The sequence below is a fragment of the Schistocerca piceifrons genome, chromosome 6 (genome assembly GCF_021461385.2).
Source record: "Schistocerca piceifrons isolate TAMUIC-IGC-003096 chromosome 6, iqSchPice1.1, whole genome shotgun sequence".
In the NCBI taxonomy this organism is placed as follows: Eukaryota; Metazoa; Arthropoda; class Insecta; order Orthoptera; family Acrididae; genus Schistocerca; species Schistocerca piceifrons.
The window spans coordinates 106,870,429-107,014,607 of NC_060143.1; positions in this window are offsets into that span (position 1 = coordinate 106,870,429).

Consider the following 144,179-nt stretch of genomic DNA (forward strand, 5'->3'; position numbering starts at 1 on the left):
GCAGCATTTGTGCACCGCCGCCGTCAGTGTCAGCCAGTTTGCCGTGGCATACGGAGCTCCATCGCAGTCTTTAACACTGGTAGCATGCCGCGACAGCTTGGACGTGAACCGTATGTGCAGTTGAGGGACTTCGAGCGAGGGCGTATAGTGGGCATGCGGGAGGCCGGGTGGACGTACCGCCGAATTGCTCACCACGTGGGGCGTGAGGTCTCCACAGTACATCGATGTTGTCGCCAGTGGTCGGCGGAAGGTGCACGTGCCCGTCGACCTGGAACCGGACCGCAGCGACGCACGGATGCACGCCAAGACCGTAGGATCCTACGCAGTGCCGTAGGGGACCGCACCGCCACTTCCCAGCAAATTAGGGACACTGTTGCTCCTGGGGTATCGGCGAGGACCATTCGCAACCGTCTCCATGAAGCTGGGCTACGGTCCCGCACACCGTTAGGCCGTCTTCCGCTCACGCCCCAACATCGTGCAGCCCGCCTCCAGTGGTGTCGCGACAGGCGTGAATGGAGGGACGAATGGAGACGTGTCGTCTTCAGCGATGAGAGTCGCTTCTCCCTTGGTGCCAATGATGGTCGTATGCGTGTTTGGCGCCGTGCAGGTGAGCGCCAAAATCAGGACTGCATACGACCGAGGCACACAGGGCCAACACCCGACATCATGGTGTGGGGAGCGATCTCCTACACTGGCCGTACACCACTGGTGATCGTCGAGGGGACACTGAATAGTGCACGGTACATCCAAACCGTCATCGAACCCATCGTTCTACCATTCCTAGACCGGCAAGGGAACTTGCTGTTCCAACAGGACAATGCACGTCCGCATGTATCCCGTGCCACCCAACGCGCTCTAGAAGGTGTAAGTCAACTACCCTGGCCAGCAAGATCTCCGGATCTGTCCCCCATTGAGCATGTTTGGGACTGGATGAAGCGTCGTCTCACGCGGTCTGCACGTCCAGCACGAACGCTGGTCCAACTGAGGCGCCAGGTGGAAATGGCATGGCAAGCCGTTCCACTGGACTACATCCAGCATCTCTACGATCGTCTCCATGGGAGAATAGCAGCCTGCATTGCTGCGAAAGGTGGATATACACTGTACTAGTGCCGACATTGTGCATGCTCTGTTGCCTGTGTCTATGTGCCTGTGGTTCTGTCAGTGTGATCATGTGATGTATCTGACCCCAGGAATGTGTCAATAAAGTTTCCCCTTCCTGGGACAATGAATTCACGGCGTTCTTATTTCAATTTCCAGGAGTGTATATAAGATAATTTAAAAACGGTTTGTTAAAGAAATATTTCACCGCAGAGGATTGTCCACATCCTTCATCCAAGCCATTTTTAGTTGAAGGTATGTCTCACCCAAAATGTGTACAAAGCAGTTCACTTGAAGTCTGCAACATTGCTCTCAGCTCTCAGCAACTGTAGTCAGAAATTTACAGCTGGTCACACAAAGGAGCAAGAATGACGTTTCCAAGCAATTGCATTACAAGGTAAGATATTTTCATATCAGGATCTACTTGTTACGAAAATCATCAACGCTTAGGGGCCATTTCATCAACAGCATTATTAGGCGGTTCATTACCGCACAGATACCACTTTGTTTAATTAAAGAGATTAATAGTAAAGTTCAGGGTTTAATCAGTTTTCACATTTTTAGAGAGGTTATAAAACAGGGACAAATTCATGTTGTACGAGAATTCTCGCAAGCAGATATACTTAGTTTCTCTCGCAGCTGGAAACGCACAAAGTTTCGCAAAGCTAAACAACAGTAAAGTTACGACCAACCAACAAAGTCAGCGCGAATTAAAGAATATCAAACGAAAACGAATTTTTGAAGGAAATTTTCAGCTGCAGATGAATAGTTTACTTCTGCGTCAGTCATATTCTACCAGCATTTCTTGCCTTTTGTCCACCTGTGCAAGCAAAAGTGAAAATATAGAGGGGCAAAGACAAAGCCTTCGTGCTAGAAAAAATGAAGCACTTCACTGAACAAGCTATTGTCAACAGTTGAGAAACATCTCCAACCCAAAACATATGCAGTGTGCTCAAAGTATAAAATGTCCTGTAAATAAAAGACAAACAATTTGGTACGTTATTAAGCAATGTGAATGATTCCGAAATTCCAGAAAATAGCCGTGGAAGATTTCACGCAGCTGGCCAGCAAATTGTCGTTACAGTGACAACACTGCAAGCACCACTTACAGTCATTAGCTTAAGAAAATACAGTCCCTAAAGAGGCAGAAAAATGCGCAATGTCACTAAAGTATGGTAATTCCGCTGGCTATTTTCACATTTCCAGAAAAGATATTGAGACCTTTTATGTCTTACTAGGAGTACCCTTGTGCTACCTTCACAATCAGTAACTCAGAACATACACTTATGAGCCAAGACATTTTGACCACCTATTTAAAGACGAGCTTGTCCACTCTTAACGCAATACGGCAATGATTCTACGTTGCATAGACAACTCACTGGCAGGTTTTTTTTGGGGCGGGGGGCACAAAATGTCTTCGCAGAGGTCACATAATGCCCGTCAATTATGGTCCACTAGCTTGCGGAAGCCTCAGATACCTTACATCGGGTTCAGATCAGGAGAACTATCATGCTCCGCAAATCACTGTAGCACGATTATGACCTCGTGACACTGGCAGTTATCCTCCTGGATGATGCCGACACCGTCGTGGAAGATACTGTATCAGACATGAGGGGTTGGAGGTGGTCCGCAATGATGATTGTGTACTCCACAGCTGCCAGAGTGCCTTCGGTTACTACCACAGGTAGGGGAAGGCGGGGCAAGATGGGGAAGCTAACTTCAAACCCTCACAAAAGGGACAAAAATAAACAAATTCATGCAGGTTTGATTATCATTTGTTTACTTAACCATTGAATTACCATAGCATGCAAAGAAACCTGCAAACTTGTTACATTTAGTTAGAAATATCTCGATTTGAAACATAAACTACCAATTCTCTGTCTTGCCCTATACGCGGGGCAATCTCTCAATAGAAGGAAGTCCACTGGACCTGACGGGATACCAATTCGATTCTACACAGAGTACGCGAAAGAACTTGCCCCACTTCTACAGCCGTGTACCGCAAGTCTCTACAGGAGTGGAAGGTTCCAAATGATTGGAAAAGAGCACAGGTAGTCCCAGTCTTCAAGAAGGGTCGTCGAGCAGATGTGCAAAACTATAGAGCTATATCTCTGACGTCGATCTGTTGTAGAATTTTAGAACATGTTTTTTGAGGCTCCCAGGTAGATGCTATTTTCCTTGACTTCCGGAAGGCGTTCGATACAGTTCCGCACTGTCGCCTGATAAACAAAGTAAGAGCCTACGGAATATCAGACCAGCTGTGTGGCTGGATTGAAGAGTTTTTAGCAAACAGACCACAGCATGTTGTTATCAATGGAGAGACGTCTACAGACATTAAAGTAACCTCTGGCGTGCCACAGGGGAGTGTTATGGGACCATTGTTTTTCACAATATGTATAAATGACCTTGTAGATAGTGTCGGAAGTTCCATGCGGCTTTTCGCGGATGATGCTGTAGTATATAGAGAAGTTGCAGCATTAGAAAAGTGAAGCGAAATGCAGGAAGACCCTTAACATAGACAAATGTAATGTATTGCGAATACATAGAAAGAAGGATCCTTTATTGTATGGTTATATGATAGCGGAAGAAACACTGGTAGCAGTTACTTCTGTAAAATATCTTGGAGTATGCATGTGGAACGATTTGAAGTGGAATGATCATATAAAATTAATTGTTGGTAAGGCGGGTACCAGGTTGAGATTCATTGGGAGAGTCCTTAGAAAATGTAGTCCATCAACAAAGGAGGTGGCTTACAAAACACTCGTTCGACCTATACTTGAGTATTGCTCATCAGTGTGGGATCTTTACCAGATCGAGTTGACGGAGGAGATAGAGAAGATCCTAAGAAGAGCGGCGCGTTTCGTCAGAAGGTTATTTGGTAACCGTGATAGCGTTACAGAGATGTTTAGCAAACTCAAGTGGCAGACTCTGCAAGAGAGGCGCTCTGCATCGCGGTGTAGCTTGCTCGCCAGGTCTCGAGAGGGTGCGTTTCTGGATGAGGTATCGAATATATTGCTTCCCCCTACTTATACCTCCCGAGGAGATCACGAATGTAAAATTAGGGAGATTCGAGCGCGCACGGAGGCTTTCAGACAATCGTTCTTCCCGCGAACCATACGCGACTGGAACAGAATAGGGAGGTGATGACAGTGGCACGTAAAGTGCCCTCCGCCACACACCGTTGAGTGGCTTGCGGAGTATAAATGTAGATGTAGATGTAGATGTAAGATGGGGAAGCAGCATGAATTCAACTCTAAAGCTTGAATAAGAACTGGAATAACGAAATAATGTGACGATAAGGTTTCGAAACATGGTTCTGCGAATTGTTGTTGTTGTTGTTGTGGTCTTCAGTCCTGAGACTGGTTTCATGCAGCTCTCCATGCTACTCTATCCTGTGCAAGCTTTTTCATCTCCCAGTACCTACTGCAACCTACATCCTTCTGAATCTGCTCAGTGTATTCATCCCTTGGTCTCCCCCCACGATTTTTACCCTCCACGCTGCCCTCCAATACTAAATTGGTGATCCCTTGATGCCTCAGAACATATCCTACCAACCGATCCCTTCTTCTGGTCAAGTTTTGCCACAAACTTCTCTTCTCCCCAATCCTATTCCTCATTAGTTATGTGATCTACCCATCTAATCTTCAGCATTCTTCTGTAGCACCACATTTCTAAAGCTTCTATTCTCTTCTTGTCCAAACTATTTATCGTCCATGTTTCACTTCCATACATGGCTACACTCCATACGAATACTTTCAGAAATGACTTCCTGACACTTAAATCAATACTGGATGTTAACAAATTTCTCTTCTTCAGAAACGCTTTCCTTGCCATTGCCAGCCTACATTTTATATCCTCTCTACTTCGACCATCATCAGTTATTTTGCTCCCCAAATAGCAAAACTCCTTTACTACTTTAAGTGCCTCATTTCCTAATCTAATTCCCTCAGCATCACCCGAATTAATTAGACTACATTCCATTATCCTCGTTTTGCTTTTGTTGATGTTCATCTTAGATCCTCCTTTCAAGACACTGTCCATTCCATTCAACTGCTCTTCCAAGTCCTTTGCTGTCTCTGACAGAATTACAATGTCATCGGCGAACCTCAAAGTTTTTATTTCTTCTCCATCAATTTTAATACCTACTCCGAATTTTTCTTTTGTTTCCTTTACTGCTTGCTCAATATACAGATTGAACAACATCGGGGACAGGCTACAACCCTGCCTTACTCCCTTCCCAACCACTGCTTCCCTTTCATGTCCCTCGACTCTTGTAACTGCCATCTGGTTTCTGTACAAATTGTAAATAGCCTTTCGCTCCCTGTATTTTACCCCTGCCACCTTTAGAATTTGAAAGAGAGCATTCCAGTCAACATTGTCAAAAGCTTTCTCTAAGTCTACAAATGCTAGAAACGTAGGTTTGCCTTTCCTTAATCTTTCTTCTAAGATAAGTCGTAATGTCAGTATTGCCTTACGTGTTCCAGTGTTTCTACGGAATCCAAACTGATCTTCCCCGAGGTTGGCTTCTACTAGTTTTTCCATTCGTCTGTAAAGAATTCGTGTTAGTATTTTGCAGCTGTAACTTATTAAGCTGATAGTTCGGTAATTTTCACATCTGTCAACACTTGCTTTCTTTGGGATTGGAATTATTATATTCTTCTTGAAGTCTGAGGGTATTTCGCCTGTTTCATACATCTTGCTCACCAGATGGTAGAGTTTTGTCAGGACTGGCTCTCCCACGGCCGTCAGTAGTTCCAATGGAATATTGTCTACTCCGGGGGCCTTGTTTCGACTCAGGTCTTTCAGTGCTCTGTCAAACTCTTCACGCAGTATCGTATCTCCCATTTCATCTTCATCTACATCCTCTTCCATTTCCATAATATTGTCGTCAAGTACATCGCCCTTGTATAGACCCTCTATATACTCCTTCCACCTTTCTGCTTTCCCTTCTTTGCTTAGAACTGGGTTTCCATCTGAGCTCTTGATATTCATACAAGTCGTTCTCTTATCTCCAAAGGACTCTTTAATTTTCCTGTAGGCGGTATCTATCTTACCCCTAGTGAGATAGACCTCTACATCCTTACATTTTTCCTCTAGTTACTGCATTTTTATATTTTCTCCTTTCATCAATTACATTCAATATTTCTTCTGTTACCCAAGGATTTCTACTAGCCCTCGTCTTTATACCTACTTGATCCTCTGCTGCCTTCACTACTTCATCCCTCAAAGCTACCCATTCTTCTTCTACTGTATTTATTTCCCCCATTCCTGTCAATTGCTCCCTTATGCTCTCCCTGAATCTCTGTACAACCTCTGGTTCTTTTAGTTTATCCAGATCCCATCTCATTAAATTCCCACCTTTTTGCAGTTTCTTCAGTTTTAATCTACAGGTCATAACCAATAGATTGTGGTCAGAGTCCACATCTGCCCCTGGAAATGTCTTACAATTTAAAACCTGGTTCCTAAATCTCTGTCTTACCATTATATAATCTATTTGATACCTTTTAGTATCTCCAGGGTTCTTCCATGTATACAACCTTCTTTCATGATTCTTAAACCAAGTGTTAGTTATGATTATGTTGTGCTCTGTGCAAAATTCTACCAGGCGGCTTCCTCTTTCATTTCTGTTCCCCAATCCATATTCACCTACTATGTTTCCTTCTCTCCCTTTTCCTACACTCGAATTCCAGTCACCCATGACTATTAAATTTTCGTCTCCCTTCACAATCTGAATAATTTCTTTTATTTCATCATACATTTCTTGAATTTCTTCGTCATCTGCAGAGCTAGTTGGCATATGAACTTGTACTACTGTAGTAGGTGTGGGCTTCGTATCTATCTTGGCCACAACAATGCGTTCACTATGCTGTTTGTAGTAGCTTACCCACATTCCTATTTTCCTATTCATTATAAAACCTACTCCTGCATTACCCCTATTTGATTTTGTGTTTATAACCCTGTAGTCACCTGACCAGAAGTCTTGTTCCTCCTGCCACCGAACTTCACTAATTCCCACTATATCTAACTTCAACCTATCCATTTCCCTTTTTAAATTTTCTAACCTACCTGCCCGATTAAGGGATCTGACATTCCACGCTCCGATCCGTAGAACGCCAGTTTTCTTTCTCCTGATAACGACATCCTCCCGAGTAGTCCCCGCCCGGAGATCCGAATGGGGGACTATTTTACCTCCGGAATATTTTACCCAAGAGGACGCCATCATCATTTAATCATACAGTAAAGCTGCATGCCCTCGGGAAAAATTACGGCTGTAGTTTCCCCTTGCTTTCAGCCGTTCGCAGTACCGGCACAGCAAGCGAATTGTATAATCAGGTATTACGTTTTATTTAGGCCTCTTACTTTCACATAGTATACAAGTGTGGACAGCCTCGTCATCATCACTTTCTATCCCTCCACAAGTGTCGTGGGCCCAGCGTCCGCAGCTAATACACCGTTTCCAGCCTCCTTCAGAGAAGTCATAGCAGTATAAACATTCTTCACTCTCTTCCTCGTTGTCATTCGACCTCAGTTTATTATCCCTTGAGCATGAAGGGGTGGTTAAGACGTCAGTAACGTTCGTCACTTTTTCGTTGTCATAATGTCTTTTTGGTTATTAAACGTCTTTGAGAAGAGTTTTCGTTTACATGCAGCACATTTGGGGTCTCCTTTTCGTTTAATTTCTTCAGATAGTTCACTCCTGTAAGGAGATTTGGTTAAAACAACGGGTTTTCCACGCCTGTTAGATGGTTTCGTTTTGGTTTTTTTATCCACCTTTGGAATAGCTAACACCATTTCAAGGCTGGTAGCCTGAACGTTAGACGAAACAGAGGCTTGGTCGTCAGTTGTTAGTTGTTCAGGTGTTTTACGTCTTGACAACATCTCTGGCATTTGGTCTTCCGTTTCTGTAACTTCAGATGTGTGAGCTTGATGAATGTCTGTAGTTGAACAGGGAAGGTAATCACTTTCTTGTAACACATTTCTGTTTACAGGCCAAATGCCTGTTTTCCGAAACCCGTTCACTGCTGTGGACATTGTAGCTGAATGAATGAAGGCTTTGCCGAATAAAGCTTGTGGTCTGATGCAGCGTAACAACTTTTCCAGGATGGGTGAGAAGCCACGATCTTATTTCATCTGCTTAAAATTTACTGAGAGGTTTCATAAATGCCACGTCCAATGGTTGAAGACGGTGTGATCAGTGTGGTGGCAAACACAGCAAGACAACCCCATTTTCGCGGGCCACATCTATCAGTTCTAAATTATTGGTGTGCGTTTGTGGCCGTCCAATATGAGAAGTATTTGTCTGTCCTTTGACGCTCCAGTAAATGCAATAAACTTCTTAAACCAAGTCAAAAATAGTTCTTTCGTCATCCAACCAGTTCCTTGGACTTCTGCCCAGGCACCAGGGGGCAGGCCAATCTCAAACGCTTGTTGCATTCGTTTTGGAGGATAAATTAACATCGGTGGTACGTAGCACCCCGACGCTGAAACACAGATTCTGCAGTCACAGTCTGGCCTCTTTCTGCTGAAGTAACTGCTCCCACCTGTCTGCGCCCTTTCAAAGCAACCACCTTTGTGTGACCTTTTGGAATGACTGTTAAATCAGTCTCATTGCAATTGAAAATTCTGTCTCCCGTAAACTTGAATGTGTCTAATTGAGTTTCTAACAGATCGAAAAACCGATCTACAGCAACTCGATTAAACCCCACTGGTCATGCGATTGATGTGGCATCTGGTTTTCGTATTGTTAAGGTAGGATTTCGTGCAAGAAACCCGTTTAACCAATCCCTTCCAGCAGATTTGGCTGCAGTATTAAATGGATGTTTGATGTTGTTTCGTTCAGCTAGCTGAAAAGCAAGTTCACAAAGCTCTTTAAGTGTTGGGCCAAAATACTGTCCTTGCATTTGTGTTAAAGTAGTCTTTAAGTTATGCCTCTTGTTCTGGGGTAAACACACTAGTGATTGGTCCTAACCTTTTCACAACTGTATAGACAGGATTAGCACGTTTCTTTGCCATATGTCGTTAAATCGTTATCTGTGGCACACTGAACTGTCGAGCAGCCCTGAAAGAACCCATATGACCTTCTATAACAGCATTTACAGCGCCTTCCATTCACTCCAATGACCAATCTTGCCTAGACGTTTGTCGCCGATACTTGCGAACCATCTGAAATAAAACACGTGGAACGTAATATTAAGTCATATCATTCCTGGTAATCTATGTTGTATAGTAAATACCATGTTTCCAATAGTCAGTCGTTAAAGCATAGCAACAATACTGACTTTGCACGTTTTGTGTATTTTAATTCACCACATAGCCTAAGGCATACTTTGTAATTATTACGAAACCTTGGAATAACGAATAGCATTTTATTCACAATCGTATTCAACGTATAATGTACGTGATCAAAACCCGCAGCGAGGTAAACACATGAGACGATAAGAACGTAATCTTGCCCCACCCCGTCTTGCCCCCTACCACGCTGTCAGGTTATGTTACGCCTACATGAACACTATTTAGTGAACATTGACTACTAACACAGCAGTTTACTGTTAATAAGACGTACTATTCGGTGCTATATACAGTCTGGACAAATGTTCGCGAAACACATGTTTTAGGACCTCGAAAGGTGTAAAACATTGCAAATCAGTATAACACTTGTACGTACCTTGCAAAGCTCACAGAATCCGCCGCGAAACTAAGGTTCAGCAATGTCAACACACTGGGACCTGTGTAGTGATGATGTTAACGTAGCTATCCACAGATGTCAGCACTCTAACTGTAGCTTACAGCCCTTCCCCGTTTTACCCCGTCTTGCCCCGCCTTCCCCTACATGAAAGCACATGTGATTGTCCCCTTCAGCGTTACATTCCTCTCACCAGCCTTTATTCGCGACACGGTGCTTGTTTCGAGCAGCCGTCCCCCTGAATAACGGCGTATCTGCATACTACCATTGACGTGGTGTAACAAGAAACCTGACCAGGCTACCCTTTTCCGTTGATCCGTGGTCCAATTTCAATGACCCCAGACCATTTGCAATCATAACTGACGACGCGCTTGGGTTGAGATGGGAACACGCATTTTCAACAATGTGTGCTAAACCGCGTGCTCTGAAACACTGGCACCTGCCCTTGAATTGCTCTTTGTCGTCATATCTATCTTAGATCGCCATCTATTGTGATTTACAGACTGGGAGATTCTCTACACTCCACGTGATGAGACGTAGAAGCTAAACATGTTGCCGCGTACTCGTCCCTCAGTCACTTTTCATAGATGCTCGTGACAGGAGCGCGAGTCCTACCAAACACCTTGGCTGTTTCCGAGAAGCTTGTGCCCAGACACGAGACCAGTAAAATCCGACTGTAGCCAGTGTTGCTTACGTCAGTGGACTTCTCCCATCTGCGGCCAGCACCGTCACAATACTTCGTTCATCATAAGAACAATTCTGATATAAACAAACACACACGAGATTACTGGTCAGCAGCCGTAGCACAGGTACACTGGTGTACTTGCGTTCTTCGAAGTAGGTCCTACGTATGTGTTAGATATCTTATTATTATATTACTGTGGATAAAACTTTAGGATAATCCAGTGTATTAACAGCCATCAACGATGTTCTTAATAATGCTTTAAATATGTAGTTTTTATTGCAAAAAATCGTGTACAGTCGCAGTATCTGTAATCTCTGGTTATGCTGGGACTGTCGTGCTTTTAACATATGCTGTGAAAATGACTGACGCTGCTTTCCGCTTCGCAGTGTGTGGAACACCGTTAAAATGTGGCGGGAAACAGAATTTTATTAACATTTTCACAAATTTAGAGAGAAAATCGTCCTTGAACTTTTACGTGGAACATTATTCAGTAAAATTAAGGACCAGCCGGTGTGGCCGAGCAGTTCTAGGCGCTTCAGTCTGGAACCGCGCGATCACTACGCTCGCAGGTTCGAATCCTGCCTCGGGCATGGATGTGTGTGATGTCCTTAGGTTAGTTAGGTTTAAGTAGTTGTAAGTTCTAGGGGACTGTTGACCTCAGACGTTAAGTCCCTTAGTGCTCAGAGCCATTTGAACCATTTTGAACCAGTAAAATTAAGGGGCATGTGTAAACGAGCCGTGTAGCAGGATCGTGGCTTTCAAAAACAGTAATTGGGTATTACATGGATCGGTGGTTCGAATCTCTCTTCGGTCCTTTTTTTTACAATTTTTTCGTTCAATTCGAATCCCTACATGATTTACGTATAAAATTCATCAAATATGTGCTAATTAGCACATATATAATCATAATTTTCATGAAAATTGCAAGTCTTCTTGTTCCTAATTACATGTAGCATGCAAAATTCCAGTTTTCATTGCAAACGTAAATTATTATCGATATTTCATAAAAGACTGTTAATAAAGATTGTTTAAATTAAGAAAACATTATAAATTACATTTTTGAGACGAAAAAGGAAAATGAAATACTCTTTATTTTGACTATGTCCAATGTTTTATTCTACAGATGTAGTCTCACACGACCCACAGTGATAAGCGTCTTAGAACCATGGAAAACAATATTAATCATGCCATCGAGCTTACCGTGCAGCATTTTTACAGTTGCCATCGTACCACTGCACTATGAACCCAATATAACTGCCATGAAGCCACGTTAAGGGATTTCGCACAAGAACTGACAAGACATTTAAGCTGTCAGACGTACTGGAACTAATGCACCAAGCTTTGCCACATGACGCTGCTGAGCACTAGTGGGATGCAAAGCAGCACATCGTAAAAGAAAAGAAGATAATGTGTAAGGTGTCGTGGTCTCCTGACCTTCATTTCTTACATATTCCGACCTCACCATCGTATTCTGCGTATCAAGACGTTGCATTCAAGCCCAAACTCGACAGGGTAGAGTCAGTTTTACATATTTCCATTCAATAAATACGCAAATCTAATAAATAAGTCGCAAATACGCACCGAGATTAAAAAGTCGAGGCTGGCATACACAGACATTCAAGACACGAGGCCACAGGAGTTTTTGTTCGGCAGAGGCAACCAGCCCGCTGGAAAGCCTGTAGGAGGGTTGGCAGCTGCGCCGGCCAGCTGACCATCCATGGACCAAAACAGTTTTGGCCAGAAAAAAGAGATAATGGCCTGCGTGTTCACCTTAAAAGCAGAACTCGCTGTATTGTTTGGGAGAGACCCAGCATTTTTTTGATGGACCTAGTGTGCAGTTTCAGATTTTTCACAAGTGGACAGTAAATGCGTAACGCATATGCTATATATTTCCGGATTGGTCGGATTAGTCATTCTCCCTTTTGTAAGAGTAGCGTTGATTGGTGGACTGTTTCTGACGCAATGAGCCTGAGAAGTGAGGGTAAGACAGCGGATGATACACCCCTCCGCTTTTTGAGTGGAGGGAAGTCGTTCCAGTGACGCTCTTGTAGCGGGAACACGTAGCGGGAGCGAGTGCGCTCGTGCATGTACGCGGAGTGGAACAAAGTCTCTACTCATATACTGCATTGAGAGGGCACCTCTGTCGCTAGCGAATCGGAGTGATACTCTATATTAAGTCGCTCGTGATTGAGCGTTTGTTCACTGTGTTGGCCGCGGCACTTAAAGTGCGGTGCGAACACAGACAGAGTATTAGTTAGCGCCTGCAAGCGAACATTGAGTGGTACCGCAGTGGACTGGTTATCTGACCGGTGTACCACGCCAATAGTTAGACTAGGGGCAGATAGGAGACCTTGACTTCATCAAGGTGTAGTTAGAGTTCGATTGGCGAAGGCCAATCGGGATAGAAAGAAATAGTTTTGTTATTTTTCAGCGCCGAACGACGCAGGCAGCCGTCCTCGCAGCTCACGGTATTGTGCATAACAGCTTAGGCGAGCCCCATCTTACCTCTATTAGAAATAACATACTTCATTCACTTCACTCCATGATATTTCTCACACAACAGCTTCCACTGTACTTCGAAAAATTCAATTGGATAATTATTCAATTTGAGTAGGTGTGGATCTCAGCCATTCTGCCGAGTAAATAACATTCTTAAAGAAAAGGGATAAAAGAGCTTTCCGACACTTTGTATATAAATGTCATTAACAGGATTCCTATCCATAAGAGGTAACCTCCTATTCCGACAAGAACCCGGAAATTTGTGTATCAGTTTACAAATTAAAGTTTCATTTGCTATTTCTTAAATTTTGCAATAAATAATATTTTCCGTTCGTTTAATGTTTTTCTTACACTAACTAGCAATATTCCAGTACCCAAGTATCCCACTAGTTAAGTAAAAAAATAGAATATTTTTATGTCTTTTCCCTAAAGCGGACGACTACAGAAGATATTTAGTGCTGAAAGTTTTTCAGGTTTTTCTTTTTGGTACATTAGGAGCGTCTGTCTGACTTCTGTAGTAGTGTGGGGTGGATATTGCTTCTTGCAGGAGCCAAGGATACTTGTCAGATCAATCCGTTGGGCAACTCGCCAACATAACACCCACACACTGACAAATACGGCGCTTTTGTGGTTTCGTGGATTCTTTTGTTGATCACAAGTTACAAACGCAGAAGGTTACTTTTTCAGTTCTGAACTGTATTTCTTTGATTCGGATGTGATATTTCAGTGACGTTACAGCTTCTGTGTCGTATATCTCTGAATCCACGTGCGCATAAAACGTATCCTCAATACCTTACTTGACTGTACTCGAGACAGTTTGGCTTCCTTTCCACGTGAAACGAGATCCGATGAGATTTCAGTAAACACCGAAGAGTGCACAGTGTTACGTTTATATCGGGTTTAGTCTTATGATGAATGCATTATAGAACCATATCCCCATGCATCTATGTTCCACTTATTCACATGTACCACTTCACGTACCCGCAGCGCCTCTAGCTTATATTTAAATGTTTGCCCCCAAAGCGTGTTTCTTGAGAGACGAACTCTTGCAGTAACTATAAAACTAGAAGTAGGGATGTTAACTAACAAACCATTTCACTCACTCTTCTTTTTCAAAGTTCTTTGCAATTTAGTTTAGTGCCACTATATTTGACCTTTGTAGACCATTCTACACATTTAAATTAACGCAGCACCTCACAGACGACGCGCTAGTGTGAGTAAAGAAGAAAATTTATACCGTTGGTAGACTCTATAACCTTGCCAAAGCGTTTTATTGTGTGGACCACAAAATTATTGCGTTAATGACATCCCTCTTGCACGGATGTAATCCTGCCTGTATAACAGAAAGCAGATAGTTACCGAAACACACTGCGTTCTAGGAATGAAACTAATCTCAGAATGGAGGGACATAGTTTATAGGTGGCCACAAGAGTTTATATTGGGTCCTCTCTTATAAAAATAAGTTCATGCGCTTAAATATTCTATTTAGTTTCATCTGTCATTGTTGTCGGATATGTCAAAATTTTGTTTCGAAATAGCGTCTTTTCTTCCAGGATGAAAAATTAAGCATTTTTAATATCGTCTATTTACAAGATGTTTACGGGTGGAGTGACTTTTTACGTAGCTTCCTCGGGAAGTTTTATATGCCTCTTTAAATCCCTTAAATAGAATCACTGATGTTTCCTTACGCAGAGCTATCTTTGGTGCTTCTTTGCTGAAACTAAATCCATGATAGTTTGATAGGGCAAAACAAATTTTTGCACTTTGGAAAAACTTTTTCACATGAATTCTCACTAAGGCAAGATTTTTGTAGAATTTTGACCACCATGTAATCTATATAGTTTTCCATTTCCGTGCGAACGACACTTAAATTTGTCTTTCTTTTCGTAAGAATCCAAGAAGTTAATTTAATCTCATTGAATATTGTTTTTTCAAAGAACGCCATCATTGGTCATACCAGTTTATTATTGTTGTTTAGAAAAGGGAAACTGGCCCCAAAAGCGTACAAAGTTTCAAAACTGTCTTTGACTATTTTGTTTTGAATATACTAATATGTCATTGAACAGAGAACATTTGCACCCTTTCCCTTTCTCATTTCATGGTAAACAGAACTTGTCGCATCTCTTGTACTTAAGTTTTGGATGCCAAAAACGTTCGCTGTCAGCTGTCTAAAGTAGTACAAGTCTTGGACAGGAATGCCTGGTAATGACACATCAGCCATAAAGTTTATACTAATACGTACATTTCCTTTGTGTTTTCACAACATTTTTATGCATCTTTTATAGTAGTACAGAATTTTTTTGCTCGTCCTTTGTGATCTGTACGCTAGGCGACAGTGGCCTATTTAGCATAGTCCGAGTTTTGTACTTTTATTTTATTGTTACGTTCGTTACATGTCATGCATGTATCCTTCATAGGTCACTTAAATCCATAACCATAGGTCTCTATAAAAGACTTCCAGATGAATCTGTTTGACAGTCTTCTTTGCACCACCAAGAATTTCAGGAAGAAAATAATGTTCTTTTTGTGCATACACACTGTACATTCTACGATAATCATAGAAGCTGAAAAATGAATTAAAATTTGTACCATGGCTGGGACTTGAACCCAGGTGTCCTCCTTTCTAGGCAGATGTGTTAGCCATTACAATATACGTAACCAGCCTTCAATCCATTTTCCCCTTCTTAAATCGTTAGTATTGCCAATTGGAATAGCACCCCAACTTTGATCATAATGGGCATTTAAGAAGAGGAAAATGAGCTGAAGGTGCGAATTGAAGTTTGTGTGTAGAAGGGCATTGGACGGGGGTGGTCCGTGCTGCTACATTACATTTACTGCAATGGTAGTGTGTTGCTAACGCATCTGTCTAGCAAGCAGGAGACATCGGATCAAGTCCCGGTTCTGGCACAAATTTTAATTCAGTTCTTCAGCTTATATCATTGGCGTTGATAAGGCTGAGATTCAAATGTCTCAAGGAAAATTTAATTACGCGTATTATATATAATTTTTAGCTTTAGATTTGCTACACGAAATTCTGTCTCTTTTTCTGTTTAATAAATAGTCGTTATTCCGAGGAAAACTTTCAATATGAGCTCTCAGTTTTGTGATCACTGGCCCAGGAACAGCACTGTCTGAAGTATTTTTCCATCTTTTATCTGTGGCAGTTACATTTAATCGTAAAAAAAGGGGAAGACCGTAAAATAAGGATAGTGAACAGAGATACGTTTGAGTAACAGCTGCCTTACACATATTTGTCCTTCTTTTATCATGAAGGCTGTAGTATTCAACATTAAAGGTATTCCGTATTGACAAGGGTCCGGTCCTTCTCTCTCTCTCTCTCTCTCTCTCTCTCTCTTTCTCTCTCTGTATGTGTGCGTGTGTGTGTGTGTGTGTGTGTGTGTTTGTGTGTCTACAGTGAAAATATTACCATTGGTGACTGTTGGTAAATATCTAGTTCCATTTTTCCGTCATTTTTGAGGAGATGTTCAAATATTTCGATCATCTCATCCTCCATAAATGATTCCAATCATGAGTCTTTTCAGCTGGAACAAGAACAACACATACCAGCGCTAAATTCATAATTTTACCGCTTAATTAATATAGTACTTGATTACGGGTATTAATACGGTTTATTGTGCAGTAAATTTTTATTATAAAATTACTTATACAAAGTATTTCCCGTGCCAGAGAGGAGCAGTTTGACTCCTGTGCACGACAGTCTCCATGTGCGCGAAGGTGATCGCAAGAGGAGCTGAGGGGCCTCTCCAGGGAGACGCCCGCCCCCACAGGAAAAGGAGTACACAGTTGTCGCCTGCTGTGGCCACTGGACAATCTGCGGCCTGCCACCAGCATCACAGAACATCTATACAGGATTCTCTTACGTGGAGGAAGACTACTGTCCGTACATCAGGGCCTTCCAGGGTCAACAGAGTGAGGCGTGTTTGCCTCATTGAGCCACTACACAACATTTATCAAAATTGAATAAACCACCAGTTACGGTGAGCAATACATCCACTGGATCCTCCGGCTCATCACCACCACCACTCAACCCACCAAGTACATGTGCGCTCCTTACAATCTAAAGGCACGTATATGACAATGTATCTGAAAAAAAGTGCTGCTGGACATATTCACAAGAAGAAATTAGAGGGTCGGTTCAAATGGCTCTGAGCACTATGGGACTTAACTTCTGAGGTCATCAGTCGCCTGGAACTTATAACTACTTATACCTACCTAACCTAAGGCCATCACACACATCCACGACAGAGGCAGGATTCGAACCTGCGACCGTAGACTGTAGTGCCTAGATTCGATCGGCCACACCGGCCGGCCAAATTTGAGGGTTTCTGCCTTCTATGATACTTATCTTATGACTTGTGGGATGCAGCCTCGTGTTAATCATAATTTTCTCTGTTGTACTATGTGCTAATTTCTTCATTTCAGGTAGCACCTATAACAACATGAATTATTACTGGGGCTTTTTAAATAGGAACTACAATTTTTATTACATATTCGTGTAGTACTTACAGAAATATGAATGTTTTAGTTGGACCACTTTTGTCGCTTTGTGACAGATGGAGCTGTAATAGTCACAAACGTGTAAGTACGTGGTATAACGTAACATTCCGCCAGTGCGGACGGTATTTGCTCCGTGATACATTACCCGTGTTAAAATGGATGGTTTACCAATTGAAGAAAAGGTCGGTATTGTGTTTATGTATGGCTATTGTGGTCAAAATTCCTAACGGGCGTGTGCAATGTATGCTGCTCGGTTTCCTGGACGACATCATCCAAGTTTCCGGACCGTTCGCCGGATACCGATAGTTATTTTACTTAAGGAAACAGGAAGTTTTCAGCCAGATGTGAAACGTCAACCACAACCTGCAACAAATAATGATGCTCAAGTAGATGATTTAGCTGCTGTCGCGGCTAATCCGCATATCGGTAGCAGACAAATTGCGCGAGAATCGGGAATCTCAAAAACGTCGGTGTTGAGAATGCTACATCAACATAGATTTCACCCGTACCATATTTCTATGAACCAGGAACTGCATGGCGACGACTTTGAACGTCGTGTACAGTTCTGCCACTGGGCACAAGAGTAATTACGGGACGATGACAGATTTTTTGCACACATTCTATTTAGCGACGAAGCGTCATTCACCAATAGCGGTAAAGTAAACCGGCATAATATACACTATTGGGCAACGGAAAATCCACGATGGCTGCGACAAGTGGAACATCAGCGACCTTGGCGGGTTAATGTATAGTGCGGCATTATGGAAGGAAGGATAATTGGCCCCCATTATGTCGATGGCAATCTAAATGGTGCAATGTATGCTGATTTCCTACGTAATGTTCTACCGATGTTGCTACAAGGTGTTTCACTGCATGACAGAATGGCGATGTACTTCCAACATGATGGATGTTCAGCACACAGCTCGCGTGCGGTTGAAGCGGTATTGAATAGCATATTTCATGAAACGTGGACTGGTCGTCGAAGCACCATACCATGGCCCGCAGCCGGCCTTGGTCGCCGTGCGGTTCTAGGCGCTACAGTCTGGAACCGCCGACCGCTACGGTCGCCGGTTCGAATCCTGCCTCCGGCATAAATGTGTGTGATGTCTTTAGGTTAGTTAGGTTTAAGCAGTTCTAAGTTCTAGGGGACTGATCATCTCAGAAGTTAAGTCCCATAGTGCTCAGAGCCATTTGAACTATGGCCCGCACGTTCACCGGATCTGACGTCCCCGGATTTCTTTCTGTGGGGAAAGTTGAAAGATATTTGCTATCGTTATCAGACAACTTGCATCAGCTCATTGTCAATGCATGTGTGAACATTACGGAAGGCGAACTACTCGCTGTTGAGAGTAATGTCGTTACAGGTATTGCCAAATGCATTGAGGTTGAGGGACGTTATTTTGAACATTTATTGCATTAATGTGGTATTTACAGGTAATCACGCTGTAACAACATGCTTTCTCAGAAATGATAAGTTCACAAAAGTACATGTAACACATTGGAACAACCGAAATAAAATGTTCAAACGTACCTACGTTCTGTATTTTAATTTAAAAAACCTACCTGTTACCTACTGTTCGTCTAAAATTGTGAGGCATACGTTTGTGACTATTACAGCGCCGTCTATCACAAAGCGAAAAAAGTAGTTCAACTAAATATTCATATTTCTTTACGTACTACACGAGTATGTAATAAACGCAGTTGATATCCTTTTGACCTGTGGCAGCGCCTACAAGCGGTTTCCCCCTTCAAGCGAGACAAGTTTCGTTCTTTGTAGTTCTTTCGTTTGACGCTTATTTCGTGAGATATTTGGCCCGGTCACGGTCAATGGACCACTCTGTATATACATATCCCAACATGTGTTGGCATCTTTTGGCCGTTATCAGGCAGTGTTGTTTAGTCAGTAGTTAATTTTTCTACACCGCTTGGTTATGTGCGAACCTCTGAACACTGCCGAATATTACTAGCTCGTCATAGTCTCGAATATCTGATGAGATAATACTACACGCTAATTTGCAGTGAGTGCTGCATAACATAACTAAATAGGAAATATTAATAACTAAACAATGAATAGCCACTGACAATAGAAGAGAGGAGTTCAGTCATGTTTTGGATTATGTGAAAAACGGTTGTTCACGTAACAGGTGAACGTGAAACCAAGTCATTCTGTCTGTAAACACCGCTTCTGCAAGAGTCTGAAAACCAAATCATGAATAATGCATTAGCTGTTTGTTGGAGACATTTCGATCTCTCTGTTATGTTAAAGCTACAGTTTTTATCCTCTACAACTCGTTTTAGTATTAACAAAGTTGTTCCCAGTTGTCTTAATATGTGTTATGTAATTCTGATATTCTTTAAGTGTTCTCGACATATTTCTGCCATCGCTGATTCTACGGACCACCTCTTCACTTTCTGTCAAATCAGTCCGCGAAATTTCCTACATCCTTCTAGTGCACCGCATCTCAAATACTTCTTTTCCAGTTTTCTCACAATCCTCAATTAATTTTTTCAAATGTAAATTCTCAGTGATTTCTTTCTCTAACACAGGGCAGTTTTTGATATTGCTAGACTTCGTTTAGCAAGGAATTCCCTCTTCTCCTACGCTAATGTGCTTCTTGTGGCCTGCGTGCTTTATCCGTTATGCTTAATTTAACTTCCAAGATAGCAAAATTTCTGCACTACGTATACTTCGCAGCCCACAGTTTTGATCTTAACTTTGTCAGGAACTTCATTTCTGCTACCCTTCATTACTTTCGCCTTTCTTTATTTTACGACCGAGTCGATCTTCTGTGTTGATTAAACGATGCCATTCGAAAAGTCCTACAATCCTTCCTCGTTACGTGATGGAGAAATACATCCATTGTAGAGGCAGGCGGCCATTCAGAATTGGCACAACTTTGAAATATAGAAAGGTCTTGACCTCACTGTTCTGTATTGTGCGATAAAGACATTTCTTTTTTTCAAAGTTGTGCTAATTCTTCCTCACATTCACTGAGGACAGCAATGTCATCGGCAAATCTTGTATTTTCACCATGAGTTTTAATCCCACTCCTCAACATTTTTTTTTACGTATGCCATAGCTTGATCGATGTACAGGTTGAATAGTACCGGATGGAGACTTCATTCATATGACAGGGCATACACAGCTTGTTCAATTTTGTTTTGAGCGATGAAGAAGGACAGATTACGAATAGTGGACCGAAGTAGATCAGAAGCAGCATAAGCTAACTGCTAAAGGGTACCGTGTTTTAAGTCTCGGAATGTTCGTCGATATGAACTGCACAACCGTGAAAAACTCCGCCACATTTGAAGGTGAGGGTGCGAGCTTTAGAAATGGCCATGCTTAACGCACCAGCCTGGCTGGCTCAAAGCACAACTTTCCCCTCGCCGCTCCCGAAACATGGGAGACGGCTGGCTTTTGTAACGTCAGCTGAATGTAGACGTATTACGAGATTTATCTCCGCGAGGTTCCATAACGTTCGCAAGCCCCGGTTGCTATGCGTCTCATGAGGAACTGTTCTTGAAAAATAAAACACGCATCAGAAGCTAGGCCGCTCATTCGCCACAATCTTTTACTTTATACCACCGTTGTATCAGTGTAGAGACGACGGATAAATGGTGATTTCATTGTGGACCGGGCTGGTGAGCAGAGTTGCTTTTAATGGAACAATTGGTATATTTCTGTAATGTAGGTGGTAGTATAACGCGGATCACAGATGTTTGAGTAGTTCATTTAAATTTCTGTGTATAGTGCAGTATTAGCTCTCAATTTTAGAGCTATGCATAAATTAAATGTTGTCATAATAGCTCTGCTGCATAGCCACGATTGGTCGACCACGTGTGTTGTTGCAATAAAATACATGAATAACAAATAATAGAATGTTCTGCTCGTTGATCATATTTCATCATCATATCCACAGATATCCTGGCAGCGTGCATACAAGCGCGCTGATTTCCATACAGTCTGTCCTCTGTTCTGTCTCATCAAGTACACTGTAGCTCTTATCTCTTCTCGACCTTAACACTCTTGTCTGGAGAACATGGGAGATACACCCTTTACCATTAGAGCAAAATCCCTTCTGTCCCACTCCATCAGCCATTTTCAAGTTCCCAGTAGCAAAAACTCGTCTCTAGAATAACCTCCTGCATTATGTTAGATAAGTGAATAACATCTGCTTCAGCAGGCAGTTAATTGTGTATCTATTAAAGCAACAATAATGATTACCATTGGCCCTATACACACTGGCTATCCTTGTACATCCTTCTTTCCGGCCTGACCTTGCTCATTCCCCAGTATACTTAGCCGGTACTGTCTCCTAAAATTCCCTTTCTACAGTACTCACTATTTTTGAAAACATCTGTACTGTACACCTATAAATTCTTTTCGTATCTGCCACTATCACTACTGTTGCTATTGTCATTATTAGTGTGGTGTCACCGCCAGACACCACACTTGCTAGGTGGTAGCCTTTAAATCGGCCGCGTTCCGTTATCATACGTCGGACACGCGTGTCGCCACCATCAGTGATTGCAGACCGAGCGCCGCCACACGGCAGGTCTAGTCTAGAGAGAGTCCCTAGCACTCGCCCCAGTTGTACAGCCGACTTTGCTAGCGATGGTTCACTGCCTACATACGCTCTCATTTGCAGAGACTACAGTTTAGCATAGCCTTCAGCTACGTCATTTGCTACGACCTAGTAAGGCGCCATAATCAGTTACTATAATTACTATCTTCAAGAATGTATTCCGAACAGATAATATTGTGAATCATGTAACGTCAAGACTCAAGAGCGACGTTCATCATTAATGGATTAAAGTTAAGTATGAAACTAATTACGTCCGCTTTCTGAATTCTAATTCGTTGTCATGTTCCAGACCTCACGTCAGTATAGTTCTTCCCACATCACGCCAGCCTACGTGAGCTAAAATGCGTGCATTTCGGCCTCCACTCGTAACACGGTGTTGGCTCTTCTGCTAACACAAAAATTAGTATTATTGCCACTATAGTTATTCGTGGCAATCGTAGTAGTAGCAGAAGTAGTTCCAGTATTAACTTTATTAATTCGTACTCAGAATTATTGACTGACTTTGTCAATCTTCTCTCTTTCGCTTGTGCCTTTGTCCTGCAGGTATGCAGGGTCAGCATGGTTAATCAGATGTGGCAATGTTGGATTAAGGGGTGGCTGGATGCCCCACCTGCCGCCACCCCATACCCCCCAGGACGGAATTAGTGTACGCCAACTGTCTGCGACTAGTGTAGTCCATGGAATAATGCGGAAGTGTTCAGATGTCTGCGAGCCACGTAATTGTGGCGGGGCGTGGGGACCAGCCCGGTATTCACCTAGAGGGATGTGGAAAACCGCCTAAAAGCCATATCTAGGCTGGCCGGCACACCGACCGTCGTCGTTAATCCGCCGGGCGGATTCGATCCGGGGCCGGCGCGCCTACCCGAGTCCCGAGTCCACGAAGCAGCGCATTAGCGCTCTCGGCTAACGTGGCGGGTTATAGACTGACTTTTTCAATACAGACATTTAAATCGTTTTAGTACTGTTTATTATACAAAAATTTTAGTTCTTGGGTAACTAAGATGTTAAAAAGGTACTATACGTGTAAAACCCTGGTCCAGTATAAGAGAGAGGCTGACGCCGTAATGAGATCAGCTTGAATGAGCACACACATAGAACGCTTTTAAATGTAGCCGATGGTAAGACCTGATGTCCCGGTGCCGAGCGCTGGCTCAGACACATCGAAGGAACTGCTGAAGGTTGTAATTGAGCGGTCACATTCTTCAACGCCTGTGACGAGGACAATGGAGAAGAAACGCGGGAAGACTGTACATCTCACCAGGCTGTGTTGTGAATGACTCACAGCTAGTAGAAGAGACTCGCCGACTGTTGCCCTTACGGCGCGAGAAAAGCAGGACTGCCTGGATGGACCCATCGCACACTGGAAACAAACAGAAGCGCCGGTCGTTGCAGATGCGAACCCTACGATGAGTCTTCTACGAAAAGTTGAACTTGTTTATATGCACGCCGCGTGCTGCAGCCTTGCGAGACCGCGATACCGATAACCGAGCGCGTGCGCTGGAACGGAAATTCAGCTTCCAGGAACACGGAGTCGAGAGAAGGGAGGACAAGCAGGCATCTCCTACTGGCTGGCACTAATGCGTGGCAAGCCAGAAGCAATACATGATGCGAGACCTATTCGTTTAACAAGTAACATCCGTAGCGAAATGGAAACCACAGTGAAAATCCGAAGATGCCTTGGACACATGTGTAGAGAAACTCTCTAGTATGCCCGTCAATCGCGTCAAGTCGGTCTTTTCAGTCCTGAGCTAACAGTGAGAACCTAAAGATTCCTAGAACGATAGTGTATCCCTCATTGATGATTACAGTGTCAGTGTTTATTCATAGTATGTACACTACTGGCCATTAAAATTGCTACACCAAGAAGATGACGTGCTACAGACGCGAAATTTAACCGACAGGAAGAAGATGCTGTGATATGCAAATGATTAGCTTCTCAGAGCATTACACAAGGTTGGCGCCGGTGGCGACACCTACAACGTGCTCACATGAGGAAAGTTTCCAACTGATTTCTCATACACAAACAGCAGTTGACCGGCATTGCCTGGTGAAACGTTGTTGTGATGCCTCATGTAAGAAGGAGAAAGGCGTACCATAACGTTTCCGACTTTGATAAAGGTCGGATTGTAGCCTATAGTGATTGCGGTTTATGGTATCACGACATTGCTGTTCGCGTTGGTCGAGATCCAGTAACTGTTAGCGCAATATGGAATCGGTGGGTTCAGTAGGGTAATAGGGAACGCCGTGCTGGATCCCAAGGGCCTCGTATCACTAGCAGTCGAGATGACAGGCATCTTATCCGCATGGCTGTAACGGTTCGTGCAGGCACGTCTCGATCCATGAGTCAGCAGACGGGGACGTTTGCAAGACAACAACCATCTGCACGAACAGTTCGACGACGTTTGCAGCGGCATGGACTATCAGCTCGGAGACCATGGCTGCAGTTACCCTCGACGCTGCATCACAGACAGGAGTGCCTGCGATGGTGTACTCAACGATGAACCTGAGTGCACGAATGGCAAAACGTCATTTTTTCGGATGAATCCAGGTTCTGTGTACAGCATCACGATGGCCGCATCCGTGTTTGGCGACATCGCGGTGAACGCACATTGGAAGCGTCTTTTCGTCATCGCCAAACTGGCGTATCACACGGCGTGATGGTATGGGGTGCCATTGGTTACACGTCTCGGTTACCTCTTATTCGCATTGACGGCACTTTGAACAGTGGACGTTACATTTCAGATGTGTTACGACCCGTGGCTCTACCCTTCATTCGAACCATGCGATACCTTACATTTTAGCAGGATAATGCACGACCGCATGTTGCAGGTCCTGTACGGGCTTTTCTTCATACAGAAAATGTTCGACTGCTGCCCTGGCCAGCACATTCTCCAGATCTCTCACCAATTGAAATCGTCTGGTCAATGGTTGCCGAGCAACTAGCTCGTCACAACACGCCAGTCACTACTCTGGATGAACTGTGTTATCGTGTTGAAGGTGCATGAGCAGGTGTACCTGTACACGCCATCCAAGCTCTGTTCGACTCAATGCCCAGGAGTATCAAGGCCGTTATCACGGCCAGAAGTGGTCCTGATTTCTCAGGATCTATGCACCCAAACTGCGTATATTTAATAAATTTTTCCAATGAATAGCCGTTTATCATCTGCATTTCTTCTTGATGTAGCAATTTTAATAGCCAGTAGTGTATTCACAGTCGCGCATAGGAACAGCCATCAGCTGTATAAAGGAATGACGACATTGAAAGTATGTACCGGACCGCGACTGGACTCTGGATTCCCCTCTTTACGCGAGCGGTCGGCTAACCGCCTTGGCTATCGATGCACGACTTACGGCCACACCCATACTTCCATTCGTATCTCGTCGTTCCTACGTCACAACCTGTACTCGTACACACATTACGTAATTCCAGTAGAGGGGAGAAAATTTTAATTGAAAGTTGCAGGCATGTTCGAAGGAGCAATGCACCTTTGTTCTTAATAACAGAGGCATTGCCAAATCGTATGTAGAGGAGCAGCTGGAAGATGTAGCTACCTGTTGAAAATAAAACAGTTTTGATTTCTACTGTGGTTCCAATTTCACGACCGACTGCACATTACTGTATAATAAACAGCCTTTTAAACAACTTCAGTGCTGTGGCAGAACAGGAGAGGGCAACCGTCGAATGAAAGCTGGAACTTGGAGCCTGCGGTGGGGACTCTTTCTGAGATCTTCCTCTCTCGTTACTCCTGATATGTTCGGTTTGTCTCTGGTTCTAGATCTCAGGCTTCCCGCCGGAGTCTGTGGAGTTTATGATTCATTTCTTGACGTCATTAATGACTATGATGTCACTTGCTGCTTACCTCTGACTACGCACTGAAACCTCACTAACAGATTTCCTGTTTGCTCCCACTTGGTGCATGTAGTTATAACACCCGTCCCAACAAATTTTGGATTTCGCTTGCAGTCCAATGTTCATGTCACAATCATTGAAATTTGTCACTCTGTACTTCTTCTGAAAACAGTCTTCTATTTCCTATATGATGCTACTTGTGCAACATAACACAAGGTGACTTCCCTGGCAAATAATGTGCATGAAACATCAAACTGATAGACATATTCCAGGCCACGTGCATAATTCATACACACAGCTACCTTGAATTCAAATGGATATATAGCTCCTGGAGAGGCAGTGCACATTTGGTTCGAAAATTCGTTGACCGGTGTTGTGACAGTCACCTTTTGTAGTTTGCCCTGCAATCAACTGTTTCCTTGCCTTTACGACTCGCGGTAATTCGCCCGCCAACGTTGCTAGAGCTTATGTGTGTTCCAAGTCATGTTTCTGCGAAAGTCTGAACTTGTCTTCGTGTGAGTTTGTGACAATGTTCGGCACCGAAACAGTTGCGGGTTGGCTGGACGAGGAGAACGAATGTAGCGAGAGTGACACCACTTTGTTTGTCGAAGTACCTGACGGCATTGACCAGAAGTACTCTCCTGAGAGTTCTTTCTGATCTTGATTCCGAAGAATAAAAAGACCAACCGTTGGGAAATCAGCAAAGGCGTCTCCCACAGATGTCTGCATGATGTAACTGGAAATATGAACGCCGTTAACCTACCAGTAATGAGGAAATTGCTGATAGTGGGAAGACGAAAATTCCTGGGATGGATTGTTTTCTGATGTTGCAGGTTTGGAAACGACATTCATTGCGACAAATCGTTATGCCGAGCAACCAGTTAACGAAAGTATTGTCAATGGAAAAACTTACTGAACACAGCAGACTACTACAATGGGTGGACACAAATCATGAAGAAATGGCATGGCATTCGTTTTTTTATGGCATTCGTTTTGTGCACTGGTTTGGACTGAAACGCTACAATCCAAAACTCATAGTGAAAGAATGTACTGCATAAAAGTAAGGCTTTGTCCCCCAACAACTTTGAGACACTTCTGGGCATTCTACATTTTTTCGGACAATTCTGGCACAAAGGCAAATTGTATAAAATTTCGCTATTAGTTGATCTAACGAACGATAAATTTCAGGAAGTGTATAGCCCTGGGGAGAAGACGTGCATCGATGAAACCAGGATGAAGGCCGGGATTTCGCTAGTATGCACAGGAGAAACGATATTGATATAATCTCAAGCTACTCATTGCTGTCTGTTCAGAAGGCCATGCCTAGGATGCCAAAGCGTATGCTGGAAAAAGGTTTGCCCCGTAGATATTGAACTGTCTTCTCGTGTAGTGATGGAGTTGATGGACCCATAGTTGAACGTCTGACGAACTCTGTACGTCGGAAGTTAGTACACAAGCGTTGCCGCAGTCCACAAATTGTGCGAACATTCAACCCACCTCATTGGTACCTTAACAAATGATGGAAAGTATAGTGCAAGGACCGTACCGAAAGGAAACGCCAAGAAAGGTGAAATGTTACACATGCAGAATAACACAAACGCTATTGTATGAAAATGAAAGGACAAGCGAGCTCTTGTTTCTTATCACTAAAGAAGTTCCACAAATACTAGCAACCATCTTAAGGAAAGGAACTACGAATAAAGCTATTCACAATTTATGAATATAATGTCGAAAACTCTTCCTTAGATGTGTCAGATCAAATGGAATCTCATGCATCAACTTAACGAAAAGGAATGATGTGGCCCAGCAAGATTAAGTTCGAGTTCCTCAGAAGTACGGCAGTTTCAATTTATAGGCACGTAATCGGCGAGAATGTGCCTGTAACTGAATTTCGAGAGAAAGCTGCACTTCGTTGATAAATATTGGAAATGTGAAAGATGTACCATAATCATAAAGTTCCCGGAACCACGTCTTGCAAGAAATCGGCAGCAAGAGCAACGGGCGCACATCTTGTTACCGAAGGTATACTCAGAAATGTGGTCTACCTCAACGTATAAAGAATTCAGATCAAGTGATCCCAAACTGTAAGGGTTGTGCAGATCAAACGTTTGTGTACTTGGTATATTTTTTCATTATTCAGGCTTGTAAAGTAAAGTATAACACCTATCAATTACTTCAGATCTGTTGTTCCATATATTGTGAATCTGTATTAAGTATTCAGCCTTATGTCATGTTTACTCTATTCTTGTAAAAAATAAATGACATTCGTCTGAAATGCTGAACCGAGTCTTGAGTTATTAAGATGTGCAGAATTGTTAAACTCATGGTCTAGCAGGAGTGATACAGAAGAAACTAACTTCATAGGACATGTGTCTAACAATTATACGCACCTGTAAAAGTAATCGGTCTGATACTCTGTTCGTTTTCGTAATTCGTCAATTTTCTAACTGGTTCAATGTTGCCCACCTCGAATTCCACTGCTGTGCCAATCTTTGCATTTCAAAGTAGCACTTGCAACCCATGTCCTAGGTTACTTCCTCATTCTATTCCGTTTCCCTCTAAAGATTTTGTCTTCTAAAGCTCGCTCTAGAACCATGGAAGTTATTCCCTGATGTGATAACAGATGTCCTACCGTCCTGTCCCCTCTTCTTGTTAATGTTTTCCATATATTATCTTCTACACCGATTCTTAGAAGAACCTCCTTTCTTTATCAGTCCACCTAGTTTTCAACTTTTGCGTGATAGCAGTAGACATCTCTTGGCCAGGAATGCCCTTTTTGCCAGTGCTAGTTTGCTTTTTCTGTCCTCCTCGCTCCGTCCGTCATGAGTTATTTTGCTGCCTACACAGCAGAATTGCTTAACTTCGTGTACTTCCTAATCACCAATAATGACTTTAAGTTTCTCGCTGTTCTAAATTCTTCTACTTCTCATTATATTCGTTTTTCTCCGATTTCATCTCAATCCACATTCTGCACTCTTTACACTGTTCATTTCATTCAACAAAACGGCTCAAACGGCTCTGAGCACTGTGGGACTTAACTTCTGAGGTAATCAGTCCCCTAAATCTTAGAACTACTTAAACCTAACTAACATAAGGACATCACACACATCCATGCCCGAGGCAGGATTCGAACCTGCGACCGTAATGGTCACGCGGTTTCAGACCGTAGCGCCCAGAAAAGCACGGCCACCTCGGCCGGCTCCATTCAACAGGTCATGTACTTTTCTTTCGCTTTCACTGAGGGTAGAAAATATCATCAGTGAATCTTAACACTGATTTCCTTTGACCTTCAATTTCAGTCCCACTCTTTAACCTCTCTTTTATTTCCATTGTTGGTTATTCGACATATACAATGATCAGCAGGGGCGAAAGACTGCATCCCTGTCTTACACACTTTTTAATTCGTGCACTTCGTTCTTCGTCTTCCTCTCTTCTTGTTTCGTCTTGGTTCTTGTTATTACTGTGTATTACCCATCTTTCTCTATAGCTTACTCTTATTTTTCTCAGGGTTTCGACGTCTTGTACCATTATTCCAGGTCGACAAATCTTATGAACTTGTCTTGATTTTCCTTCAGTCTTGCTTCCATTATCAACCGCAAAGAGTAGTACATAACCATAAGTAATACAGGTCCGGCAGCTGATCTGTTAATTTCTAAAACCGATCCGAGTGCTGACTCCTGTGTTATACGGTAGCGCGAATGTCGGCCAGAGAGTGAATCCCTCGTAGCAAGCTGACTGTGGTGGGCGCACAGACAATGTAGGAACCTCTAGAAGATTACTGCCCCAATCCTCCGAGACCTGTACAAAGGATGGATGGCCGTGCACCGCCGGTGGCTGTTAACGCTATGCTCCCCTCAACCCGTTCGAGAGATGCGAGGCGAAGCCGCCACCTCGGGCACCTGCCACAAAAGGTCAACGTCCGGCAGCTGCAGCCCGCCTACCGTCAAAGCCAGTCGCCGCCGTCACCGAAAGCTGTTCCAAGACGTCGACGAAGTCGCCGGTTCTTGCGTATCCTACCCCTGCCGCATCCGCCCAGTCAAAGCGACTCAGTTTATTAACGACATTATTGTTTTCATTAATTGTTTTAATACACTCCTGGAAATTGAAATAAGAACACCGTGAATTCATTGTCCCAGGAAGGGGAAACTTTATTGACACATTCCTGGGGTCAGATACATCACATGATCACACTGGCAGAACCACAGGCACATAGACACAGGCAACAGAGCATGCACAATGTCGGCACTAGTACAGTGTATATCCACCTTTCGCAGCAATGCAGGCTACTATTCTCCCATGGAGACGATCGTAGAGATGCTGGATGTAGTCCTGTGGAACGGCTTGCCATGCCATTTCCACCTGGCGCCTCAGTTGGACCAGCGTTCGTGCTGGACGTGCAGACCGCGTGAGACGACGCTTCATCCAGTCCCAAACATGCTCAATGGGGGACAGATCCGGAGATCTTGCTGGCCAGGGTAGTTGACTTACACCTTCTAGAGCACGTTGGGTGGCACGGGATACATGCGGACGTGCATTGTCCTGTTGGAACAGCAAGTTCCCTTGCCGGTCTAGGAATGGTAGAACGATGGGTTCGATGACGGTTTGGATGTACCGTGCACTATTCAGTGTCCCCTCGACGATCACCAGTGGTGTACGGCCAGTGTAGGAGATCGCTCCCCACACCATGATGCCGTGTGTTGGCCCTGTGTGCCTCGGTCGTATGCAGTCCTGATTGTGGCGCTCACCTGCACGGCGCCAAACACGCATACGACCATCATTGGCACCAAGGCAGAAGCGACTCTCATCGCTGAAGACGACACGTCTCCATTCGTCCCTCCATTCACGCCTGTCGCGACACCACTGGAGGCGGGCTGCACGATGTTGGGGCGTGAGCGGAAGACGGCCTAACGGTGTGCGGGACCGTAGTCCAGCTTCATGGAGACGGTTGCGAATGGTCCTCGCCGATACCCCAGGAGCAACAGTGTCCCTAATTTGCTGGGAAGTGGCGGTGCGGTCCCCTACGGCACTGCGTAGGATCCTACGGTCTTGGCGTGCATCCGTGCGTCGCTGCGGTCCGGTCCCAGGTCGACGGGCACGTGCACCTTCCGCCGACCACTGGCGACAACATCGATGTACTGTGGAGACCTCACGTCCCACGTGTTGAGCAATTCGGCGGTACGTCCACCCGGCCTCCCGCATGCCCACTATACGCCCTCGCTCAAAGTCCGTCAACTGCACATACGGTTCACGTCCACGCTGTCGCGGCATGCTACCAGTGTTAAAGACTGCGATGGAGCTCCGTATGCCACGGCAAACTGGCTGACACTGACGGCGGCGGTGCACAAATGCTGCGCAGCTAGCGCCATTCGACGGCCAACACCGCGGTTCCTGGTGTGTCCGCTGTGCCGTGCGTGTGATCATTGCTTGTACAGCCCTCTCGCAGTGTCCGGAGCAAGTATGGTGGGTCTGACACACCGGTGTCAATGTGTTCTTTTTTCCATTTCCAGGAGTGTATAAGAGGCGACGAAAAATTTTCGGTTCGAATACCGTACAGTCCGGAATAGGTATGCCAATCAGGCAAATCGCATACAGCGTTGAAGCTATTATCCCACCGACGCACCATTTTGAAGATACTCGTTCGGAAAAAACACCGTGTCCTGCTGGATCTACATTTACATTTACATCTACAAATATACTCCGCTAGCCACCAAGCGATGTGTGGCGGAGGGCACAATTCGCGCCTAAGTCATATTCCCCCACCTATGTTCCACTCGCGGATCGCGCGAGGGAAAAACGACGGTCTGAACGCCTCATTACGAGCTCTTATTTCCCTTGTCTTTAAATGCTGATCATTGCGGGATTTGAAAGTTGGTGGTAATAATATATGCTCTACATCCTCGGCGAAGATCGGATTTCGGAATTTAGTGAGCAGCCCCTTCTGTTTAGCGCGCCGTCTATCTGCAAGTGTGTCCCACTTCAAACTTTTAGATTTGTAACGCTCTGGCGATGGCTAAATGTACCAGTCACGAATCTTGACGCTCTTCTTTGGACCTTCTCAATCTCTTGAATCAGACCCAACTCGTAAAGGTCCCATACAGACGAACAAAACTCCAAGACTGGACGAGCTAACGTATTGTGAACTATTTACTATGTCGAACGACTGCCGAACGACTGCATCACTTCAGGATTCTACCAATAAACCGCAATCTAGAGTTCGCCTTACCCGTTACTTGCGTATTCTGATAATTCCAGTTGAGATCACTTCGAATAGTCACACCGAGATACTTGACGGACGTTACCGCTTCCAAAGAGTGGGCATTTATTTTGTACTCGTACATTAATGGGGATTTTCGTCTTGTTATACGCAGCAGGTTGCACTTACTAATATTGAGAGATAACTGCCAGTCATTACACCACGCACTTATTTCCTCCAAAGCCTCATTGATTTGTTTACAACTTTCGTGTGATACTACTTTCCTGTAGATACAGCATCATTGGCAAATAGTCTAATGCCGCTGTCAGTACCATCAACCAGATCGTTTACGTAAATCGTAAAAAGCAGAGGACCTATTGCGCTGCCCTGGGGCACACCTGAGTTTACCCTTGCTTCTGTTGAAGTCACCCATTCGGGACCACATACTGCTCCCTGTCTGTTAGAAATCTTTCTAAGCAACCGCATATGTCATCGGATAGACCGTAAGTGAGCAGTTTTTGTAGCAAGCGGCGGTGCGGAACTGAGTCGAACGCCTTTCGAAAGTCGAAAAATATGGCATCAACCTGGGAGCCGCTATCTAGAGCCTGTTGTATATCAAGCACAAAAAGGGCCAGCTGTGTGTCGGATGACCCCTGTTTCTTAAAACCGTGCTGGTTTCTGCAGATGAGCTTCTCAGAGTCTAGAAATGTCATTATGTCTGAACACAAAATATGTTTCTTTATTCTGCAACAAACCGATGTCAGTGAAATTGGCCGGTAATTATGTGCATCTGATTTTCTTCCCTTTTTATAGATTGCTATGACCTGGGCCTTCTTCCAGTCCCGTGGAACTTTCCGCTGTTCCAATGATCTCTGATAGATGATGGATAAGAATGAAGCTATATTTGTAGCATAGTCAACATAAAATCTTACGGGGATACCGGTTGGGACAGATGCCTTCCTGGCGTCTAAGGATCTTAACTGTTTTACAATCCCAGATACACTAAACACTATGTCAACTATCCTTTCGTTTGTTCGATACGGCGAATGGTATAAAGAAGTCCAGAACTGTCTGCTGCACATCCTTGTCCTACAGGAATCTCCGACCTTTCAGGGCCTTTTTTAAGGGGCCAAAAGCGTGATAGTCACGTGATGAGAGATCAGGACTGTAGGCGGTAACTTCTGCCTTAGGAGACCTGTGATGTGGTGACGTGTGTTATCACGGAGGAGCACGGAATTTGGCGCACCATACCACAGTGTTGGTTTTCGACAGCATGCGGTCACATTTACTTTCTTCATTCACCGATGGATGTCTACTGGTGTTTGTGGAAACGTGAGCGTTGGCTACGTGCAAACAGGACAAACGTGATGTTATTCTTTTATTGGCTGCCGAAGGACATTTACCACAAGCACATCGGGAAGACAGATATACCACACTAATCCCTTACCTACAGGTCAGTGCTTATATACCCTCATCGGAGTCGCGCTACGTTGCATGTTCGCTCGAGCAACGCCCTTAAAAGGAAACTTTTCGATCGCCCCCTACAAATTACTTTCCTTGATAAACTTCGTGCTCACCTCCCAGTCAGTTCGGCACTCAATGCATGTGACATTTCGAGGTAACTTGTAGTTTGATCGACAATGATAAGACCTGGAGCCCAACTAAAGAGAACTGAAGCAAATTTTTACCAATTTGCATAATCATTTTGAATTTGGAACCTTTTGTCGCCCACGTCGGTCATATTTGTGTATTTTTACATTTTTAACGCTATTGTTGCGTCTGGAAATGACACAAGTTATCACAATAATTTATATCATCTGAATAGCCTATTAGAGTAGTTGCTGAGATTTCTAGACGAAGTCTGGTGGCGACACATTAATGTTTCCATGTGTTAATGCATTTGACTTTTCAGATCCTTTTAGTATAAACTGTTGGGTATAGCTGCGTCCAACAATAAGAGATGCAGGCAATCTAGAGCTGTGATTCCTAGCCTTTCTGGGACCATTATCCCCTGTGCAATCAGATATTAACCCCCTCCCAAAAAATCTACACTCACGATTAACTGAACTGTCAAATCTAAGTAGAAAAATAATTTCCTTTGAACACTAATATTTTCAGAATTAAGAAAGACATATAACATTTATTTCTTGTACGGTTTTATTAAACCACAAGATAACGAGTCAGTAGCACAGTAGGTACTGCTTATTTCTAACAACCTTTTCTAAATTTTTTGTTTCGAATGATGAAGCAGCTGTCACTGCAACGAAAGTCATACCTACAACTCAATAACAGAAGTGGAAGCTGAACTTGCCATATTGAGAGTGGATACTTGTTATTAAATATGCTTCCTCTCCCCCAGCGACACATGCTTCACCCCAGGTTCTGCAGTCCAATTTAAATCCAACTAAGTTAAGTGCGTATAGTATACTTACTGTTTAGAAATCACTTCGTTATTTGACTCCGTACGTCTGAAGTGACAGAAATTGGAAGACTTCACGCTGCCACTTCGTGTCTGAACACGCTCACTATCAATAACAATAACAATAACAGCAGTGTAGCACCCTTTACTTAATTACTATCGAGTTGAACGGTAAATATTTTCATTTACTCTTCTAAGGAAATAATGAAACAATTTCTGGTTTACCGCGCCAATATTCATGCAGTATTGAAGCATATGTGATGTTATAAACTTAAACATGACTGTGATACGGCAACGATATAAGAATATGATTTGTATAATACAGCCAACCGGTTCCAACAAGATTTTGCTTTAATCTGGTTTCGACACCGAATGTGAGTGTCTTCATCAGAAATCCAAACAGTTATATGTAATAACAGATGAAGAAGTATAAGGGCAAAAAGCTCTCGTCACATAAAATACTTCACAAAAACATAATACTTCAACCACATAAAATTACCGACATTGAAAATGAGATGAAGTTGGTAATTGTCAGTAAAATTATAGCTACATGGCGTAACATACTATATGCCGCTAAGGGCTGTAAGATGAATAAGGTACTGAGGTGGCATAACACCAATTCTCTTGCACCTGGGGTGGGAAACTGCTCCTAAAAAGCGGAAGAAACAGAATGATGAACGTCATGAGGTGTCAGAAGGCAATAGGGAACAACTGCATTAAAGACACAGAATGTGTATCCACAGGACATTTGGCCTGTAATGGAAAAGGTATGTTGAAGATGCCTCCATTGGCAGAATATTCCGGACTAAACTCCATTAGAATATCAGGTAGAGGGCTGCAAAGGTGGAGTTAACCATGAGAAAATGAATGAATAATTAACGAAAGGATAATGTTCTACGAGTCGGAAGTTTGAACGTGGTAAAATAGCTAGAAAATCTGAAAAGAGAAATGCTAACATTTAATATAGATACGGTGAAATTCAATTTCTGTTCAGTCGAGTACAGGGTGACATCAACAGCAACAGAAAATGGTATAACGGGAGTAGGATTCTTCATGAATAGGAAGTTAGGGCAGAGAGTGAGTTACTGTTAACAGTTCAGTGATAGGGTTGTTCTCATGAGAACCGACAGCAAAATAACACCGACAACGATAGTTCAGGAATACTTGGCGACGTCGCAAGAAGAAGGTGAGAGATAGTGAAAGTATATGGGGATATTGATAGGGTAATTCAGTACGTCAAGGGAGATGAAAAGCTAATAGTCATAGGGGACTGGAGTGAGGTTGTAGGGGAAGGTTTAGAAGAAAGTGTTACTGGAGAGTATGGGATGGATAGTTGATATGAGAGAGGAGAAAGATTAAATGGGTTTTTCAAAAGATATCAGTTAGCTATAGAGAATGCTCTGTTCAAGAATCACCGGAGGAGGATCTATACTTTGAAAAGGCCGCGAGATACGGAAAGATTCCAGTTCGATTACACCACGATCAGGCAGAAGTCTCGAAATCAGATATTCGATTGTAAGATGTATCCAACAATAGATATAGGCCAAGAACACATTTTAGTAATGATGAAGAACAGGCCCAAGTTTAAAAGCGCAGTCAGAAAGAATAAATGCACAAATAAATGGGATACGGGAGCACTAAGTAAAGAATAGATACGGTTGGATTTCTCAGAGGATATAGATACTGTCATAATGAGTAGCTAAGTAAGCAGATCAGTTGAACAGGAATGTACATCTCCAATAAGAGCACTTAGAGAACTTTGAAAGGAAACCGTAGGAACAAGGGAAGGGAACTGTCAAGATATCATAGATAACCCATATGCAGGAAAATTCAGGAACACAGAAATACAAGTCGCTTAAGAACGAAATAAACAGGAAGTGCAAGTAAGATAAGACGAAATGGTTGCTAAAAGAAAATTTAAAGAAATGGAAAAATCATATTAACAGAATCTTCCGTCGGTTCTCGGTAGAACAACATTATAATAAATGAAAAGCACCAGTTTGTTTTTGTTCTACAATATTGTAGAAAGTAAAAGCAAAATGGAAAAATAATTGATTGTCGGAAGAAGGGGCTCAGCTTATAGAAAAACGAGAACAACCTTCGGTGAAATTAAAAGCAAGAGCGGTAACATTAAGAGTTCAGTATGAATTCCCTTGATAAATACAGAGCAGAGAGAGGATAGGAGGAAAAAGTCCACTGAAAGCCGCTACAACGGGAACACTTGTCTGATGACTTAGTAGTAGAAGAAACAGGAGTCTATAGGGCAGAGAAAGTGGATCCAGTATTAGATAAAGAAAGACTTAAGATCAAATTCTGAAAGACTTAAGATCAAATAAGGTAGAAGGGATTCCATGAAAAATTCTAATATCATTGGAGGAAGTGGCAACAAAAAGACTATTCACATTTATGTATGAATGTATGAGACTCGTGATATACCGTCAGAATTTCGTAAAAACATCATCCATACAATAAACTGAAGATAGTAAGGGACGACATGTGCGAGAACAATGGTACAGTGGGTGTAACAGCTCAAACATCCCAGCCGTTGACAAGAAAAGAGGACGACCGTTTGGCTTTAGGAAAGGTAAATGAACTAGAGATACGTTTCTGACGCTGCGGTTGATAATGGAAGAAAGACTGAAACAAAACCAAGACATGTTCATGGGATTACTCAATATGGAAAAAGCGTTCGACAGTGTAAACTACTGCAAGATGTTTGAAATTCTAAGAAAAGAAGGAGTGAGCTATAGGAAAAGGTGGGTAATATACACTAAAGCGCCAAAGAAACTGATATATGCATGCATATTCAAACACAGAGATACATATTTTGACACGCAGATTACGGCGTTGCGGTCGGCAACGCCTACATGAGACAAGTGTCTGGCGCAGTTGTTAGTTCGGTTACTGCTGCTATGGTGGCTGGTTACCAAGATTTAACAGAGTTTGAAAGCGATGGGACACAGCATCTCCGAGGTAGCGACGAAGTGGGTATTTTCCCGTACGACCATTTCACGAGTGCACTGTGAGTACCAGGAATCCGGTAAAACATCAAATCTCCGACATCGCTGCGGCCGGAAGAAGATCCTGCAAGTAAGGTTCAAATGGCTCTGAGCACAATGGGACACAATATCTGAGGTCATCAGTCCCCTAGAACTTAGAATTACTTAAACCTAACTAACCTAAGGACATCACACACATCCATGCCCGAGGCAGGATTCGAACCTGCGACCGTAGCGGTCGCGCGGTTCCAGACTGAAGCGCCTAGAACCGCATGGCCACACCGTCCGGCTGCAAGTAACGGACCAACGACGACTGAAGAGAATCATTCAACGTGACAGAATTGCAACTCTTCAGCCTATTGCTGCACATTTCAACGCTACGCATCAACAAGTGTCATCGTGCGAACTAGTCAATGAAACATCATCGATATGGATTTTCGGAGCCGAAGGTCCATTCGTGTACCCTTCATGACTGCACGACACAAAGCTTTATGCCTCTCCTGGGCAGGTCAACTCCGATATTGTACTACTGATGTTTCGAAACATGTTGCCTGGTCGGACGAGTCTCGTTTCAAATTGTATCGAGCGGATGGATGTGTACGGGTAGGGAGAGAACCTCATGAATCCATGGACCCTGCATGTCAGCAGGAGACTTTTAAAGCTGATGGAAGCTCTGTAAAGGTGTGGGGCGTGAGCAGTAGGAATGATATGGGACCAATGGTACGTCTAGGCACGACTCTGACGGGTGATGCGTATGTAACTATCCTGTCTGATCATCTGCATCCATTCATGTCCATTGTGCATTCCGACGGAATTGGGAAATTCCAGCGGGACGATGCTACACCCCACACGTCCAGAACTGCTACAGAGTGGCTCCTGTAACACCCCCCCCCCCCCTCCCGACTCCCTCGTACTCTTCCGGATTTATGGACCGTCTTGCAGTATTCATGGTGTCTCCAGCACAACTTCAGACATTAGTCGAGTCGATGGTACGTCGTGTTGCAGCACCTGTGAGTGCTTGTGGAGGCCCTACACGATGTTAGGCAGGTGTACCAGTTTCTTTGGCTCTTCAGTGTACAATATGTACAATAACCAACAGGGAAAAATGACACTGTAAGACCATGCATGAAGTGATCAGATTAAAAACGATGTAAGGCAGGGTTCTAGTCTTCCTCCCCTATTGTTGAATCCATACATCGAAAAAGCAATGACAGAAAGAAAAATGAAAAAGGTTCAAGGGAGGAACTGAAATTGAAGGTGCAAGGCTATCAATGATAAGATATGCTGATGATATAGCTATCTTGAGTGAAAGTGAAGAAAAATTACACGATCTGTTGAATGGAATGAACAGTCTAATCAGTAAACAGTATGGACTGAAAGTAAGTCTAACAACGACAAATATAAGGAGAAATAGGCGAAATGAGAAAGGCGAGAAACTTAACATCGGAACTGATGATCACAAAGTAGACCAAGTTAAGAAATTCTGTTATCTAGGTAACAAAACAACCTATGGCGGACGGAGCAAGGAGGTTATAAAAACCAGACAAACGCTGGTTAAAAGTTCATTTCTGTGCAAGAGATGTCCACTAGTATCAAACACAGGCCAACATTTGGGAAGAAATTTCTGAGAAGGTTCGTTTCAATCACAGAATTGAATGGTAGTGCAGTATCGCTTACGTGAAAATCGAAGAATCGAAGGGTTTGAGGTGTGGTGCTGCACACGACGGTTGAACACTAAGTGGGTTGATAAGTTAAGGCGTATTAAAAATGTGTGGGAAACATTCACACGAAGTCCGTCCCTAGTAGCTGAGTGGTTAGCGCGACAGAATGTCAAGTCTAAGGGCCCGGGTTCGATTCCCGGCATTTTCTCCGCTCAGGGTCTGGGTGTTGAGTTGTCCTAATCATCATCATTTCATCCCCATCGACGCGCAAGTCGCTGAAGTGGCGTCAAATCGAAAGACTTGCACCCGGCGAATTGTCTACCCGACGGGAGGCCCTAGTCACACGACATTTACATTTTATTTACACGAAGAAGGAACAGAATGATAGGCCCTTGTTAAGAGATAAGGGAGTAATTTCTATGGTAGTCGAGATAACTGTAGAAGGTAAAAACTGTAAACGAAGACAGAAACTGGAGCACATCCTGCAAATAACTGAAGACGTAGATTGCAAGTGCTGCTCTGAGACGAAAATGTTGGCACAGGGTAACAATTCATGTAGGGCCACATCAAACCAGCCAGAAGACTGATGAATATCTGACTTCCCTGACTAAAAGAGAAAAGAGACATCGTACTGAAGATTTATGCCTTACAGGGAAAGCCAAACAACATCATCCAATAAGTCACAACAAGGCCGAAAGTTTGTGTTGTGTCATGGTGACAGAGGGTCACTGAAGAGGACTGGGGTGAGAAATAAGAGGAGCACAGCTGCAAATTTGCGAGCACTAGGATGATTCTCGCATCTGCCCTGGCTACCAAAGTCAGTAGATCTCAATATTACGGAGCTTTTGTGATCTTAAGAGAAGGGAAAGTGATCGCTATCCAACTGCGTCATCGATACATTTTTGCTAGAAAAATGGTATAAGTTTCCCTCGAAAATAATACAGGATCTGTATTTATCCATTTTGAGATGCCTGGAAGTTCTTTCGAATGCCAGAGCCGGCCGAAGTGGCCGTGCGGTTCTAGGCACTGCAATCTGGAACCGCGGGACCGCTACGGTCGCAGGTTCGAATCCTGCCTCGAGCATGGATGTGTGTGATGTTCTTAGATTAGTTAGGTTTAACTAGTTCTAAGTTCTAGGGGACTAATGACCTCAGAAATTGAGTCCCATAGTGCTCAGAGCCATTTGAATCATTTTTTTTTTTTTTTGAATGCCAGAGGTTTCCCTGTTAGGTTTGGTAATGTGTATTTTTACTGGAGTTCCCATATTTTTCTCCACACTCTGTATATGTCTTAGTTAAACTTCCACAGATGGACAGTAAAAAGTGCACGAGTAGCACGTGGAGTATGTGAGGACGATGATTTTCATACATCTATTTCACAACGTGTAACCTTTACCACATCGTGTCTACCATTTGTTATAGTGCAGACATACTTTTAGGCAGGGCAACCAAAGCTATGAGCAGTCATCTTGGATATCAATAACCGCTACTTCTGTATTTATTCCTTTACTGTCGGGCCACTACCAGTTTCATGGCCCCGAATTGAGGCTGTGTTTTGTTTTGACGGACAACAAATGTTGGGTAAAAAGGTTCCGAACTTTATCGCTCTAATGTGTTAGTCATATGCTCACCTGAACATGTGGCTGTTAGTGATCCGATAATAAAGGCCTAAATACAGATGAAATGGTTGTTATTACCCAAGATCATTAAGCATCGTATTTTTAAAAACAATTTCATTTTGGTAACTTACTTAATAGCTATTACACCCTTTCACAAAAGTGACACAGCAATATTATTTCTGTCTCGCCTCATTGACACTGTCGAGTCTTGTACCATAGGCAGCAAGGAGAGGATGTAGTTTGGTGGTCAGTATCCTGTATCTACAATTGCACACATGTATTAACAGAGCTTTTTATTCAAAATAACAAGAAGCTACTTATCTTTCAGCAATTTGTTGTGGTACAAGCTCTTCCTTAATAGTCCACTTTAGCCTCATTGCTGGTGATGTACTCTCGCCGCTATATGCTGCTTAAGACTGAGACTCTGTTCAAACCGTTCAAATGGCTCTAAGCACTATGGAATTTAACATCTGAAGTCATCAGTCCCCTAAACATTAAACTACGTAAACCTAACTAACCTAAGGACAGCACACACATCCATGCCTGAGGCAGGATTCGAACCTGCGACTGTAGCAGTCACATGGTTCCGGACTGAAGCTCCTAGAACCGCTCGACCGCAGAGGCCGGCTGAGACTCTGTCTGCACCTGGGCTGACTGTGTGTGGCTGACTGGGCCCTCCGGTTTGCTGTGGCGATCTAAATACTGGAGGTCGAGAGGGCGTTGGCGGCTCGTTGCTTGCGACTCTGTCTTTGGCCTGTCTCCTAATAAGCACACTTAATTCGGCGCCTATTATCGATCTTCTTGCAACCTCTTTGCTGACCAGTGTGGTGGCGACAGCTTACGCCAGCCCAGATGTTTTCAAAGTAATCTACACTACTGGCCATTAAAATTGCTACACCACGAAGATAAAGTGCTACTGACGCGAAATTTAACCCAGAGGAAGAACATGCTGTTGTATGCAAATGATTAGCTTTTCAGAGCATTCACACAAGGTTGCCGCCGTTGGCGACACCTACAACGTGCTGACATAAGGGAAGTTTCCAAAAGATTTCTAATACACAAACAGAAGTTGACTGGCGTTGCCTGGTGAAACGTTGTTATGATGCCTCGTCTAAGGAGGAGAAATGCGTACCATCACGTTTCCGACTTTGACAAAGGTCGGATTGTAACCTATCGCGATTGCGATTTATCGTATCGCGACAGTGCTGCGCGCGTTGGTCGAGATCGAATGACTGCTAGCAGAATATGGAATCGGTGGGTTCAGGAGGGTAATACGGAACGCCGTACTGGTTCCCAATGGCCTCGTATCACTAGCAGTCGAGATGACAGGCATCCGCATGGCTGTAGCGGATCGTGCAGCCACGTCTCGATCCATGAGTCAACAGATGGGGACGTTTGCAAGACAACAACCGTCTGCATGAACAGTTCGACGACGTTTGCAGCAGCTGGGACTATCAGCTCGGAGACCATGGCTGCGGTTACCCTTGACGCTGCTTCACAGACAGGAGCGCCTGCGATGGTGTACTCGACGACGAACCTGAGTGCACGAATGGCGAAATGTCATTTTTTCGGATGAATCCAGGCTCTGTTTACAGCATCATGATGGTCGCATCCATGTTTGGCGACATCGCGGTGAACGCACATTGGAAGCGTGTATTCGTCATCTCCATACTGGCGTATCACCCGGCGTCATGGTATGGGGTGTGATTGGTTACACGTCTCGGTCACCTCTTGTTCGCATTGACGGCACTTTGAACAGTGGACGTTACATTTCAGATGTGTTACGACCCGTGGCTCTACCGTTTATTCGATCCCTGCGAAACCCTACATTTCAGCAGTATAATGCACGACCGCATGTTGCAGGTCCTGTACGGGCCTTTCTGGATACTGAAAGTGTTCGACTGCTGCACTGACCAGCACATTCTCCAGATCTCTCACCAATTGAAAACGTCTGGTCAATGGTGGCCAAGCAAGTGGTTCGTCACAATACGCCAGTCACTACTCTTGACGAACTGTGTTATCGTGTTGAAGGTGCATGAGCAGGTGTACCTGTACACGCCATCCAAGCTCTGTTCGACTCAATGCCCAGGCGTATCAAGGCCGTTATTACAGCCAGAGGTGGTTTTTCTGGGTACTGATTTCTCATGATCTATGCACCCAAATTGCGTGAGAATGTAATCACATGTCAGTTAAAGTATAATACATTTGTCCAATGAATACCCGTTTATCAACTGCATTTCTTCTTTGTGTAGCAATTTTAATGGCCAGCAGTGTAGTTTAGTGACCTGAATACAGTTGAAGTCATCGGTTTTTACCTCTTAGAAAATTTAATCTTACTCTTCAGGTGGTAACAACTCCCAATTTGGAGAGCCTCTGATCCAGAGGGTATGGCGTGAGGTGACATACTCGGAGGTGCATTGACAGTGAAAGCAAGTGTCTTGTCTTACACCATCGTAAATCGGATGAGATACGGCGAACGTACACCTTTTTAATGGTGTACTAGGTTCTCTGTCTTCCGTTCTGTTTGTTTCTTCTTGGTTATTCTGTATATTGTACATTACCTGTCTCTCACCATACCTTACGCTTATTTTCTTAGGGAGTGCTGACTGCATTAAAAGAAGAGTGTTATTATTTGGGTGAAGCCCAATGTTTCACTTCAGTGGGTCTCTGCAATAGGCTACGTCCTTAGTTTCTCTGGCTTCTCGCCTGGCAAGTACACCGACGCGTAGGAGCGTCTTCTACGCTATCTCGTGTATCCTAGCGCCGGGGCGGCACTGTGCTCGGAGGGGCGCGCGTATAGACGGAGGCAACGGCACACACAGGCAGACGTGCCAGATGAAAGCGCCGCGGGCGAAGTGCTTCATCACCGCCTCTGCTTGTTTACCCTCGCCGCCGCAGACTCCTCTAGTTGCCCCCTTCCCTCGCCGGAGGGGCAGCGCGGCGGAAGGACAGCCGGCTCCGAGGGCAGCACTTTAATCCCGTGAAGTGGCGGCGCGAAGGGCCCTTTCCGTACAGACGAAAAGGCGGGACGGAGGAGGCGATGACAGAGAGCGGCGGCGGGGCACAGTGGAACGGAGAGAGATTTGCCGCGCAGCGCGCCCGCGTTGTACGGAGCGAGCCGGGGGGCAGGGAACCAGAGGCACAGAGCGACCTCGTACTTGGGAAGCTTTGCAGACGAATCCGCTCCTCCCCCGTCCCCTCTAACTCCTCCTCCTCCTCCTCCTCCTCCTCCACCATCACCATCACCACCCCTGGGCAACGCCTCTTATACTACCATCAATCGCCCGAGACAAATTTCTTCCTCCAACATTTGAAGTGCGACAGGTGCGGTTAGGGTAGGTGGAGATCGGGGCGCTTCTGGGAACGGCGAGGAACAACGGCGTCTGTAGGATCTCGACGCGGAAGGGCCGTGGCAGGGTTTTCTCCAGATAGCGAGCCGGCGCTCGAGTGCTGTTTGTGTGGCGAGGGAGACGCGGCCGGAGTAAAGGCAGCGATCTGACTGAAGAAGCCGATATCTGCGTAGCGCGGGCGGTGAAGGTGAAGGCGCGGGCCGGGCGAGGTGAAGGGGGAGAGGGCGAGACGGAGACGACGGCGCGCTTTTGTGAGGGGCGCTGAGACAAAGCCGTGAATATGGATGAGCAGATAAATCAGGCGGCAGACGGCAGCCGGGAGGGGCGCGGCGGGGCGGGCCGGGCAGGCTGCCAACCTAACGAACGTCCCAGGCGTCCCTAATGCGATTCCAGTCGCGAAACCAAAACTTATCGCGGCCACCATGCAGCAGCTGCTGCGGTCGCGCCAGACCCCGCCCCCGAGGCGTCACAGTCAAGTCCGAGATTAAACTGGCGTTTGGCAGCGGGCTGCTGTCGACGTGGGTGGGTCGCTATCGCCGTTTCCTAGCTCTGTTCGCCTTTGCTGTACTGTCTGGCACTATAAGTGAAGATTCCCGACGATTACACACTGGCTTCCTTACCACGTATCTATGTATCCTTCCTCGCTTTGGTGATCAAGATATGTCATCCTGGCACGAAAGAATAAATAAGCTCACTAGACAAAAAACTACTCCCCACCTCCACCCATTCCTCCCTCTACCATCCCCATCCCAGCTACACATCACATTCATACGTACAGTAGATACTATGCAACATTGAAAGCTGGTCACCTACCACCTGTTACACACGATACAGGATGAAGCTGAACTCAACCTACAGACTTTCAGATGTTTTTCACGGGCTACCTTCTCAGAAAAATGGTTCAAATGGCTCTGAGCACTATGGGACTTATCATCTGAGGTCATCAGTCCCCTAGAACTTAGAACTACTTAATCCTAACTAACCTAAGGACATCACACACATCCATGCTCGAGGCAGGATTCGAACCTGCGACCGTAGCGGTCGCGTGGTTCCAGACTGAAGCGCCTAGAACCGATCGGCCGCAATGGCCGACTTACCTTCTTAGAAATTGTGCCCTTCCGGATGTCCTACTGACGAGGAGAACACGGCCATAACACGATTTCCCAGAAACGTCTCTCAGTGGAACTGTGGTCTAAATAAGTGAACGCATGTGACAGCTAATCTGTGGACACTTGACCATTTCTGAGAAAACCACTGGAAAAATTTTCGAGGTATTTTATGTTGCTGTCAGCGAGTAAATACTTATACCGAGGTAGTGCACAGTGGTTAGCGTTGCGGCTTCCCACTTTATCGCCCTGTGTTCGAAACCCCGACAGTAATACTAATTTTTGTTTTGCATTTACAGGGTGACAATTACTGAACTACATGAAATAAAATCGACATAACTTCTGAACAGTTTGCATTAGGAGGTTCAAACTGCACAGTTGGCCTCGGGGCATGATGGGAATTGTTGATGTGAATATCGTTTGACTTAGCGACGAGGCTCACTTTCATTTGGATGGGTTCGACAAACAGGAAAACCGGTACACTTGAGGGACTGAGAATACGCATTTCAGGATTGAGAAATATCCTCAGCGCTAACAGGTAACTATGTGGTGTGCAATGTCCAGTCGCGGAATAATCGGTGCGATATTCGTTGATGGCACGGTGACTATAGAACAGTTCGTGAAGGTTTTGGAGGGTGATCTCATCCCCGTTACACAAAGAGACCCTTATTTCAAAGAGATGTGGTTCATTCAAGACGGCGCCTGACCCAATCGAAGCAGGAGAGTGTTTGAGCAGTTTGGGGACCGCATTCTGGCTCTGCGGTGCTCGAAGGCCAGTGGCGTGGGTCTCGATTGGCCGCCATATTCTCCGGATCTAAACATATGTGGCTCTTTTTTGTGAGGCTTTAGTAAAGGTGTACAGCAAGAATCCCGAGGCCACTGCTGAGCTGAAAACAGCCATTCAGGTCATCGACACCTTCGATGTTCCGACACTTCAGCGGGTCATGCAGAATTTCGCTATTCGTCTGCACCACATCATCGGATTTTCACTGTTGTTTCCTTTTCGCACCCCATCGGACCTTACTTTCCGAATAGCCTTTGTAGATTGTAAACACTGAAAATGTCATAAGACACACATTAAAAAATACTTGTCCGACACTTATTGTGAAACTTAGTTGTGACTGTAGAATTAATACAACACGCTTGTATCTGCCAACTAGATAAGAAACATTCATTCATTTAGTAACCTTCTACGGACGTGGATAGATAAATAAAGAAAAATAAACAAATAAATAAAATAATAATCGCGTTTCGAACACAGGATACCAGACTGAAACGCAGCGATGCTAGGCACTTTGCCACCTGTCGGGCTAAGCTTATTGAGAGCTGAAAGACATTTAAGTTTGTCGGAAATTTTCACGGCCGGTTTTACAGAAACGGTCGAAAATCTATGGATAAGACAAGTGGTTGATTATATTGGCTCTTCTTCCACTGTGCGAAGTTTCTGGTAAATGGAGTTACGGCAATTGTAGTGTTCTGTTAGTGAATTGCAGTCGTCTTCTTCAGGGGCTGCAAGTTTTGCTGTTACGTGTACTCGCCGAGTGGGCCCCAATCAAACTGTGAACTACTGCGGGCCTCGCACCGCTATTTATAGCATAGTTCGATTCCTGATATCCACTGCGCCCTTTGGGGCTCTTTCCTTTCTCAGAACTTGCAATGATATTCCGCGAAAAGCGAATTCCATAAGCTTTTTTCAACTCTAGTGGATGCGATGGCCGGCGAGATTTTAATAAACTGAGTGCCGGACCCCAAATGTTATTTAAATTACCGGTTTCAGGTCTGCAACAAAAATGAGAAATAAAGTAAAACTATTGGACGGATTACATCATAAAACAATAAAATATTCCGTAACGAAAAATTATTAATTTCATGGATGCTGAAAAATTGGCTTGAAATATGACGAGGCATACCTGGTTCATAACATATTGTGATATAAAAAAGTCACAGTAGCATCGTCACAATATAAAAACAAAATCAGTTTAGCATCGTCGCACATATTTAAAATACGGTGGAAACTAGGCCCCAGTGCCAGCGGAGTCATATTATCAATAGCGCCAATGTTCATAACAAATTGCAGTACAGCAAATATAATATATGTTTGTGCCGTAAGCTCGATAGATGTCGCTAATGCAAATCTGCTCGTATTCTTCAATTGTAAAACAGTACAGATTGCAATAGATAAAGAGCACGGTCAGTAAAGTTGCTAAATGTGCACCTTATTACAGCCATTAAGTGTAATAATTAAAAGCAGGAATAGACTTAGATTTAAATTTGTTAAAAGGGAATGGTTAAGTGATGAAATGCGATTCTGAGACGCTCTTGCGACAATTTTAGATAAAGATAGTAACATACACAATAATAAGGTTTCTTAGACAGTAAAGAAATAAGAAGGTGATAGAATAACTAGGGAAATAAGAAAAAAGGATGAAAACAAAAGAGTGAAGTAAGTAACGAGCGACATGTGTTGACGTAGCCGACAGAATGCAGTGTAGGCGAGAAGTCGGAGGAACATTGCTTTTAGAGGGCCTCACGTACGTAACATATTTGTTTATTTATTTATTGATTATTTTCGATGGACACACTCGCCTGCATAGCCATTTCCATTAATATGCCGCTTGCTGGACGGGAATGTGAGCCGGCTCCGAATCGAATACGCCCGGCGAATTAAAATCGAGGATCTGTACTCCCGGCAGCCTGAATGTGGTTTTTTAAATGATTTTCTACATCCCGGTAGATGAATATCGGCTTATACCCAAGCATCACCCCAGTTACACGATTTGCAAACTTGTGTAGAACTTTCGCTCTGTATCACATGGACAACACTACACGTAGACATTTGTTGTACACATATTCCGACCCCCGGGGGCAACGGGGTGGCGACAGAAAGGGCTCCTGGCCAACCCTTAAATCAACCATGCCACACCCCATAACAACGTCGCCAACACCTACAGGCAGCTTCCATATTTTTAGGTTTGCGGAAAGCTCAAATGTTCAAATTTGTGTGAATTCCTAAGGGACAAAACTGCTGAGGTCATCGGTGCCTAGATTTGCACACTGCTTAAACTAAAGGACAACGCTCACACCCATGCCCGAGGGAGGACTCGATCCTCCGGCGGGAGGGGCCGTTTCGGAAATCGTTTGACGCGGTACCGCATTGCAGTGTGTTAACGAAAGTACGAGCATGTGGAATAGTTTCCTAGGTATGTGTGTGGCGAGCGTTCGCCAGAGACAAGGGGCATCGTCAGGTGTGCCCCTGAGAAGCGTGATTCGACCACTCTTATCACTCTTATTTTCTTACTCTGTATATAAACGATATGGCGGACAGGGTGGATAGCAATCTGCGGTTGCTTGCTGTTGATGCTGTGGTGTACAGGAAGGTGTCAAAGTTGAGCAACTGCAAGTGGATACAAGGTGACTTAGACTAAATTTGTAATCGGTATGATGAATGGCAGCTAGCGCCAAATGTAGAATTATGTAAGTTAATGCTGATGAATGAGAAAAACAAACCCATCATGTTCGGATAATGCATTAGTTGTGTCCTGCTTCACACAGTCACGTCGTTTAAATATATGATATGGAATAGAATGAGTATGTGAGAACCGTTGTAGGGAAGGCGAGGTGTCGACATCGGTTTACTGGGAGAATTTCGGGAAAGTGTTAAACACGCAAGTATTACGGAGATACCTTAGGAACTCTATTGGGAATCCCGGAGGAGAGGAGACGTTCTTTTCTAGGAACACTATTGAGAAAATTTAGAGAACCGGGAGGTCCGCAGCTCGTGGTCGTGCGGTAGCGTTCTCGCTTTCCGCACCCGGGTTCCCGGGTTCGATTCCCGGCGGGGTCAGGGATTTTCTCTGCCTTGTGATGACTGGGTGTTGTGTGATGCCCTTAGGTTAGTTAGGTTTAAGTTGTTCTAAGTTCTAGGGGACTGATGACCGTAGATGTTAAGTCCCATAGTGCTCAGAGCTATTTGAACCATTTTTAGAGAACCGGGATTTGAAGCTGACTGCAGAACGAGTCTAAAGTTCGCGTAAGGGCCACGAAAGTAAGAAATGAAAAATTAGGGCTCATACAGAGGCATGGAAATAGTCAGTTTTCCTTCGCTCTGCCTGCGAGTGAAACAGGAAAGCAAATGACTAGTAGTGGTAGAGGGTACACTCCGCCACACACCATACCGGGGCTTGCGGATTATTTATGAAGATGTAGATGTAGACACTGAGCGATGTGGGAAAAAGGTATAAGGAAATTACGATGAATTATGATTCATTTCGGTACATTCTTCAATGATGCTTCCCCAGAAACTTGAGGTCTGCGTCACGATACTGGTCTAATCGTTAGTTTCATGACTGCACTCGAAGCAGTACTCGGCGACAGATGGTTTGCTTGGTTGCTTTAGTCTGGTGTCTCTCCTCCACTGTTCTGACACTCTGCCCCACGTAAGACATGCTAAGGTCGGCTGTAATGTGATTCACACCGGTTGTCTGAGACCTAGATCGTCTTTAACAACACGAAGGATATATCATATCTTAGTTGATGGGAGTAAATACACTGGATATCATATTTGCGTATGAGTCTACAGATCTTCCCGCATATTGGGTCAGCATAAGATAGAAAAGCGATATTTGGCTTCTCTACCCAGGTTTAAACCACTTTCTGAGACGTTCTTAATTCTGACTGCATCGCCCGTTCACTTTAATGCCCTGAGTACCGGTTTCCTCCCAGTACTGTTAGTAAGCATTGTAATTCATCTGCGAGTCTTCCTTCGCGGGAACAAGAAGGACTTCTATGACAGTTTCACACGGTTGTATGAATTTTCTTCACATTGTACTAATGTGGGGGGGGGGGGGGGGCAGGAAGACTGTGCGAAACAGATGAAACGTTCAAATCACCATTGCAATATTTCCTATTTTTCATTAATCGAATCGCGAAACTTTTTGAGCTGGCGGGTTACGGAGCTGCAATGTGACTATCTCGCTCTTTTAAGGCAATGGGTATTCCCGAGACCTCGTTGGTCTGCTCTCAATTCGCTCAAGGGATCGCCCTTTATATCTTCACTGTTCGGATAGCCATAATTATGTGCAATTAGTTTTCAGAATAGAGCGTATCTTTCTAATTTCTTTACCTTTTAGCGACTGTGTACACAGGTCGCCAAAAACAAGCAATTCGAATGCCGGAAGTAACCGCGAATGGTATCATCCTAGAACATGCAGATAAACCGACGCACTTGCGTTTTGTACACGGTTGGTCATTGATACACAAGCATCACTGCTAAAGACATAGCGTCATCAAGTGGCAGCCAGAAATAACACAATCCGAAAAGTAAACCTTCGACCAACGTCACTTTTTATTTTGCGCTTTCTGTGGACTTGGGGAAGGCTCAAATTTCGCAACAGATTCTTGAACACAGAACATACTGACTCTCCGAATAACTATCCTCCACTGCAGGAGATACTCAGTGAGAAGTTGGAAGATTCGGAGGAACTAAAACCATATCAGGACGGACGTAGCACCACTGAAGGCAAGCGTAATCAAACAGGGCCTTGCCGACAGATGTTGACTGTGACGAATTTGGTGATATGGAACATCTCCTGACCTGTCCAAACTGTCCCAGTAAATTTACTCTTGATGTATTGTAGCAAGGAAGCAAGGAAGTGGTGGAAGTAACCATATTTTGATATGAAGAACTTTGATCTCCAAACACGAAAGACTAAACTGAAGTCATTGTCAGCTGTAATAATTTGAGAATAGCAGGAATGTCGTATTCTTGACTGTGGAACATATGACCTGTTAATAATTCAACCTGAACATGTAGTCGATTCTTAAAAAGCTGAAGTAAGGTCGAAGTCTAATACCACAGCAGTTTCATCACTGCAAGGAGTTGAGCTGAAACTATGCTGCGAGAGCTATATTCGGCATCCTCAGATATTTTTCATGGGCTTACTAATGCCGTAAACGAGTGAACTACTTAGATTTTTTTAATGATTTCTGAGCATCAGCGCTGAATAATTTATCACAGTTCTTAAACAAGTAACTGAAAGTTCCTCTCAGTAGTTAAGGTTACTTCCCAAAAATCGAATTTTGACTTCTTAGACCGTTAATGATACGTCAGGAGTGCCCACATTACGCTACATCCTTCTCACAGGCCAGAAGTGAACAAGAGGTATAAAGGCTGTCCGCTGTTTCCCCGTAAATAATAGAGTAGAACACATTACGCTTGTACTATTTTGTGGCGGTTAGTATTTGTAAGCTGCGTGGGTTTGGCTAGGGACTGTGGCCGTTGCGAGGTCGTGATCAAAGAGTTACCTGCTTACAGTGAAGATCTGGAAGCTGTTTTGGCCACTACAGACGGCTTTGGCTCTTACGAACTACACTAATTATGATGTGACAGGCGGTGTTCAGTTAAGGCTGAAAGACGTCTGTTATATCGCCAATACCAACACATCGTGATATGTGTCTACTACCTACGACCTGTTCTTGCTGTTATATCTGCGCCCACTCATCGACTTCGTTGCATTCAGTATGACAGTAATAACGTGCATTTCGCTGGCGTGCAGCAAGTCTTTCGACTGGACGCCATTTATCCGACCAGGAAAATGAGACCTACAATTTGTCGTGGAATCGGAGTCACGTGCTCTTTCTGGCGATTACTCACATCGTTGAGAGGTGAAGACTAGGTTAAAGACGGGCAGAAGAGGCCGTCTGAGTCAACTGATAGCTGATAGTTGGAGAGACGACATCACAGTTTCAGGTAATGTGCGTAAACCTGTACTTGGTGACTAATGCATCGTACGCAAAAGTATCCAGACACCCCCAAAAACATACGTTTTTCATATTAGGTGCATTGTGCTGCCACTTACTGCCAGGTACTCCATATCAGCGACCTCAGCAGGCATCAGACATAGTGACAGGACAGAATGGGGTGCTCCGCGGAACTCACGGACTTCGAACTTTGTCAGGTGATTGGGTGTCACTTGTGTCATACGTCTGTAGTGGGATTTCAACACTCCTAACCATCCCAACGTCCACTGTTTCCGATGTGATAGTGAAGTGGATACGTGAAGGGAAACGTACAGCACAAAAGCGTACAGGCTGACCTCGTCTGTTGACCGACAGCAGACAGTTGAAGAGGGTCGTGATGTGTAATAGGCAGACATCTATGCAGAGGAATTCGAAACTGCATCACGATCCACTGCAAGTACTACGACAGTTAGGCGGGAGGTGAGAAAACTTGGATTTCATGGTCGAGCAGCTGCTCATAAGGCACACACCACACCGGTAAATGCCAAAAGACGCCTAGCTTGGTGTAACTTGCGTAAACACGACAGTGACATTACTGTAATGGACTGGCCTCCACAGAGTCCTGACCTGAATCCTAAAGAACACCTTTGGGATGTTTTGGAACGCCGACTTCGTGTCAAGCCTCACCGACCGACATCGATACCACAGTGCAGCAGTCTGTGAAGAATAGGCTGCCATTCCCCAAGAAACCTTCCAGCACCTGATTGAACGTGTGCCTCCGAAAGTGGAAGCTGTCATCAAGGCTAAGGGTGGGTCAACACCATACTGAATTCCAGCATTACCGATGGAGGACGTCACGATCTCGTAAGTCATTTTCCGCACGGTGTCCGGATACTTTTGATCACATAGTGTGTATATGGATCGTGATAACTCTTTCGGCATCAACTAAGGCCTGAAGATGGTGCACTGAAGCGCCGAAACTGGTAGCTACAGAATAAATGACATCATAAGGACCGCAGTAGGTGTGTCATTTCCATACAGTAGTGCGCGGCCGTAGCCTCACAGATCTCCGGCCACAAGGATGGACACATAAATATTGAAGAAACCCTAGATCCGAGCGGGATTCGATCTTGTCACCTCTCGTTTTCCAGGTACCCGATTTACCGTTCGACCAGCAATCCCGACCGTGAAGACACTGCTGTGACCGCTATACTAGTTTATCTGCCTACGATCTTTGAGGCGAGAGCGCATTAAACCAATTAGAAGCGAGGGCACCGGTATGCTCCATTCTGAACAGGAACAAGCTTTCTTCTTCATGACTCTACTTAGGAAAATAGTCTCGCTCTCGAAAATCACATTTATTTGCGACAGGTTTCAGATCAAAGGCGGATTATTTTAGACCGTACTCCTATATTGATGTGTGGGGACGGATGCACGGAGCAGGAACTATAGATGTCTCCAGATTCCGTCAATTACTCTACTTCATGCTTTCTCTGTTTAATACTGTTCTTGAGCAATGGTGTGCAATTGTCTACAACTGGTATGACATGGTAATGAGTGTGGGTGCATTCAACTATACTGAGAAAGAGAGAAAGCAAACGTGGGTTTGTACTGCGAGATCAGCGTGCATAAATGCCAGAGGAAGGGATCTGGCTTCGATCCTCGGACAGGTGTAACATTAATGTTGTTGTTAATGTGTAAAACTTCTGTATTCTAGGGGCCCAACGATGACTGCCGAATTTTAAAGAATCTCATATCCATGAATATGATGACGGCATTGAGCAACCGTGAGTCCTTGTACCAACGACAGGTGCAGAAATAATGTAAGAAATGATCTCGTACCTTCCATTCAATCAATAGTTCCATGAGCACCACTTCTCCTCTCATACAAACAGAAGATAGCGAAGAGTTCTTTCACATTAGTAAATTATTTACAGGTAACGAAAGGTAAGTTTGCCTTGAGAACTTCAGGGTGGCAGTCGCTTCGTCATCCTGCTAACAAGTTTTGTGACAGTGTTACACTAGCAGCTCAGACAAACCAAGTATTAAAGATTAATGAATGGATTCTCGGTTTTCGAAATGCTTTCTACGGGTTATGTCAGATTTGGATGTTGGTTATGGGAGTCATACTTAAGTTCAGTAATGAGAAAGTTAATCAGTGATCAATAGTAAATCATTTCAGCCTCGAAAGGTATCCACTGTGCTAATTACGTGTGCCTGTGGCAAATAAAACCTGAGTGCAATCACATTGCGTAATAAAATTATTTTTTCTCGTTTTTTTTTCACTTTATAAAGAGGGCATCTTTAATCGCGGTAATTGCAAGTGGATCCTTAACGTCCATTACTACAAGTGAAGAGTTTTGCATTTTTGTTTTCATTCTACATTTTTTCACAGACATAAAGTGCCGCAGAGCTTGCCACATGGCAATTTTTCTGACGTTGAAAACCCCAGTCCGACACCAAACGGTTACCTGATGGTGACTGAGTTGTTTCGTAATTAAGGTTCCTTGTAGCTCATTGCGCAGTGCTACCAAGGAGGAGGTGTGGGATATTGCCTTCTGCTAGTAATGAGACAGAGGCAGCCGGTGTTTCCCCTCCTGTTATCGCGGTCCAGACACCAACAGATGGCGAGAGAGGTGTAGGGCTGAGAGTTGTGACACAGGTAGGCTTGTGACGTCACTGTACGGCAAAAGCGTCACGGGAGGGATGCAAACCAAACGTGCACCCGTAACCTGGGAGAAATTTTCCGTCGTATGGAAGACGCCATCGTGGGAGCACTTCAGTGCGCAGGTTGCAGAGCGCTGCGGATCGTTGCTCGCGCAGGCGTGAACGACGTATGTCGCCTAGGTTGTAAGACCATTCTCAGCTCTATCCACAGAGTGATGGAAGTGGTGATGACAACTGACCTGACATGCTAGCTAGCTGCGTAATCCCTCTTGACGACGTACACCTCTAATAGTTTTAACTGATAGCCACATAACATGAAAGACGAGTACTGTGAACGACACTTTTTTTATGTACTGTACTGCTTTTGAAGGCGCCGCAGACGTTTATATACGCTCAGCCTAATAGCTGTGTAATAATCGCCGGCCAGATTGTCTCTAATCATATTGTATTGTATTAAATCGGGGACCTAGAAGCGACGGAGGGGCGTGGTTCACATTCCCACAACAGGCCACAACAGTCCACCAACTGAGCCGCCGCCCAACACCGAACCGAGTGTTATTGTGCGGTTCGCCAGCCAGTGGACCACCCTGGTAATGTCTCATACCAGATGAGTGCAACCCCAAATGTTTGCGTGGCAGAGTAATGATGGCGTGTGTGTACATGGAAATGGTGTTTGTGCAGCAATTGCCGATACACTGAGGTAGAATAAGGGGAAGCAGCTCGCATTCGCGGAGGTAGATGGAAAACCGCCGTAAAACCAACCACAGGCTGGCCGGCACACCGAAACTCGACATTAATCCACCGGGCGGAATCTTCCCGGGGGCCGGCACGCCTTCCCGCTCGGGAGGCAGCGCGTTAGACCGCGCGGCTAGCCGTGTGGGCTCTTATCTCTAATTACCTCGACCCTAACATGACACTAAAGATTAACCCTTTAAGTGACTATTGTGTCCAGCATAACAATGAAATACATGTCAGTAAGGACTCTTTGGAAACAGTAATTAATAAGTGTGCTCCATTTATTTTGTACAGGGAACCTATAATTAAACTTTCGCTACTTGAGCCACCGAGACAAAAAACTCTTTACCGTATAGGTACTGAACCTTACAGGAACGATGACCAGACGGTATTCTGCACGATTTTCATTGTTAGTAATGTTAGTGTCTTGACTTGCCGATACTGTTACGGAGACATAGGGCTGAAACACGGGCATCAGTGTGCATTGCAGTTTCAGATGGTCAAAATGGTTCTGGAAATGTGAGCAGGACTTTAGTCGAAAAGATGTTTTATCAGCACTAACAGCGCTGCTGCTCTATGGGAGTTTCGACCCACTAAGGAAATACGGAGAGGTCGTCTTTCGGCACTGGGAATGAAGTACATGGTTCAGGAGTTCGCATTAACAGGAGATTTGGAAAATGCTCCTGGGAGAGACCGACAGCCAATTGCGCTACAAACTATTGAGGACCTCATAGTTGCCATAGCCCAGAGTGCTGGAAGCAATGTGTGAAATTCAAAGAAGTGCACTTTATATGTCACAACCAACTGTGGTCCGCGTCTGCAGTAACACAATCTCTACTGCAGTTTCAGGCTGTCGTGGATGCAGATGATCGTCACACTGAGCAACGTTTGTAGCCTTGAACGTAATTAACAGACGTCACCCTCTCACATGGAAATTAAAATGTGTTTCTTTCAATGGTTTTCCGTTAGTTCTGTTCTGCATGTCCTTACATATGTTTACACAAAGTTTCATTTTCCTACGATGGCTATTTTGTCATGGCGGCCCTCTCAAGTAGAGGAAGTTTGATTATAATCACCCTATATTCTTAAGTCTGTTGTTAACTGGCGTTGACAAACTGGAGATACGTTATCTGTGTGTATTGAAAGTTGAAGATTGAGAAAAAAGTCATTATCACTCAAGACGGCAAGAATAATTTTTATCAATAACTAGTTTCAGCTAAATTAATTAGCCATCTTCAAATCACGAAAACTTATTTTTCTTTACTGCACATCAGCCATTGGCAGAACACACCAAAGTTCATGCCATCCAGTGAATAGGAAAGTCTTTTATAATGAAGTCAACATTGTACATTTGTTCTGCTGCTTCGTCTTTAGAATAAAATAGCGTGTCAGTTAAGTTCCCAGTATGGATTCGTGGAGAACGTTTGATTCGTTTCTTATACATTGCACGCAACGATGTCGTAAACTTGGTTTGTATAATAAAAAATGTAGCTTAACCAAAACACACGCATGTCGTGTGACTAGGGCCTCCCGGCGGGTAGACCGTTCGCCGGGTGCAAGTCTTTCGATTTGACGCCACTTCGGCGACTTGATGACATGATGACGATTAGGACAACACCCAGTCCCTGAGTGGAGAAAACCTCCGACCAAGCCGGGAATCGAACCCGGGCCCTTAGGATTGACATTCAGTCGCACTGACCACTCAGCTACCTGGGCGAAATGTTTAATCAATATTATGACGACTTGTGCCGCCAATTGGCGATGTACACCAAAGAAACTGTATTGTCATTTGAAAATGGTGCATGGATATAGCCGAACTAGTTATCAAGAACAAACTGTGCTTGGGATCTTGAGTAACAAAGGATTTTTTCTGGGTCCACAAACTTATTTCTAAGCCCACGATGAGTTATCGGGTGGTAAACAAACTGAGTCAGGAGTACATAACCTCTGCTGAAAAAATTTGAAAATATCTGTGGGAAATTAACAATTTCGACTTCTCTTAGTAAACACATTCTTCAGGAGGAAGACATTCCCCAAAGGACTGGGAATCACAACCTACTTTAGACCATGCCTATAAATCGATATTTCTAGCCATTTCAGTACCAAAGTCATTTCCACGACTTTCATGAAATCCATCTTCAAGCGTAGGCAAACAGTCTGCCCTACCTGCAGCATTTGTACGAGACGTTTCGTCCAATGGTCCACTTGATACTGTGTTACAGAAACTATCATCAGCTACTGTAGCAGTGCCTGAAACTGTAGTAACAGTAGCTACATCATCTGCATCAGAGTCTCCTCCAAATTCTGAATCTTCTGTGTGCTCTTCTGTAACCTCTCACCAGCATACCATTACATGATTCACCAGAACTTCATCTGTCATGGCACTATACCGCCTCAATGAAGTCTTTCTCATAGTTCAAAAAGGAATACGAATGTCAGTATGACCCTTCTAAATATAAAAACCAACCAAAAGTGTACAAATAACATGCCTGTAACATCCATTCCTGTACATAACCTCTTTCGTGATGTTCCATATGTTCAGTAATTTTACTACATGCCCACTGTCAGTGGAAATAATTGATCTCAGCCGCTAATGTTTGTAAAACAATATTATCTGCAACGATCATTATTTACTAAAAAGGAATACAGCACACAATCAATAAAACTGGACGTAGCTAGGAAAGAATTTCACGACAATCTGTTCGTTTACAGGGACGGCGCGGAAGAATACTAGCTCTAAATATGCTTACAAATGACTCCAGTATTCATTTTACACTTTATGATGTAGGAAATGTTACTGTTAGTTGAAATTACCGTCCTTTATATCAGAAGATACCAGAAGAGTAAATCAAATTCTTGCTGAACACAAAACCAGATTTGAATATCGGTGCCTCAAATGCAGTTGGTAAATATTGATACCAGTACTCACTCACTTGTTGCCCGATATCTTAAATGTACCGATTTAGAAAAACAAAAATGGCATTCATACATACCGGAAAAACTGTTGTTAGTACATTAACAGTACTACAATCGATTGCGTTTAGTAAATAAAGTAATAATTAACATTTAAGAGCAACGGTAACTACAGGCTGTTTTCGCGTTGACGTTACAAACTTTCAGGAATGATAGAAAACGGTAAATTTGTCGGTTAGAAGCAAGGGATCCTGGTCCGGGATTGACCGAGTCTAAAGTTATAAGCGAAAATTGTTCTGAAACTTCTGACAGTGCATATTTCTGAGTGCAAGCTCTGTCTATGGACCAGAACATGGAATAATTGTATAATAAGCATGAGCTCTAAAATGGATACCTTACGAACTTGAGCACTTGTTCATCTTTGGTGCTGTGCAACACATCTCTTCCTGTGAAAAAGTGCTTGTAGCCCTTAATACATATATTTCAGAGAATGCGCTTACCGGACATATCTTTCATGTTTTGCTCTGTGGTACCTCCACCCAAGATATGGAAGGCAACACCCTTGCAGTAGGAGATGTCCGGTGTCAGATGTATCAGAACGACTTTCACTTTTTATTTTTGACTTTATCGGTTCTTGACCAGTGCCCTTTACGTCAAATTCATACACTTACCATTCTCCATCATGGCTAAAAGTCTGAAATATCATCACGGAATCACCCTGTATATTTACCAGTTTCACGTAAAGGGTTAATCTTCCTTCCTTCCTGCTCAGGCACCGGGGCCTTGGATTAAAAATCGGATGGTTTTACTCATCAACAACTTGAGACATATGGCTCCTACAGTCATTCAAACGAGGCATAGCTCGATAACACGGAAATACCCTAAGTATACAGTAATATTATGTGGTGACTTTAACCTGGAAAGTGTCGACTGGGAAAGCAACGCAACGCATGCATCATGGGCGGTAAAGCCAAACAGTCTACCGAAGTGAAATTAAATACATCATCTAATAACCGGTTCGAAAAAAAGTCCGATACGCCAGAGAAGTATCTTATACCTCCTGGCTACAAACAGGCCACATCTTTTAGAGTGTGACCACCGAAAGAGCGATTAGCGACCATTATGCTATTATGGGAACCGTTGAGTGGGCCAGACATAGATGTGGCAGGAAGAAACCCCCCATGACCGATAGCTTTTATGGGTGTGGCTTGCTTGCACGCAGCATCACCTCAGGGTCAAATAGTTTTAATGAAATAGTTTTAATGAAACTACGGCAGAACTGAAGGCAACAAAGATTAACGACAATTAACAACAATTTTTAAGAGAAATTGTACGTTATGTATCTTGAGCGTGCACGAGGTGCGTGGCAATGTAGTTAAACGATCACTCCCATTGATCCCTTTTTGAAGGCTTGTGTAGTCTTGAGTTCAGTCAACTATGACTGACGTATCTAGTACAATGTCCTCTTCCCTTTTGTGGTGTTGCCATGAGATAATTCCTGATGCATTAAATGTATTCGTAATTTCGAATATGGACAACTATCAACTGTAGAATGGAATGACGACATGAAAATTTGTGCCGCACTGGGACTCGAACCCGAATTTCCCGCTTATTGCGAGCAGTCGCCTTAGCAATTGTCTACCCGTGCACGACTCTGTGCCAGACCCAAACTTCCATATGTCGTCATCCATCCGTCTGCAGCCATTACGTATATTCCCGTACAGGTGAGACATTTTATTTGAAGGTCGCTTGCCAAGTGTTGGCGGATAAATATGATATTGCAGTGCCTGTGTTATTCGGAATAACAAAATTTGGAAATTTGTGGTAAGGTCTTATGGGACCAAACTGCTGAGGTCATCGGTCCCTGCTTAATCTAACTTAAACTAACTTACGCCATGGACAACACACACACTCATTCCCGAGGGAGGACACGAAACTCCGACGGAGGGAGCCCGCATGGACCGTGACAAGGCGCCTAAGACGGCGCGGCTTCCCCGCGCAGCCTGAATCACGACGCAAAGTTCCTTTGAACGTACATGTAGACGCATAGAAGCGTGTCTCTTACTTTGGACATGATTCAGGTAAAAAAGGACTTTGCTTCGTAGTTCAGAATAACACAGGCGCTGCATTATTTATCCGGCGCCAATGGGCAAGCGACTTTCGAGTAAAGTTTCTCACTTGTACGGGAATATACATAATGGATGTGGCTGGCTCTGAAAACTATGGGACTTAACATCTGTGGTCATTAGTCCCCTAGAACATAGAACTACTTAAACCTAACTAACCCAAGGACATCACACACATCCATGCCCGAGGCAGGATTCGAACCTGCGACCGTAGCAGTCGCGCGGTTCCGGACTGCGCGCCTAGAACCGCTAGACCACCGCGGCCGGCTAATGGATGTGCGAGTACAGGTTGTAGACGAATGGTTGACGACATATCGAAGTTTGGATCTCGCCGGAAGTCGTGCACGGATAGCCTAATGGTAAGGCGACCACTCCCGATAATCGAAAAATCCGGGTGCGAATCCCGGTCTGGCACAAATTTTCAAGGTGGTCATCGCGTTCTACAGCTGATGAGTGTCATTATTAGCGATTGCTAATACATTTAATGTATTTCATAGCTGCTGCAGTCACCGCAGTGCCTCTTCTTTTGGGAATGCATGTATTTCAGCAGAATTGAGAATAACACAGGCACTGCAGTGTCGTATAATTCCTGATGCTGTCTTGAAGCGCGATGATATTGCTGGAGATCTTATCGTTGATACACTCTGAGCTCAGCCGTGTGTCCACTTATATTAGCGTTTGGTGGATGGATGCTCACTTCCAAACTATTTGGGTGACGTAAGGCGGAAGAATAACATAAAGCTTGTTGTGTGCCTCCTCTGTGGCGTGTGTCCATCACTACGACTGTGTGCAAAGCTTAAGGACGAAAGTAATTTTCGTATGCCGCGTCACTCCTAAGTAATACTGCTAGATGAAACTTGCATTATACACAAAGAGAAAAATGTCCAAATGTGTGTGAAATCTTATGGGACTTAACTGCTAAGGTCACCAGTCCCTAAGCTTAGACACTACTTAACCTAAATTATCCTAAGAACAAACACTCACACAGCCATGCCCGAGGGAGGACTCGAACCTCCGCCGGGATCAGCCGCACAGTCTATGACTGTAGCGCCTTTAGATCGCTCGGCTAATCCCACGCGGCACATAGAGAGTACTACTACAGTGTAGTGTGGAGCAGTGCAGTGCGAAAGGTAACCAAATAAACACGCTATCAGACGATCGGAAATGACACTTTTATTCAAAGACAATAATTAAACTGAAGTCACCGTGATGGAGCAGTGGATGTTACAAAAGGCGGAACATGTTTCTTAACAGAGTGTGTGATCAGCTCGTACGGTAATACATGCTGTGCAGAGTTCTGTCGCGCTAGCCACAAGGTTGGTAGCGCTCTCCATTCCTCCCCAAAAGCTGTTCACAACAGCTGCACGGTCTGTAGTGCAGATACGCTATGCCATAAAAAGTATCCGGACACCCCCAAAAACATACGTTTTTCATATTAGGCGCATTGGGCTGTCACCTACTGTCAGGTACTCCATATTAGCGACATCACTAGTCAGTAGACATCGTGAGAGAGCAGAAATCACGGACTTCAAACGTGGTCGGTTGATTGGATGTCACTTGTGTCATACGTCTGAACGCGCGATTTCCGCACTGCTAAACATCCCTAGGTCCACTGTTTCTGATGTGATAGTGAACTGGGAACGTGAAGGGGCACGTACAGCACAAAAGCGTATAGGCCGACCTCGTCTGTTGACTGACAGAGACCGCCGACAGTTGAAGAAGGTCGTAATGTGTAATAGACAGACATCTATCCAGAGCATCACACAGGAATTCCAAACTGCATCAGGATCCACTGCAAGTACTATTAAAGTTAGGCGGTAGGTGAGAAAACTTGTATTACATTCTCGAGCGGCTGCTCATAAACCACACATCACGCCGGTAAATGCCAAACGACGCCTCGATTGAACAGTGGAAAAACGTTGTGTGGAGTGATGAATCACGGTACACAATGTGACGATCCGATGGCATGGTGGGGGTATAGCGAATGCCCGGTGAACGTAATCTGCCAGCGTGCGTAGTGCCAACAGTAAAATTCTGAGGCTGTCGTGTTATGGTGTGGTCGTGTTTTTCTTGCAGGGGCTTGCACCCCTTGTTGTTTTGATTGGCACTATCACGGCACAGGCGTACACTGATGTTTTAAGCACCTTCTTGATTCCCACTGTTGAAGAGCATCTGTTCATAATGCACGGCCTGTGGCGCAGTGGTTACACGACAATGACATCCCTGTAATGAAATGGCCTGCACAGAGTCCTAACCTGAATAGTATAGAACACCTTTGGGATGTTTTGGAGCGCCGACTTCGTGCCAGGCTTCACCCACCGACATCTATACCTAAGTGCAGCACTCCGTGAAGAATGGGCTGCCATCCCTCAAGAAACTTTCCAGCATCTGACTGAAAGTATGCCTGCGAGAGTAGAAGCTGTCATCAAGGCTAAGGGTGGGCCAATACCATATTGGATTTCAGCATTACCGATAGATGGTGCCACGAACTTGTAAGGCATTTTCAGCCAGGTGTCCGGATACTTCTGATCACATAGTGTAGAAGTTCTGCTATACGTCTCCTCAACGCATCCCACACGTGCTGGAAGGGGTTTAAGTCGGGGGAATGGGCAAAGTGAAACAGTTCGTCGAATATCCTCTCCTTACAAGAGCTCCTCGAACTAAGATGATCGATTGGGCCGCGCATGGGAATCAATTAAAATAAAGTGAGGGCCGAATGCACCCCTGAATCGACGCACATGGGCAAGCTGGCTGGTGAGTGTATCGTTTTACGAGATCTGGAGGTCAGTACGTCCATACAACACTATAGATGCCCAAACGATAGCACCTTCACCAAGAAAACAGTCATTTCAGACAAAGCTGGCCGTGACTTTATACCGCGAAAGATAGAAAGACCTGCTGCACGCAGGATCATTGTCGGAGATGACCGTTTCGGTGGTCCAGCTGTCGTGTTGCATGGCACGGGGGTCGTTACAACAAAATCTTTGAACACCCTGAACTCGCCGGTCAATACTATTCTGACACTGGATTCCATCGACATGTGCATCTTTTCAGGGGTTCATTTTGACCTGTCTCCATTTTAATGGATGACGATATGCGACCGTATCGAATAGAAGAGACAGACAAAGTCTTGGAATGAGAGGATATTCGGCGAATGGACTGGTCCCACCGACTTAAAATTCCGTCCAGCTTGTGTGGCATGCATTGGGGAGATGTGTTTCAGCACATTCACAATGCAACACTACGAGGGTTAAACATAAATTTACTAATAAAATTGGCTCTGCTTCTGTTTTTATAGGTGCAGATTTATTTGCTTAAAATGTGTCACGTTAATTTACAATAAAGCTGTAGATCGGTTACTGAGAACTGGTCAGAATTTCACTAGACCAAGTTAAGAATTTCTGCTATCTAGTTAACAAAACAACCTATGGCGCACGGAGCTAGGAGGACATAAAAACCAGACTAACGCTGGTTAAAAGGGCATTTCTGTCCAAGAGATGTCCACTAGTATCAAACATAGGCCAACATTTGAGGAAGAAATTTCTGAGAAGGTACGTTTCAAGCACAGAATTGAATGGTAGTGCAGTATCGCTTATGTGAAAACCGAAGAATCGAAGCATTTGAGGTGTGGTGCTACACATGACTGTTGAACGTTAAGTGGGTTGATAAGATAACGAATGTCAAGGTTTTCCGCAGAATCGGCGTATTAAAAAATGTGTGGGAAACATTCACACGAAGTCCGTCCCCGGTAGCTGAGTGGTCACCGCGACAGAATGTCAAGTCTAAGGGTTCGGGTTCGATTCTCGGCATTTTCTCCGCTCAGGGTCTGGGTGTTGAGTTGTCCTAATCATCATCATTTCGTCCCCAACGACGCGCAAGTCGCCGAAGTGGCGTCAAATCGAAAGACTTGCACCCGGCGAATTGTCTACCCGACGGGAGGCCCTAGTCACACGACATTTACATTTTATTTACACGAAGAAGAAACAGAATGATAGGACCTTGTTAAGAGATAAGGGAGTAATTTCTATGGTTTTCGAGAGAACTGTAGAAGGTAAAAACTGTAAACGAAGACAGAAACTGGAGCACATCCTGCAAATAACTCAAGACGTAGATTGCAAGTGCTGCTCTGAGATGAAAGTGTTGGCACAGGGTAGCAATTCGTGTAGGGCCTCATCAAACCAGCCAGAAGACTGATGAATATCTGACTTTCCTGACTAAATGAGAAAAGAGACATCGTTCTGAAGATTTATGCCTTACAGGGAAAGCCAAACAACATCATCCGATAAGTCACAACAACGCCGAAAGTGTGTGTTGTGTGATGGTGACTGAAGGTCACTGAAGAGGACTGTGGTGAGATATAAGAGGAGCACAGCTGCAAATTTGCGAGCACTAGGATGATTCTCGCATCTCCCCTGGCTACCACAGTCAGTAGATCTCAATATTACGGAGCCGTGCGACCGCTACGGTCGCAGGTTCGAATCCTGCCTCGCGCATGGATGTGTGTGATGTCCTTAGGTTAGTTAGGTTTAAGTAGTTCTAGGTTCTAGGGGACTGATGACCTCAGATATTAAGCCCCATAGTGCTCAGAGCCATTTGAACCATTTTTTTTAGCTACCTAGAAGACCACCAGACTGTGTTCACAACCACAAACTGATATCGAATATCCTCACTCACATCGACACAATGATGAATGGTCCTGTAGGTCGATTAGATATGCAATTCAAATAACATTCCTGCTAGCTACTGCGCCACACTGCAAAACTGTCAGCGTCCACACTGACCTCGAATAATTCTAAGTTCTGCGACTCTGCCAGAAACTAAGTAGAGAACTGCACAAAATTCGTCAGAAGCCACACGAAACGCGAGATATTTCCAGACACATCTGTCACAGCTGGTACATCATTCATACCGACCGACAGACCTCAAAAAACAGGCAGATTGACGTCAAAAACAAGACAGATCGACCATAAGGCTGCGACAGCCGGACAACCACGAGGCTTGGACGGACACACAGACAGACCACAAGGAACCTGGCTTTCTTCTATGTCAGCTTTTCCTACACGAGGAAAGTGCACTCACTGACGTCACACAGGTCCCTCATATGATCACCAGCATAAATTTAGAACATTTTATACGCACATTTAATTGATATTCCGACTGTACCAATACCTGGGCCCCAAAATTCTATTTCAAAAACATACAGCATCATAATTTCGAAGTTCCGTAGTTTGCCCGTAAATCAGAGTTTGGTTATTCACAATTTGAGCTTTCAACAGCGAAACTTGTTTATGCCCTTAACCCTTCTGCTATTTAGTTTCCAGTTACAAATGGCATATCATTTTCAACTGGTTTTGTCTCCTCTTTTCATTACTGTAATAAAAATTTACGTATCTTGAATGACATTCAAAGTATGGGCAAAACTATGTAAACCTAACATCGAACAATAAGAACTGTGAATAAAAATAGTAATCTTGCAATCTAAATAGTGTGTGTAGTTAATAGTATCCGCTGCCAATACATACTGTCTGTGTACTTCCTATATGATTTATGTCGAATTTAATTAATTTCCATTAAAAATTCGGTTTCTCGTCTTAAATAATAGGATTATGGATCACATGCTTAACTATGTTAATGCATCTCATCAGAAACCACAATTTGATCGCTTGACCTCTTAGGTAGCGTGATTACATTAAAAGTAATAGGTTATGAAGTGCGTACGCTATAAGTCAACATATTTGTCTCTGTAATTTCTTTGAAGCAACACACTCAGATGATAACTTTATATGATTAGATGGGTATTTAAAAGCTCTGTCATATGATATTTGTGTGTCTCTGTACATAGTATAGTTTGCACTGCACATCCGCATATGATTACAAAGCGGTTGAGACTTTCCAATGCCCACTGGTCGCTGACGCCACGGGTTCGAGAAAAAAACCCACACTTGTCGCTCGACCAATATATTTAAAACGCCGATATGACGTGATGCGTTACAGCATGCTCAAACCAGCATCTAGCAGTAATCAAACGTGCATTTGGAGGAATGGAACGTGCTACCACACGAATCCTTACCGACCTTGTAGCCAGCCTAGGAGCACACTGCGAAGGACACATTGCTGTCCGCGGCTATCGAACACCCATTAAGAACCATGTTCCGCCGTTTGGAATGTCCAGGGGACCGTAATAAATCGCGGTGACTTCAATGGAGTTCATATCTTTCAATAAAAGTTGTGTAATTTCTATTCATTTCATTGCGCATTCCTTTCAGTTATCTCCTGCACTGTACTCCGTTCATCATAAGAATAAACCTCATGTAAACATTACGCTATGTGTTCTTCCACGTTTGCTGGAAACTCATTGGGTTTCGTTTCATGTGAAGTGGAAGCCAAGCTGTCCCGAGTACAGTCAACTGCCATAATGAGGATACCTTTTATGCTGTGCGTTACGTGCACATCGACTCGGCTATGATACGGGGCAACAGCTTTACTGGCGTGGTTTACTTGGACAGCACTGACCAGGCAAGTGATCCAACCAACCTACAGTGACGTGAAGAGTTGCCGTAAAGACGTAAAATGAGACGAGCAGAGAACGATATAGCTACGAATGTCGTTTAATTTTTAAACAGAATGAAATAGCATATGGAAAAAATCAGGCGATGCGCTTTTTAGGTGACCGGAAGGAAATCGTAACATGTGCTACATCTTAGATAACATATTATTGGCCGGCCGCTGTGGCCGAGCGATTCTAGGCGCTTCAGTCCGGAACCACGCTGCTGCTACGGTCGCAGGTTCGAATCCTGCCTCGGGCATGGATGTGTGTGATGTACTTAGGTTAGTTAGGTTCAAGTAGGTCTAAGTATAGGGGACGGATGACCTCAGATGTTAAGTCCCATAGTGCTTAGAGCCATTTGAACCATTTTTAACATATTATTGTAATTAAAAACAAGAGTGATGACAATTTCTGGTTTCAAGAAGGATAATTTTTCACCATGAGCTAAGCGTGGCGCAAAAGCGCACTGCTGATTTCCCATGTAGTTACATACAGAAGCCACAAAATATTACGGTCAGTCCTCTGGCAATCTCTGAACTCCTTCCATATCGGATTCCGAGTAATACACTTTAGTACTGCTACGTTGATAACGAAGCGATCAGCAATACAATTTCAAGCCACCAAAAAATCCAGATTTCCTCCTCCTCTTTTATGAAGGGCTGTTCTGCAGTTCGCCATCTTTCGGCAGTAACGTGTCACAAAGCTTCGTACATCAGCTCCAGTACGTTTGGCAGCTTAAATGTCTTGTTATTTCTCGTGGTAGATCCCTTAACTTGGCTCCAGATCGATTCTATTGGGTTCCAATTGCAGCGGTACGCTGACAGTTGTAAAAACGCGGCATCTTTCTCCTACGCTTATTATTCCCGCTCGTGTGGGACCAGATATGTTCTACAAAACAATGGGCTTATTAAAATAAATAGTTTTTGACTTTTACTTTTTTCCAAAAAATTTAATGGTGTAACTTTTCTTAGCTTCAACAATTTTTAACAATCTTTCACAAAATTTCGATCATTAACAATTTGCATTTGCAATGAAAACCAGAATTTGGTGAGCGGTATGTAATTAGAAACTGGAAGAAATGCATTTTTTTCGAGAAATAATGGCTAAGTATGAGTTAATTAACATATATTTGATGGATTTCATATTTACACGATTCATGCATTCAAACCGAACAAAAAAATTATAGATCACAAAGAGTTACGAACCGCCTCCCCACAATTAACATTCTACTACAGTACCTAGTACGTCACGTATCTAACTGAAGTATGATCTTATATTTATTACTTAGTGTTTCTCGAAAAATGTCAAAGCTGATTTTGCTCTGTAATTTTGTGAAAACAATTTGTTTCTCGCCATTAAGGTTGTTCCGCGCGCATGTTTCACTACGAGGCTGGAAACAATGTCATCCATTTTCACAGCATGTATTGACAGCGAGACAATAAGAGCTCAAGTAGCGTTTATAGTGACTGTGACTGTACACGATTTTTGAAATAAAAATTACGAGCTAAAATGTGATTAAGAAAAATGTTGACTGCTGTTAATACATGAGAATGTCTTAAAATTTCATTCAGACTGATGTAGGAAGAAGGTATCCAATACGTAAGTTGGACCTACTTCCAAGAGCGGAACAACACCAGTGTACGAGACCTATGGCCGCTGACCAATCATCGCGTTTGTGTTTCTTTACATCAGGTTTATTCTTACGATGAACGAAGTATATACTGTAGCAGTTCTTTCTATGTATGGTGCCAGTTTCATCGATTTATATTGCTTGGCAGTGACTCATCACGCGGAAGTTAGTTTTGTCCCTGCATTTTGCGCACCAATGTACGTCGCTCCGCTCTGGAGGTTAGCCTTGCTACGTGGCAGTCTCTCTGTGCATGGCCTTGTTTATCGCGGACACAACAAGAACGCTGATTACCGAGGGTGAAAAGGCCTTCACTGAGGCTAGGAACTTGATTTTGGCTGAAATGGTAGTCTCTGTCAACTTACTTAATGAACTAAACAGGAATATTTTGTTCAGATCTTCGGAACCACAGCAGCTGTCACGAAAGCTAATAGGCGTGGTCTAGATAAATAGGTAACACCTCAGTGATGAAAATGCCAAGGACGAACCATGGTCTAATACTACCATTCCGAGAATGATGTGAAAAGAGAAACAACTACACACTTACTACAAAAAGAACCGCAAGTAGACTGATAGCGGATACTTAATGTGAACTATTGCATCCATTGGAAGTCTCATGAGTAAATCCTATAGTTTTCACAGTCAGGTCCCAATAAAAGACCTTTCATATAATCGTAAGAAATTTTGGTCATACGTTAGGTCAATGAACGGACCAAACCTTCCATTTACTCAAGTGGATCAGTTTTGTGTTAAGACTGCAGACAGGACATTGAAAGAAGGAACGTTAAATTCCACGTTATAAACATGTTTACTCATGAATATACTGCGTATGGAACAGGACTGGGAATCGCTAATATTGCTGTAAAGTACCCTCTTCACGCACTTAACATTGGCACAGTTGAATATACATGTAGTAATAGACGTAAATACAATAACATTTGTTTATTTTTTTGTACTATGATTTGATAAGTCCCCTGTGACTAAAATACATATCCATTATCTGTCGTTTCTACATTTCCAGATTAACTAGAGCTTTAAATTATTTCATCCAGGAAGCGTTCATCGACGATTATTTTCCTCGGTAATTATATTTCACTTGTGTCCATCATGCACTAAGGTGGCCCATTTAATTTCAGCATCTCTCTATAAAACCAAATGCCAAATGCCTTCTGATGTATCATTTCCAGAGTTCCCATAACGACATTTGCGGTACCAAGTAATCATCTGGCTGAAAGTAGAAATATAATAAAGCTACAACCGGTATTTTAATCTCCTGAATGCCGTTGAAAACCATATGCAATTCACAGAAATATATTTAATATTATTAACCCCAGTAACAGGTGCTGTAGAATTAATGTTAGTAGGAGCACTTCTGTACTGCTTACAACAACGCTAATATCAGAGCTAACAGTAATAGCAGAAGCACCGGTTTCCGAGAAATCCGGGGTAAGGGATTTTCACCTGCCTCGAGATGACTGGGTGTTTGTGTTGTCATCATCATTTCATCATCATTCATGAAAGTGGCGAGTTTGGACTGAGCAGAGGTTGGGAATTTGTACAGACGCTGATAACCGCGCAGTTGAGCGCCCCACAAACCAAACATCATCGTCCGAGAAATCTCCTGGAAATACTCTGTACTTGCTGAGCTATGATATAAGGAAGACTGTTTTTCTACACATCTGACATTATTCACAAAATATCGTTATTACTTATTTGTGTCCTAACTCACCTGAACTAGAAAAACATTTAAAGAAGTCTTTGAATCCTTGCATTGTTTCCTCTTTGTTGTTAATTACTATACCGTCTGCTAATTGAAGTGATGAAATGTGAGTCTGTCATACCTAACAATCGATTTTGTTTCATCAACAAAATAAATCAAAACATTTTCTTCCACATGCCGTAAGAAATGCCTTTACATACGTTATAAAAACTACCTATAACCACATGTTTCGCAACGGAAGTTGAAGAAGAGACCTTGTATATAGTCACTCTTCAAATTTCCATGACAGTCGGCAAAAATGGAGCCTTTATAGGATCACTTTATAAATAAATATGTTTTTCCTGACCTAGAAGTCAAATACAAGTGAAACCTATCGAAAGATGCATAGCAGTTTCATTAAGTTTTTAATGCACAAAGCGAAAGCAGTAAATCCGTACATCCTACTAGATTCTATATCAAACTTCCTGGCAGATTAGAACTGTGTGCGGGACCGAGACTCGTACTCGGGATCTCTGCCTTTCGAGAGCAAGTGCTATACCAACTGTTTTTTTTTATAATTCTCATTTTTTTCGTTTTTTTTTCGTTGTATCAGCTCGGGGCGGACGTCACAAGACACCCGTTTCAGATCGTCGTTGATCCATTAACTATGTTTTTTATTACAGAGGGCAGCTAACCCTCTGGCCGAACACGCTGAGTTTCTGTGCCGGCGCAACTGAGCTACCCAAGCACTGCTCACGACCCGTCCTCACAGCTTCAATTCCGCCAGTACCTCGTCTCCTACCTTCCAAATTTTCACTCTGCAGTGCAGTGAAAATCTCATTCTGGAAACATCCCCCAGGCTGTGGCTAAGCCATGTCTCCGCAATATCCTTTCTTCCAGGAGTGCTAGTTCTGCAAGGTTCGCAGGAGGGCTTCTGTGAAGTTTGGAAGGTAGAGACGAAGTTCTGATGGAATTCAAGTTGTGGGGACAGGTTGTGAGTCGTGCTTGGGTAGCTCAATTGGTAGAGTAATTGCCGGCGACAGACAAAGGTCCCGAGTTCGAGTCTCGGCCCGGCACACAGTTTTAATCTGCCAGGAAGTTTCATATCAGCGCACACTCCGCCGCATAGTGAAAATCTCATTCTAGATTCTACGTCAGTTTATATTCGCAACGATAAGATTGCGGCTCTTATTCTACCCTGACGTAAACATCCGAAAATACGTCTTCTGTCATTGAGGCAAAAACATAAACAGCGCCATCTATTGCTATTTTGGTGATGTACGAAAGAGAGCTATTTAAGATTATCAGACTCCTAAAACTTTAAATCACGCTTTCTTTCATTTCCTAATCCGATTTTGATGAGATATATCTTTACGTTCTCCAAGCTACAGTCAAGTTATGTGTGAAAATCCAATGAAAATTCGTATAGTATTTTTGGAGATTATCATGTTAAACAGACCAACGGACAGACACGACGATTTTAGATAAAAATTTATATATAATATCTTTTAGTTTGCTGATCCAATTTTGTTTGATGAAATAAGGCCTGTACGTTGTCCCAAGCTAAAGTTGCCTGTTCAAACCCCGTGATAACTGGTTTAGTAATTTGGGAGATTAGCGTATTCGAACAGATAGACACGACGGCTTTACAATTACTAGTACTGTTATAAATGTAGACACAGAGTAGATGTATGTTCATATGTATGTTCCACACCTCCTCCTAAACTTATAGATAGATTTCAGCCAAACTTGGTACATATATCACTTACAATGTGGAAAGAAGTACTATGAAGATAAGAACCACCTTCCTCCCATAGGCGTGGTGGTGGGGTGAAAAAATGTGACATAGAAGCGTAACTGAGGAATGACTGGAGAAATTTTAACCAAATTTTCTATACATGTAACATATTATTTGTATAAAAATACTGACGCGGCAATATACCGTCGCCATCCTAACAGGTAGAATTGTGTATGATAAGTCATGACACGTAAAAAATTTTCGGTAACGGCCAGTATTAATATAGAATGCATTGTTTTCGAGGTCGCTCGGCTTATTGGTGACAGACAGTACCTATGACGTTTCATTCTTAAAGATGGATTGGTGATGGGTGATGGGTGTATCGCAAAGACAGTGACATAAAAGCATATGCCTAAAACGCATGAAGTAATTTCTACCAAACTTGCCATACGTATCACTTGATATCTGGATAAAATGCTTTGACAGTGAGTCACCTCCAACATCGCTACAGATGAGGGTGGGAGTGGAAAAGAGCGACATAGAAACGTAACTCATCAACACCTGGAGTAAAAGCAGCTGCACGTGGTATCCGCATGAGTAATTATTTGTATAGGAATACAGCGTGAATGAGATACCCGTACCACTCCTTGCGGTGCTGGAGGCAGTGAAAAGGAGTGACAAGTGAGGATGTTCTGAATCGACCTGTTGCATTTCTTTCCCGTATTTTGACTAGGTATCCATAAAAATATGAAGCGCAGTGTGTGTCTCATTTACTTTGTTGAGTGCGTCAAGCAGTTGGCGAGAACGGTGAACGTGAAGGAATGAGGTGGAATACATATCATATTACGAATATAAAAAGTGTTTGTTACAATTTCACACCTAAATATTGAACCATTGTCAGATGTGTGTGAAGTCTTATGGGACTTAACTGCTAAGGTCATCAGTCCCTAAGCTTACACACTACTTAACCTAAATTATCCTAAGGATAAACACACACAACCATGCCCGAGGGAGGACTCGAACCTCCGCCGGGATCAGCGGCACAGTCCATGACTGCAGCGCCTGAGACCGTTCGGCTAATCCCGCGCTGCGAACCATTGTCCACGACCTTTTTGCATACTTCATATACAGGTAGAATTACAAATTTTGTTAGAATTCGGCTGAATCTGTAGGGTTAAATTCGCTACAGATACAGATAAAATTCGTGTTACGTATTTTAAAAATATTTTTTTATCGACAAGAAACTGGTCTCTGTCCTCCACCAATTCGTGAGAGTGCCACAGTACTGTAAGCGAAAAAATAACGAGTAGAATTGCAGCTTCTCTGGACGATCATACGCTAACGTTCATGAAGTCCTCTCAACATCCGATGTGTTAAAATGCGTTCGACTGGCAATGTGGTCCACCCAACGGAAACACACATTATTGGTGGTGTCCTTGGCTGACACCTTATCCAGGGCATGGTGGTGCGATCTGTGTCGCGTAACGAAACTGAGCCGTCACCAAAGTGGTATCACGGGACCGCGGAACCCTGCTTCGAGCGACAGTTCGATTCAATTAAATTAACCAGCTGCGAGGGCCCATCGCGTAATTGAATAGCTAACGCGGACGCCGGTGACCACCCTGAAATATGCGACGCCAGTCGCGCTACGCTGAAATGACACAATTACTCGTATCAGCGGTGATTTCCGAATAAAGGCCATGCCGCCATCGTACAGTGCAGACACGGCTGGTCGCTGGGCACGCTGCGATGTGGTGTGGTGTGGTGGGCAGGCACCCCGGACAACGCGCGCGGCGGGTTGCCTATTGTGCGGCGTTTCATTTAACGTCCGGCGTAGCGAAAACTAAATATAATGTCCATTTGCACGCCCTGAGGCAAAACGGAGAGACGAAAAAAAGAACACCGGACGTGGTGGAACGGTCGGGGAAATAATGGTTGATCGTTTTCCAGCAGCGCTTGTGCTAAATACTGATTAAAATATCGTTAATTAAAACATTATTTGAAGAAAATGGAATGGGTAGCAGCAGCTGTATTATTGTTATTATTATTATTATTATTGTGCGGTATTGTGCGGCTAATTCTGCCCAAAGTTATTAATATAGGCTTTGTATCTCTAACGCAAATGGTAATACTCGCTAACAAGTCATTGGAGCGTTATTGGCAGTGCTAGTGGTAGTCACAAGGCTTTACTGTTAATTCCTGAGATAGCCAGGATGGGAGCAAACAATCGAAAAGTACGTAAAGTAAAAATAATTTTAATAAAATGTTTTAGTGGTCAAGATCGCAGGTAAATAGTAGTAAGTATTGACTAGTTTCAGCTGATTACACAGCCATCTTCACATCGATAGTAACAGCATGTATATTTGGTCGTAAAAGGGCTAAGTTACAGCGTCTGCATCACGGGGGACTCTCATGTAAGAGACGAATCTCAATAAAATATGGCATATACCATCGAAATAAAATATTAGGCATTCAAGACCCATCTTAAAAGTCCGCACTGATATTCAGTATTTTGTATGCAGTACCATTACACCAACTACTGGTCAAATAAACCATTTTATGTACAGGATTGTTAGTGGTATGTGGTCCGTTCAGAACTGTAAACAGCATTCCTGTAATAACATGATTTGATTGATAAGTTACAGCCATAACAGTTTCATATGCAAAATATTGTATATCAATGCGGACTTTGATCTTGATGGTATATATCATTATTATATTGAGATCCGTTTCCTACGTAAACGTTCACTGTGATGCAGATTTTGTGTCGTAGCCTCATTTTACAAGCAGACGCTACAAGTACTTTAATTATCGATCTGAATATGACACTATAATCAGCACAAACTTATCATCACTGCATATTATTTACTTTCGAACTTGGCCATTAAAATATTTTATTATTTCTGTAACATTAATCGAAGTTACAATTATCACTTCGAAAAAAAATGCCAATGTGAAATGTGGTGTTGATCCTTCTATGCATGCTCACTCTTCAAATGCAACAGATTTTCCCGAAATCTGGATAACGTGGCAGAGAGCTCGGTTGTAGCCGTCAACATTTTCTCTGTTCAAGAAACATTCTACCAAGAAAAACTCTTCGTCATCGTTCTTACAACTGCCTGACACGCAATGGCTTCTTCATGTGAGGAAAGGAAGAAGCCAATGCGTGACACTTCAGGATAATATGGCTTTTGGGAGGGGACGGAGGAGGAAAAATGTGGTAAAAGAAGCAGCATGCACAACTGAATCCTCTGCGTGATTAGTTGGAGTCTAGCCGTGGAGGAAATGCACGCACCTAGGGTATTATCCGATGCTTCGTCCTCACAGCATTCTGTAACTTTCTCGGAACTATTGGTATCACTCCCTTTCCACTATTTGCCTTTTACAAGCATGATCTGTTAGTACCAAGTCATTATTAGACCTCCCAGCCACCTACAAAAAAAAAAAAAAAAAAAAAAAAAAAAAAAAAAAAAAAAAAAAAAAGAATATGGCATTTCATTACCTGACTGTGTGTAGGATTCCCCGTTTTCCACACTTTTAGCTTCGCTCCCTTATCTCTTTACATTAGTACTACATCTACAATATTACTCTCCAATTCACATTCAAGAGGGTTTGTCGAACAACTTTCAGACCTTTTCACTACCGTTCCATTCTAAAACAGCACGTGAGAAAGTGAAGAGTTAAATCTCTCTGTGCAAATTCTGATTTCTCTTATTTTATTTCAATGATCTTTTCTCCCTATGTAGATAAATATTTTCGCATTCGGAGAAGAATGTTGGAAATTGAAATTTTGTGAAAGATCTCATCCCGGTGACAAAAGCCTTTCTTTAAATGATTGCCATCCTACCTCGCGTATCTTACCAAAGATACTTTACTTTCCATGTGGCAAGGGCCTTATCGACCATACGTCTGCTCTATGAGCCTCTTCCACTTCTGCCTCTCCAATGCGCTGTTTGTCCAGTTGCTGCTGCCGTTCATCCTAGTTGTGTCCTCCCGAATGTTACCCGCCATCTGATTCTGGGTCTCCCTCTTCCTCTCGTCCCATCTACTGTTCTGCTGAATGCCATTCTCGTTAGTCTATTCTCTGTCATTCTTGCTATATGGCCTGCCCAATCGAACCTTCTCCTCTTGAGCACTTCGACGATGTTACGGTGTTTGTACAGTCCTATTAATTCTTCATTCCCTCTTATTCTCCATTCCATGTTATTTTCATCCTATACAGGTCCAAAAAATTTTCTTTCTACTTTTCTTTCGAATATTAACGGTTTTTCTTCATCTTCCTTTCTAAATATTAATGTTTCACATCCATATAACATCACAGGTATAATTGTCGATTGATATAAGCGGATTTTGAAGTTACTGCTAAGTGATCCTTTCCTTACAATTTTGATGAAACTAAAAAGTCTCTTGTTTGCTGTTGATAAACGGGTGTTTATTTCTGTATCTGTTCTGCTGTTATTACTAAAAAGACTACTTAGGTACTTGAAATGGTCAACGGTCTTGAAATTGAATCCATCTACAGTCAGAAGTGCATCTTTGTTGATTTTCTTACTTATGGGCAGGTATTCTGTCTTTTCTTCATCTTACCAAAGATACTCTCTCTATTCTTTCGAAATAATACACAACGAGCTTTACTTCTTTCACCTTTCTCGATGTCCTCCGTCATTCCTATCCAGTACGGGTCCTATACTGCCCATCAATACTCTAGACGACGGACAAGGATAGTACAGGCAGTCTCTTTAGTAAACTTGTTGCTTTCTCTACGTAGCCTGTCAATAAAATGCAGTCTTTATTTCGTCTTACCCACAGCATTATCTACGTAATAGTTTCAGTTGTAAGGCAGCAAGATTTTGCTACAGTATATTTAACACTTTAGTATATTTATGTTTGCGTTAGATCATATTTATGATGCTAAATTGGACTTACCATTTCATTGGCTGTTACAGGGTAACGCCACCTTCTAACAATTTCTGTGATATTGCATGTGTTGGAAATAATTAGGGCTGAGTTCTGCAGAAAAGTCCCTGTGGCCTCGCGTTCCTCAGAAGCCGCTATCGGCTAAGGAGGAGCTGGGAAGCACTTTGTCGTAGATCTCGTGTAGCCCGGACAGTGCGGGCGGGAGGTGCTCCCGGGTAAGACGAGAAATTTCATAGCAGCGTGCCTGGAGAAAGAGCATCGGGACATCCCCTTAGTGCAAAGGAATGTGTGAGTCCACGAACGACGTTCGCCAGCTGTCCTCTGTGGAATCTTCTCACGGGCAGCGAAAGGGCACACCCCTAGCCGAAAAGAGCATTGACGCGTTAAGAAGAAGAACTTGAGCCTTCGAGATATTCTTCTTCTGAAAAGAGTATTAGCTTCAGGTGACTGGCTGGCAGATTCATAACCCACGTAGCTGTAGGTAATGTTTTTGTCACGGCCGCTGGTATTCGTCGCCTCGAGGCAAACTTAGACGCCGCAAATTCAGTTGGCTGCGGCGTATGGCGGGAGAAAGGAGACTCTCCTGTCGGCAGCGAGACGGCAGCGAGAGAGATCACTTGCCTCTGGAGATTGTTAGAAGGAACTCCACTGGCGACAGCCGAAGCACAGGAGTTGGCAGTCAGATTGTAAAAGTATTGTTTGCGAATGAGGAGTGCGTGAGTCGGTTCTCTGAGACACAGTTGTTATTCTGTTTACTCGAGTGACAGGTCCTTAGCACTTTGTGGAGTCCGACAGACACCGAAATGCTTCTTTAGGGGAGAACAAATGAGTCGAAATTCTGTTCCTAGCTAGTGAATAAACAAAAATCTTGACCCGTGTTCTCTTTCCCTCTGAGGTAATTTCGGCACTGGGTTGAGTGGAGGTGGTGGTGGTGGTGGGGGAGGGAGGGGAGGGGGGTTGCGGACGGCATATTGCGTTCACTGAGTAGACAGAGAAATGCTGGTACGCCACGTACATCATCTACACAGCGGCTAACACCCAAAAGAGCAGATCACCGATGCAGTACTGCTTTACTTCAACAGCCGATATGTGCAGACCAATTCGCCGGATACGGAAACACTCACAGTACGTGTGTGGCCTTCCATTTGATTGTCCACTGAGCTTTTTTTTTGTGCAAGCGCCCGTAGGGGTGTAGGTGTTCTGTTTCTCACCACTAATCTCCACTGCGGAGACAATATTAGGCAGCCACAAACGCACACGCCATATGCTATACACACCGAAGGTGTACACAGTTTAAGTTGTTCGTAATTGTAACCCCTAGATATTTAGTTGATGTGACAGCTTCATATTTGTGTGACTAATCGCGTAACTGATTTCATTGATTCCTGGCTGTACTCATGTGGATGACCTCACTCGTTTCGTTGTGCCATTCTTCGTGGCACACAAACATCTTGCCTAAATTATTTTGCAATTGGTTTTGATCTTCTGATGACATTACTACACGTAAATGAAAGCATCATCTGTAAACATAACAGGATTGTCTCCTAAATCATTTTTATAGATTAGGAACAGCACAGGGCTTATAACACTACCTTGGGGAACGCCAGAAATCACTTCCGTTATACTTGATGACTTTCTGTCAATTCCTGTAAACTGTGACCTTTGTGACAGGAATCACGAACTTAGTCTCACAGCTGAGACGATGTCCCACAGGTAACCATTTCGATTAGAAGTCAAAGTTGAGGAATGGTATCAAAAGGCTTCTGGAAATTTAGAATTGCAGAATCAATTATTTTAGATCCCCTATTGATAGCGCTCATTATGAGAACGAAGAGCTAGTTGTGCAGAGCTTGGCCGCGATGAGTAGGCGATTAGGAAAGCTGAAGGGACACATCTGCAACATTCATTGTCTGCCATGGTTAGAGGAGGTTTCCTTTAACGGGTCCGAGTTGTCGCGGAACCCAGCGAGTGGTCATCTCCGCCATGCTCAAAGTGCCGTGCAAGTTACAGTAAAACCAGTACGTGAGTGATGTGCACCTTTTCCTGATTCATCTCGATTTAAGTATGTCTGTCTTCGACCACCAGGGTCTTTCATCCTCTCCTGATTTCCAGCTGTTCACAGAGATATTGCCGGCCGCGGTGGTCTCGCGGTTCTAGGCGCGCAGTCCGGAACCGCGCGACTGCTACGGTCGCAGGTTCGAATCCTGCCTCGGGCATGGGTGTGTGTGATGTCCTTAGGTTAGTTAGGTTTAAGTAGTTCTAAGTTCTAGGGGACTTATGACCTAAGATGTTGACTCCCATAGTGCTCAGAGCCATTTGAACCATTTTTGAACAGAGATATTGTCTGCCATTTCATTCTTCCTCATTTTGACTTGTGTGACCGTACTGGACGCGTGTGCACTTCGATGACACTTCATTGTAGTCGTACAAGTCCATCAGCTCGTCACTGATTGTTGCAATGGGGTTCCCCTTCAGGTGCACAAAACCAGTAACCATGTGGTCACTTTATGAACGACGTACTCCGTTCTGGGTCGTATAGTGACGTGCTGTGGAGCCTTCTTACGTGATTCCATAACATAACACTACTGCAATCATGTAACTGCAGATAAACAAAAAATAAATGACGTAACATTACTTTTAAGAGGTGATTATTAAATATTCATGGGTAGCTCTTGTATAGTGCAGGAATAACGTCTCCCAAGTGCTATTCGTGCTAAATAGTATTTAAGAAATCGTAGATTAAAATAATGTTGGAAGTAAACTGTGTAGGTAGCACTGTCTGTAGTGTTACAATAACTATACGGTACTGTATTTCAAATTATTAGTATGTCTTTGAGTCTCTAACGCAAATAATGTTACGATCAACGTGCTGTAATTTGTACAGGTATGGATTTGTGGTGTCTATTCTGTTTGATATGTTCGGCACATATCTATATTGATATGAGCGAGGATGACTCTAAGCACTTTCAGTGCAGACGAACCATATATTCCGAACCATTGTCCGACTTTGCGAATGTTATGAGCAGTGGGGTTAATGATGGGGGCGCTACTTGCACGTGACCGGCTAAGAATATAGGAATCGGATCTCGATGGTGGAGTCAAGGTACGGCAAAAGGTTTCAGCCTTGAACATTGATTTATCTCGATCACTGTAGGCGGTTGAAGTCCTAATATCCCTTAATCCCTCGTGCCGCAACTCAATGTTTGGTTACCGAAAGAGAAATCGCGGTGAATATCAACAAACGGTAGCGTGCATTGTGTAGTAATGATGCAGTTGATAGGAAAACTGATGGATGATGGGGTACATAGAGTTAAATGTCAGGAAGTGTAGAGACTCAGCTCCATGAGCGGCCGCGTTCGGGATGGCATGTGAGGGACACTTCACCCGACATGGCGAATCGCTCGGACGACACTATTCGTGCAGACTAGTGCATCGCAACTTGAAAATTTCTCCTTTAGCTATCAGTGAGCACTGGAAGTGAGTGTGTAATGGCGGAGACTCTTGAATATTCAGAGACTGATGCCATAAATGCTCACGACAGACTACAAGATTAAGAGAAATTGTAGGAGAGATTTGAGGCCAATGTACGGCCTTTTCCGTCACGGAATATTACAGGTGATGGAACCTTGGTGTATCTCTTTGACCCGACAGTCTGTAGAGTGGTACAATCTCCAGTCACCAAATAAGAAGAAATTAAGCTTTTGGGATAATGATAGTGTCGCTCTTGTGGATTCTTTGCCAAAAGGATTAACCTGTTCAGAAGCATAAGTAAATCTGAAAAATTCAAGAAGCGTTCGCAACGAATTCCAAAAATATCCTTTTCTAACACGACAGTGCACGCTCATACACAAGTCTCAAGCACCAGGTACACATCGCCAAAATCGATTGGACATCATTGCCTCATCCTGCCCGTAAACCTGACTTGGCGCCCTGTTCGGTCCATGTAGGGATTCTGTACGTGGGACACATTTTGAGGGAGATAAGAGCGTAAATCATGCAGAACACAGGTCAAGAAATTTTACCGACAAGTAATGCAAAATACACTCACACAAAAATGCTATGAGGCCCTAGAACGTGGTGCTCTACATAGAGAATTAGTACTTATAGAAGAAATGTTGACTCATATTTTCACCAAATTCTAACTTTACATGTTAAATATGTTCATGGTAAAAACCTCTGCGGCATTAATTATTCGGCAAATGTCGTATATTTGAACTAATATGTTTAATAAGGCTCTGGTATTCGTATATGTCTCATATTTTCTATTTGTTGTTGGTTTTAGTGAACAAACTAAGCTGCCAGTATAACATTAAAGAAGACCAGCCGATCATTAAGCAGATACAAAGCAAATACTAGCTGAGAACAGGTCGTAACAACACATCATGGTAGGAGACTACAAATAAATGTCTAGGAACGTTGAAGGAAAAGATAAAAAATGGTATAAATACAATAATTAAATCGTATCATAACTACATTATCCTCTGTTCATGTGGCTGTTTCTGTGAAGTGAAGTTCTAGGAAAACGTAAATATAACATCTGTCCATCGGATGATACAAAAGCTCAGAGGAAATACCATCACATCTGCAGGTTACGTGTTCTCAAATAGTCGTTTGGGACTATTTGTTCGTATCTTGATATGAGGGTCATAGATACACTGATGGACAAGTAGCGTTTTAATCTGCGCAATTCTTGCACATTGTTACGTCCATATCTTCGTACTATTGACATTAAGTGAATATCTTATTGAAATAACTATTGTGATGTTGCGTCAAATCAACTAGTATAAGATACATAGCCTGCGAAACTGCATATGGAAGTTTCCGTGATGTAACCGCAGCTGTACAATAAACGCTATCAATTATATGGATGCGTTTCCGTCAAGGAAAATTTCTTCATATAAATGGGATAATTACAGTGTGTCCAAAACTTCACCGTTCGATTCTACATAAGAAAATTGTTAGAATCACATGTTCTTCTCGTGAAACCTCGCATCAGAAAATACAACATGAAGAATCTTAATTTTTCAGTCATGTCTTTAGAACTCATTTATTTTATGCTCGTATTATCGCATTGTTGGCTTCTAAGGTAGGTATGAATTGAGATACACGATATTTCAGCTGAAAAGGAACTAAAAAATGTTGTAATTTAATCTCAAAGATACAAGAAGAAAATTTGTTCGACTGTCATACCAGAGGAATACTCTAAAAACCTTTTATCATTGAGAGACAAAGGACTAATTTCGAGATTTTTTTATTACTTCCTACTACCTTTTTTTGTTGTTCTGATGTGCTGTCGTAAATACGTACTGTATACTTTCATGTTTATGTGTGTGTTAAATGAAGGTGTTAAATGATGAAAAATGTGTTTTATAATATCTGCCAAGTTCAAGCCTAAATCCCATACCACTGGAGTACAGATTATTCTGTTAATTTGAGAAGGCGAATTTTAGATGGAGGCGACGATCTTTACGACGGCGCTGCTCAACAGCAGAGGTACGCAATTGTGCTCACTACTTTCCTTTGGTGGCCGCTAAGATTAATTTCGATATGTTTTTGCCGAGACATTCAGAACCTGCAATCTTCCTTTTCGTATAAAAATAGGAGTCCGATTGAAAAAGAAATATTCTTAAATTTAAGTAATTGCAATTCTTTTACCCAGGCCACGGGGAATGATACAAAGTACGTGTCTCTACCCTAATTGTACGTTCGCAACCTCCGAGTGTGCTACGACGTAATTATTTTACACAAAAAAATTTAAGATAGATCTTTCTCATCAGATCGCAACCACTCGTACGCGAATGTACGTACCCTCTGAATGTGTCTAGTCAGTCGTGCGCATTGTTCTAAAGCTTTTCTGTTAGTATTCTGTGGATTGCATCTCCGCAATTAATTTTTGTTTATGGCGCAAATCGCACTCCACGCGAAGTATTTATTACGCAAGTTTCAGGCTCCATTTAATGTCAAAAATTTCCGAAGTACGGCTGACTAAGCAAACCGCTACAATAGTTTCATATATCTAGCTCTACAATAACAAAAAAAAACAATAACAAAAAAACAAACACAATAACAGAGAGGGTACGTTACAGTGGCGACCGAGTGCCACGACGATTATTTCAGTAAAAATCAGTAGAAATTTTAGTTGAAATATTTAAGCCACTCATTGTTTCTGTTTCACGTTACGCGAGCTGCGTACCAAAAAAGAAAAAGCCCATAGAAATTACCAATTTTTGAGAAAAAAGTGTTGGACCATTTAATGTTAATTCTTCTGACTACTAAACCGTCCGAAAAAAACACGTAACGTAAGAGCAGCAGCACTACTACGCTTTAGTTGAAAGTAAATGTGGGAATGTTTTTTTTTTCATTTTTTCGACACCCACTGCGTAGAACGCAACAGTTCCTTTTTTCAAAATTCCTGTCCATTTTTTTACGCAAAAATTGCAATAGTTCATTTGCTATTATATGTAAATGCATCACAAAATGGCGGACAAAATTTTTTAATTGCGCGCGAAAAAGAAAAGAGTCATTTATCAGTCTTCTGTTTTGCCACAGACGTATTTTACTACGGGAATTTCCACGGACGAGCGCAAAGCCATCTGTGATTTAGATACGTGTAGTATGAGCTGTAGTTATAGTGAAGTTCGGCTGCACGCTGTTCTGAGTTGTGAATCCGCATGGTGAAACTCAGATCTCAAACCAAAACCATGGATAGTTTGTCAGATGAGGAAACCATAGTCCAACCTTTACATAACCTTGAGGCAAAAAGTGCTGCGAATACTGAAAACACAGTCGCAGCGACCGGCAGTGCTCAGTCGCAAGCGACCGGCGACAACATGTCGAATACAGGAACAGACACGAATACTGACAATAAACAAGACCCAGTAGAACCAGACCTCATGCGCATGTTTAGAGAGAAGCAGAATTTGCTGTCACAGTTTGCAGCTCACGTCACAGCTCAGATAGGTACTGTTAACACACGTGTAGAAAATGTTGCAGCACAAATGCACGTTCACACAGAAAATGTTATATCACAAATCCACGCTCACATACAAAATGTTACAGCACAAATGCACGCTCACACAGAAAATGTCACCACGCAGATAGATATTGTTGCAGCACAAATAGGTGCTGTAAATACGCGTGTAGAAAATATTACGACACAAATGGACAAAATAGAAAATGACGTGCAGAACCTTACCGACATGCAAAACAACGCCGGCTGGAGTGGCCGAGCGGTTCTAGGCGCTACAGTCTGGAACCGCGCAACCGCTACGGTCGCAGGTTCGAATCCTGCCTCGGGCATGGATGTGTGTGATGTCCTTAGGTTAGTTAGATTTTAGTAGTTCTAAGTTCTAGGGGACTGATGACCTCAGCAGTTAAGTCCCATAGTGCTCCGAGCCATTTGAACCATTTTGCAGAACAACCTGACGACTCAACTGACCCAGTTAAGAAGAGAGGTAGCGGATCAAGTGATAGAGGTAGTACGCGAAGATTTAAATTACATGAGCCAAGACACTGACAACTTAAAGTCCACAGTTAAGGATATTCCAGAACAGATCCGTACCTTAACCGAAAATTTTGAAGCTATGAGTTTACAGCAGACCGAGCTTAGTGTCAAAATGCAGGAGGCTGTAGACCAAGTTGATGACATGACGAAACAACAAAAACAGCAAATGGTTCAAATGGCTCTGAGCACTATGGGACTTAACATCTAAGGTCATCAGTCCCCTAGAACTTAGAACTACTTAAGCCTAACTAACCTAAGGACATCACACAACACCCAGTCATCACGAGGCAGAGAAAATCCCTGACCCCGCCGGGAATCGAACCCGGGAACCCGGGCGTGGAAAACGAGAACGCTACCGCACGACCACGAGCTGCGGACACAAAAACAGCAGATTGACGAATTCTTAGAGGAAAAAGACAAACATATCAACCATACTTTAGAGACAGAACTAAAAAAAAGCAATAACTCATACTGTAGAACAGGTGTACACTATCCAGAACACTTCCGTAACTAAACTACAAACTGACCTAGCTCAGTTACAAAAGACTCTGACACAGGACTTACCTGACTGGAAGAAAACATGTAGACGAGGAACTAAGAGTAAACATCCTACACAGAACGAGAGAGAACAACAGCCAAAAGAGAAATTTGATGACTGACGCACAGGTAAGAGTGATGATGCGGCAAACAGTAATCTTTATCCCGATGTGCCCGTGTTTTCACCTAACCAAGGTCGTAACGGTAACCGACATTACCGCGACGAACGAGAGAGACACCAGACAACCGAACCAACTTTGTCGGCTGTTCTGTTAGAGGAAAGCCTTATAAAACGCTGGTAGTTCCAAGTGTTTATCCCAGAAAAAAAAATCCGTCCACCCGGTAATTTTTATAAAGTCATTTAAGAATGTGTTGCCTAAGACCTGGTCTGAAAAGCAAAAAACACAGTATGTAACCGGATATATACAAGGCGATGGTGCCCTATGGGCAATGTAATTGTCGGAAAATTGTCAGACTTTAGAACAATTTGAAAGTGCATTTTTATCGAGGTATTGGTCACAAGGTATACAAGAGAGATTAAGGAAAGCTTTGTTCAACCCGGAGCAATACAATCCAAAATTTGGATCACTCTGGAAGTATTTTGAAAAATACCTAAATAAAACGCGGTTCTGGGACGAGCCCGTCACACACACAGACGTACTGCACATCCTGAAGGCAAAATTACCGTTCAGTATCCGAGAAAAATTAGTACAAGTACCAGAGAGCAATCTCGAATATTTTCTATCTGTATTAGATTCTATCGACTTAATTAATGAGGATGCCAGGCAAAACCAAGCCCACCAAAACAATTTTCGTGGCAGCGGTAGCAACCAGCCTGCGCAGCGCCAGCCGCATTTCGGCGTCAACAATGTAGCGTGCGCGGCTGAGTCGCGACCGGCTTTTGTCGATCGCGGCCCGACAGCACAGACGCCAGGCCCGAGTTCGGGAGGAAATTACGGCAACAGCTACAACCAGACCTATCATCCACAGTACAACAGAAAAAGAAAAAACGGTGATCGGAATTTTTCTCGTTATTCCGATGACCGAAAACGTAAGTGGAAGAGAAATGGCAATAGGAACCAGTGGGGAAACAGTGACAATAATTTCCTACCTGAATGTAGCCGCAACCACACGGGGGATCATCAAAGTAGGCAGTGGCAGTATCCAGTTAACAGCGAAGCCTATCAATATCAAACACTAGGTGACTATATGCCGCTAAACTCAGGGCAAAACCACGACAGGAATACTCAGCTAAGGAACAACACGTCAGGGGTAAATACAGGGTGATTCAAAAAGAATACCACAACTTTAAAAATGTGTATTTAATGAAAGAAACATAATATAACCTTCTGTTATACATCATTACAAAGAGTATTTAAAAAGTTTTTTTTTTTCACTCAAAAACAAGTTCAGAGATGTTCAATATGGCCCCCTCCAGACACTCGAGCAATATCAACCCGATACTCCAACTCGTTCCACACTCTCTGTAGCATATCAGGCGTAACAGTTTGGATAGCTGCTGTTATTTCTCGTTTCAAATCATCAATGGTGGCTGGGAGAGGTGGCCGAAACACCATATCCTTAACATACCCCCATAAGAAAAAATTGCAGGGGGTAAGATCAGGGCTTCTTGGAGGCCAGTGATGAAGTACTCTGTCACGGGCTGCCTGGCGGCCGATCCATCGCCTCGGGTAGTTACGGACAGATAAGTGCCAATGTGGTGGCGCTCCATCCAGTTGATTGTGGAATTTGCAGCTCTCTGCTAGCTCTGCGAGTCGATTTTCCTGGGCTGCGAACAAATGCTTGCTGGATGCGTGCTACATTTTCATCACTCGTTCTCCGCCGTCCAGAACTTTTCCCTTTGCACAAACACCCAATCTCTGTAAACTGTTTATACCAACGTTTAATACACCACCTATCAGGAGGTTTAACACCATACTTCGTTCGAAATGCACGCTGAACAACTGTCGTCGATTCACTTCTGCCGTACTCAATAACACAAAAAGCTTTCTGTTGAGCGGTCGCCATCTTAGCATCAACTGACGCTGACGCCCAGTCAACAGCGCCTCAAGCGGACAAATGTACAACTAAATGAAACTTTATAGCTCCCTTAATTCGCCGACAGATAGTGCTTAGCTCTGCCTTTTGTCGTTGCAGAGTTTTAAATTCCTGAAGTTGTGGTATTCTTTTTGAATCACCCTGTATAATGGAAGTCGCAAACGAAACACAAACAGATGTGAACTGCGTAGCGTTAAACTACGCATTGGCCTCATTATGCTCCCCAGTGTTGGTCATAGATAGTCGTGGGGGGCGATCCATACTGTCATGACAGTAAATTCCTCAGGTACCAAGATGAAACGGATATGCGTGATTTATTGACCAAGGAGGAAGAACCACAGTCATGTGAAGGTGATGGTATAGTACAAGCTAGTTTACAGGCGGTAATAGGAAAAGTACCTACGCATATCCTTGTGGATACTGGTGCGAAAATTAGTGTGATGTCCAAGGCACTATTTAAAGAGATTAACATTCACACAACTTTACCGACCTATCCTGTACAAAATTGTAGGATATTAGGAGCCATAGGCGGTACATCCAAGCTAATTAAAATGCAAACCATGGTCGAAGTGCAGATTGAAGACATGGTTTTTCAGTCAGTTTTTCTAGTAGTACATGGGTTGACAGAACGGTGCATTTTCGGCATGGATTTCTTGAGGGAAAAGTGTGCTAAAATTGACTTGGAATCTGGAAAGTGTCATTTGTATATTAACGGGAAGAATTGTTGTGTGGATTTAATAAAAGTCAAGAGTAGGAGCGACATATCTTGTCGAACTATACACATCCAAATCCTAAAGGTCAATACTTCACGATGTAGCGACTCAAGTGAACTGTGGTGTCGGCAGGTAGAGCAGCAGACATTGAACTGAAAATATCTGAATGCTCGGAAATCTCACAACAACAGAAGGGAGGTCTTAGAAGTGTATTGTTAAGCTATGCTCGTGTGTTTGATAAAAGGCCCGGAGTCATTAAGACGTATCAGTATAGCATGGATGTCCGGCCCCAAGACACATTCTGTAGGAACACCTATTCTATACCTTGGTCACAAAGAGAGGCAGTGGCTGAAGATATAAAGAGAATGCTCTCGTGGTATATCATAGAGACTTCATTATCGCCTTATTGCAGTCCGCTACTAGCGGTCAAGATAGCCGACAATTCGGTGAGACTCGTTCTCGACGCCAGGGAGATTAATAAGATTACAGTTCCAGTAACCAACCGACCTGAAAACCTGGAAGAACAGCTGCAGCGTTTTCATGGGGTGCAGTATTTAACTAGTGTAGATTTTCGTAGTTCGTACTGGCAAATCGCTCTATCACCTGATAGTAGGAAGTATACAGCATTCATATTTGCAGGTAGGTCCTACCAGTATTGTGTTCTGCCGTTCGGATTGAACGTGAGTGCCGGCGTTTTCATAACTGCGCTCGACACTGTTTTAGGACCTGACCTCCTTGACAAACTCACAGTTTATATAGATGACATATTAATAGCAACACCTACGTGGGATGAACATATAGAGCTTTTGGAAAGTTAGCCATAAAAAACTTTCCCGCTCCATGCACAAAACGACAGCTAAAGGTATTTGTGGGTTTGTGCTCTTTCTTTCGCCGGTTCGTATCGAACCAGTTGTTCAATAGCCACGCATTACGGGGCCTATTAAAGAAGGACAAACAGTGGATCTGGACGCCGCAATGGCAGACCGATTTTGATAAAATAAAACACGCTTTGGTTAATTCTAATATCCTAGAACAGGGGCGGGCAGGAATCCTGCACATGTGCGGTGCACTTGCACGCGTGCAGTTAACAGGTGTTCCGCGTGCACACAGGGGCAAGCTGGCCACCCGCTTATCTCCCATCCCCACCATACCTTCTGTCCGCTCCTTCCTCTGTAATGCGTTTTGTTTCCTAGCTTGCTTTATTGAGTGAATGAATAAGGTTAGTAGGAGTGCTTGAAGGAAATCATGGTTTGAAAGAGTACCAATTACCTACGATACGTTTTTTTTAATTATCACAGGTGGAGTTTACAATACGTTTAATATCTGGAACAAAATTTCTACATACAGACAAACACAAACTGTTACGTAAATTTTCATCACTGATGTTTGCTCTTAACCGAGACTTATTAATTCAGCAAATGGTTTTCCAGCTCTCGCTATATTAAGCGCAGTCTTATAACTTTGCACATACCGCTGGGCTATTATTGTTGTCGTCCTGAAAACTTGAAAACAGTGCTCCATAAAATTTTAAATCAGTTAGATGAGAGACATGACGAGAGAAAGTCGCAGATCTCTCGTGACAACAGCAACTACGACAAATTCAAATGGCTCTGAGCACTATGGGACTTAACTGCTGTGGTCATCAGTCCCCTAGAACTTAGAACTACTTAAACCTAACTAACCTAAGGACATCACACACATCCATGCCCGAGGCAGGATTCAAACCTGCGACCATAGCGGTCGCGCGGATCCAGACTCTAGTGCCTAGAACCGCTCGGCCACTCCGGCCAGCCAACTACGACAGATTCACCTGGTATCGTCAGATCGCTCTTCTTAAGCTCAGTCAATTCCCCATCCGCTCAGAATCCGACAATAAATTGTACTCGTCCTTGTGAAATTTATTATAATGGCCTTCAATACTAAACTTCTGTTGATCAGCGAGAATGCTGCCACATATTCGAATTTTCACGTTTTTGCACAAAGAAAAAATGATTCTCACATTACTTTTTAAAACATAGCAAATCTCCACTTCTCCGTTTCTTGAAATACAACGTTCACTACATAGTGCTCGCTTCGCATCAACGTCCGCAGCTCAGCCTGGCACTACACCGCCGCAACCTGCCGGCTGTCGCCACAGGCCCGGTCGACGCCAGCACGCGAGCAGCACACGTGCAGCGCTGTGCGCTCATGAGCCGCGGGCAACGTTTGCCCGTCCCTGTTCTAGAACATCCTGACATGATCAAAGATTTTTGTATAGCGGCGGATGCTTCATTTTCGGGACTAGGAGCCTGTCTATTTCAGCTGGACGAAGGCGCTAGCTCCGACAATGTTAAGATAATTAGTTTTGCTAGCCGTACTCTATCAGAATGCGAGCGCAGGTATTCTACAACAGAATTAGAAGCCCTTTCTATTTTGTGGGCCTTTAAGAAGTTCAACTATTATCTGTTTGGCAAGCATGTACGAGTCAACCGTGACCATCAGGCATTAAGCTTTTTGCTCACTTGTAGGTTGCTGCACAATCGCCTTGGGCGGTGGGCGTTATTTTGGTTGTCTTATGATTTTGAAATTATATATGTGAATGTCAAAGATAACGTAATTGCCGACGCACTGTCAAGATTACCACATTGATTACCTGAGTTCAAAGAATTGGTATAAGAGAACACAGAATTTAAAGTTATGCTCATCAAGGACACCAAATTTAGGAAATATTTTTTGGATATGTGTAATAATATGGCCAAATTAGAGGAAGAAGATGTCTTCTGGAGGAAAGTCAGATCCCAGTTAAACAATAACCCCCCTTTACCTATAAAACAGCATTACAGGTTACATAAGGGTGTATTATTCTACAGGAGAAACATGGACCCGAAGCATATAAGAAAAGTTTAATTTGGCATACTCACTACACTTGGGGGCACTACGGCGCCCGCAAGTGCTGTAAGAAATTAAATATGTACTGCTACTTTCCCAATATGCTTCGACGCACACAACAAATATTAAAAACTTGTATTATTTGTCAGAAGGTTAAGCCTATCAATCTGAACTGCGAGACAGAGTTGCATCCTATTTTACCAAAAAACCCGCTAGAGCTAGTATCCATAGATGCTATGGGTCCTTTACCCTATGCCAGGGGAGGTGTAAAATATGTCATTGAAGTATATGATGTATTTTCAAAGTATGTGAAATTGTATGCCACGAAAACAACTGCAGCTAAGCCTATTATCAGACGTTTGCTAAACGACTACTTCCCGTCTGTTGGGAAACCATAGGCGATCTTATCAGATAATGCAACCAATTTTACATGCCATGCTTGGAAACAATTTCTGAAAGAACAACAGATTAAACAAATATTGATATCCAGGTATAGCCCGCAATCCAACCCAATTGAAAGAATATTCCGTGAATTGAATAGGTTTATGAGGACATATGTAGCCAACAAGCAATCTAAGTGGATTGAATATTTAAACGTTTTTGAACTGTTGGTAAACAATCTCCCAATATACGATACTGCAGTTACACCGTATGATCTGATATGCAATAAGAAAGAGAAGAAATGAATGGGTAAACCCTATCCCGTCTGTTCCTAGACATCCTGTAGGCCTAAATGAAAAAAATAAGGCAAGTATTAATTTCTATCACACAACAAGCCCAACGCCGAAAGAAGCATTATGATGAACAGCTACATGGTGTTACCAGATTTACAATCAGAGAAAAGGTGTTACTCAAAACTCATGTGAAATCTTCCTTGTTAGCTAAGAAAAACGCTAAGTGGCAAATAAAATATATTGGTCTGTACGTAATTGTACATATTCCGCACTACGGATGTTATTTACTTGCATACCCTCACAATGGCAAGATCAAAGGACTGTATGCACACAGAGACTTAAGAAAATTCTACTATAATTATCACACGCCATACCTATTAAAGCACACATATAAAATAAGTTTCTGTGAAAAAGAGAACGAACACTGTGGTGTCACCGCCAGACACCATACTTGCTAGGTGGTAGCTTTAAATCGGCCGCGGTCCATTAGTACATGTCGGACCCGCGTGTCGCCACTGTCAGTGATCGCAGACCGAGCGCCACCACACGGCAGGTCTCGAGAGACGTACTAGCACTCGCCCCAGTTGTACGGACGACTTTGCTAGCGACTACACTGACGAAGCCTCGCTCATTTGCAGAGCAGATAGAATAGCCTTCAGCTAAGTCAATGGCTACGACCTAGCAAGGCGCCATTAGTAACATTGCATGTATCTACAGAGTCTCCCTTGTATCGTCAAGAACGATGTATACAAGTGATGGATTAAAGTTAAGTATTCCAGAAGCTACGTACTTTTCTTTATAGCATTCATTACGTATCGTGTTTCAGACCTCACGCCCATCTGCGTGAGCTTAGCGCGTGCCTTTCAGCTACTTCCGTGGCGTGGCTGTCTTGCTACGCCACAACAGTTGGCGACGAGCGTAAAGACGGTCTTCTTCTTTATACTTGCTTTGCTTAAATTTGCTTGTGTCATGGCTTCGCCACAATCTCCAGATGTACTGTCCGAATTTTATCGCTTGCAGAATCAGCAGACGCAGGCGTTATAGGATGCCCGTGGACAGCTCGTCTAGGGTCAACGTGCAATGCAAAACGATGCGGCAGCCGCCGCTTCACCGCTACCGCAGCCACAACATGCTGTTGCACCCCCGTTCCGGCCATTTGACCCTGCTATGGAATCCTGGACGGAGTGGTCACGCCAATTTGGATTCCATCTCGCCGCCTACAGAATTCAAGGTAATGAGCGGCAGCCTTTTTTATTGGCCTGTGTAGGTGTGTCCACCTACCGTGTAATAGTGAAATTGTTTCCCCGACGCGACGTAGCGACTCTGTCCTACGAAGAAATTTTGTCGGCGTTAGATGCCTATTTCAAAGAAACAGTAAATGTCGTTACAAAAAGGTATACGTTCTTTCATACAAAACGTACAGCCGGTCAGACTAATAGGGAGTGGGTTGCAACATTGCAGGGCCTTACTAGGGATTGTGCTTTTGAGTGTGAATGTGGCCTCCCTTATTCAGATACAATGGTGCGTGATGCAATTGCACAGAACGTTTCTGATGTTCGTATACGGGAACAGATTTTGAAACTAGTCAATCCCTCCCTTCAACAAGTGATAGATATATTAGATAGGCGACACACACTTGACTTTGCACGGGAATCATTTGAAACTTCGCCAGCCGTGTGTCACATTAACCGGCCCGCCGGGCGCGCTGCACGGAACGATAAACAGCCCTCGCGCTCGTCCGCGCAGCTGCCGCCTAGCTCTCCACGTGTCCCGCGTAAGCGGGCAAATCCAGTGAAATCATGCCCACGGTGTGCGACTAGACATTCGTGTGAACATTGCCCGTCACGCCAAGCTATTTGCTTTTACTGTAATTGGAAAGGACATGTACAAAGTGTTTTCCAGAAAAAGCTCAGATAACACAATCACAACCATTCCAGGCCCTTTGCTTCGCGCCGGAATCGAACCATGGACAATCAGGCTCGTGAACCTTCGCCCATGGACATTCATGTAGTTAATTCCACTCCGTCCAGTGCCACTTTCTCTAACAGTGACTGTGTTCGTCCCACAAAACGTGTGCGTCGCCATCGACGGAAATCCCGTCAGGTCGCAAGTGCTTATGTACCTGTATCAGTTCAAATTGCACGAGAAAGTCGCTCTTGTCGTCGGCAGGACATTAAACCTTTTGTAGATTTGGACTTTGAAGGCAAAGTGATACCATTCCAGCTCGATACCGGAGCTGCAGTTTCATTGATCAATCACGACACGTACAAACAACTGGGCACACCTCCGTTGCATTCCGCAAATGTTAAACTAACTACATATTCAGGACAGAATATCCCTGTGTTAGGACAGTGCAGCCTTCTTGCTACATACAAGCGACAAACAAAACTTGTGTCATTTTACGTCCTTCGTTCTTCTGAAGTGAACTTGTCTGGTTTCGATTTATTTCAGTTGTGAACCAGACTGTGCCTTCAGCCAGTGTTTCTCGTCTATGTGAAGAATTTGCAGACATTTTTGCACCGGGCCTTGGTTGCGCTCAGAACTATAAAGCACATTTGGAACTGAAAGTCAACGCGCAACCGAAATATTTCAGAGCGCGCAATGTTCCCCAAGCATTGCGTGATGCGGTCGCACGAACATTACACGATTTAGAATCGCGAGGTGTGATTGAACGTCCACAGACTATTGTTTCCGACAATGGCCCACAATTCATGTCCGCAGAATTTCAGTCATTCTGCACGGCCAATGGTATTCAACATCTGACATCCGCGCCGTTTTCGCCTCAGTCAAACGGTGCCGCTGAACGATTGGTCCGGACTTTCAAGTCACAGATGTTGAAGTTGAAAGAGTCGCATTCGCGGGAGGACGCGTTGTTGCTCTTTTTGTCTTCGTATCGCTCTCAGCCCCGAGATGGTCGCTCGCCAGCTGAGTTGCTCCACGGTCGTCCTCATCGAACCTTGATCCCTTTGCTGCATCCGCCGCATCAGGTTCCTGTGCAGCGGCAGACTCCTGCTTTTGCTCCAGGCGACGTTGTATTCTATCGCAACTATCGCGGTTCACGGCGTTGGCTCGCAGGGCGCATTCTTCGCTGCCTCGGCCGCGCGATGTATTTGGTTTTGGGGGCCTCTGGTGAGGTGCGTCGGCATCTCAATCAGCTGCGCCTCTGTCGTCGCCCGGGTTCTGCCGCTCCCCGTCTGCTTTCAGCGACGGTGCCGTCCGGTCAGCGCCCTGGGGACCCATCTACTGGCTCGCCTCATCCCCGGTGTTACCGACGCTGCCTTCCATTTTGCCCCTTGGCGACGCGCCACCGCCGCCGCCGCCTGTTCTCCCGCCGGCGCCGCCCGCAGTGGACGCTTCGCTGCAGTCGCACAGCGCCTCCCTGGGTCACGCGCCGCCGATCGCTTCCCGTGACCAGCAGTCCTCCGCCATGGAACTCTTGCCCGCTCCGGACCACATGGCGTCTTCGCGCGTCGGGTACCCCGACGCGATGTAGGTCGACCCTTCGGCCCCTCCTGTCTCTTTACGGGCGCATACACCGCATGTTGGCGTGCACCCTGGACTAGGTTTTCAGGCGTTTCCTAGCTCCCCTCGGACCGAATGGCCGGGTGCGGGTGGCACAGCCTCGCCTGTTGTTAGGCTCCCCACCTCGTCGCATACGCCTACATGGCGTCCTCCCCACGGCGGGCGGAAGCCTTATAACACGACCGTTCGCCGATTTGCGGGGGAGGAATGTGGTGTCACCGCCCGACACCACACTTGCTAGGTGGTAGCTTCAAATCGGCCGCGGTCCATTAGTACATGTCGGACCAGCGTGTCACCACTGTCAGTGATCGCAGACCGAGCGCCACCACACGGCAGGTCTCGAGAGACGTACTAGCACTCGCCCCAGTTGTACGGACGACTTTGCTAGCGACTACACTGACGAAGCCTCGCTCATTTGCAGAGCAGATAGTTAGAATAGCCTTCAGCTAAGTCAATGGCTACGACCTAGCAAGGCGCCATTAGTAACATTGCATGTATCTACAGAGTCTCCCTTGTATCGTCAAGAACGATGTATACAAGTGATGGATTAAAGTTAAGTATTCCAGAAGCTACGTACTTTTCTTTATAGCATTCATTACGTATCCTGTTTCAGACCTCACGCCCATCTGCGTGAGCTTAGCGCGTGCCTTTCGGCTACTTCCGTGGCGTGGCTGTCTTACTACGCCACAACAAACACGATTAGGATAAAGAAAGTACATCTTATGCAGCTAAGCGAATAAGAACTTTTCACTATTATTGTTTGCATTTGTCAGTGAACGTGGACGCAAGACACAGGTAAGCTAGGACATACGCGTCAGTTGGTGACTAGCGATTTTTAACACGAAGTGTACTTGTAAGTTTTGACGGAATGTTTTTGTTTGGTCACAGTGGTATTTTAGTTTTAATTTTATATACGGAGGTATCTGCAGCGAACAATTAGCACAGACCTCGGAACAATATAGATTTAAGTTATTTTTTTATGCCATTTGTGTATCAAAGCAATAAGGTACAGGGTAAGTTACAGAAAAATATTGGACTTCCTAAGGTACAAAGGATAAATGAGTGACGCAAGTACACTATAGGTTGCTGAGAAAGTATTGTGTGTTTTTACGTATCCACACCACGAGGTTTTATCTATAAATGTATCGCATGGAAAATGACGTTGATTTTTTTTTGGATGCTGCAATTATAAAAATGGTTTCCAGCTGTTAATGAAAGTTTAGCGTACTATATATCATACGCACAGTAACCCAATCTAAGGAAAGTGCACCTAAAGATAGGATTCATGAATAACCACTTGTGTGATCTTACTATCATACAGATAATTTTTTTTTTCAACTTTATATAGATGTTTGAATGCAAGTACGATGTTGAGATACGATTAGTGAATGTTAACTGAGGTAAACGTAACACCGTCTCTTATGACAAAATAAAGGAGTATGTACAAGGTAAGTTACAATAAAGCAACTAGCTGAAGAAAATGAGGTAACGCCGAAACAATCAGTTATTTACAGGTGGCGCTCAGCGAGATACTGCGAGACTTCAATCGGCGGAGAAAAGCCACTAAGTTCCATTAATGTCACTATGACTGACGATTGACGTAATAAAACATTACCAAGATCACTAAGAAATACACTACGTGACACTAATTAACGCCAGAGGTTCTTAACAATCTATTTTTTCAGTATGAAAACACCAAGGATGTATGCTGACTTTAGAGGGATGCAGTACACTTATTTTTTTGCTAGGTTTATAATATTTTGTCCAATCTGAACAGAAGATATTTGATGGAAGGAAAAAGTAAGACAATCATGAACACAAGGAAACACCATATACACAAGCACAGGCTTTAGAGGCAGTAGCGCACAGCAGCCAAGCTTCATTATTAATCTGTTGTTTGTACTACCTCGCAATTTACCACATAGTAACTCGCGGGTAGAAAATGAACAGATTTTGCCTCATTTGGAGACAACTTCTAAAAATCTCTTAAAGTGCGTTCATGTCCTACTGTTGTCACTTCAATACATAAGTGCATCAGTAGTACGACATAAACTTAGAAAGTGCTGTTGTTCTCAAGCGTGTTCTCCTACGCTCTATGAGATGTCAGGCAGCGTCGCGACCGCGAAATGTAGTATTAGAGGCACGTACTCTCTGAGAACACGATCACATACCAATTTATGTAATAAAATGTTGTGAGCAAAACGTACGCCGACATAGTTCCGTATAGAAGCACAGGAAAAAATAACTAACGTGGGCATTTATCATAAAAGACAAGCTGGTGGTATCATGAGCTACAGTTTTGTTTCTGAACTAACTGGATAATGAACAGGACAGTGTATATTTACCCAGTGACAATGAGTTATTCAGTGTCAGTGACTTGTGAGCTATACGCAAATAGACAAGTGAAAATACGTTTCATATCACAAAGCTTTTTCTTCGAGGTAAAAGAGATATAGTGAATCGAGGAAGCTTGCTACGGTACGAGTGTTTGTGCACTATGTAGGCCAGTGTGCCGTTGCAAGCCAAATAGTGAAGTGCAGTACTTACCTTTTGTGCAGTAAACTTAGAAGGCACCCAGTGGTCCCTTCCCACAGCCAAGGTGTACGGCAAGTTGAAACAAGTGTGGTTGGTTTTTCGCAAACTCTGCGAACACTGCGCGAGACACTGAAAAGTATGGGCCGGGACGCGCGGCATCGCTTTACGGCGGTGGGCTCACGCAACTGCTGAGCTCCAAACGGCGCGCAGCGCGCCATCAAACTGATTGTTGCGTCTGCAGTTATGCGCATCTGACGCATTATTGGGTAACGGCGTAGCATAGGAGGACAGTTTAAATGCAAAGCAATATCTACGTTTAAATTGACACCCAACAAAGTGTCAAGACATGTAGAAAACAGTTCCCTGACACACTAAATAGAGTCTGACTACCATAGCTTATGATTCACGTCCCACGTTACCTTTCAACAACGCCTATTATATATATATATATATATATATATATATAAAAAGTACTAATCCATGTAATTTTTTATTTGTTACAAATTTATATTACCCATGACGAGACAATAGTAAAATGCGAAAAGGATGTCACTAAGCAGATCCTCGCGTAGAAGAGGGAAGCAGTGGAAAGCACAAGCAGCTCTAAGCAAGAACTAACGCCTCTTGCTGGCCCAGACACCTCTGCTAGTCCCACACCCTGGACCCGTACACTCCAATAAATGTGTGACTTTCCTGTTTTTTTTTTTTTTTTTTTTTTACTCAGGAGACAAAGACTTAAGAAAAATGAATTTTATTGTCAACATGGGAACGAGAAGGCTGTTTATACGACGATATATTATGTATAAAACAATGTAATACCCTTGAATAATACAATGAACAAAGAGATAATTTTGTGTATACTGTACGACATAAAAAAGAAAGGAAAGAAGAGAAAGAAGGTAAACGGAGTATCTAACAATACTGTGTATAATTATCGAGATGTGATGATTTTATATGAAATATGATGTAAAGACAATGTAAAAGATTTTGTGTGTATAGTATGTAAGTTTATGTGTTTTACGTGTGTTCTGTATATCCTAATGTACATGTTTTGTCCTCATTGCCTTGTGTCAGAACTGGCATCAAAACCATGTTTGTAGAATGAAGATATGTCTAGAAAGACACTGACAGTGCAGTCCCATTACGTGTGTATAACAGTCAAGTTTTAAGTGTTTGGGCTCATTGCCCGGAAAACTGACATTTCTTCGGACAATTCGCCCAAGGGGGCGATGAAAAGGAACCAAAATTTGTTGTAATTTAATTTCAAAGATACAAGAAGAAAATTTGATCGACTGTCATAACAGAGGAATACTCTAAAAAACTTTTTTATCATTGAGAGACAAAGGACTAATTTCGAGATTCTTTTATTACTTCTATATTAACTACCCTTTTTTTTGTTTTGATGTGCTGGCGTAATGACGTACTGTATAGTTTCATGTCTATATGTGTGTTAAATGAAGGTGTTAAATAAAAAAGTGTTTTATAATTTCTGTCAAGATCAAGCCTAAATCCCATACCAATGGAGTACAAATTATTCTGTTAATTCGAGAAGGCGAATTTTAGATGGAGGCGACGATCTTTACGACGGCGCTGCTCAACAATAGAGGTACGTGATTGTGCTCACTACTTTCCTTTGGTGGCCGCTAAGATTAATTTCGATGTGTTTTTGCCGAGACATTCAGAACCTGCAATCTTCCTTTTCGTATAAAAATAGGAGTCCGATTGAAAATAAATATTCTTTAATTTAAATAATTGCAGTTCTTTTATGGTATATTGATAATTTTTTGTTATGGACCGTCTGACAGCAACCGAATAAAACACAATTTTAGTGCCATACGCGTTTCGCCTTTATTTTCTGCAAGGCATCATCAGTTGCCTGGAATATGTAAATATGTTAGCTATTTTATTTACATTTTTGTCAATGTGCCTATAGGTTATAAACAGTTCTGGTGGTTGGTATTTCCTATTAAGTAGTAATGTTGTGATCTGTACTTACAGGTTGCGTGGACAATTTCTTACATATTACGCTCCTGTTGCATTTTTGGTGTTGTTCTTCTTCTTATGAACGCCAATTTGCGGTTTTTTCCACATTCCACAGCACAATGCACTGAACGCTTGTTTTAATGCAATGTTTTGGTTTCTGTTGCCGACTGTCAAATGTTTTTGCCAAAGATCGAATGTTATTGCCAAACTTATGAGTGTAACTATTGAAGTATCTGTCGCCTGTTCGTGTGTGCATTTGTGTGTGCGTTTGTGTATATGTGTGTGTGTGTGTGTGTGTATTTTGGTGTTACATATATATATATATATATATATATATATATATATATATATATATATTTTTTTTTTTTTTTTTTTGCTGTGTGTCTCTCCAGAAAGTGTGGGGAAGAGTTTGTTTTTTTGTTTTTCTTTGTTTTATGTTATTTCCTTTACTAAGTGTAGTAGGGAGTCCGTGCTGATGTGTGTTTGTTCATTTATTACATGTTTGTTTTCTGCTATGGCTTTCTCGATGTTCTCGATTCCTGCGCCCGGGTTCCCGGGTTCGATTCCCGGCGGGGTCAGGGATTTTCTCTGCCTCGTGATGACTGGGTGTTGTGTGATGTCCTTAGGTTAGTTAGGTTTAAGTAGTTCTAAGTTCTAGGGGACTTATGACCATAGATGTTGAGTCCCATAGTGCTCAGAGAAATTTGAACCATTTTTTTGACTAAGCAAACCGCTACAATAATTTCATATCTCTACAACTACAATAGCAAAAAAACAATAACAAAAAAACAAATACAATAACAGAGAGGGTACGTTACACAGCATATCATTGCATTTGCAGTGAGCACATCCGTGTTTTCAGAATTCTTCGTCACTCGAAGTAAATAAAAGTAAGTAAAATTCAGTTTACTTGTTTATAGCGTAAATGCTTTAGGTACATAAGAACAAAAACGTTTACATTACAACAGACACTTTGTTTACTTCAATAATAATCAGAGATATTGTCTCACAGACGGAGAGACATTTAGAAGAGCGATTGAAACAGAATGGATCTTGTTTTAAAAAGAGGTTATGATATGAAAACCAACAATAGTAAAACAATGGCAATGAAATGGAGTCAAAATGTAGTTGTTGTTGTTGTGGTCTTCAGTCCTGAGACTGATTTGATGCAGCTCTCCATGCTACCCTATCCTGCGCAAGTTTCTTCATCTCCCAGTACCTACTACAACTTACATCCTTCTGAATCTACTTAGTGTATTCATCTCTTTGGTCTTCCTCTACGAATTTTACTCACCACGCTGCACTCCAATGCTAAATTTGTGATTCCTTGATGTCTCAGAACATGTCCTACCAACCGGTCTCTTCTTCTCGTCAAGTTGTGCCACAAACTCCTCTTCTCCCCAATTCTATTCAATACCTCCTCATTAGTTACGTGATCTATCCATCTAATCTTCAGAATTCTTCTGTAGCACCACATTTCGAAAGCTTCTATTCTTTTCCTGTCCAATCTATTAATCGTCCATGTTTCACTTCCATACATGGCTACACTCCATACAAATACTTTCAGAAACGACTTCCTGACACTTAAATCTATACTCGACGTTAACAAATTTCTCTTCTTCAGAAACGCTTTCCTTGCCATTGCCAGTCTACATTTTATTTCTACGGAGTCCAAACTGATCTTCCCCAATGTCGGCTTCTACCAGTTTCTCCATTCGTCTGTAAAGAATTCGTGTTAGTATTTTGCAGCTGTGACTTATTAAACTGACAGTTCGGTAATTTTCACATATGTCAACACCTGCTTCCTTTGGAATTAGAATTATTATATTCTTCTTGAAGTCTGAGGGTATTTCGCCTGTCTCATGCATCTTGCTCACCAGAAGGTAGAGTTTTGTCAGAACTGGCTCTCCCAAGGCCGTCAGTATTTCTAATGGAATGTTGTCTACTCCCGGGGCCCTGTTTCGGCTCAGGTCTTTCAGGGCTCTGTCAAACTCTTCACGCAGTATCGTATCTCCCATTTCATCATCATCTACAGTCTCTTCCATTTCTATAATATTGTCCTCAAGTACATCGCCCTTGTATAGACCCTCAATATACTCCTTCCATCTTTCTGCTTTCCCTTCTTTGGTTAGAAATAGGTTTCCATCTGAGCTCTTGATATTCATACAAGTGGTTCTCTTTTCTCCAAAGGTCTCTTTAATTTTCCTGTAGGCTGTATCTATCTTACCCCTAGTGAGATAAGCCTCTACATCCTTACATTTGACCTCTAGCCATGCCTGCTTAGCCATTTTGCACTTCCTGTCAATCTCATTTTTGAGACGTTTGTATTCCGTTTTGCCTGCTTCATTTACTGCATTTTTGTATTTTCTCCTTTCATCGATTAAATTCAATATTTCTTAGTTACCCAAGGATTTCTACTAGGCCTCGTCTTTTTACCTACTTGATTCTCTGCTGCCTTCACTGCTTCATCCCTCAGAGCCACCCATTCTTCCCCCACTGCTGTCAATTGTTCCCTTATGCTCTCCCCGGAACTCTGTACAACGTCTGGTTCTTTCAATTTATCCAGCTCCCATATCCTTAAACTCCCACTTATTTGCAGTTTCTTCAATTTTAATCTGCAGTTCATAACCAATAGATTGTGGTCAGAATCCACATCTGCCCCTGGAAATGTCTTACAATTTAAAACCTGGTTCCTAAATCTCTGTCTTACCATTATATAATCTATCTGATACCTTTTAGTATCTCCGGGATTCTTCCATGTATACAACCTTCTTTTATGATTCTTGAACCAAGAGTTAGCTATGATTAAGTTATGCTCTGTGCAAAATTCTACCAGACGGCTTCCTCTTTCATTTCTTACCCACAATCCATATTCACCTACTATGTTTCCTTCTCTCCCTTTCCCTACTGTCGAATTCCAGTCACCCATGACTATTAAACTTTCGTCTCGCTTGACAATCTCAATAATTTCTTTTATCTCATCATACATTTCATCAATTTCTTCATCATCTGCAGAGCTAGTTGGCATATAAACTTGTACTACTGTAGTGGGCGTGGGCTTCGTGTCTATCTTGGCCACAATAATGCGTTCACTATGCTGTTTGTAGTAGCTTACCCGCACTCCTATTTTCTTATTCATTATTAAACCTTCTCCTGCATTAACCCTATTTGATTTTGTATTTATAACCCTGTATTCGTCTGACCAAAAGTCTTGTTCCTACTGCCATCGAACTTCACTAATTCCTACTATGTCTAACTTTAACCTATCCATTTCCCTTTTTAAATATTCTAACCTACCTGCCCGATTAAGGGATCTGACATTCCATGCTCCGATCCGTAGCATGCCAGTTTTCTTTCTCCTGATAACAACGTCCACTTGAGTAGTCCCCGCCCGGAGATCCGAATGGGGAACTATTTTACCTCCGGAATATTTTACCTAAGAGGACGCCATCATCATTTAAGCATACATTAAAGCTGCATGCCCTCTGGAAAAATTACGGCTGTATTTTCCCCTTGCTTTCAGCCGTTCGCAGTACCAGCACAGCAAGGCCGTTTTGGTTATTGTTACAAGGCCAGATCAGTCAATCATCCAGACTGTTGCCCCTGCAACTACTGAAAAGGCTGCTGCCCCTCTTCAGGAACCACACGTTTGTCTGGCCCCTCAACAGATACCCCTCCGTTGTGGTTGCACCTACGATACGGCCATCTGTATCACTGAGGCACGCAAGCCTCCCCACCAACGGTAAGGTCCATGGTTCATGGTGGGAAGGTAGTCAAAATATAACGGGCAAAGCTGAGGGAAATATTTTAAGGAATGAAACGCTAAAATTAGAAGATGAACTTTGGTATTTGAGCAATAAGATAAGAGACGATGGACAAAGTAGACTGAATATAAAATGCAGACTGATAATAGCAAAAAGAATCCTGAAACGGAAAAAATTTGGTAACTACGATGAGAAATTTAAATGTTAGAATACCTTTCCTGAAAGTATTATCTGTAGTGTAACCTTGTACGAAAGTGAAAAGTGGACCACGAACAGTTCAGGGAATGTGAGTTTAGAAGCTTTTGAACTGCGCTGCAGAAGAATGCTCAACGTTAGTGTGATAGATCCAGTTACTCATTAGAATGCACTGAATCATACTGGACAGTAAAGAAATTTATGGCAGAACTTGACAGAAGAGATCTGTTGTTTGGACACATCCTGAGGCAACAAGGAGTCGACATTTCAGTAATAGAGGGAAGCGTAAATGGTAAAAATTGTATAGGGAGGCCAATACATAAATCGGTTTCCTATGGATGAAGGTTGATGTAGTTACGTAGAGATGAATGTTTGCTTCGGTCTGGAACCGCGCTGCTGCTACGGTAGCAGGTTCGAGTGCTGCCTCGGGCATGGATGTGTGTGATGTCCTTAGGTTAGTTAGGTTTAAGTAGTCTAGGGGACTCATGACCTCAGACGTTAAGTCCCATAGTGTTTATAGCTATTTGAACCATTTTAAAGATGTTTGCACGGAATAGATTAGTGTGGAGATCTGTATCAAACTATTCACTAGACTGAATCCATAACAACAACAACAACAATTCCCTGCAAGGAATAAACAGCTGATACCTATAGTGGGGAGCTAGTTTCAATCAAAGTATTGAAATTTACACAACATGTACTAGTGCCACTCTTGCTCAATCTCTGTAATAAAAGGCAATGTTCTGACTGACTCATCATTGCCTAGCCCAAACCGCTAAGCATAGAAACTTGAAATTGGAAAAAGGTATTCATATTATACTGTAGGTATCGTTTAAGAAGGAATTTTTCGAAATTCCGTCCCTCAGATGGTACAGTAGGAAATGCAAGGTTTTCTTGAAAATACGTCTCTATTAATGCAATTTTGGAGTTATAACTACGACAACTGGTATTTAGTTTCTCGGTTAGAGAAAAGAAAGGTTGCAGCATTTTTGGAAATTTAAGCTCTTTGTGACTGAAATCTTGTTTTGAAAACAAGTCATTGTTAAAGAAAACTAAAGCATTTTTAAAGTTACATCTACGAAAACTGGTATTTTACTTCCCACTTAATCAATGTTTTTAGAAATTTAATCCATAAGGGGGTGCTATAGGGGATGAATGCTTTTATGCAAATATTCCATTATGAAAGTATTTTCAGAGGTAATCTGTGAAAATTTGCATTTGGCTTCCTGGTTAAAAACAAAAAGTACCGTATTTCCGTGTTCTTAGAAATTAAAGAAGCTGAAATAGGGCCAGACTGGTTCACTGACACATCGCCGCGCAGCTCAAACAACTATGAATAGAAACTTGGAATGTGGAGATGCTGATGATCTTATACTGTACGCATCGTTTATTAAAGGATTGATCGAAATTCCATCCCTGGAGTAGCTGAAGTAGAGAATGAAGGGTCTTTAGAAAATATATTGCTATTAAGGTTATTTTGAGACAGGAATTACAAAAGTTGGTATTTGCGTTCTCCGTCAAAAATTAAAGTCTGTGCTTCAGCAGTCTTGGAAAATCAACCACCAAGGGGGTAAATTAGCGTGTGAGAACTTTTTTGGAAAAGAAATCATTATTAAAGTACTTCTGAAGCTACATTAAAAATATACGTGTTTCAGTTTTTTTTTTTTTGTGGAAATTCAAGCCCTAAAAGGATTGAAGTATGTATGGAAATATTTCATAACGAAAGAATTTTTGAAACTGAATCTCTGAAAACTTCTTTTTCGCTCTCGGTTAGAAACAAAAAAATACTTGTTTCACTGGTTTTTAGGAAAATGCAAACACTAAGAACGTGAAACAGAGGACGAAAATTTGCATGAAAATATTTTATCGTTTTTAAACCTAAATTTATGAAAATCTGTATCTGACTTCTTACCAAATGTGTGTTAGGTGACCTATGGAAATATTACCACAAGAACTCAAAAGACCGGTCTGAAAAGGACCTCCCCCTCTACCTATCATTGGTCAGAAGTGCATTCGGAAAAGAACATTCTTCTATGACCTTAATTAGCTTGCAAAATTTAAAAAACATTCGAATTTGTGTTCAACATAGAGACTACATTAAGGGAAAAAAAATCTGTGCATGCCATATGAGCAACTCAAAAGAAGCAGAGGACGCTAAGCTGGTTTTCAATTTAAGAACGAATAAGACTATCAGAAATTCATTGCACAAAGCAACCCAGTGCCTCCAAAAGCCAGCCACGACGCATCTGAAAGTGAAATTCAGAATATATCCTACTGTCTCAGTCTTGAAAACTATATCCCGAAAACAGCCTTTGTATATTAATAGTAAGGACGCTATATCCTGAGAATATGTGGATAGCGTTAGATGCTAATGCAGTCATCGTCTGGGCAAAGGGCAGATGGTGAATTACGTATCACGCTTCGCGTCAACACGGACGCACCCCACGGTAGAACACAGTTAGGCGGTGACATCCAGCCTCTCCCGAGAGCACGACCCGCTGGCGGACAATGGCAGCGAAATCTCGGCATTTACATAAAATATGTACGCCTCGATCCCAGCAATTACCAAAATGAATTACGCGCAGTTAGCTTAGCGCACAGTTAACACCTTCTTAATTACGGCGGACGCGGTCACGCAATTACGTGGAGGACGTTTACGGGGCCGCAGCGCGTGCCCCAGTGCGCTCGCGCATGCGCACGAACCGACTCGACAGGGGGTCCCACGTTTCGACTTGCATCTTAATGAGGCTGCTAACGAGATGCCCCCTTCAGCAGGCTCATATCGGCGTTTACTCCCATAGCTCGCCTACAAACATAACAGTTCCGCAAGCTATATCCCGAAGAAGCCTCTTCGCGCTGCAAAAATATCTTTGCAAATAGTATGTCTACTAGTTGTGGACATATGACATTATATCTGGTAAAAATTACTTGGTTGACAGAATAATTCTTATCAAACGGCTTAAGATATTTCTGATGTATTTTTGGAGGCTGGTTTCAGGTGAAGTGCTTTGAATGCTGAATTACATGCAGTTTTGACACAAGCTTACAATATATGTGGGGGATGCAAAATGTAGCTTTTCAGTTGTTATAATAATGCCATTGTTGTTTTGTGAAGGTTTGCAATGTAAGCTGCCACGGAAAAAGGTTTAATTTTATAGTCTGTAATACAACTATCTACAAATTTCTGATTTATTATGTCCCACGCCCGGGTTCCCGGGTTCGATTCCCGGCGGGGTCAGGGATTTTCTCTGCCTCGTGATGGCTGGGTGTTGTGTGCTGTCCTTAGGTTAGTTAGGTTTAAGTAGTTCTAAGTTCTAGGGGACTGATGACCATAGGTGTTAAGTCCCATAGTGCTCAGAGCCATTTGAGCCATTTATTATAATGTACGGCGCTGTATGTTTTTCTTGCATATCAATTTTCGCGCAGACTTCGCCGACAAGCGAAAAATCGAATGGTGCCTACTTTTCTAATTTCGTGGCTTCGTGAGGTAGGTCTCCTGACCATTTTTGATACACCTGTGGTAAGCTCGTGGTGAAAAATCAGCTTCGAACTACGTCAGAGAAATGTATTTTGGTCACTTCGGCGTAATGGATTGGGATCGGGGAAACTCATAGCCACACATGGAATGTGTACGTGTTGTGAGGAAAGGCCCTTGCTTCTCTTATGCGAGTGGGATAGTCGTACAGAAGGCAAGCACTGGTCTCAAGAAATCTGGCCATTTAGGACGCTAAAAGCTGGAGGGAAAAAGTACTAGTCGATTCAAAGGTGGACACAAAAGAACTTCTATCTGCACTTCACATAAAACTTGGCATATGAAACAATGTATTAAAACCCTACGAAAAGATCGTGACACTTCCCAATAAGTGGCTCAAATGGCTCTGAGCGCTATGAGACTTAACATCTAAGGTCATCAGTCCCCTAGAACTTAGAATTACTTAAACCTAACTAACCTAAAGACATCACACATACCCATGCATCCATGCCCGAGGCAGGATTAGAACCTGCGACCGTAGCAGTCGTGCGGATCCGAACTGTAGCGCCTAGAACCGGTCGGCCACCGAGGCCAGCCTATACGTTGCAAGCAACGTCTGTTTTTCATTATTTATTTCCAGTCATCAGTCTTCTCACTAGTTTCATGCGACCCACAACGAATTCTTCTTGTGTGGCAACCTTTTCATTTCAGTATAGAATTTGCAAACCACATCCTTAGATGTTTACTGGATGCATTCCAGTCTCTGCCATCATCTGGACTTTTACTCCCCACGGCTCCCTCTAGTACAACACAATTTATTCCTTGATTTCTTAACAGATGTGTGATCCTGTCCCTTCTTCTCATCAGTGTTTTACACATTTTCTTTCCTCTCCGATTGTGCGCAGAAGCTCCTCTTTTCTCATCAGTCCAAGGAAGTCTTCGTAACCATCAGAAACTAAGATGAAAGACAGGATTTTCGTCTGCCCTAACGTTCGGAAACTAATGAAACACGAAACATTGCAAAACAACGTGAATGAAATTTGAGATACATCTAGGAAACTCTCTGAGCAAGTTGTCAACAAATTTCTTAGCAACTGCAAAACCCTTGCGAGGAATAACATTGGCACTCTAATGTTGTGTAAATTCTTCCTTACCGGCTGGTTCTCAGGCAGTGTAAACAGTGATAGTTCGTATTTCGTATTTACTAGCCTCTGCCACATCGTTAAACCTCGTGTTACTCTGCCATCACGACTACGGTCGGTGACGATTGCAGCCTCTAACTCCACAAACTTCGTCAAACCAGCCGTACGAATGCGTGGTGTCTGTTCTTTCGGATATGTCCAAAAGAACAGACACCACGCAGAATCAGAGCTGTGAAACATTATACACAAATTGAAAGGTATCTCTGCTGCCAGTTGCAGCGGGGCATTATTCGGAATCCACGGCGACAAGTGAAAACGTGTTCGGCACTGGGATTCAAACCCGGGATCTTGTGCTTACTAGGCAGATGCGGCAACCACAGCGCCATCGGGGAACTAGATTTACTGCAACTACGCGAATTATTTCGGCACGTCTAACAACCGATACAAATTCCCCTTCAATTTACAAGCCGCACAGTGTCACAGTGGAACGTTCAGACTGGATGGAGAACAAATGCTCGCAAGCACTGGTGTCATTCATACAAGACATCACACTCAGTTCATATTTAAGCTAATGTGATATCAGTTATTGACACTTAATCACAACGAATTAGATATAGTAGAGTCGCAAAATGTCATTATTAAAACATGCCTCTTACACAGCTCTGGTAACATATACACTCCTGGAAACTGAAATAAGAACACCATGAATTCATTGTCCCAGGAAGGGGAAAATTTATTGACACATTCCTGGGGTCAGATACATCACATGATCACACTGACAGAACCACAGGCACATAGACACAGGCAACAGAGCATGCACAATTTCGGCACTAGTACAGTGTATATCCACCTTTCGCAGCAATGCAGGCTGCTATTCTCCCATGGAGACGATCGTAGAGATGCTGGATGTAGTCCTGTGGAACGGCTTGCCATGCCATTTCCACCTGGCGCCTCAGTTGGACCAGCGTTCGTGCTGGACGTGCAGACCGCGTGAGACGACGCTTCATCCAGTCCCAAACATGCTCAATGGGGGACAGATCCGGAGATCTTGCTGGCCAGGGTAGTTGACTTACCCCTTCTAGAGCACGTTGGGTGGCACGGGATACATGCGGACGTGCATTGTCCTGTTGGAACAGCAAGTTCCCTTGCCGGTCTAGGAATGGTAGAACGATGGGTTCGATGACGGTTTGGATGTACCGTGCACTATTCAGTGTCCCCTCGACGATCACCAGTGGTGTACGGCCAGTGTAGGAGATCGCTCCCCACACCATGATGCTGGGTGTTGGCCCTGTGTGCCTCGGTCGTATGCAGTCCTGACTGTGGCGCTCACCTGCACGGCGCCTAACACGCATACCACCATCATTGGCACCAAGGCAGAAGCGACTCTCATCGCTGAAGACGACACATCTCCATTCGTCCCTCCATTCACGCCTGTCGCGACACCACTGGAGGCGGGCTGCACGATGTTGGGGCGTGAGCGGAAGACGGCCTAACGGTGTGAGGGACCGTAGCCCAGCTTCATGGAGACGGTTGCGAATGGTCCTCGCCGATACCCCAGGAGCAACAGTGTCCCTAATTTGCTGGGAAGTGGCGGTGCGGTCCCCTACGGCACTGCGTAGGATCCTACGGTCTTGGCGTGCATCCGTGCGTCGCTGCGGTCCGGTCCCAGGTCGACGGGCACGTGCACCTTCCGCCGACCACTGGCGACAACATCGATGTACTGTGGAGACCTCACGCCCCACGTGTTGAGCAATTCGGCGGTACGTCCACCCGGCCTCCCGCATGCCCAATATACGCCCTCGCCAAAAGTCCGTCAACTGCACATACGGTTCATGTCCACGCTGTCGCGGCATGCTACCAGTGTTAAAGACTGCGATGGAGCTCCGTATGCCACGGCAAACTGGCTGACACTGACGGCGGCGGTGCACAAATGCTGCGCAGCTAGCGCCATTCGACGGCCAACACCGCGGTTCCTGGTGTGTCCGCTGTGCCGTGCGTGTGATCATTGCTTGTACAGCCCTCTCGCAGTGTCCGGAGCAAGTATGGTGGGTCTGACACACCGGTGTCAATGTGTTCTTTTTTCCATTTCGAGGAGTGTACTACTCTATCGGATAAAAATTATCCGGACACCCTGTGTAATACGAAATTGACTACCAGCTGTCACGAAAGCCTAACTCGCCGGCATAAAACGAGAGAGGGGGTGTTGGGTTTTAAGCACATAAGAACCAACAGATGAAAGGGTTGGTCGAGAGAGCTGTGGCTTCGAACGTAGACCAGTTACCTACTTGTCACCTGGGTAACAAGTTCCTCATCGACATTTGAACCCAAATCGACAGCTGCTGATGCTACTGTGAAGTGGATACGCGAAGGAACAACCACCCATAAATCGAGACCGCGAAGAACTCATGTACAGTCTGACAGGGATGGCTGTAAAAAATCGCATGAAATCAGCGGAATAAATGACTAGTGAGGTCCAACAGTGGTATCAGCAATCCAACTAGCAAAATAAGTGTGTGTGGGAAGTTAAAAAGAATAGGGTGCAGTGGTAGAGCCCTTCATCATAAGCCAGACACATCTCGTCAATGACAAGCGCCGCTTAAGGTGGGGTAAAAATCGATGCCATTGGACAGAGGGTGACTGGAAACATGTGATTTGCAGTTATGAATCTCGTTATATCCCGTGGAAAGTCGATCCAAGGGTTTGGGTCTGGTCAGTACTTGGAAAACGTTACCCGCTATCATGTGTAGTTCCAACAGTGGTTAAGGTGTTGTCCCTCATTACACTTAAGAAAGCCCAAAATTCGGAAGAATAGGAACATGTTTCACGGCATTGTGTGCAGCACACATAGAGGAACAGCTCGGAGACGATGACTGGATCAACATGGAAATGCAACAATGCAGTACTTGTGAACAATAACGTTCCTGAAATGCCCACAGTCATACCTGAATCCAACAGAGCACCCTTTGGATGTGTTAGAACGCGACTTCCCTCCAGATCCAAGGGTCCTATATCACTAACATCTCTGGTTTCGGCTGTTGAGGAAGAAGGGCTGCCATTCCTCCACAGACATTTACATACCTCACAAAAAGTGTAGTCGTCATAACTGTGAATAATGGACACATCCCATTCAAATATCCATTAATAGGTGTCCAAATACATTTAACAGATAGTATATTTCCCATATGCAAACGGCCTAGCCGTAGTGGTAACAACGGTCTCCGTCAGATAACCGAAGTTAAGCACTGCCGGGCTGGGCTAGCACTTGCCTGAGTGACCATCCGGTCTGCTGAGCGCTGTTGGCAAGCGGTGTGCAATCAGTCCTTGTGAGGCAAACTGAGGAGCTACTTGATCGCGAAGTAGCGGCTCCGGTCTCTTAAACTGACATACGACCGGGAGAGTGGTGTGCTGACCGCATGCCCCTCCATATCCAAACCCAGTGACACCTGTGGGCTGAGGATGACACTGCAGCCGGTCGGTACAGTTAGGCCTTCCAAGGCCTGTTCGATTAAGTTGGAGTTTGGATATTTCCCAAATCATAACATTATTTCTTACAGTTATTGTAGCTCTCCATTAATATGTTCTGTAGCAGTTCCTTTTTAAATATTTCAACTCGACGTCCAAATCTCTGAGCTGACTTTTGTAAGGTTAATAGTTTATACGTGGTTTTAGTTCTGTTTACATTCGATGTTTCGTACTTCATAGCTGTAGTATGAACATTTTTCTAACTAGTGTCTTCTATAGCCGGTGATGTGCGCCACATAGGTTTTAAGTAAAACACTGTTATCTTTTAATCCATTAACTTTCGGGCATGCAGCCGCGCAAATAAAATTTCTTCTACTGATATTTCGGTCGCGTATCGTCCGGCCATCTTCAGAGCGAGTTCCAAGACTGACGACAAGGTGCCTAGCGCGGCCTTATATGCTCCACCGCGGCGGTACTGCGCATGCGGGTCACAGATGCTGCGCCGCCTGTGGCGAAGGCGTACGGACATTCGATATGCTTATCGATGTTTGATCGGTGGCGGTGACACGGTGACGACTTCCCTGCAATTTAATTACTCCAAGAGCCGGATTCCATGCTTTGTCCAAATTAAAACCATTGTCTCTGTTTATTAAATTGTTGGCTAATCGAATTTTTATGGCTTCCTTGAATACAGATTCCCAAAAAGAAGAGGTGGATGTTAAAATCTTCACATCACTGTAATTCATGGAATGACCCGTATCAATACAATGTTCGGCCACAGCTGACTTGTCTGGTTGTAATAAGCGTGTGTATCTTCGGTGCTCCACACACCTCTCATGAACGGTGCGTGTTGTTTGACCTATGTATGACTGCTCACAATTCCCGCAAGGAATCTGGTACACACCCGCCTTACGAAGCAGTAAATCGTCCTTCACAGAGCCGAGTAAAGCCGCAATCTTCATGGGGGGACGACAGATCACCTTAACACAGTGTTTCTCAAGAATACGGCCTATCTTTGAAGAAAGCACACCCACATAAGGCAGAAACGCCATAGATCTGAAGAAATTACTATCTTCTTCCCCATCGCATACCTTCTTTTTAGGTTTTGCATCGAATGCTCTACGAATTTGTTGCGGAGAATATCCATTCGATTTAAAAATACTCTTGAGGTATGTTAGCTCTCCTTGTAAATTGTCTTCATCGGATATACAGTGCGCCCGATGCACTAAGGTCTTAAGGACACCCATGCTCTGAGAAGGGTGATGGCAGCTACTGGTATGAAGGTATAGATTTGTGTGCGTTGGTTTCCGGTGTACGGCATGTCGTAATGTGCCATCACTTTTACGGCGAACGACAACATCCAGAAAGGGGAGGCATCCGTCTTTTTCTATTTCCATAGGAAATTTAATGCTTGCATGGATGGAATTCAAATGCTCAAGAAATCGATGTAATTCATCCATACCATGGGGCCATACCACGAATGTGTCGCCCACGTACCTCCAGAAGACCGTAGGTTTAAAACATGCTGAGTCCAGTGCCTTGTCCTCGAAGTCTTCCATGAATAAATTAGCTACCAGAGGGGAGAGGGGGCTTCCCATGGCAACACCGTCAATTTGCTCATAAAATTCACCATCAAACTGAAAATAAGATGATAAAAGCACATGTTCAAATAAGGCCGTAATGTTCTTGTCAAAGTGTTGGCTGGTAAGAGCTAAAGAGTCCTTTAGAGGTACCTTGGTGTATAATGATACTACGTCAAAACTAACAAGAACATCCATACTATTTAGCCTGACATTGCTAAGTCTCTGAATAAAATCCATAGAATTACGAATGTGGTGACTACATTTTCCTACCAATGGTTTTAATAAGGAAGCTAAATATGTGGCAGAAAAATATGTTGGTGAACCAATAGTGCTCGTTATAGGTCTCATAGAAAAGTCCTCTAGACGCTCATCCTTACCAATCTTGTGAACTTAAGGAAGACCATAAAAACTTGGTGGTACTGCACCTCGTACTTTTAAACTTCTTATGACTTCCTTCGGTTGTGATGAAGCGTTCAGCAAGGTAGCAGTCCTTATTGTCACCTTGTTAGTAGGATCTTTATTAATCTTCCGGTATGCACCAGAACTAAGTAGACCACATATCTTTTCCCTGTGGACTTTCCGAGGCAAAAGGACGGTAGCATTACCCTTATCAGCACGCAGGACGACTGTATCAGTATCCTCACGCAGCTTTCGTATCGCACGTCTTTCTTCCTTGGAAACGTTGCTTCTTTGTGGACGATGCTTCGTGATTGCTTGACAGGTTTCTCGTCTGATTTCTTCCGCAGAATCCTCTGATAGTGGCCGGACAGCTTCTTCAATGGCACTGATGAAAGATGATATAGGCAAAGTCTTTGGAATAGGGGCAAAATTTAGCCCTTTACATAAGACAGATAACGTAGCTTCGTCCAATTCCTTACCCGTCAAATTTATGACAGGGCGTCGAATAACTGAGTCCACCTGAGAAGGCTGGTCCAATCGGCTATACTTGGTAATCTGCCTTTTTGTGGCCACTTCGCGAACCCAGTCAGACTTAGCCCATGTCGTGCCAACGATCCAGTCCCAGGAGTCAGAAGATAAAACAGCTGCTACTTTCAGATGCAGATGATACAGATGTTCAGAAACAATGTCCAACTTCCGACGCCGGCCGGAGTGGCCGAGCGGTTAAAGGCGCTACAGTCTGGAACTGCACGACCGCTACGGTCGCAGGTTCGAATCCTGCCTCTGGCATGGATGTGTGTGATGTCCTTAGGTTAGATAGGTTTCAGTAGTTCTAAGTTCTAGGGGACTTATGACCACAGCAGTTGAGTCCCATAGTGTTCAGAGCCATTTGCACCATTTGAACCAACTTCCGACGAGTAAAACGAATTCTTTCTCTGACAATAGCGGAACCAGCCCCATGTAAAATTCTATTTACTGCAGCATTCTTAACAAAGTGAACCAACCTTGCAAGTTTTGGGACAACTCCATGGTCGCGGCACTTCAGTAAGAAACTCAAGGAGCTCAATAGTCTTGCTCTCTGGTGTCTTAATTTGTCCAAACTATGGACCCATGAAACCATCTCCTCCCCGAAGAGGTACTTGTTGTGCATTTTCAACTTCTCGCGGCGTAATGAATATTCCATTAAATTTCGAGCATTCAGCAGCGCAAATAAAATTTCTTCTACTGATATTTCGGCCGCGTATCGTCCGGCCATCTTCAGAGCTTGTTCCAAGCCTGACGACAAGGTGCCTAGCGCGGCCTTATATGCTCCACCGCGGCGGTACTGCGCATGCGGGTCACAGATGCTGCGCCGCCTGTGGCGAAGGCGTACGGACATTCGATATGCTTATCGATGTTTGATCGGCGGCGGTGACACGGTGACGACTTCCCTGCAATTTAATTACTCCAAGAGCCGGATTCCATGCTTTGTCCAAATTAAAACCATTATCTCTGTTTATTAAATTGTTGGCTAATCGAATTTCTATGGCTTCCTTGAATACAGATTCCCAAAAAGAAGAGGTGGATGTTAAAATCTTCACATCACTGTAATTCATGGAATGATCCGTATCAATACAATGTTCGGCCACAGCTGACTTGTCTGGTTGTAATAAGCGTGTGTATCTTCGGTGCTCCACACACCTCTCATGAACGGTGCGTGTTGTTTGACCTATGTATGACTGCTCACAATTTCCACGAGGAATCTGGTACACACCCGCCTTACGAAGTAGTAAATCGTCCTTCACAGAGCCGAGTAAAGCCGCAATCTTCATGGGGGGCCGAAAGATCGCCTTAACACAGTGTTTCTCTAGAATACGACCTATCTTTGAAGAAAGAGCACCCACATAAGGCAGAAACGCCCTAGATCTGAAGAAATTACTATCTTCTTCCCCATCGCATACCTTCTTTTTAGGTTTAGCATCGAATGCTCTACGAATTTGTCGCGGAGAATATCCATTCGATTTAAAAATACTCTTGAGGTATGTTGGCTCTGCCTTAATCTTTCCTGCAGCCAAGCTGATGGTCCAGTATGAGATTTTCACTCTGCAGCGGAGTGTGCGCTGATATGAAACTTTCTGGCAGATTAAAACTGTGTGCCGAGCCGAGCCTCGAACTCTGGACCTTTGCCTTTGGCGGGCAAGTGCTCTACCAACTGAACTACCCAAGCACGAGACGATGTACAGGCCGAAGTAAAGCTGTGAGGACGGGACGTGAGTCGTGCTTGGGTAGCTCAGTTGGTAGAGTACTTGCCCGCTAAAGGCAAAGGTCCCGAGCTTGAGTCTCGGCCCGGCACACAGTTTTAATCTGCCAGGAAGTTTCAAACTGATGGTCATCTAACAGAATCCTCCATTTTATTTTCCATTGTTCTGTTAATTATTCTTGTCAGCTGCTTGGATGCTGTTAAGCTGATTGTGTGGTATTTTTCTCACCTATCTGCCCTTATGTGGACGCTATTTACCCTATATTTTTCCGATAGTCCGCCGCCGTACTCATAGATTCTACACATCAATCTGAATAGTCGTTTGGCTGCCATTTCTCCCACTGATTTTAGAATTTATTATGAAATGTTGTCTATCCCTCCTGCTTCATTTAATCTCACGTCTTCCAGACATTTTTAAATTCTAATTCTAATATTGGATCCCCTATATCTTCCTTACCGACTCCAGATCCTTTTTCTACCAATTCACGAGACAAGTCTTCAATGTACTCGCTCCATCCATCCGCTCTTTCCTCTGCGGTTAACAATGGAATTACCATTGCACTCTTAATGTTACACCGTTCCTTTCAGTTTTACCAAAGATTGTTTTGACTTTCCTGCATGCTGAGTCATTCCTTGCGACGATCATTTCTTTTTAGATTTCTTCACATTCTTCCTGCAGCAATTTCGCCTTGGCGTCTCTGCACTTTCTATTTACTTCGTTCCTAAGTGATTTGTATTGCTTTATTCCTGTCTTTCCCTGAACAGTTTTGTACTTCCTTGTTTCGTCGATGGGTTGAGTTTACGTTCACAGATCAGCAGGCATTTAGAAAATACTGCTCATGCCAAACTCAGCTTGCCCTATTCTCGAATGGTAGCATGCGAAACACGGATGAAGGGCAGATTTCATATTCCTAGAATTTCTGAAAGTGTTTGACACAGTGCTGCATGGCAGAGTGTTAACGAAGGACCGATTATACGGAGTATGTGCCCAGATGTATATTATTGGTATTCCTCAACTTTCCATGTAATAGAACTTAGTACGATGTCTTGGGCAACAAGTGTTCATCAGAGACACTAATACCGCCAGAAGTTCCCCAGGGAAGTGTGGTTTGGAAATGCGTTAATATTTCGGTTTTCGTCTTTGGACTTATCGTACATAATGGGAGCCTATTATTCTACACGGGAAATGAAGGACTGTTATCGTCTGAAAATTTCCTTTGTGGAGTAATAGACTGCGCAATGGAAGTCTATTATTGCACAAAGGAAATTGTCAGACCACAGCAGGAGGTAATGTCAGCCGTTTCCCATGTCGAATGATAGGCTGCCATTATACTTGCTTGTAAGTGCTGTTCTGGCGTAACGACAAGCGCCGGCTCGAAGATGAAGAAATCAAGAGCAAAGAAGGCTGTTAGAGAACGTCAGCCAATAGTACGCTGACTAGAACCGCACCACGACAGGAGCGGCCTCTATACGAAGAAGATACAACCGCCGCTCTTGCCAGCCTCGGCCGGACTGTAGAAGACGGACAGTAATAGACACAGACTAGAAGAGAACACTAGAAGAGCTGTTACTTGCGATCCATATCCATTACTTGCATGGACCTTCTATACAGCGAAGGACATTCATTATTTGCATGTCGCCAATAGCTTGAGACACGACAGTGTAAACCAAAGTTAAGTATTGTCATTCTAATTATTGTGATAAAAACCATTAATGTGAATTGATTGAATTGTTGTATAGCTATCCGAGAAAGCATCATCCCTTAGGCACCCTATAAGAGTCGAATGGGCAGGACTCCACAGGTGCAAAGATAGAACTACTAAGTTAGAGCATTTCACAAACTTATCAAAACACAAACTCGTTCCGTTACAACTAATGTATGCGGTGGAGTTACACAGAACTGAGTGCTGCATCCATCGACCATTAGAGAGGAATGTGTCCTCATTTGTGGACTGCATTATGTGCGTGGTTCGTAATAGCAAACCGCTTACAGCAGAAGTTATGTGGTTAAGAGAAGATAAGATGAATAAGTGCTCATAAGTATTAAGGTATATTTGTTGGAGCCCACTTTTCTGGATGTTTTTAATTGTTTTGGTCCATATCACGACCTCTCAAATTATGGAAAATGTGATATAACACCCTGAATAAGCGGTGGGATGTATATTGTTAGCAGCAGCCTGCCACTGTTTGCTCATTACGCTGTAGTGTACTGGAAAGTGTCCTATCTTAGTGACTGTAGAAGAGCACAAGATGATTTGCATAGTATTTATATTAGGTCTTATGAACAGAAGTTTCATCTGAATGTGGTAAAGTGTAGGTTAATGAAGATGAGTAGGAAAAACGATCCTGTAGTGTTTGAATACGGCATTAGTGGTGTGCTGCTCGATACAAATATCTAGGAATAACGTTGCAAAGCTACATGAAATTAAACACGCAGGATCGACTATAAAGATGGTGAATGATGGTCTTCAGTTTATTTGGATAACTGTAGAGAATTGATCTTCGTCGATGAAGGCGTCCGCGTACAGAACACTTGTGCGACCAATTCTTGAGTAGTGCTCAACTGTTTGCGGTCCCCACCAGGTCTAGTAAAGGAAGACAACGAAGCAATTCAGGGGTGTGCTGCCAGGTTTGTTACCGATAGGATCGACCAGAACGCGAGTACGTAAATTCTCCGTGAACAGCAAGCAACAAGACGTTCTGTTCGCACTTTTGATAAAGTTTAGAGAACTGGCATTTGCGAGAAACTACAGAACGATCCTAATGCTGCCAACATACACTGTATAATCAAACTATCAGGCACTGCTTTTAGTGGAAATTAATGTGTTGTGTGTCCAACCTACACCTTTATGGCGGATTGAACTGTCCTAATGACATATTTAGTGAAGTGTCTGAAAGTCTGTGGAGGAATGGCAGTATGGATTTTAAGGTCTGGAGAAAAGTCGACGTTCTAAGTCCGCCAAAAGGTGTTCCATTGGATTCAGGTCGAGACTCTGGGCAGGCCAGTCCATTTCAGGAATATATATGTCCACAAGATGTAACACTAACCAAAACGGCCTTGCTGTGCTGGTACTGCGAACGGCTGAAAGCAAGGGGACACTACAGCCGTAATTTTTCCCGGGGGCATGCAGCTTTACTGTATGGTTAAATGATGATGGCGTTCTCTTCGGTAAAATATTCCGGAGGTAAAATAGTCCCCCATTCGGATCTCCGGGCGGGGACTACTCAAGAGGATGTCGTTATCAGGAGAAAGAAAACTGGCGTTCTACGCATCGGAGCGTGGAATGTCAGATCCCTTAATCGGACAGGTAGGTTAGAAAATTTAAAAAGGGAAATGGATAGGTTAAAGTTAGGTATAGTGGGAATTAGTGAAGTTCGGTGGAAGGAGGAACAAGACTTCTGGTCAGGTGAGTACAGGGTTATAAACACAAAATCAAATAGGGGTAATGCAGGAGTAGGTTTAATAATGAATAGGAAAATAGGGATGCGGGTAAGCTACTACAAACAGCATAGTGAACGCATTATTGTGGCCAAGATGGATACGAAGCCCACGCCTACTATAGTAGTACAAGTTTATATGCCAACTAGCTCTGCAGATGACGAAGAAATTGAAGAAAAGTACGATGAAATAAAGGAAATTATTCAGATTGTGAAGGGAGACGAAAATTTAATAGTCATGGGTGATTGGATTCGGCAGTAGGAAAATGGAGAGAAGGAAACGTAGTAGGTGAATATGGATTGGGGGTAAGAAATGCAAGAGGGAGCCGCCTGGCAGAATTTTACACAGAGCACAACTTAATCATAGCTAACACTTGGTTCAAGAATCATGAAAGAAGGTTGTATACATGAAAGAAGCCTGGAGATACTGACAGGTTTCAGATAGATTATATAAAAGTAAGACAGAGATTTAGGAACCAGGTTTTAAATTATAAGACATTTCCAGGGGCAGATGTGGATTCTGAACACAATCTATCGGTTATGACCTGTAGATTAAAACTGAATAAACTGCAGACAGGTGGGAATTTAAGGAGATGAGACCTGGATAAACTGAAAGAACCAGAGGTTGTACAGAGTTTCAGGGAGATCATAAGGGAACAATTGACAGGAATGGGGGAAAGAAATACAGTAGAAGAAGAATGGGTAGCTTTGAGGGATGAAGTAGTGAAGGCAGCAGAGGATCAGGTAGGTAAAAAGACGAGAGCTAGTAGATATCCTTGGGTGACAGAAGAAATACCGAATTTAACTGATGAAAGGAGAAAATATAAAAATCCAGTAAATGAAGCAGGCAAAAAGGAATACAAACGTCTCAAAAATGAGATCGACAGGAAGTGCAAAAAGGCTAAGCAGGCATGGCTAGAGGACAAATGTAAGGATGTAGAGGCTTATCTCACTAGGGGTAAGGTAGATACAGCCTACAGGAAAATTAAAGAGAGCCACTTCTATGAATATAAAAAGCTCAGATGGAAACCCAGTTCTAAGCAAAGAAGGGAAAGCATAGAGGTGGAAGGAGTATATAGATTGTCTATACAAGGGCCATGTACTTAAGGACAATACTATGGAAATGGAAGAGGATGTAGATGAAAATGAAATGGGAGATATAATACTGCGTGAAGAGTTTGACAGGGCACTGAAAGACCTGAGTCGAAACAAGGCCCCGGGAGTAGACGACACTCCATTAGAACTACTGACAGCCTTGGGAGAGCCAGTCCTGTCGAAACTCTACCATCTGGTGAGCAAGATGTATGAAACAGGCGAAATACCCTCAGACTTCAAGAAGAATATAATAATTGCAATCCCAAAGAAAGCAGGTGTTGACAAATATGAAAATTACCGAACTATCAGTTTAATAGGTCACGGTTGCAAAATACTAACGCGGATTCTTTACAGACGAATGGAAAAAATAGTAGAAGCCGACCTCGGGGAAGATCAGTTTGGATTCCGTAGAAATGTTGGAACATGTGAGGCAATACTGACCTTACGACTTATCTTAGAAGCTAGATTAAGAAAAGGCAAACCTACGTTTCTAGCATTTGTAGACTTGGAGAAAGCATTTGACAATGTTGACTGGAATACGCTCTTTCAAATTCTGAAGGTGGCAGGGGTAAAATACAGGGAGCGTAAGGCTATTTACAATTAGTACAGAAACCAGATGGCAATTATAAGAGTCGAGGGACATGAAAGGCACGTAGTGGTTGGGAAGGGAGTGAGACAGGGTTGTAGTCTCTCCCCGATGGTATGCAATCTGTATATTGAGCAAGCAGTGAAGGAAATAAATGAAAAATTCGGAGAAGAAATAAAAACTTTGAGGTTCGCCGATAACATTGTAATTCTGTCAGAGACAGCAAAGGACCTGGAAGAGCAGTTGAATGGAATAGATAGTGTCTTGAAAGGAGGGTATAAGATGTACATCAATAAAAGCAAAACGAGGATAATGGAATGTAGTCGAATTAAGTCGGGTGATGCTCAAGGAATTAGATTAGGAAATGAGACACTTAAAGTAGTAAAGGAATTTTGCTATTTGGGGAGCAAAATAACTGATGATGGTCGAAGTAGAGAGGATATAATATATAGACTGGCAATGGAAAGGAAAGCTTTTCTGAAGAAGGAAATTTGTTAACATCGAATATAGATTTAAATGTCAGGAAGTCGTTTGTGAAAGTATTTGTTTGGATTGTGGCGTGTGGAAGTGAAACATGGACAATAAATAGTTTAGACAAGAAGAGAATAGAAGCTTTCGAAATGTGGTGCTACAGAAGGATGATGAAGATTAGATGGGTAGACCACATAACTAATGAGGAGGTATTGCATAGTATTGGGGAGAAGAGAAATTTATGAAATTTGCAGCACAACTTGGCTAGAAGAAGGGATCGGTTGGTAGGACATGTGTTGAGGCATCAAGGGATCACCAATTTAGTATTGGAGGACAGTGTGGAGGATAGAAATCGTAGAGGGAGACCAAGAGATGTATACAATAAGGAAATTCAGAAGGATGTAGGTTGCAGTAGGTACTGGGAGATGAAGAAGCGTGCACAGGATAGAGTAGCATGGAGAGCTGCATCAAACCAGTCTCAGGACTGAAGACCACAACAACAACAACATATGTCCACAAACTATTGCCTTGCGAATGACGCTTCATGAGAAGGTACATCGTCAAGTTGATAAATGCAGTGATCGTCTCCAAACTGTTCCTCTACTGTAAGCGGTACTGTAAAATGTTCATGTGCATCCACTTTTGACGTTTACTTAAACCAATAAGGCGACCAGACACTAACCACGAAAAACGCCTTCATACCGTAATAGTACTTCCTCCGTGTGCACTGCACATGAAGGCAAGAAACGTTCTCCCAGCATTCGCAAAACTCAAAATGGTCCATCGGATCGACGCAGGGTACAGCGTGATTCATCGCTGCAATCCACTCGGTTCCAGTCATCCACGCCCAGTGGCGCCCCATTTCACGGCATCTCACGCGTCACCTGGCATCGGTTACAAAGACTTGCCGCTTTAACCTTCCTACGCATAGGCATTCTGGTAGCTGGACACCTGGTAAAAAGCACATAGCCTTCAGTCCACAAGTGGCCCATCGGGACCATCCGATCTCCGTGTCATCTTCAGCTGAGGATGCAGATAGGAGGGGCGTGTGGCCAGCACACCGCTCTCCCGGTCGTTATGATGGTTTTATGTGACCGGAGCCGCTACTATTCGGTAGAGTAGCTCCTCAATTGGCATCAGGAGACTGAGAGCACCCCGAGAAAACGGCAACATGGCGGTCCGAATGGTCACCCATCCAAGTGCCGGCCACTGCCGACAGCGCATAACTTCGGTAATCTTACGGGAACAGGTGTATCCACTGCCGCAAAGCCGTTGCCTTGGACACCTGGTAGCACTTTGAAACTCACGAGGGATGCCCTCCACTGATTTCATGTTATTTTTGCAACCACTCCGTGCAATGCTCAGCAGTCGCTTTCCGTCATTACACAAGGTCTTCCTGGTCTTGGCTTACTTGTGGTTCCTCCTTAGCATTGTCACTTCGCCGATAAATCACCAGCAGTCGACTCTGACAGTTTTAGGCGGGCTGAAATGTCCCTGACTGATTTGTTACTAAGGCATCCACGTTAAAAGTCACTGAGCTCTCCTGATCAAACTATATACCTGTTATTGCTTCTCAACTAATAACAGAATACTCCCCGTTGAGCCGTAGTAAAAATTGCGGTTTTGAAAAGCGTGCCGCAGCGCGTAGTGTAAAGCAGTCGCCCTCCGTTGCTGGCGGTGGCGCCGCTGTGGCAATAGCAGCTTTGATGTCTCCCTCTGGTGGGAAAGAGGAAAGGTTGCCTGTTCACGTGCATTTAAGGGGCGCTATGAGCTCGGAAGGAGGTCAGTCTGAGTCGGAGTGAGTCTGGGGGCAGTCTGTCAGTCTCGGCGAGTCGCTCAGTTGGTCAGCCGGCTCAGTGTGGGACAGTCTGTGTCTGTTGGTCATCCGGAGTGGTAGTATGTGTTAGGCCGTCAGTCTGCTCTAGTTTTCTCAGGCAATGGGCATTGGCGGTTGGATCGATCGGTTGGTCGTTCGCGCACTGCGACACAAGATGACTTGTCCGCCTTGAGCGTCGGCGCATGTGAGGTCTCCACGTGAGTCCAGTGGCCACGCCGTATGGCGAGGCATAGTGGCTTCGCGATTCACACGAGAGCAACAGGAGCGAAACAACGACATGGAGCTGGCCGGGTCGAGCTGCGGCGGCGTGAGACGGGAGATCGGCGCGCCTTCCTGCGTCCGTTGAAGCGGCTGGCAGCGGACGGTTCGGAAGAGCTTTGGGGTTGCTGCGCCATGTCTTCGCCAGACATCGCCGTTTATTATAAGTTAAGTGATTGTTGATGTGTTGTTTTGTTTACTTGTTAAATTCTACTTGTTTCCTTGGTCAGTCTGTCGTCCCCAACTTGCTCGCCTGTCTTTGGTCTGCATTTGTTAGGCAGTGAGTGTCTGTCAGTGTGTCTGTCTGTCCGTCTGCCGTACGTTAATAGCTGCCTCTGTCATGTTTGTCGGATTCGATGTTAACGAATTTTTGGAATTAAGGTAAAGGCCGAATTCCTGAAATACGTTTTTATGTTGCCTATCATCTTGAGAGGCGGTATATGTGTAATGTAGAGCATGTTGTACATTTCATGTAAGTCTGAATTTCATGGGTTTTATTTAAAGTCATTTTTATAAAGTTGCCACCCTTCCACCGTAAGAGCCCTTTTAAAAACAAATTGCACTTTTGGTGGCAAATAATTTCTTAGTGTGTTTGTACCATTCCCATCCCTCTTACGGGGTGCATAGTTAATGTGTTTGTGTGAGTTGTTAAAATTTTTATTTTGAAGTAATCTGATGTGTTGCAGATTTGCACCAGTGTATTTTTTCAGAGGTCGTTGTGAGCGGTCGTTATTACGGCCGTGTTGAAAGGGGGCGGAAGCTTCTCAGCCCGAAGCCACCTACTGTAAAAAATAAATAAACAAATAAATAATTTGTTATTCTGCCTCTGAATAAATTGTAACTTGATATTTAGAGGGTGCTTTCTGATTGTAATTTTAAATCTGTTTTTGAAAAGGCTTTTAAGAATAAAATTCACATTTGTTAAAGGTAATTTTATTCTCCATCAGTTACTTCCTGGCAACTACTTCCACGCTCACCTAGTGTGATTAAATGTGTTAATGTTCTTGGTGAATCGCTAGTAAATAAAGTAAATTCTTTAAAAAAAAAGAAATTGAAACTCTAAAATTACGGTTCACTCGTCTCATACACTGACGGGTCCGGCTGTCGTGATTTCCGGTGGTCAATTGGGCATTACGTAGGGGCGTTCAGATACTTGTGATCTGACAGAGAACCGAAATAACACTTAGCCATAGCACAGTGCCAAAATTTTTCGTTCTTAAATAAATCTCTTTAAGAAACGACTAATTCTTGCTCTTAAAATTTCAGTTGCTTTGAAATACTGCATTATTGTAGGAAATAGGAAAACCCATCAATGCTACCTTAATAACAATTCCGACAGAAATGGGCAACAGACTCATGGCAGAGCATTGCTGAGAGAATATTGAACCTGTTACCATGTCGCATGGCCCGTTGGATGGTACAATCAGTGTACAAGATTTTCCGAATGTGGTCTGTATGGTAGTTCAACGCTGACGTTGTCGGACATTAGTTATGTCACAGAATGGCGCCATCGTATGGAATTATTACAACAGGTGCGGTATCACTGAAAAGCAATGCTCGACTTTCTTTAAAAGATTAAGAACGGAAGGATGCACAACAAATTTGCGAAATCATATAAGTGGAAAACTAATAATTTAACAATTTATTCATAGTTTACATTAAAAATTTAAAGTAACTGAGGAGTTGCCTGTGTCTATACGTATGCCTTTCTCTCATTGTAGCGCTTGAAAAGGGGCAAATTAACAAAAAAGACAGAGGTTCTGTATCTCAGCTTTCATCTTATACCTAATGTCCAAATAGTGATATGACTCTCCATTATAATAGTATTTTTGAGCAGAGTTTCAAAAAATTGCAATCAATAGGGGAATATTGGTGAGACCTTCTAGTATCCAGCCACTTGCCGCGTTTCGTGAAAAGCAGCGAATGATGGACGGACTAAGATTTGAAACTTCCTGGCAGATTAAAACTGTGTGCCCGACCGAGACTCGAACTCGGGACCTTTGCCTTTCGCGGGCAAGTGCTTTACCATCTGAGCTACCGAAGCACGACTCACGCCCGGTCCTCACAGCTTTACTTCTGCCAGTATCTCGTCTCCTAAATTCCAAACTTTACAGAAGCTCTCCTGCGAACCTTGCAGAACTAGCACTCCTGAAAGAAAGGATACTGCGGAGACATGGCTTAGCCACAGCCTGGGGGACGTTTCCAGAATGAGATTTTCACTCTGCTGCAAAGGTCCCGGGTTCGAGTCTCGGTCGGGCACACGGTTTTAATCTGCCAGGAGGTTTCACATCAGCGCACACTCCGCTGCAGGGTGAAAATCTCTTTCTGGACTAAGATTTGTTTTACTTGCCCACTTAATTTGGTACTTTGATTCTATGAACGATGTTCTTGAAGACTATGAGCGTAGACTTGAGTGCTCCCCTCACAAAGTTATCAAACACTGACAGATGAGGTGACCAGGCTGGCCAGCTAGGGCCTCGACCAGACTGACCTCTGCTACCAATTCCATCAGGCATGAAGATTGTGTAAGCGTGCTTCAAGGTTCGGACGGCTATACGGGCAGTTGCTCCATCCTGCTGGTAATAACCATCGGTCCTTTCCTCATTCGTTAATGCTGCCAATCGTCCGTGTTAATTTTATTCGGCCCACCCTGCTTCAAGAAACAAATTTATCCATCTTTGTTCGATTCAGTGTTTATTACAGGAAGTAATACGATTACAGAAACTGAAAAAAAACTACTGCCACTAAAATTGCTACACCACGAAGATGACGTGCTACAGCCGCGAAATTTAACCGACGGGAAGAATATGGTGTGATATGCAAATGATTAGCTTTTCAGAGCATTCACACAAGGTTGGCGCCGGTAGGGACACCTACAACGTGCTGACATGAGGAAAGTTTCTAATCGATTTCTCATACAGAAACAGCAGTTGACCGGCGTTGCCTCGTGAAATGTTGTTGTGATGCCTCGTGTAAGGAGGAGAAATGCGTACCATCACGTGTCCGACTTTCATAAAGTTCGGTTTGTAGCCTACCGCGATTGCGGTTTATCGTATCGCGACATTGCTGCTCCCGCTGGTCGAGATCCACTGACTGTTAGCAGAATATGGATTCGGTTGGTTCAGGAGGGTAATACGGAACGCCGTAATGGATCCAAACGGCCTCGTATCACTAGCAGTCGAGATGTCAGGCATCTTATTCGCATGGCTGTAACGGATCGTGCAGCCACTTCTCGATCTCTGACTCAAAAGATGGGGACGTTTGCAAGCCAACAACCGTCTGCACGAACAGTTCGACGACGTTGAGACCATGGCTGCGTTTACCCTTGACGCTGCATTACAGACAGGAGCGCCTAAAATGGTGTACTCAACGATGAACCTGGGTGAACGAATGGTAAAACGTCATTTTCTCGGATGAATTCAGGTTCTGTTTATAGATCCTGATGGTCTCATCCGTGTTTGGCGTCATCGCGGTGAACGCTCATCGGAAGCGTGTATTCGTCATCGCCATACAGGCGTATCATCCGGCGTGGTGGTATGGGGTGCCATTGGTTACACGTCTCGGTCACCTCTTGTTCACACTGACGATACTTTGAACAGAGGACGTTGCATTACAGATGTGTTACGACCCGTGGCTCCACCCTTCATTCGATCCCTGCGAAACCCTACATTTCAGCAGGATAGTGCACTACCGCATGTTGCAGGTCCTGTACGGGCCTTCCTGGATACAGATAATATTCGACTGCTGTTCTAGCCACCACATTCTCCAGATCTCTCGCCAACTTAAAACGTCTGGTCAATGGTGGCCGAGCAACTGGTTCGTCACAATAAGCCAGTCACTACTCTTGATGAACTGTGGTATCGTGTTGAAGCTGCACGGGCAGCTGTACCTGTACACGCCATCCAACCTCTGTTTGACTCAATGCCCAGGCGTATCAAGGCCGTTATTACGGCCAGACGTGGTTGTTCTGGGTACTCATTTCCCAGGATCTATGCACCCAAATTGCGTGAAAATGTAATCACATGTCATTTCTCGTATTATATCTTTGTCCAATGAATACCCGTTTATCATCTGCATTTGTTCTTGGTGTATAAATTTTAATTGCCAGCAGTGTATGTTACTTGATTAATCGGTTGTTTTGAGCGATTTTTACACTCAGGTGAAACTGGAGTTGAAAATAAAAACGATATAACAGAAAATCAGTTGTTTCAGCGAGAACTGCCTTCCCTATTTCCGAGTGGCACAGAGAAGGAGATGACCCTCACTGTGCACCGTATGGTAACTTTCGGAATTTGCATGTAGATGTAGATGAAGATTTTGACGAAAGTTTTGTTAGCACACATACGTTAGGCATGCGCTATAGGCAATTATGTGTCCAGTAAACAATTGCTGCAGACACACATAATGCCCCACATCGCGAGACGCATCTTCGCGCCGGCGACGCGGTGGTGGTTTGACAGCGGCGTCCACCGCAGATAATGACCAGCTTAGCGCGCCGTTTGATCCTGGCTGAAGAGAGGCGCTCGCGCACGCGCACACAAACTCACACACACAGGCGCTAGCACTGATTGCCGCCGCCCACAAAGGCCAACTCCGCGACCGGCGAGGGGTGGCGCGGAGCTAATAGCCGCGCACGTGCCACTTCGGACGTCGCCTCACAGGCGGCGAATCTGCTCACTACGGCTTGAAATGTTCTGCCGGATTCGCCTCCCGTGACACCTGACGCGCGCTGCGCACCAGGGCGGGAACAACAGGTGCCTTCTGTGACATTACGTTTCGTCAAATGTACTTCGTTTGACCGTCCGACAAGCAGAAGAACCGCAATGTGAGGACCAGGGTTTCTACAAAAGGTGGACATAAATATGGTAACACCAAAGGTGCCTAATAAGGTGTAGGAAAAACATTGGCGTTCAAAACAGCTTCCAGTCGTCACGAATGAATAACTAAGGGTCCTGCATGGTGTTCGAGGGAGCGATACATCATTCTTTCTGCAAAATAGTGCCAAGTTCATATAACGATAGCGGAGATGGATAGCGATCACGTATGAAACTCTCCAAAGTAAACCAGAAAGAGATCTGGAGACTGTGGAGGCCAGCGGACACGCTGCAATTCATTCTCGTGATGACAGAACCAGAGCTGTGAGCACATGTGCCCAGTCGTCTTGGGACCCAGCCCACCTTCAGGGGACAAACATCGTACGACGGGATGGATCTGATCACCCAAAATAGACACGTTTTATTAGCATTAAATAATTCGGCCTTGCAGGGAAGCCATTGATATATACTGGTTCGACGCAGATCATCACAAATTCCTCCTCCTAGGGAACCACTTCATGCCAGAACAGCACTTGAACGCTATGGCCGGCCGCGGTGGCCAAGCGGTTCTAGGCGCTGCAGTCCGGAACCACGTGACTGCCAGGGTCGCAGGTTCGAATCCTGCCTCGGGCATGGATGTGTGTGATATCTTTAGTTTAGTTAGGTTTAATTAGTTCTAAGTTCTAGGAGACTGATTACCTCTGATGTTAAGTCCTATAGTGCTCAGAACCATTTGATTTTTAACGCTATGACCTTAACTGCTGGCTGCATGAGTATATATGTAGAGTGAGGCGACGAATGAAAATTTCTGCCAATGCTGGGATTAGAACCCGGGCGTTCTTCTCACCAGTTAGGTGTACTAACCACTATGCCACCCTGGCAAAGTGGCTTTGAACAAGTGCAGGAAGTACTCTAGCACACCTGCCTTCAGTAGAGGAGTGAGGCATCTGCATGTAGCCATGATAGTCACGCAAAGCCACTGTGCTAGACTGGCTTAGGGGTTAGATGTCTGCCTTGTAATCAGAAGACCAGGGTTCGAATTTCCGCCTTGTTACATACCCTACTGGCCATTAAAATTGCTACACCAAGAAGAAATGCAGATGATAAACGGGTATTCATTGGACAAATACATTATACTAGAACTGACATGTGATTACATTTTCATGCAATTTTGCTGCATAGATCCTGAGAAATCAGTACCCAGAACAACCACCTCCACCGTAATAACGGCCTTGATACACCTGGGCATTGAGTCAAACAGAGCTTGGATGACGTGTACAGGTACAGTTGCCCATGCAGCTTCAACACGATACCACAGTTCATCAAGAGTAGTGACTAGCGTCTTGTGACGAGCCAGTTGCTCGGCCACAATTGACCAGACGTTTTCAGTTGGTGAGAGATATAGAGAATGTGCTGGCCAAAGCAGCAGTCGAACATTTTCTGTATCCAGAAAGGCCTGTACAGGACCTGCAACATGCGGTCGTGCATTATCCTGCTGAAATGTAGGGTTTCGCAGGGATTGAATGAAGGGTAAAGCCCTGAGTCATAACACATCTGAAATGTACCGTCCACTGTTCAAAGTGCCGTCAATGCGAACAAGAGGTGACCGAGACGTGTAACCAATGGCACCCCATACCATCACCCCGGGTGATACGCCAGTATGGCTATGACGAATACACGCTTCCAATGTGCGTTCACCGCGATGTCGCCAAACACGGATGCGACCATTATGATTCTGTAAACAGAACCTGGACTCATCCGAAAAAATGACGTTTTGCCATTCGTGCGCCCAGGTTCGTCGTTGAGTACACCATCGCAGGCGCTCCTGTCTGTGATGCAGCGTCAAGGGTAACCGCAGCCATGGTCTCCGAGATGATAGTCGATGCTGCTGCAAACGTTGCCGAACTGTTCGTGCAGATGGTTGTTGTCTTGCAAACGTCCCCATCTGTTGACTCAGGGATCGAGACGTGGTTGCACGATCCGTTACAGCCATGCGGATAAGATGCCTGTCTTCTCGACTGCTAGTGATACGAGGCCGTTGGGATCCAGCACGGCGTTCCGTATTATCCTCCTGAACCCACCGATTCCATATTCTGCTAACAGTCACTGGATCTCGAACAACGCGAGTAGCAATGTCGTGATACGATAAACCGCAATCGCGATAGGGTACAATCCGACCTTTATCAAATTCGAAACGTGATAGTACGCATTTCTCCTCCTTACAAGAGGCATCACAACAACGTTTCACCAGGCAACGTCTGTCAACTACTGGTTATGTATGAGAGATCGGGTGGAAGCCTTCCTCATGTCAGCACGTTGTAGGTGTCGCCACCGGCGCCTACCTTTTGAGAATGCTCTGAAAAGCTAATCATTTGCAAATCACAACATCTTCTTCCTGTCGGTTATATTTCGCGTCTGTAGTGCGTCATCTTCGTGATGTAGCAATTTTAATGTCGAGTAGTGTATTTTTATTCGTCGCTTCAATCGGCATTCATATACCATACATGTTTGAGATTTGAAACCTGGAACCATACAGTTTCGTTCTATTTCTTGGATGTGTTCATATCTCTCTCTTTCCCTGCAGTTTTTATCCTCTATAGCTTCGTCTAGTACCATGAAGTTTATTCCCTGATGAGTTACCACGCGTCCTACCACTGTGTCCCCTCTTCTTGTTAGTGCATTATACATGCTCGCTTTACCGAGCGAGGTAGCGCAGTAATTAGCCCACTGGACTCTCATTAGGGCAGACGACAGTTCAAAACCGCGTCCGGCCATCCTGATTTAGGTTTTTCCGTGATTTCCCTAAATCGCTTCAGGCAAATGGCGGGATGAATCCTTTGAAAGGGCACGGCAAACTTCCTTCCCCACACTTCCCTAATCTGATGGGATCGACGACATCGATTATTGTTCCCCTCCCCCAAAACAACCAACCAACCATATATATGTTCCTTTCTGTGCCCATTCTGAGAAGTACCTTCTCATTCCCCCTATTTTATCCTTCTTTAGCACGACATCTCAAACGCCTCAATTCTCTTCTTATCCGATTTTTCCAGTGACCATGATTCAATAACGTACAATGCAGTGCTCTAAAGGTACATTCTCAGATTTGTCTTACTCATTAACGCGTATGCTAGTACTCGCCTTTTTTTGGCCAGGAATGCCTCCTGTACCTCAGCCAGTCTCTGTTTTATGTTCAGCTTGCTTCGTCCATCACGAGTTATTTTCCTTCCAAGGCAGCAGAACTCCTTAATTTGTTCTACGCGACAGCCAGTTTTGATGTTAAGCTTCTCGCTGTTCTGATTTCTGGTACTTCTAATTACATTCGTCTTTCTAGGATATATTCTCCATCCACAGTTTCTGTTCATTAGACAGTCCATCGCATCCTACAGACCCTGTAATTATTATTCACCTTCACTGAGGGTAGCAATGTCATCAGCGAAACCTGTTGTTCATATCTTTTCACCCTGAATTTTAATTCCACTCTTGAACCTTTCTCTCATTTCCGACATTGCTTCTCCTACGAATAGCTGAAGCGAAAGACAACATCCCTGTTTAAAACTCTTTTTAGTCCGAGCACTTCCTTCTTCGTCTTCCAGGCTTACTGTTGTTGTACATATTGCATATTACCCGTCTTTACCTAAAGTTTACCCATATTTATCTCAGAATTTCTAACAGCTTGCCCTACTCTACATCGTCGAACACTTTTTCTAGGTCGAATAATTCTGCGAGCGTGTCTTGATTTTTCTTCGGTCTTGCTCCCATTATCAAACGCATCGTGAGAATTGTCTCTCTGGTGCCTATACCTTTCCTAAGGCCAAACTGATCGTTAGACAGCATATCCCCAATTTTCTTTTTCATTATAATGTATATTATTTTTGTCAGCATCTTGGATGTAAGTATTGTCAAGCAAATTGTCTGACAGTTCTCACACTTATCTGCTGTGTGGATGATATTTTTCATGAAATCAAATGGTAAATCGCCAGTCTCATAGATTTTACACTTATTAAACTGATAGTTCGGTAATTTCCACATCTGTCAACATATGCTTTCTTTGGGATTGGAATTATTACATAGTTCTTGAAGTCTGAGGGTATTTCGCCTGTCTCATATATGTTGCTCACAAAATGTTAAGAGTTTTGTCAGGACTGGCTCTTCCAAGGCCGTCAGTAGTTCTAACGGAATGTTGTCTACTCCCGGGGCCTTGTTTCGGCTTAGGTCTTTCAGTGTTCTGTCAGACTCTTCACACAGGATCATATCTCCCATTTCATCTTCATCTACGTCCTCTTCCGTTTCCATGATATTGCCCTCACGTATCGCCCTTTTATAGACCCTCTATATACTCATTCCACATTTCTGCTTTCCCTTCTTTGCTGAGGCCTGGTTTTCCATTTGAGCTCTTGGTATTCATACAGGTTGTTCTCTTTTCTCCAAAGGTCTCCAAGTTTCCTGTAGGCAGTATCTATCTTACCTCTACTGACAGGTACTTCTACATGCTAATATTTGTCCTCCAGCCATCACTGCTTAGCTATTTTGCACTTGCTGTCGATCTCACTTTTTAGACATTTGCATTCCTTTTCACCTGCTTCATTTACTGGATTTTTATATTTTCTCCTTTCATCTACTAAATTCAGTATCTCTTCTGTTACTCAAGGATTTCTACTAGCCCACGTCTTTTTACCTACTTGGTCCTCTGCTGCCTTCACTATTTCATCCCTCAAAGCTACCTATTCTTCTTCTACTGTATTTCTTTCTATCATTCATGTCAGTCGTTCCCTAATGCTCTACCTGACACTCTCTACAACATCTGCCCTTGGAGATGTCTTACAGTTTAAAACCTGGTTCCTAAATCTCTGTCTTACCATTATATGATCTATCTGAAACCTTCCATTATCTATAGGCCACTTCCATGTACACAACCTTCTTTCATGGTTCTTGAACCATGTGTTAGCTATGATTTAGTTATGCTCTGTGCAAAATTCTACCAGTCGGCTTCCTCTTTCATTTCTTACCCCATTCCATGTTCACCTACTACGTTTCCTTCTCTTCCTTTTTCGCTTCCCACGCCCGGGTTCCCGGGTTCGATTCCCGGCGGGGTCAGGGATTTTCTCTGCCTCGTGATGACTGGTGTTGTGTGATGTCCTTAGGTTAGTTAGGTTTAAGTAGTTCTAAGTTCTAGGGGACTGATGATCATAGATATTAAGTCCCATAGTGCTCAGAGCCATTTGAACCATTTTTTTTCTCTTCCTTTTCCTACTATCAAATTCCAGTCACCCATGACTATTAAATTTTCGTCTCCCTTCACTATCTGAATAGTTTATCCAATCATACATATCATCAATCTATTCGTCATCTGCGGAGCTAGTTGGAATATAAACTTGAACTACTGTGGTAAGCGTGGGCTTCGTGTCTATCTTGGCCCCAATAATGCTTTCACTACGCTGTTTGTAGTAGCTTACTCGCACTCTTATTTTTATTCATTATTAAACCCACTCCTGCATCACCCCTATTTGATTTTGTATTTATAATAATGTATTCACCTGACCAGAAGTCTTGTTCCTCCTGCCACCGAACTTCCCTAATTCCCACTATATCTAACTTTAACCTATCCATTTCCCTTTTTAAATTTTCTAACCGACCTGCCGGATTAAGGGATCTGACATTTTAATCTCCGATCTGTAGAACGCCATTTCTTTCACCTGATAACGACGTCCTCCTGAGTAGTCCCCGCCCAAATGTCCGAAAGGAGGACTATTTTAGCTCCGGAATATTTTATCCAAGAGGACAACATCATCATTTAACCATTCAGTAAAGGTGCATGCCCTTGGGAAAAGTTACGGGTGCAGTTTCCCCTTGCTTTCAGCCGTTACCAGTACCAGCACAGCAAGACTGTTTTGGGTAATGTTGCATAGACAGATCAGTCAATCATCCAGAATATTGCCCCGGCAACTACTGAAAAGGCTGCTGCCCCTCTTCAGGAGCCACACGTTTGTCTTGCCTCTCAACAGATATCCCTCTGTTGTGGTTGCACCTACGGTACGGCTATCTGTATCACTGAGGCACGCAAGCCTCCCCACCAACAGCAAGGTCCATAGTTCATGGTGGGAGGGGGAGGGGGGGGGAACGACGACTCTAACTTTATCATCTCCATATCGACTCTATTTCTGTTGTTCTATCACTCTGTTAGGTAACTCCTCTCCCTCACGGCTTCTATGTACTCCTTCCATCCATCTGCATTCTCCTCTGCATTTGACACTGGAATTCCCTTTGCGCTCTTAATGTTACCGTCTTCCTTTTAATTTCATCGAAGATTGTTCGATGTAGTGGCGCTCATTTCTTTTTCTACTTACATCTTTTTATAGCCATTACGCGTCAGATTCTCTTCACTGCCTATTAATATAATTGCTTAGCGATTTATACTGCTATACTCCCATTTTTTCTTCTTTTTTCGATTAATTGAAGTATTTAATCTGCTACCCAATGTTTCTTTGTAAATATCTGCCAAGTACACTTTGTCGACAAAAGTCATGGGATAGCGATATGTACATGTACAGATGGCCGTAGTATCGCTCACACAAGGCATAAAAGGGCACGACATTGGCGAAGCTGTCATTTGTACTCAAATGATTTATGTGAACAGGTTTCTGAAATGACTACGGCTGTACGACGGAAATCAGGAATATGAACGCGGAAAGGAAGGTGGAACTAGACGCATGGGGCATTCCATTTCGGAAATCGTTAGAAAGTTCATAATTCCTTCAACCAAAGTACCAAGAGTGTGCCGATAATACCAAATTTCAGGCATTACCGCTCACCACGGACAACGCAGTGGCCGGTGGCCTTCACTTAACGTCCGAGAGCAGACATGTTTGCGTAGAGTTGTCAGTGCTAACAGAGACAAGCAACACCTGTAGCGTCTCTCCTGGGCTCGTTATTGTATCACTTGGACCCTAGACAGCTGTAAAACCATGACCTGGTCAGATGAGTCCGATCTTAGAGCTGCTGGTAGGATTCGAGTATGGCGCAGATCCCACGATGCTATGGACCCAAGTTGTCAATGAGGCACAGTGCAAGCCAGAGAGGACTCAGTTGTGATTTTGATTGTGTTTACATGGAATAAGCTGAGTCCTGTAGTCCAAATGATCCGATCACTGACTGGAAGTGTTTATGTTCGGCTGCTTAGATTTCATATTTCCAGCTAACGATGGGATTTTTATGGACGATAGTGCGCAACGTCAACAGGCCACGATTGTTTGTCATTGCTTTGAAGAACATTCTGGACAGTTTAGGCAAATGGTTAGACCAACCATATCGCCCGATATGAATCCCTTTGAACATTCATTAGGCATAATCGAGAACTCAGTTTGTGCGTAAAATCCTGCACCGACAAACTTCCGCACTTATGGACGGCTATAGAGGCAGCGTGGCTCAGTATTTCTGTCGGGGCAATCCAAAGACTTGTCCACGCCACACCGGGCAAAAGGAGGTACGACACGATGTTGGGAGACATCCAATGACTTCTGTCAAATCCTTGTAACTAAGTTTCCTTTCCATCGTCTGTGGTCGATAAGCACTCCACTTCAACTGAAGCGCCAACAGTGGTATACCTTATCGCAGTATCCGCATCTGTAAAGAACTTCCAACATATCTCATCATTGCTAGTATTTTAGTACTTTAGTATTACTTCCACACTGATTACTTCGTACGATTCTCCTAAATTTCAGTGTAGTCCTTATCTGTGATCTGAGTCAATATCTCTGGGGTATGACCTACAATTCCATACCTGATTTCGGAATCTCTGTGTGACCAGAGTGTAAACTACTTGGAATCTTACAACATCTGGAGGAAACTTTCAAGTATGTCTCCTCCTCTTGTCATATTTGAACAGTGTTCATCCTGTTAACATCGAAAATTTGTTGCAGAACTCAATTTGTTTTTCTCCTCGCTCATTCCTACCACTAAGCCCATATTCTCCCCTAATTCTTTTTTTCTGTTCCTTCCCCTGCAATCGCATTCCAATCCGAAATGATCATTTACTAGAATTTTGTCTCTCCCTAGAGACTGGATTACCAGTTCAGTATCCTCATATACTTTCTCTATCTCTTCATCTTCTGCTTGCGTCAGTGGGATGTATACCTGATCACCTGTTGTGACATTGGTTTGTGGTCCAATCTGATGAGAACAACCACATCATAGAATTGTTCATGGTACCACATTCTTTGCCCTAACTTCCTATTCGTAACGATGCCTACTCCAGTTATAACATTTTCTGCTTTTGTTTGTAGTGCCCTGCATCCGAATGTCCAGAATTCATTATCATCTTTCGATTTCACTTCACTGACTCCCAACACTTCAAGATTCAGTCTTTGCATTTCCATTTTCAGATTTTCTAGCTTGACTACCACTTTCAAAACTCCAATTCGCTGATATTCAGTGTTTTTCTTCCCCTTTGACAGATCCCTCCCAGAGCTCCGCACAGATGAATAATCCGAAATAGCCAATGGGGTGATGATCTTGACAGTTTGAAAACGTCCCCTTGGAATAATTAAGCAAGACTGAGCTTAACCTGACACTCAATATTTTTAGCGCAACGCAATCTGACTTTCAAAAATCCCTACAAAAGAATGGCCCTGACTAACATTAACCTATACGTTTCACAAATCACTTACCTCACAAAAGTCTTGGTTACTGGAGCAACTGCAATAAAAGAAGCGCCACTACTGCCAGCTAAATAAAAGATTCAAACTAAGGAAGGCACTAACTACTGATAGGCATAGTTATCAAATGAAAGATTTTAATAGAGAACAAACACTGTATTTACCTTAATAGTCATACTGTATATAGCAGTTCATGACAGTCTTACAAATTTCAAAACTCCGCCATCTCTCTCTCCACTTCCATCACTGCTGGCGGCTCACCTCCAACTGCGCAACGCTACGCACTGTTCACATCCAGCTGCCGCTGCCCAACACTACAATGGCAGACAACAATGCAAACTAGACACTGACTGCACACAGCACAGCCAGTGATTTTTATACAGAGGTGGCGTTACCAATAAAATAACCTAAACAGCCTACTTTCATAGCCCCCATGCTCCCCACAAAAAATTTTACAAATTGTTTTGGGCACTGGGCAATACATATTTGTTAAAATTTTTCATAATCGTAATTACAATAACAAAGAAATCATATGCACACACTTATTGATACAATGTTGGTCAAAAGCTAAAATTTTCTCCAAGTCCATAAAGATAGTTCTGATCATTCATCATAATAGTAATTACAGTTTTTTTTCACAAAGTCTCTTTAGTAAAAGAAATTGCACACAGAAGTAGTGGATTTCCATGCAGTCTTGAAGAAGTAGTGTTGTCCTTCCAACGGAACGACAGTGCTGACTCTTGACATGCTGACAGGTAATGGGCCACAACAGAGCAAACCCACAGCAGAGTCATTCGAAGTTTTGAAGTATATTGGTAGGTAGGTCATCACAGAGCAGACCCACTGTAGTCCTGGTAGTGATTGTGGTATTGGTGGGCCATCAAAGATGCAGACCCATTATAGTCCTTGTATAGACAGCCAGCAGCCATCTATTGCGACTGTGCAGGTGCACAATCACCATCGAAGGGTCTTGCAGAGAAGATAGCAAGTCCATAAACTACCACTTGTACACTCACGAAGTTTTTGGAATTGTCCTTAGAACCAGCAATGCTGTTATCCAGTCCCTTGCTGAATTATTAACACACGTGTAAACACTAACAGTTCCTACTTCTCACATATTGTCCATATACTATGACCAACAGAAATGTGTGCAGTGAAATGTAACTTACAAGTTTCTTAATTTGATGAACTGGTGTCAATTTCAATTTTATAACATAAGAAAACAATAACAAAGGTACAAAATACATCATTAAAGAAAATAATAGTGCAGATAACATTTGTAGTAAAACAGACTTTACAAAAGAATAGAAATAAACATGCATATCAGTGTTACAAGAATTATGACATAAGTACATACATAAAGATCAGAATAACTTTTGAAACATCAACTTCACATATGAGCATTAAAACAAAACAGAATAAATAATGTCTAACGATCTTTACAAAGAAAATAACATATTATTAATGCAAATCATATCTGAGGATAACAGTATTCCCCATCATCGTTCATGTAGCTGAGTATGAGAAAAATTCTACAACATAAGTCTTATGAGGTAAACATATAAAGACAGGAGAACATAAATATACAAGAGTACACAAACACAGCGGAATAACAGAAAGGGAAAGGACAGGGTTTGTTTTACTGCAGTATCTTGCAAACAAAACTTTCTTTGCTTCTTGGAGATCTCCCTTCGTTCTTCATTATTTCAAAAAGTGCTATCTATACTTGCTTTCTGTATTCTATTCATATTTATTTCTAAATAATTATTTCTCAGTGTACAATACTCATTTTGGCCCAAATATTTTTCATATAACTTCTCAATGCATTTTTTCCCTATTGTCCATAATCAGTTTCTTATATAGTCTACCCCCTCTTAGGCTAACTTAAATCTACTGAGCTCAGATGCTAAACTAAGGGACGAGGCAATGCAGCAGCACAAAACAATTAATGCAAACAGCAATGAAAAAAATGCAGATTTGCGAAGCAAGCAGCATTATAGAAATTAGCAAAGCAATTGTAATATTACAACTAATATAAGGCAATGCGCAGCAAACAATAAAAATAAATCATTAGTAAAACTGGCTTAACAGAGTAATGTAAAGTGAAATTTAGTAGCACTATGCCTGGCAAACAGCAGCAGCAATGCTATAACGTATACCTAAGAATGACAAAGCTCAAGCAGAAAAAATAGTACACTAAAGACAACAATGCAGATAAAGGTAATGTATAATCGCATCTTAATGTCTATGTAATTAAAGTGGTGCACCACAAAAACTAATTCTACAAAAAATTACCAAGTACTTGAAAAGAAAATTATGAATGCAGTTCCTGTGAAGGTAAATGTTTTTTTGTGCTCCCTCATATTTTGAAAAAAATTATTACTTACTCGATCTGTAGACAGAAAATATTTATATTAGTACATCTATAAAATTTTATTTTAACCAATGCTGCAGTGCCACTGGAAACTAGATATTAAACAAAATGAGCAATCTCTCAACTAGAAAGACAATGGATGTAAAATGTTTCTCATCATTTCATTAGGCATTTTAGTAAATATCATAAATTAAGAGCTCCACAGTGTAATCATACGTTATCAAGTTCGAGCATGTCGTATGTGCTATGCTTTCTACAAAGGAATGTCAATAGTGAGGATAATGGCCTCTTTTCTTTTCTTTTGCACATAACGGCTTTCTTTTGTCAGACGTCTACCTCTCAGCTGGGCGCCCAAAACGCATTATGCCAAGGTCACTTACCTTTCTTGCAGAAATATTTACGACGGCAGTTTCCGCTACAGTGACAGTCTCATATAAAAATATTTCACAGGTCAAGAATTTGGGTTACAAATCTGTAGAAACAAAATCCTATTGATATAACAGTGTCCAAAAAATTTTTGTCAGCATTATAATACATTCACACACTTGCACACATTTCATAACTCTTAAAGTATGATTCTTGGTTTCCAACATCCTTTTTCACAAATCAGCATCCCTAACAACTACTCATTATTCCTTACCTTATTACACATATACATATTCGTTGACATTCTTCAATACTTCGTCATTATAATTATGTTGCATAATCAAATTCCTCATATAGCATCAGCTTATTAATCATAAACATACCTCAACAGCATAATACACATCGTCGTCATAATAATAACATCATAACACCTCAGTCAACTCTCAAAATCGTCGTAGCTTCCTCCAATAATTTCAAAACCTAAAAAAATTCTCTGCTCATGTCAAAAGTGTCATCTGCCTCAAACGCACTTTAAAAATAATAATCCCACACCAAATATATCATTCAAAGTTCTCATAGTATCACAATGGTTCCGAAAAATATGAGCATTTCACAAAGTACAGACAAAATACAATTTCATAAGTATGAAGTTATCCAACTGTGTAATTACGTAAACATCCGTCACTGATGTAGTAAAAAAAGTTTCTTTCTCTGTTAAATGATCAGATAGCTGTGTAATTCTGTGTTAGAGAAATATGGTACCGATGTGTAAAGTTGTATAAGCAAATTCCATATTAGCTAGGGCTCTTTGTGCTTGCCAAACACATGGTACACAAAGTAGGCGTGTACCGCACTGAGGATGATAACACAGAAAGGCACAATTTGAAGAGCAAAATAAAATAACATAGCAATGGAAATAATGTCTACTTAATTGCAAGCGCAGCTGCGAAATACTTGGTGCAAATCTACATGCATGCCTCAAATGTTTTACTGTACAACAATGAAAAACTACAACTACAATGGAAATTCTCTCTATAATTAAGCGCTGGCAATAAACAAAAGCTACACTAATTACACAAACTACAAGAAAATAAATCAGAAGATTCCAGTGAGGTATCCTCGGCTAAGGGTCGACATATGAAACGTCCCCTTTGAAAAATTACAAATGACTGTGCTTATACTGACACACAATATTTTTAGCGCAACGCTATCTGACTCTCAAAAATCCCTACAAAAGAATGGCCCTGACTAACATTAACCTATACGTTTCACAAATCACTTACCTCACAAAAGTCTTGGTTACTGGAGCAACTGCAATAAAAGAAGCGCCACTACTGCCAGCTAAATAAAAGATTCAAACTAAGGAAGGCACTAACTACTGATAGGCATAGTTAGCAAATGAAAGATTTTAATAGAGAACAAACACTGTATTTACCTTAATAGTCATATTATATATAGCAGTTCATGACAGTCTTACAAATTTCAAAACTCCGCCATCTCTCTCCCCACATCCATCACTGCTGGCGGCTCACCTCCAACTGCGCAACGCTACGCGCTGTTCACATCCAGCTGCCGCTGCCCAACACTACAATGGCAGACAACAATGCAAACGAGACACTGACTGCACACAGCACAGCCAGTGATTTTTATACAGAGGTGGCGTTACCAATAAAAAAACCAAAACAGCCTACTTACAAGTTTTCATTTACAGTCCGCATTTACTGTGGATTCACATTATGCATCTTTAATGCAGGGATTTCCATCTCCTTCTATACCCCTTCGACGCTGATCTTCGCTAAGTCTTCCACCTCTTAGGGGCAGTTTCCCACGCCAAGGCAAGAGAGTGCCCTGAACCTCTGTCTGCTCCTCAGGCCTCGTTGACATTGCTGTTGGAAAAGTGACATCGTACCCTACAGTCACATATCACTGGGCAAGTTCTAAAATTTTCCATTTCCTCTTGTTTTTGAACTTTACTAGAGAAGAGTACTCGACTTGTCAGTTCTGGAATTAAGCATCAGATTTCCTTGACAGACACCAGCAAATCCAGGCGTGCATTTCTGCTCTTGGTGGCTAGTTGTAGTGCTCTCTGTGGACGAGAAATTGCTTCTCATGGGACAGTAATTTGCGGAACCCACCAAGGCGAGGTCAGCCAAGTGCCTTTGCCACCTTGAAATGAGGGCCTGTATGCCTGCACGGTACCATTCCACTGGTCGATGTCAGAGCCAACGTCGTACTGCATCAATAACTTCTTCATCATCCGCGTAGTGCCTCCCACGGATTGCGTCCTTCATTGGGCCAAACATATGGAAATACGACGGTGCGACATCGGGGTTGTAGGGTGCATGAGGAAGAACAGTCCACCGAAGTTTTGTGAGCTCCTCTCGGGTGCGAAGACTTGTGTGAGGTTTTTGCGTTGTCATGAAGAAGGTGAAGTTCTTTCAGATTTTTGTGCCTACGAACACGCTGAAGCCGTCTCTTCAATTTCTGAAGAGTAGCACAATACACATCAGACTTGATCGTTTGACCATGGGGAAGGACACCGAGCAGAATAACCCCTTCAGCGTCCCAGAAGACTGTAACCATGACTTTACCGGCTGAGGGTATGGCTTTAAACTTTTTCTTGGTAGGGGACTCGGTGTGGCGCCACTCCATTGATTGCCGTTTTGTTTCAGGTTCGAAGTGATGAACCCATGTTTCATCGCCTGTAACAATCTTTGACAAGAAATTGTCACCCTCAGCCACATGACGAGCAAGCAATTCCGCACAGATGGTTCTCCTTTGCTCTTTATGGTGTTCGGTTAGACAACGAGGGACCCAGCGGGAACAAACCTTTGAATATCCCAACTGGTGAACAATTGTGACAGCACTACCAACAGAGATGTCAAGTTGAGCACTGAGTTGTTTGATGGTGATCCGTCGATCATCTCGAACGAGTGTGTTCGCACGCTCCGCCATTGCAGGAGTCACAGCTGTGCACGGCCGGCCCGCACGCGGGAGATCAGACAGTCTTGCTTGACCTTGCGGCGATGATGACACACGCTTTGCCCAACGACTCACCGTGCTTTTGTCCACTGCAGGATCACCGTAGACATTCTGCAAGCGCGTATGAATATCTGAGATGCCCTGGTTTTCCGCCAAAAGAAACTCGATCACTGCCCGTTGTTTGTAACGCACATCCGTTACAGACGCCATTTTAACAGCTCCGTACAGCGCTGCCACCTGTCAGAAGTCAATGAAACTATACGAGATGAAGCGGGAATGTTTGAAAATATTCCACAAGAAATTTCCGGTTTTTTCAACCAAAATAGGCCGAAAAAAATGTGTTGCATTACTTATTCAACTGCCCTCGTATGAATGTGTGGGGCGGCGGGTAAAAATTAATCATGTTGTTTGTTCGCCGTTTTTCTCAGGCGAGTCTGGCAAATAATTTAGTGGTCCGCCAGAAGGCGAAGGGAAACATACTGACCTCAGTTTCCAGTCTGCACGGTCGTATTCTGGTCCAGCCCACTGAAAGAAAAGTTTCTATCCTCCTATTTCTTTGCGGAATCAGGACTTTGATTTTAAATAAAAGTATAAAGTTCCAGTCAAAATTATATTGCATAAAGTTTCTCCCATACAACACTAGGAAATTCACTATTTTCAACTGAAAGCAAGTCTTTCTATTCTAACAGCACATTTACTAGTTCAGAGGTGGCCTCTACGGTACGTTCCTACCAGATTGTACTTCGCCCTGGCTAAAATTACTCAATGAAAGTTTGTAATAAATGTTCAAAATTAATGCTCGCCATAAAAGTGGAAATAAAGTCAGCACTTGCCACGCGGAATTGTAATTCACGCGGACGGCGCACTAAAAGTTGCTTCGGCGAATTCTAAGCGATCCAGGACGGTGTACAGTCCTCGCGAGTTCATTATCCGTTTTTACCGCAAAATACGTGATTTGACACAGTTCGGCTCTGACGTCATCCGAGGCAGAGCGCGATTTGACGTTTGACAGACGTGGATCTTACAGTAACTGAATGTAAAGTGAACCTAACTACTGCCTCTCGGGCTGCATTTATATAGGTGCCGGAGCAGACGGCCGATGCAAAATCTGTTGTCCACAGCTATCTGCACACTGCAGCGGCCACCGAACGACCGCTTTCTCGGGCACTTAATCTTTAATAACATACAAATTACCTCCGAAGCCTCTTAACTTCTATTTGTATTCAGTTAATTTGTTTGAAATCACCTAAAAAGTTTCAGCTCGGTAGAATGAAAACTTTGCCCTCTAGAATTTTTATAGGGGAACTAACGGTAGATCGTTACCTCTGAACCATATCTTTACTAGAACTTATGTCAACGGTTATTAATACTACAACTCTTAAATTTGGTATAGCTGTATTATTTGAAATGTTTTATCATCCACTTTAACAAAAATTCTCTATCCTTAAAATCACAGGTACTTAATCTACAACAATTGGGTTACTTTAGCTACAAAATTGGTTTTTTACTTAATTACTCAAAAACTATAAGAGGTAGCTGAACGTGGTGTCTCAGTTATTATTTTTAGGGTGAACTGAAGCATAAAATAAATTTTCATGTTTCTAAGTCCATTATTTAGTGCCTCTGATTTTTCCTAAAAATGTGGATTCCGGTGTTAATTTTTGTTGTATGGTTTTTGAAAT